The sequence below is a fragment of the Amblyomma americanum genome, chromosome 2 (genome assembly GCF_052857255.1).
Source record: "Amblyomma americanum isolate KBUSLIRL-KWMA chromosome 2, ASM5285725v1, whole genome shotgun sequence".
In the NCBI taxonomy this organism is placed as follows: domain Eukaryota; kingdom Metazoa; phylum Arthropoda; class Arachnida; order Ixodida; family Ixodidae; genus Amblyomma; species Amblyomma americanum.
Window position 1 is genome coordinate 45,443,177 of NC_135498.1, and position 144,179 is coordinate 45,587,355.

At 46.8% G+C, this 144,179-nt stretch overlaps 1 protein-coding gene and 1 pseudogene across 3 annotated transcripts; both read right to left on the reverse strand.

Annotated features, from left to right (window-relative positions):
- Positions 1-599: 599 nt before the first annotated feature.
- LOC144121155 (nucleoside hydrolase-like) lies at positions 600-45,002 on the reverse strand. 3 transcript variants are annotated; one of them, XM_077654152.1, is made up of 5 exons: positions 44,910-45,002; positions 21,015-21,234; positions 20,040-20,337; positions 18,182-18,318; positions 600-1,240 (listed from the first exon to the last, which is right to left on the reverse strand). In XM_077654152.1, exons 1-5 carry the CDS (start codon positions 44,963-44,965, stop codon positions 1,088-1,090), a joined length of 864 nt encoding a protein of 287 aa, XP_077510278.1. In that variant the 5' UTR covers positions 44,966-45,002; the 3' UTR covers positions 600-1,087. The 3 variants fall into 3 exon arrangements, with proteins under 3 accessions (XP_077510278.1, XP_077510276.1, XP_077510277.1); XM_077654150.1 differs by lacking the exon at positions 600-1,240 and adding an exon at positions 15,178-16,103; XM_077654151.1 differs by lacking the exon at positions 600-1,240 and adding an exon at positions 15,178-16,103 and having other exon boundaries at positions 21,015-21,217; positions 44,910-44,993.
- Positions 45,003-48,052: 3,050 nt separating this feature from the next.
- LOC144118534 (uncharacterized) lies at positions 48,053-49,995 on the reverse strand (annotated as a pseudogene).
- Positions 49,996-144,179: the final 94,184 nt, after the last annotated feature.

The window sequence follows — 144,179 nt, forward strand, 5'->3', positions numbered from 1 at the left end:
CGACACCACGGGTTCCCGAGCATCCGCAGGAACATCCCCGCAGAGGGGTGATGGTGAACAGTGCATCACCACGGACCCGAGCACCCACGCCTAGCCGTGCGTGGCATCGCCGTGTCCGGGGAAAATGGGACCCTGGTGGTTGAGCCAATGCCGAGCGTTTGGACCTTAAAGGTCCAAACGCTCGGCGGAGGCAACACATCACTTTGGCCCCAGCTTCCTGTAGACGGCGCCTCCGGCTTGACCCGACTGGGGGAAATCGGCAGTCGCCCTTTCCTATCCTCCCCTCCATATTTCACTTTCCTATCTCTTTCTCACAGCTATCCTATCTCCTACTCACTTCTTGGTTTTTCCTTCTTTCCTGGTGGCGAGGGTTAACCTTGTGTGACCTCATATTTGGGTATAGTTGAGGTGTGCAGCTGGCGTGGGCAGGACTTGCAATCAAGTTCCTGTCCCGTCCCCTTGTTGGGCTCATTGGTGGGTGGCTGGCACTATGACCCAAAAACAAATATTTTTATGGCTCCCCTTCCTTCAAAACCAGATCGCTCTCTCAAAAGAGGGCGGAACGAGGCAGATAGCTTTTTCAAAAAAAAAAGAAAAGTAACTTTCCCCAAATATCATGTAATCCAAAGTGAAGAACAATATAAGCAGGCAAGAATAATATCCCCCTTCCTTGTATCGAAGCGCCTGACAGAAATTTTAGGCACTGCATATAAGCTTAAAAAATGGCTAGCGGCGATTTACTGGTCGAATTGTGCGACAACGTCCAACACTCTAAGCTCTCAAACCTAGCGTCCATAGGGGAAATTCCAGTCTCCGTGACTTCTCATCGATCACTGAACACTGTCAGAGGCTTAATACCCGAAACTGATTTTGTACACACCACTGAAAAAGAAATGCTCGAAGGGCTCAACGACCTAGACGTCATAGATGTGCACTGAATCAAGATCCGGAAGGACAATAAGGAAATAGACACGAAACAACTGATCCTCACGTTCAACGCCAGCACATTGCCCGACACAATCGATGGGGGATATTTGAAAGTTAATGTAAGACCATACACACCTAACCCTCAAAGATGTTTCAATTGTCAAAGGTTCGGCCACGGCTCACAGAGTTGCCGCGGTCGTAAAACTTGCGCAAAATGTGCTTCCAAGGATCGCCAGTCTGATGCATGTGACGCAGCCCCACGCTGTGCAAACTGTGAAGGAGACCATGCTGCATACTCCAGGGAGTGTCCGTCCTGGAAGAAAGAAAGAGATATAATCACCATAAAGACGAAGCAAATCGTTTCATTTAAAGAAGCGAGAAGGCGTTGTGGGCTTACAAACACGTTCTTCTTCACAGCAAAACAAAACTTTGCTGATGTGGTGCACAGGGGCGTAGCACCACACAGCACTCCCGCACCTGCCGAGGCCGCTTTCACACAGCTTATGGCCAGCGAAAGCTGCCCTGCCATTGCCAAAGCAGGGAGCGCCGGTCCATGGGTCGGCATCGCGAGGGAGGCCTGAAACACTGAAACAAACGCAACGGCGGCTTCTCCGCGGTCCTCCAGCAACTCTGGCGAAGTGATGGATGTACCCCCGAATCCGCCCGCTTGGCAGCGGCGGAACAGGGCTCTTGAGTGAAAAAAAAACAGAGCCTTCATAACGGGCCCACTACATAAGTAAACCCCCTTTCATTCCCTCTCAAAAACAAACATGGCTTCTTTAGTTCAGCGGAACTGTAGAGGACTCATGCGGAATTACAGTGACATAACACATATTTTAGGGTCAATGCTACCCATAGTTTTATGTCTTCAGGAGACCAATCTTGGTCCACAACATGTGCGTATGATGAAACATTATACAACTTTTAGACGCGATCGCGAGCAGGCAAATCGACTCTCGGGAGGCGTCGCGATTGTCGTTCAAAGCGGCGTCCCTGCTCAAGAAATCAAACTCAAAACAAAACTTGAGGCGGTTGCAGTCAGCGTCGTCAGCTACAAAACACTAACAATCTGTTCCCACGCATCGCAGGAGGTGAGCGTATCGCCAGCATCACCGGCTGTCGCGCACTTACGCGGTCGCAACGTGCAATGATCCTCCGCGCGCGCATTGGCTGCTTGTGGCCCGGGGAACGTCAGGAGCGTCACGGAATCGCGACGAGTGATGTGTGTGACGGATGCGGTGCAGTAGAAACACTAGAACACCTGCTGCTTCACTGTGCCGCGTTCGCCGATGCTCGTCGTGATATGCTTGCTGCCTACAGGGCGCTGGGCATACTACCAGACTCCCTCAAAAGACGTTATTGTGGCCTCAGGGCAGTGCGCGCACCCGTGAGCGAACTTTGATGAGCCTCTGTGCATTCCTCGAACACATGGGCTTGACGTCCAGCCTGTTCTCCGTCAGGTAGTTACACGCAGTGACCGAACGCTCTGCGAGTTCTACCTTGGACGATTAACAACTGGACGCCCCACTCCAGTTGTAGTCAGCATAGTGCTGTGCGCGTGTGTTTTTCTTGTTCCATCATGAACTAATCACGCGCACAACATGTGCACATTTCTTATTGTGTAAATAGTTTGTGTATATTACCTCTCCCCCTATCCTCTCTTCCTGTCCCCTCACCTGTTTCAGTTCATTTTTCCATTCTTCCTGATATCCTTTATTTCCGCTGCCCCAGCTCGGGTGCTTCAGTATCGATGGCAGTTGCCGGGGCTAGCAAAAATCTTTTCCTTCCTTTTTATTATTATTTTAATAAAAATAACTTATTATATATACCACTACTACTGTCCCGCATGCATTCCTCAGCGTTTTACATTAACAGTCGATGATCTACAAGAACTGATAGATGAACTTCCAGAGCCATATCTGCTAGTTGGGGATTTTAACGCTCACTCCCGTTTCTGGGGAAGCGAGCGCTGCGACTCTAGGCGCAAACAATCGAAGATTTTATCCTCACAAACAATAATGTCTTTTAAACACGGAAAAGACCACATACTGCTCTTCAACCTCTGACAATATGAGCTGTTTAGATTTTTCATTAATTCACCATCTGTTTTTTGAAGATTTTCACTGGGATGTCATCGACGACCCATGTGGCAGCGATCACCTTCCAGTATTAATAAGTTTGACATCTCCACCAGAAATTGGTCCAAATAAACCGCGACATTGGAAGGCTGCATTTAGCAGACTGGGAAATTTTTAGAGCACAAAACAATTTAGAACATATAGTTTTAGAAAATCTCAGCATCGATGAGATAAACGAAATGTTAACGAATTGTATAACTAGTGCCGCACAATTCGCTATTCCTCAGTCTTCAATAGTGGTGCGACAAAAACACAGAGTGTGATGGGCAAAAGAATGCAAGGAAGCCAAAAAACAACAAAATAGAGCTTGAGGTAAATTTCGCAGGTACCCTGCACAGGATAACCTCGTACATTTGACAAAGACAAGACCAAAAGCTCGGTACGTCCGTCAGAGTGCCGAGAAAGACTCTTGGGAGAGTTATGTTTCATCTATAAACGCTCAAATGAGATTTAAAAAATGAGGGAGGAGGTTCAAAAATCAAATGGCAACTTCTCACCGTTCACAGTTCCTCTTCTGACAACCCCTGGCACACAAACAAGCATAAGAAAACAGGCAGACATTCTGGGGGAACACTTCGCTGCTGTTTCCAGTTCGTCTGGCTATACGCGGTCATTTCTGAAGCGCAAAAATATAACCGAAAAAAACTTCCAATAAGTGAAGGTGGAAGGTAGCAATGCAAAAATTTAATTACTCTCCAAGAAATAGAGTACTGTCCGCCGGAAAAAAAACCGCACCAGGACCCGATCAGATACACTATGAAATGCTTGCCCATCTTTCTCAGCCTGCCATAGAGGCACTCTTGAATTTCTTTAACAAAATATTCATGAAAGGAAAAATGCCTAAGGCGTGGAAAACAGCCGTGATAGTGCCTTTCCTGAAACCTGGAAAACCACCAACTTCCCCTTGTATCTTTGGGCCAATAGCCCTTACAAGCTGTCTGGCCAAATCATTTGAAAGTGTCCTGAATATAAGACTAACATTTGTCCTTGAATCCCAGGATTTTCTTGATGTCCATCAATGTGGTTATACAAAGGGATGCTGAACAACAGACCATTTAGTTGGCTTCTTCTTCTTCTTCTTCTTCTTCTTCTTCTTCTTCTTCTTCTTCTTCTTCTTCTTCTTCTTCTTCTTCTTCTTCTTCTTCTTCTTCTTCTTCTTCTTCTTCTTCTTCTTCTTCTTCTTCTTCTTCACGTGGATGTGGGAAGAAAGGAAAGTGGGAAGACACGGGCTTGTCTACTGGAGGGCTAGCCTCCACGCCCACTGCCAGCGTGTCATAGAAGGAGGTGGGGAGGGGAAGAAGATTGTGCTTCGAAAGCACAATAACAGAAGCATTTATACTCGCGAACAGCACTGTCTTGAATTTTCTTCGATATGGAGAAAGCGTATTATACAACCTGGAGGTTTGGGATCCTAGGCGACCTACGGTACCTAGGTATCCGCGGCAGGATGTTGAACTGCCTGAATGACTTCCTTTCTGACCGCTCATTTCAAGTACGCCTAGGATCAACCCTCTCCAGGAGCTTCGTTCAAGAGAACGGCGTTCCTCAGGGCTGTATTTTAAGCTCGATATTGTTTATTATAAAAATGAATTTCATTGGTAAAATAATCCCAAAGTCCATCCTGTATTCAGTGTACGTTGATGATCTTCAAATAGCCTGCACATCCTCAAACGTAGCAACATGCGAGAGACAAATACAGTTGACAATGAACAAACTAGTGACATGGGCAGATCAGAACGATTTCCAGTTTTCCACACAGAAAACAGTCGCCATCCTTTTCTCGCTGAAACAATTAAGGCATACAAGCCGACCCATTCATACACCTGAACGGAACGCAGTAACCCGCCAAAAATGAGCAAAAATTTCTAGGCATAACCTTTGACAAAAAACTCACTTTCCATCCTCATATAAACGCACTGAAAAAGAAAGCCTCCGGATCCCTAAATATACTCAAAGTACTGTCACGTAAACGTTGGGGTGCTGACAGGACATGTCTTTTACAAATTTATCGCGCCGTATTCATCACATTGGTGATGAACCGCCACACAAATGGACAATATTCTGCGATTCGAAGGCGGCACTGCAGTCTCTACTGTCACCTCTACGACGCGGACCGCAAGAACAACTAATCTTCCATATTACAGAGACGTTACACCATATAAGTGATGCCGGCCATGAAGTAACGTTCCAGTGGCTTCCAAGTCACTGCGGGATTATCGGCAATGAACGGGCGGATCACGCTGTCCGCTCAGCCCATACTGAGGAGCGCCACGTCCCAATTCCTCTTTCTAGAACTGACGCTGCACGGAAGCTCCGCCTACTTGCTCGGCAGTGCACCGGGTCGCAATGGAATGAGCCACATTTAAGAAATACGCGACTGTACTCACTTGATCCAACATTAAGTCTTCGAGCGCCATCACAGCTTCGCCGTAGAGACGCCACGCTTTTATATTGACTTTGGTAGGGTGTTGCCTTTACTAAAGCCTATGCCTTCCGCATAGGGATGTCCGACACCCCACCTGTGACCACTGCGGCCATGAAGAATCAATTGGCCATATTTTGTGCTCCTGCCCACAGTACAGTCCACAGAGGGCATGCCTTAGCCACGAACTTGACCAACTGGACGACCAACCGCTATCCGAAAAAAGAATTCTACAACATCGAAAGGACCTACCGTCGCAGAAGAAGGCCGTGAAAGCGCTTTTGCGCTTTTTACAGTCTACCGGCCTGTGTGAAAGACTTTAATTGGAACGCCTTGTGTGTGTGTGTCTCCATGTGTGCACGTTTCTTTTTTTTTTGCGTTTTCCTCTCTGTCATCTTTCTAACCCCTATCCCCCATCCCCAGTGTAGGGTAGCAAACCGGAGACTCACATCTGGTTAACCTCCCTGCGTTTCCTTTTCATGCTCTCTCTCTCCTCTCTATCGCGCCGTAGTACGCTCTACCTTAGATTACGTATGTACAGCATATGCGTAAGCGGGACCATCGTATCTCGAACGACTGGATCCAGTGCTTAATTTAGGTTTACGTCTTCCCGTTGGTGCATACAGGACATCACCCATAAACAACCTGTATGCAGAAACTAATCAACCATCACTTACAGACAGAAGAACCATGCTTACATGCTCGTACATTCTCAATATCCGTTCCTTGTAAGAACATCTATGTTACTCTATAGCTACAGAGTTCCCATCTCGAACGCTCTTTAACAACAAACCGCAAGCTACCAGCCCACTGCTCTTGCGATTTGAAGAGATGTGCCAGAATCTTGGCGTCCTAAACACATTACCTGGTATTGCGCAAAGACGAGACGCACTACCTCCATGGTACAATTTCCCTGCAATCTGCCAATTCACTCTTACACACTTCTGGAAGAAACAAACTCCCCCACAACATATACAAGAATGACTTGCACTAGAGGAAAAGTACAGTACTTTCAGAGCTTTTTACACACATGGTACAAAAACAGATGCTTGCGCAGGAAGCGCCGTGGTACAAGGGAATAAGAATGGCATAGTAAGGCTTTCACAGCGTGCCTCCATTTTCACTGCCGTATGCTACGCCATCTCTGTAGCTGCACAAAAAATAGTGAACGAGAATCTCGCAAACAGTATTATATACACAGACTCGCTAAGTGTGCTTACATCTCTTCACTCTAGACATGCAACCAATCCGCTGCTGGGTGAGATTATACACAACATAACATCAGCCATAGCTGAAGGACAAGAGAGAGAGAGAATGAAAAGGAAACGCAGGGAGGTTAACCAGATGTGAGTCTCCGGTTTGCTACCCTACACTGGGGATGGGGGATAGGGGTTAGAAAGATGACAGAGAGGAAAACGCAAAAAAAAGGAACGTGCACACATGGACACACACACACACACACACACACACACACACACACACACACACACACACACACACACACACACACACACACACACACACACACACACACACACACACACACACACACACAAGGCGTTCCAATTAAAGTCTTTCACACAGGCCGGTAGACTGTAAAAAGCGCAAAAGCGCTTTCACGGCCTTCTTCTGCGACGGTAGGTCCTTTCGAAGTTGTAGAATTCTTTTTTTCGGATAGCGGTTGGTCGTCCAGTTGGTCAAGTTCGTGGCTAAGGCATGCCCTCTGTGGACTGTACTGCGGGCAGGAGCACAATATATGGCCAATTGATTCTTCATGGCCGCAGTGGTCACAGGTTGGGGTGTCGGTCATCCCTATGCGGAAGGCATAGGTTTTAGTAAAGGCAACACCCAACCAAAGTCGAGATAAAAGCGTGGCGTCTCTACGGCGAAGATGTGAGGGCGCTCGAAGACTTAATGTTGGATCAAGTGAGTACAGTCGCGTATTTCTTAAATGCGGCTCATTCCATTGCGACTCGGTGCACTGGCGAGCAAGTAGGCGGAGCTTCCGTGCCGCGTCAGTTCTAGAAAGAGGAATTGGGACGTGGCGCTCCTCAGTATGGGCTGAGCGGGCAGCGTGATCCGCCCGTTCAGTGCCGATAATCCCGCAGTGACTTGGAAGCCACTGGAACGTTATTTCATGGCCGGCATCACTTATATGGTGTAACCTCTCTGTAATATGGAAGATTAGTTGTTCGTGCGGTCCGCTTCGTAGAGGTGACAGTAGAGACTGCAGTGCCGCCTTCGAATCGCAGAATATTGTCCATTTGTGTGGCGGTTCATCACCAATGTGATGAAGGGCAGTTAAGAGCGCTGCGAGCTCTGCTGCCGTCGATGTTGTCGCGTGGGTCGTCTTAAATTTGATTGTTGTAGCTTTCGCTGGAATGACGATTGCCGCCGCGGAGCTGCTTGGAAGGACATATCCATCAGTGTAAATATGCGTTGAGTCACGGTAGTTCTCGTACAAATGTAGTAGCGTGAGCTGTCTAAGGGCTGGTGATGACAGATCAGCTTTTTTCGAGATACCAGGTATTTCGAGGTTGATTTTTGGCTGAGCGAGGCACCATGGAGGGATCGAAGATATCGCAGCCGGAGTGAAACAAGCTGGCAATGATTCATCATATGCAGTTATCGTTTGGCTGAAAGATGTGTGTGGCCTGTCCGCTGGTAGAGAGGCTAAATGGTGACGAGGACTCCTGGCTAGATGCTTTATATGAGTCCTGAGTACTTCAATTTCAATGTGGGTCTTGACAAGGTGGTATCTAGCGATTGCTATCGTAGCCACCGTTGAAGCACTCTGAGGCAGGCCTAGACAGATCCGGAGCACTTGACCCTGAAGACTTTGTATTGTGCGTAGATTCGTTTTGCCTGTGTTGTTTATTGCTGGCAAGCTGTATCGTAGAAATCCTAGAAAAAGCACCCTGTACAGTTGTAACATGGCACTAGGCGACATTCCCCAGGTATTGCCAGCGAAAAACTTGAAAAGGTGGCAGATGCCTGTCAACCGTTTTTTCACGTATGATATGTGTGGGCTCCATGACAAGTCCCTGTCGATTATGACACCTAGAAACTTGTACGATCGGACCCGTCGTATTATTTGGCCATTTATCATTACACTGTAGTTTGCCATAGGTTTGCGCGTAAATGGCACTAGTGCGCATTTCTCGGAGGAAATTTCCAGGCCTCGATTACGGAGGTAGATAACAGTTTGTGTGGCGGCTCTCTGAATTCTCGCTCGCAACTGTAGGCGTGTTACTGCAGATGTCCATATGCAGATGTCATCCGCGTACATTGATAGCCTGACTATGGTTGGCACGTGCTCAAGGAGAGCAATTAGTGTTAGAATAAATAACACTAGGCTAAGTACACCGCCCTGGGGGACGCCGCGGTAGCTATAGTGAAGAGAAGTATGGCCTTCCTCGGTGCTTACAAAGAAGGATCGCATGAATAGATAGCTCCGTATTCATTGAAACATCCGACCACCCACTCCTACCTCTGCGAGAGCAGAGAGGATGGCTTCATGCGTAACGTTGTCATACGCCCCTTTAACGTCGAGGAATAAGGATGCGCAGAGACGCTTACGGCATTTCTCATGTTGAATGTAGGTCACCAGGTCGACGACGTTATCGATCGATGATCGACCGCGTAGGAAGCCCGCCATGGCATCTGGGTAGGTGTTGTGGTACTTCAAGTACCACTCCAGGCGTCCTAGGACCATCCTCTCCATTACTTTGCCCACACAGCTCGCCAAAGCGATCGGGCGATATGATGAGAGCTCCAACGGCGACTTGCCAGGCTTCAGCAGTGGAACAAGGCGACTTGTCTTGCAAGTTGTTGGTAGCGTGCCATTTCTCCAAGATTCATTGTACACCTCAAGAAGAACTCCTCTCGCTCGCTCCCCCAGGTGACACAGAGCTCGGTAGGAAATTCCGTCAGGTCCTGGCGCTGATGTGCGGCTTCACAAAGCTAATGCTGCCTTAAGTTCGTGGATCGAGAATGGTAGATCCAACCGGAAATCGCGTGGTGGCGGGTAGCTGCTCGAAGGCGATGAAATGTTGGTAGCTGTAAGTTGGCCGGATAATCTGGCGCAGAAATCCTCTGCCACGTCAATCTCCGATCTCTTTTGAGTGAGGGCAAGCGCCTTGAATGGGAATCGCTGTACGGGAAGTGTCCGCAGCCCGCGCACCGTTCTCCATAGTTGCGATAAAGGCTTGCGTGGATCTAGCGAGTCACAGAAGGCAGCCCAACGTTGCGATTCGAGCTTGTCTAACCGGCGCTGTATCTTCTTTTGCGCGCGCCTGGCGGTCCGTAGATTGTCCATTATTTTCGTACGTCGGTACCTTCGTTCAGCACGTCGTCGGATTGCTCGTAGTCGTTCTAGTTCCACATCAAAATCATTAAGTTTCGAGGAGCATGTTAGAGTACACATAGTGTCTTGCACCACGCTCTTGATTGGCTCTTCCAAGTTGAAAGATGAATTGGCGTCGCAGTGTTCTTCCATAATAGACTGAAATTTAGGCCAGTCCACTCTTTGGATCGTATCCTGTGTTTTGGAAGCGGTCAATCCTCTGATCTTGATGTACGTGGGGATATGGTCGCTTCCGTGCGTCTCTATGTCCGCAAACCATCCTGCACGTCTGACTAGGCTTCGTGAGACAAAAGCCAAGTCAAGACAGCTGCTGTACGTGGAGCCACGTAACAACGCAGGACTTCCACCATTCAGCAGCCAAAGTTCATTACTGGAGGCGAAACACACCAGAGCTCTGCCTCTTGCGTTGATGATCCGACTTCCCCAGAGTGTATGATGGGCTTTGAAATCTCCAATGATGCCCCAGGGATTGGAAGTTGAGGAAAGGATATCTTGTAGTCTTTTGTAATCAAATCGACTTGACGGAGATAGGTAGGCGCCTACAAAAGTAAAGGCCAGGTTCTTTTTCCTTACGTTTAGGCATATATATTGATTACTGTCATTAGGTGGTACAGTCTGATGAGTGTAGGTGAGGTCACGGCGAATAAACAACAAAACCTTACTGTTAATTAAAGGCCTAATAAGTGATATCACTTGCTCATCTGTATTCCGCGACTCCTCGGATACAGCACCTCGCTGTACTGGGGGCGGCTTCTTCTGCGGCTCTTCTGGCGGTCGTGTACGCGGAAGTGGCGGCCATTCCTTTGTGGAAAGAGATCTGGCAGTTTTCTCCCTTCCAACATATATAAAACTCTGCTCGGTACTATAGTCATATCGGCATAAAAGGCAACGAAGAGCAGACTTCTGCGTTGCTCAAGCTCGTTATCAGCAAATAAAGAAAGTAAATATGCCATTCAAAGATTGCATTCACTTAATTCATAGTAAAATAACACAGAAATGGCAGTCCGCGTGTAACAACGAGTAAAAAACAAACTACACAATGTAATACCAGTTATAGGTGAATGGAAATCCTGAACCCACCAGGAACGTTTTAAGGAAGTGATTACCTGCCGTCTTCGTATAGGACACACGCACCTTACACACAATTACCTACTGACAAAACAAGACAAGCCTGTTTGCGAAAAATGCGGAGACGAAGTTACGGTTAACCACATTTTATTCTCTTGTCCGAAACGGTAACAAGTAAGGAAGAAATACTTTACTCAATTTTATAACGAATACATTCCTTTTCATCCTATGCTGCTTTTAGGAGATAATGCAATTTTTGTTATTTCATGCGTTTTTAGTTTTCTTAGAGAAACGGGATTTCTCGAGAAACCAGAAATTTTACCCACTGGTCTATTGACTTTTTATACACCTCAGCCACTTTCTCAACCCTGATAAGAAGGCTGAGGCCGTTATCTGATCAGTTGGGAACCTCGAGATTCTTGCCAGGGCAAGAATGGCCGCTGAGGTTAACCAAAGCCCTTTAAAACATTTAATAGTGCCAATTTCTGAATTTTTTCTTTTGTCATCACGGGGTGGTTCTAACTTTTTAAGCACTCTAAACCACTTATGATCTTTTACATTTCTTTAAAACTATCCAGGAAATTTCTCCATACTTCGAGCTTGGCGCATGATGGCCTTAGTTGCGTATGTGCCATAAAACTTAACACAACAAAACATACAATTTGAGTGATATTGGTTTGGGTCCCAAACATCTGCAGCTGGTGCTGCAGTTTTATGTCGCGTGTTCCTTTTGCCAGTGTTCTTCTCCGATAGCCGAGCTTTTTCATTGCCCTTTTTCGACATATCCTATAGTGCTCGTTCCATCTCAAGTCGCTTGTATATATTGCCCCGAGATATTTATAACATGATACTATATCTAAAGCATGGTTGTTAAGGTAATATACGTGAAATGTAACGGATTTCTTATGAGAGTGATCGTCATTGCTAGTTTTTTTTTGGGATCTATGGTCATTTGCCGTGCGTTGCACCATTCTTGTATTTTGCCAGTGAAGTGTTTAAACCAACCTAACTTTCAGAATTACAGATTTAATTGCAAATTACACAGTCGTCAGCGATATTAATATTGGAGTCGTCTGTTGATATTGGAAACTTAGTTGCAGTCGTATTTCCAGACTACTCCCTTTGGCAGGATATATGCAAGCACGTACCTGTTTCGAACTATTCTGTTCCTAATTTTCAACTCAATACGCATAATTACTCACGGAAAACGGTGGCGATAGGAATGAGACTCCCTATCAGAGTGACGTAGCTGCATGTTGCGCGTGGCGTTGCAACGACTTCGCTAGCTGATATTTTTAGGGGAACAGATATCACCTATATCTGCTACTCAATGCTATAAGCCGTTGGAAGTAGAAATGCGCAGAGGAACCATTTTATTTTGAACGCATTCTAAGCTTCCAGAACTTCTATACCTTGCAGCATCAAAGCTAAGCGGTCGCCCCGTCTGGGCGACGCACACCAGGCAAGCCAGGATGAAAGAGGAGTTTGGGGAAGTAGTGGTATTCGATGGCGACAATGGCAATGCTCCTGGTTGACATTCAAGCAGGAAGGAGCGGTTGGGGCACAAGATGTCGGCGCGGACTCCGTAGCGGTAAAGCTTAGTGTTGGACCTGTCAGTAGTGTTCAAGGATGATGCGTTTATAGCACTTTGCCTCGAAGGTGGTCAAGGGGCTTGCCAGAGCCCTGTCCCTGCTCTTTATTGGGAACTGTTGGTCGCAGTTCCCAGGATGTTGAGCATTACTTTAGTTTTCCTCATATTAATTCTCAATAACACTGTTCTTTGAGCGCGCATTTAGTTTTAATGCAGCGATGTAAGTACCGCAGCGGTGGCCAAGTGGTTGAGCATCCGCCTCACATGCGGGAGGTGCGGGGTTCGATCTCCAGTGCCGCCGGGTACCCACCGGTGATACAATGGCTACAAGCTTTCCCCTTGTCTGGTGCTCGGTTTATTTAGGGTGAAATGCTTGGGAAATGGGTCTTCGACCTCACCTTGAGAATTTGAAAATACCTTGTGCAACGGCGCTCTTTGGCAGTAGATGCCCTTGCGCCATAAAAATCCATCATCATCATCAGCGCTGCAAGTCATCGCAAACAGCACAGGAGGTGACGATGCGAGTCCTGTCTTATGCAGCCAGGCTCTACTCCAAGCATAACGCGAGCAAATGCTTTACAGCATCGTGGGTCATGCTCTTTTACCCCTTGGCCAAATAGCATTGGTCGGACGGACGTCACAGCGATCTAAAATTGGCGGTCACTTTTAGTGCCACAGCATTTGAAGCCTCATGGGGTCAAAGTGCGTGGTAGGTCATAAAATTCGCCCATTGGCTCGAGGCAAGTGACGTCACCAGACCGGAGAATTACCATTGCTTAGAAGAAGTGACGTCACTAAACCGAAAGTAACTGTACGTTTCCCTGTACCCTCATTGCGTCGTGTCGCCATCTCTAGACACCTTCGGTGGAACATCTGACCACCAGCTAGATGACCCGAAGAGATGTCTGGGTGTGTGCAGACAGATGTGTTGGGATCCGCAAGCACAACTTCTAATGCTGTTGCATTACCAGCATATAATGTAATCAGCTGTCGCTGGTGATTTTTTGAAGTATTGTTTTACATCATATAATTCCTTTTTTTTTCTGCTCAGCAGACAGCGTTTCATGGAGAAATCTACCGACAGCCTCATTTCCAAGGAGGCCTGCATGCAGCATGGCTCCAGGACCCGCCTGGCATATTTCGTACGGGGATAATGTACAAGATGTGTTGTACGCCTGAGACAACAAGTTGAGCTATGCGCAGCGCTATTGTTAGGAATCAATGCCTCCACGAAGCACCTCATGGTGGCTGCATTGCATTGCTTAAAATATGTCCCCATCGATGTGGAGAGGGAAATAAAGAGGAAGAGAGATAAAGCTGCCGGTGGCCTTTTTTACACATCGCTTTATACAAAGGAGAGAAATTACTTCTAAAGGTCGTTGCTGGCTCATTTTATGTCAAAGACCAGAAAAAAGTGATCATCACGCTTTGCCAGTGTGATCGTTGTTGTGTAGCCCTGGAGCTGAGTGGCCACTGCAGCTTTAGACTGACTCGTGGTGTGAGGCTTCAGGTTTTCCTTTTTCTTCTAGCCTTTGTGTAGTGCTCCAAGCGTTTTATTTTTCTCCGTCTCGGGTTTTAGAAAACGTGTGAATGATTCTTACTAAAAATCACGCTATCAGTGATAGAGAAGACTTGCTCCGACGACCACTGACGACGACAAGAAGAATAAAAGATGGTAACCTTCTTCGGATTCATGTAGGCTCTTCATTCTAGCACGGGTGGTCTGAAATCCCTTGTCAATACCGGTGGGGGAGGGGGGAGGGGGGGACCACTGGTAAGCCCTGCTGCCCTGACTTTCGTCCCTTGGAAGGCGCCTATGGAGGTAGTCTACTTTGAACTTGCTGAGCTGGCATCGCTGAGCAGCCGTAAGCTCCGGTGAACCAGCGATCATTTATTTGAATAGAGCGTTGGCAGTGATTATACCATTCAACTTAAAGAAGCGGCGCCATCTTCGCATAAGCCTCATAACACAGAGCCAGCACTGCAGACACGTCGCGCTCCCTGCGATCGCGAGGATCTCCTTGCGACAAAAGGAAGGGAGGGATAGCTAGCGACTAGACTCCATAGGTGGACGCTAGAACCGCACCGTGGGTAAGAGATAAAACGAGGAGTGGGTGAGGAGAGTAGCGAGAATGGTAACTCAGATGATGCAAACACAACAAATTTGCACGGGAGCATGTGTAGCGCACTCCTGTAAAAATCATTGCGCCTGTGGCACCCTCCAACGAAAAAAAAATTTCTCGGCACGATCATGACGCAGGCCCTAAAGCTATCGGACATATACGAGCTGCAGGTTAGGCGCAGTCGCTGGTTGGGGGATCGAAACATGGGAAAACGTATTGATCAAATAAGTCGGCAGCAGGTGCGGCATGAACGAAACCCGCGACATGTATCGTGAGTTGCTTGGTGCATTAGCCCCCGTTGAACGCTTGTCCCTTGAACGTAGTAATCAGCGTTTCCGTCTTCTGAACCAGTTGTTTCCAGTTACGCTCTCAACGCGCCTTTTTTATGCGCAGCTCGTTGCGTTACGCAGCAGAAACAACGTCAGAAACCCTTAAATATCCGAAACACAGCTACCATTTAAAAGTGCAGACTTTTTGTGTATCCCCCAAACTAGGTACCCAAAGTTAGTGTCGGACAAGATTAACGACTGAGACAGTGTTGGTTGACTGAGAATGAAAATCATTTTTATTGTTTTATCTGGAGACCCGCTGAAGGATTAAACTTTGCAGGTTTTTTTTTGTTCAGTTAGATGGCAGCAGTGTAAAGTGACTGCAGAGGTCAGGAACGTCAGAGGACGAAGCCCCGGATATGTTTTTAACTTTCAGGTTATACGTACAAAGTCACCTTTTCAAAGTTAGCGTTGGAAAATGCCTTAGACCCACTCTGCATTGTTCGTTTAATGCATACTAATAACGCTCCTACGCTTAGACTGCGGAAGAATCCGTTGTTTTGCTAACTGATACTAAACTTGAACTGTTCGAGAGTTTTAGCATAGCGGATACTTTTTAGCTTAGGCGTATAGCGGATTAACGTATGCTTTCTGCGCACGCGCAATAGCAGCTGCGCACTCAGGAGGGCCATGCACATGGCTCTGCGCGGGCGGGGCAGGCATTGGCTAATGCCTTATCCGACTGCGCAAATACGTCTCAGCTATGCTAAAACTGTTTACTTTATAGTTTGCGATGTTTATAGTTGTTAGTTTATAGTTTATCGTATGCAACACTCCTTAGAAGTTTCAAATGCCTGCGAATCCTGGTTAAAAGTTCGGTTAAAATATTTCTCAGTGATGCTGGCGTTGAAGCCGGTTATAATTGTGGCATTTTGCGTCACCTCGGGCATCATGTAATCGAGCCACCCGTGCACGAGCTGACCACGGGTGTGGGTGCCGGTGAGTTCTACAGAAACACGATTCACTACCGTATCGGTGATGCTGCTGTTGTCAATCGCTGCCACCACGGCGAGATAGTCACCCAGGTTAAAGCCGGTGCTCTTCTCCATACAACAATTCACGGTATAGTTGGTGATGTCGCGCAGAAACTTTTGGAGTGGGCTTGGCTCTGTCCTGTTCGTTAGGTTGTAGTAGGTATCCTGGTTGGGAAAAACAACCACATGTTTACGCATCCTGTGACATAAAAAAATTATGAAACTTATGAAAGCAAGCTTTAACAGCGCTAGTAGTTATTGTGCTAATAGACGCTCTCTTGAGGAGTAGCGTAGCGCCAAACTGGCCCTCTAGGAACAATATAAACAAATAAATAATTCATAAAATGTGTTAATGTAGAAAATAAAATACCCTCTCAGTCTTGACTTCTGAGGGAATGGGATATGGCGCACGTTGGAGATGAACTTAACAAAAGAATTATGACCAAGTGACTGCCAGTAAAATATGACATGTTGGAACCTTCGACGCCAGCGACATCACCTATAAAGCGTTCGTTTTTCTTTTATCTCTATGTTTAAGATCAAGGCCAGCCACAGTCAGCGCCAGTTTACAGTTCCCAACCTAAATTTCAAAATTGCTCTACCACTATGCTTTTTTTAATAAAGCGCTCGACCGGAGCAGCAGTATCGTGTGTTTCCTGGCGTTCGTTTCACAGCGCAAACCTCTTTTACCCTATTCTTCCCTTTTGCTCCTTCATAAGTGCGGCCAACCTAGGCACAGGTAGTTCACCCAATCGATGCGTCGGGTATTAACGTCATCTACGAGCAGGAAGTACTATCGGACGCGCTGGGTGCACCTCACGAACCTCTCTCGCCTATTTCTCCACCTGCCACCGCTGCCAGGTTGCGTTTCACGCTGCTAGCAACCCCCCGAGCTCTTCCCGTGTCAGCCACCTTCCGGTTGTCCATTCCTCTGCTCTCGTCGTGGCAGATGTCGTTTCGCTCTGCTACGACCTGCCAACATGCCACCTGTCACACGCCCCTCTTTTATTCAACAAACGGCAGCGTTTCGGCTAGTTGGTTAGCCACGTTTAGATAGTAAAAGCGCTCTGAAGTCTCCTTCTGTGTCCATGTTTTCTGAACGCTTTCACGATCTAAACTCGCTTTTATGTTCCCCCAGTGTTGTCAGTTGCACTCTCCCGCTCGGACCTAAGTACGCTGTCTGGAGCTGTGCAGAAAGATCATTATAACACATCAGCACGAAGGAGACGACGAAGTGCAAACTCAGGCACAAGTGTCAATGCAGCCTGGCCAATCCCCCGCCGTGGGTATGTGCCATTCAGCCTGACAGCATCATCATCATCATCATCATCATCATCATCATCATCATCATCATCATTCATTCATTTCCTGTGCTAGTAGACAAGCGTACAATGTTCCAAATTCATGCAGGTAGAGCGTGAGATGTGTAAATGACAGACTGAGGCATCATAAAAGTGCAGTGGCCAGGAAACCTCGGTGGTCATTGTAGGACATGCAGGTGTAGCACATCTTTCAAAACCAGTCATTATGATGTGCTCTTGAAAGAGACAAAACAAGGGAAACACTCGAGGCACCTGACACATAAATCAGGGCACAAATAGCGCATGCTTGAGACTACCGTCCAGTGGACTCAGAGAAAAGGAACTTAAGCTACTTGAAAAGCACATTTGTGGCCACAGTTGATACCTCGGAATGAATGGAGCGATAGAGAAATACAGCTGACTCATCAATTTTCGTTCTCCATTGTTTTGGGGTTACAGTTGCTAGTGGCGTTCATATGTTTGTGTTGCGTTTCTTTCCTGCGTCTACGTCTAGTATATTCTCTGTTTATAAGGTTGCGCAAGATTTTCAAGAATACAGCAGCGGCAGCACCTAATGTGTGCATATATTTTTCAAAATTCTTACCTATCTTATAACCCTCTTAGTTGACTCCCATAATGTTCTTTATCATTAGGCTTAAAACCACGAGCAGGGAGCGAGTGGTGCCGATTGCAGAAGAAACTCTCTCCTCTACTGATTCACGGTTGTTCAAAGTCCTACGAGGTAGCTCGCAATGCTGAGTTTAATAACTATGCAAGACATCTGTAATTTATGCTGTATTTGTAGCTTTAGATTTTGGGAGAAGTGCACATTATGCCTAGGTCACTAGCCTGGTAATACTTTTTGTCTGACAGCACTACCAACTGGCTCCGCGTTGTCACCTCTGGTTTACCGAGAAAACGCAAACGATAGACGCAACGTACCCATGGCACTGTGGATTTGAGCACCGTCTCCCACGGAATGATGTACACTGGACACTGGGCCCTCTGGAGGACCACCAGCGCCGCCTCGGGGTCGGTGAGGAAGTTGAACTCGGAGCCCGGTAGGATGTTGCCCCTACCTGCGGAGGAGGTAACGCCATTCATTAAAGGACAGAAGCGTATGTTGGTGATAGCACAGAAGACAACTCTCCGCACTTTCTATAGCCGGCCGCGGCGGTCAAATTTCGATGGAGGCGAAATTCTAGAGGCCCGTGTACTGTGCGATGTCAGTGCACGTTAAAGAACCCCAGGTGGTCGAAATTTCCGGAGCCCTTCACTACGGCGTCTCTCATAGCCTGAGTCGCTTTGGGACGTTAAAGTCCCATAAACCAAACCAAACTTTCTATAGGTAAATTTTCTTTCTTAACAGTGAATCCAAAGCATTCGTCAGTACCCCACTCACATAGGATATTCCGTCTCTGCCATGTCTTGCAATTTCTATTTCCGGCTTGACAGCGTTCTCAGAACGGTTGCAAGAGAGTGTTCACAAATCCTGTCATCGGAGTTCTAAAGCTGAAACAAAATGAATGGCGCAGAAGTGACTGGGGCATCATACTATAGGCTGGAACTCTCGCTTTCGAAATTGTTGCTGATGGTATGTGGTATGTCACACAGTTAGAGAAAAAAAAATCTTGCATTTGCGCCATTTGTGTTCATTGGCTGCGTAAACGCAATATCACCCCAGATCCTAAACAAGTTTTTTTTCTTCTAACTTATTTCGGAGTTTTACTACATGGAAGTCACGCATTTACTCGAACGCGTCATCTGCGAAAAATCGTCTGTCATGACATAGCTGTTCGTTCGAATGTTTATCAGAGCACATTGTCGGGCGCGTCGGCCAATTATAATCAGCAAAGTTGTGTACCCTTGTTGTGTACCCTGCGCTGGTTGTGTATACCCTTCTCGTCCTTGTTTGCATGTGCGCAGTACGCTTTGGTCGATCGTTCAAATGTAATGCGCGCGGAAAAGATTTGAGCTTGCTTCGAGTGCAAAAGGTCATACATTCCATCTGAATATGACTTCATTTTCGAATTTATTTTAACTGTTCATAAAGGGTACATGGGCGGAAAGGGAGCTTCATAAAGCTCCCTGCCCCTTGATGTTTTTGCTTTGAATTATTTACAAATGCTAAGCTTGCACGCGGCATATCACCGCTGTTAGTCTTAACGACACAACACCGTTTCTTCGTGATACTAGAGCTCGAAAATACCACATCGCTGCACAAAACAAAGTCGCATGAAGTTCCTTGACTCACCTGCATGGCGCGATTACCAAACGAAAGAGTAAAATTCTGAACTCGGAGCGACAACCAACAAGGAAACGGCGCCAAGGGAAAGACACATGACACGACTCATGTCGTCGCGACGTCAGCCTCCTGTCATGTGTCGTCCCCTTTGTGTCCTTTTCTTGTTGGCTGTCGCTCTTTTTTGCGATGCACCAACTATAACTCAGAAGCTCATTCTTCTGCAGGAAAGCAAAGCTGTTCAAGCTGTAGGCCGACTAACTGTATGACCCACCCTGATAATACCCTTGTTTGGAACAGCGATAGAAATAAATGAATAAACAAACACACAAATAAATAAACTGTAATGAAAATGAATGCGGTAAAAAGAAAGGCAAACCAGACAGCTTATGCTTCATAAAGCCTATATCTGAACTGCCTTAATTCAACTGAAGCAGCTTGCATTTTAAATATACTACTGAAATAATAGCCTGAATTCAAATGAAGCATCCTACATTTTAACCATATTACTGAGCTTAACCAACTACGATGTCTCAAAGCCGCTCCGCTGTAACGCACCGCAAATGTTTCCCCCGAGAATGTAGATGGCAGTGACGTTCTCGGTCAGGTTGGGCTCCACCAGAAGCGCTATGGCCAGGTTAGTCAGCGGCCCCAAGAGAACCAACGTCAGATCGCCCGAGTTGTTCTTGATGATTTCCATCATCTTGAGGTAACCGTACGTGTTGGGATCCGGGGCCGAGTTGTTGCCCATTGGGTACAGGCTGCTCGCGTTGCCGAAGTTGTCGGGACTGAAATAAACCTCTTCGTAGTTCCACAGGCCGTCGATCGGGCGATCAGCCCCTTTGTAGACAGGAATCTGAAAGACATATTTAAACCTAGGAGTTAGCAAGTTAGCGCATCTGTGCAGTCCGGTTGTGACTGTAACCGAGCTATGAGCAACAGTTAATGTTAAACTCACTAGCCTTGCTATATAAAGGGCGGACACATATCCCTCCTAAATTTTGTGTCGTTCGGTACCGAGAAACGAACTTACATCGCAGCTAAAGTAGTTGACCCATCGCGTTCGTTGCCGGGATTGCCTTCATAACGTTGCCACTTGTCACTTCAAAAGTTTTTACCATTTATGCGTTGTTCACAGTAAGAATACCGTTACAATTCTGCAGGTTAGACATTATTAGCGGTAGTCATAATTTTCGAGATGCGCATACTAACATTCCGCAAATAAATAATGTTTATAAATTACTGTGGCTGCATTCAGGATCTTTCGCTTTCTTGAATAATTTTCGTGCAGCCTTTCTGCCTACAAAACTTTTGATCCTGAAAGTATAAAAACAATTCTGCATGTAAAGGAAGCCAAAGCCTTGTATAGGCTAAACGAAGGAAAGAATACGTTGTTGCAATCAAAGCAAGCAAGACTTTACACTCAGAGTACCTGGCACCAATTATTTCATCTTATCTCTAAAAGAAAGATTAACCGGTCTGAACGGGGCACGAACCCGCCGAGAAAACTGTGCGTAATCTATAGTAACTCACGTCCGTTCGGTTGATTGCTTCTAGCACCCTCAACGTGTTGTTGTAGGCATTCGACAAGTTCGTGTTGCCCGCCACGACGGTGATCGCCAGCACGCACACGTTAGGCGAAGAAGCGGCCAAGGTGATGGCCATGGCGTCGTCTACGCCCGTGTCGACGTCCAGCAAGAAGTTCCGTCGTCTCCAGCTTCTCTCTCCGGCTTGCACTGCGGACAGAACATGGCTAAAGAAGCACGCGAATAGTAAGCAACATGCGGCCACTGCAACCTTGGGTGTCATCGCTGTTCAGTCACTGATTGGTCGCGGATTGAAATGTATGTATGGTCATTAGAGAAATTCCCAGAGCAACCTTATAAGTGCTGGCCGAGCGCAGTGCCTCCTAGAGCCAGAAGAAAGCGCGCTGGTGGTGGTGGTAAAAACATTTATTAATTATAGAGAGAGGTGTTGGTGTCCGTGACCTGAAGGGTCACGCCCTTACAACCACTAGGTGGGGATGCCTAGTCAGGCACCCCATTGGCGGTTGCCGCAGCCCGGGCACGCTGCGTTAAGGCCCTTTGGGCCTAGAGGGTGCAGCAGCCGGACAGGGTCGCCTCCCAGTCCTCTCGGGTGGGGTTTGGGATAGGGGGTAGAGATGGGTTCTGCTGGCAGGCCCACACCATGTGGTAGGTGTCCGACACCTCCCCACAGTGTGAGCACCGCCCGCCGAATTGAGGATTGAAATGCTTTAGAGTTGGCGGGCACAGCATCGTGTTAGTGAGCAGGCGCAGGAGTACCCGCTCGTTGGCCTTCCCCAGCCCTTTGCAAGGAGTGGGAAGAGTTTGGTGCGTGGATTTGTAGTAATCGCATATTTCCTTAAAAGTGTAAACCGGATTGAAATCGGAGTCCTGGTCATCGTCGGGTCCCAAGGGAAACGCCCGGAGAGAGAGCGTGCGGGCGGCGGCGTCGGCTGCTTCGTTTCCGTGGAGGCCTTGGTGACCTGGTGCCCAAATAATAGATCGGTGCGCAGGATCGGAGTCTCGGCTACAATTTTGATAGATGCGATAAGCCAGAGGAGTAGCCCACCCTTGCTCGACGTTTCGACAAGCCCCTCGCGAGTCGGTGATTATGTATTTGGAGGAGGAGTCGGAGGCTGCCAGGGCGATGGCGACCTCTTCTGCGTGAATTGCTGACTGGGCCTTGAAAGTAAGGGCGTCTACTGTTTTGCCCTCGTGGACGACCGCGGCCGTGTACCATCCCTTGGGGTCCGGGCCGGAGGCGTCCACATAGAAGACTCCTGGTTTATTCCCAAAATGGCGGTCCAAGGCTTCCGCCCGCGCCTGGCGCCTGCCATTATGGTCCTCTTTGGACATGTTGGTGGGGAGAGGCCGCACGTGGAGGGCGCGTCTCCAGTGTACGGGAAGGCGGCATCTCTCCTCTGTGAATTGGGTGTGCTGGATGTGAAGTCGGGCTAGAAGGCGGCGACCCGACCCTGTCTTTGTGAGACGAGTGTATTGGTTGGTGAGCTGGGCCTCCCGAAGCTCCCTGAAAGTGTTCACCATCCCCAGTCCCATGAGGTGGCTGGTAGAGGTAGAGACCGGGAGGTCCAGCGCGCGTTTCATGATCTTGCGGAGGATGACCTCGAGAGCATCCTCTTCCTGTTTCCGCAGGTGGAGGTAGGGAGTCGAATACAAGATTCGACTGGTCACGAATGCGTTCGCCAGCCGTAAGGCGTCTTTGCATCGTAACCCACCGCGCTTGTTGGAAACCCGGCGGACCATGCGGCCCACCTGGTCCCCCACCTGCCGGAGCTTGGCGAGTGTTGTGTCGCAACGTCGCTGGTTGTGTATGAAGAGTCCGAGGACTCTGATTTCCTTGGATTCGAATGGGGCCGCTTTGCAGGGAGAGATTGATTTGCGTCGAGCATGTGCGCGAGGGGCGCAGATGCACGAATTCCGATTTCTGCGGGGAGCATTGCAGACCACAGTCCCGCGCATAGCGGTCCACTATGCTGGCGGCCGTTTGCAGGCTGGTCTCTATGTCCCCTAGGCATCCTTGCGTAGCCCAGAGGGTGATGTCGTCGGCGTACAGCGTGTGCTGGACCCCTTCGACGGCACCCAGCAGGGCAGGTAGGCGCATCATGGCTATGTTGAATAGCAGAGGGGACAGCACCGCGCCTTGTGGAGTCCCCCTTGTGCCGAGCAGGAGAGGTCCATGCTCTTGGTCCTGTATTTTGATGTATGATAGTCTGTCCGTGAGAAATTGCTTCACGTAATTGAAGGTATTGATGCCGCAGTGAGTTTGATTCAAGTGTGTGAGTATGACCTCGTGAGTTACATTGTCGAACGCTCCTTTCAGGTCGAGCGCGAGGACAATTTTGTCGTTTTGGGGTATGTGATGGGGTTCAAGATTTCGCGGTCGAGTTGGAGCAGGACATCTTGTGCGGATCTGTGTGGGCGAAATCCAAACATGGTGTCCGCGAAGGTGTGGTGTTGTTCGAGGTATTCGGACAGCCGATCTCGTACCATCGTCTCCATCAATTTGCCCACACACGAGGTGAGAGAGATGGGGCGGAGGTTGTCCGTGTCGATTGGTTTCCCGGCCTTCGGGATGAAGGTGACAAGGGCCGTCTTCCAGTCAATGGGGAGGGGGATTTCCCTCGTCCAGATCGCATTAATGTATTGTAGAAGGCACTGGTACGCTGAATCAGGAAGGTTCGCCAAAAGTTTGACGGTAACCTTGTCCCGGCTCGGCGCGGTGCCCCTCTTCATTATGGCCAGACTGGCCCGCAGATCGTGAAGCTGGAAAGGCTTGTCCAACTCCGAGTTTTCCCTGCCTGCGTAGGAAAAGGCCGATGTGCGGCCGTCCTGAGTTGTGCACAGGTAGCGATACCGGAGTGCTTGTGCCAACTCTGTTGTATTTCCTTGGAATGAGTGCATGGCTTTGTGTAGTTGCTTGTGCGTTTCTGTGCGGGTCTGCGTTGGGTTGATGAGGGCTCGGAAGAGCCGCCATGTGTTGCGGCTCGACATTTGCCTAGCCGCCGTGTTGTAGCGTTCCACCCAGTTGGAGTCAGCGAGTTGGGCCGCGTACTCTGCTGCCTGCCGGGTGAGGTCCGCAATGCGCGCTTTGAGCTTCTTGTTGTGTTTCTGGCGCTTCCAGCGGCGCGTAAGGCCGCGGCGCGCTTGCCAGAGGTGGAGGAGGTGGTTGTCCACGTCCGTGACTGCCTCTGTGAGCTGTAGCTGCTTCTCGTGGGAGCGAAGGTGCGATATGACTAACTGGGACCAATTCGTGTAGCCTTGCTTTGTGATGTTCGTGTTGGCGTCGGATGGGAAATTTTGGGGAAAGGTGGTCCAATTGGGGATGTGTGCTTGTGTGGTGGGGCGCTTGAGGGGGCGTGTAAAAACAGTTGTGTTGAGGATGCAGTGGTCGCTGCCGAGGGTTTCCTCGGTGTTGATCCCGTCAGCGCGTCTTATGTTGCGAGTGAAGGTGAGGTCCGGGCATGTGTCTCGGGTCACCAAGTTGCCTGCGCGCGTAGGAAATGCCGGGTCAGTGTGGAGGGTGAGCCCCAGTGTGGACGCCAACTCCGCCAGCATGCGCGCTCCGTTGGCTCGCGGGTGAACGTTACCGCGGCCCTATGTATGTGCCTACGGAATGTTTAACCTTTCAAAACAGTACGTCAGCCTAAAACTTTTTTTTATGTTTTCGTTCTCTCCGCTCCTCTAGTAATAATAATACTCCGATATGCCAAACTTTTCAATGGGGCCTTTTTGCGTGTCTGATACCTCTTTCTTGATGCAACGACGGAGAAATGACGAATTTTGATGCAAAGCACAGCTTACGCAGTAGTCCTGCCGTTTAGCAAATTCTCTTTTTCCTTTGCTTTCTTAGTCAATGCTTCGACGTCGAGGTTTTGTCACGACGCTGACCTTCATTACAGGAACAATAGATGATCCGGGCTTGGGACGTACACTAAAGATTTCTCAAAGTACAAAACGCAATTGTTCAACGCAGGTCCATGTTTAATGTCTCTAGAGACATTAATCATATGTATTATTGCTCATGCCTTTTGTTCGTCAAATCTAAAATGCTTGTGAAAGACTTCTGCGGTCAGCGCAGCATGCTTGCCTACGTCAAAGCCGTGAAAATATTTTTATTTTTCGCATGATTTCAGGAGGGGGGAGCATAGGGGCCGGATAAGGCTCCTGTATTGTTTAAATGTAGCGCATAGTTTTGATCCAGCCGCCGCGGTTTGCAAAATGCCGGTTGGAGACACGTGACCTCTTCGCCTTCACGCTCCGCCCAAAAGTTCCAGATCGCGCTGTACCGTAGAAATAAACGGACATTTGCGCTTGCGAGTGAAGTGAGCCGATTAGGTAAACGAAAAGTGCTTCACGACCCTCTGTTGCATTCTTGCTGTAAATGAGAAGTTTCTAATTACCTTATGACTTGAGCAGACGCGGGAATTGTGCATGAATTCAGCGATTGTAGCGTGACACGCTAGCACTACGCCGGGCTTCTGCTAGTTTGGTTGCCGCAGCCGCGCGGAAGATGGTTAAAGTTACTTTACCCATCACCCAGTTAACCGCCGCGGTGGCTCAGTGGTTAGGGCACTCGGCTACTGAGTCGGAGTACCCGGGTTCGAACCCGACCGCGGCGGCTACGTTTCGATGGAGGAGGAACGCTAAGGTGCGCGTGTGCTATGCGTTGTCAGCACGTTAAAGATCCCCAGGTGGCCGAAATTATCCCGGAGCCCTCCACTACGGCACCTCTTTCTCCCTTTCTTCTTTCACTCGCTCCTTTGTCCCTTCCCTTACGGCTTGGTTCAGGTGTCAGCCGAGATGCGAGACAGCTACTGTGCCATTTTCCTTTCCCCCAAAACCACATTTTAAACCAATTTGTTTTTATTAAGTCCTTTAAGATAACGGTTTTCCTCTTTGTTTTCTTTCCTTTTGCCGCCTTACACCAGTTATTATTATTATTTGCCGCCTTACACCAATATTATTGCTGCATTTTATGTTATTAAATGTATGTCCTCCCACTCCTCTCTCTAATGTTTTCGGGCCCTAAGGGCATATAAATAATGAAATAAATAAATAATTAAATAAATAAATAAATAAATAAATAAATAAAAAAATAAATAAATAAATGGCCTGACAGGATCGGGCGCGGGGACTTTGTGCCCACTGCAAGCACGTGACAATGTGAAGTGGGTGAATTTGCAGTGAATTTAAAGCGTAAACGCTATGACGGGCCTAACCTTGTGTAGCCTTTCATCTTGGCAGGCGGGCTTTTCTTCGTGCATGTGCTGTTGCATGAGCAATACCTCAGCAACGTTTATATTGGTTTCGGCATATTTTTAATGTGTATATATATATTTGTAGATAATAAGCATCGTGATTTCACACCCTGTAATACTCACGAATAGCGTCGGATTCCAATACAATGCGTTTGATTTAAGTGCCTGCGAAGCGAGTCTTGGCTGTGACAAACAGATGGTCGGTTGGCTGAGCACTGAGCCATTAGAAAATGAGGTGGTCTAGAGAAGTGTTTTAGAGCGACCCTTGACATTTAGATAATTTAATCCGCCTGTTTAAAGCAGCCATACAGGTAAATAATTTATTTTTGTACATAATGCGATTATAATGTATCTGAGTGTGTTACACTGCGCAATTTCAACATGCCGGTACCGTTTAATGTATTCTAAATGCGATAGCGTGTATAGGTGAACTTACTGCGGGCTTTTGTGCGTACAAGCCATCCAAGATCACCTGCACAAACTCGTAGTCGTAACAATGCCAGACGTGCCAGACACTGATTTTATTGTATGCATTAAAGGCACACGTAGTATTATCGCCATGCATATGCGCCACACGCCAGGCATGTCATACGGTATGCAGCTGTTTTTGCGGTGGCTTTAAAAACTGACCGAGAAAGGACAGCTTGGGATTAGTTTTTTTTTGTCACATCTTGCCTTGTTTTGCCGCAGGGCTCTGCGCGAGGTAAAATTAAGGCCAGTGTGTTCTAACATTCTGCATAATATTTTCATTACAGGACCCATTAACTATTACAGGACCACTTCACTATGGACTAAAATAAAAGCCAGTTTGCAAAGAAGTGTTCGTTTTGTTCTGCTGCACCTAAAAACCGCCGAACTCAGATAATCTTACTTATAATCCAAAGTTTCAATGCAACCTTCGTGCTCTTAGTCACCCCTATCACGCCAACCTCAACCACACCTTTCTAATCCTATGGAGCAAGACGCTGCTCCTCCTTCCAACCCTCAGCCTCCCCCAAGGCAGAAACGCTCTACCAATCCCACCTCCGAGGAAGAGCCTCAGCCCAAAACCAAGCTCCTCACCATGGCTAAGGGTCGACACCAAAATAAACACGCCAGAAGCGCGCATATTTGCAACACTCGACGCCAGACTAACTACTTTTGAAGTGAAAATCGCACAAAATCTTTCCGAGATTCACAAACAATTCACGGACCGCCTCGCGGCTGTCGACGCCCGACTCCCACCTCCTCCCCAAACCCACCCTCAGCCACTCACGCCCGTTCGACATGGCGCCTCGCCAGCAAAGTTGGGTACGGCAGTGGAACTGCAGGGGGTACCGCAATAAGCGGGGCAACCTGCAGAAGCTGCGCACAACACACCGACTCCCCGCCAGACGTACTGCCGTCCAAAAAACTAGTGGCCCGGTCATTTTATCGGGCACTGGAGTCTACAATCCACCTCACTTTGCCGGTCCCAGACACCGCGATCCTCCTCCAGCGCAATATCGCTGCCATCCAGCACAGTATCGACAGCTCAGAAGCAGAATGCTCGCTGCTTGAAATCATCCTCCGTAGAAAAGTAGACCTATTTTTTTTCTCCTCAACCTCGATACACGCCTCAAGATAGAGGACCCAGTCCTCCTTAACCCCCTCCAAAAGGTATCCCGCCCAGCGGCAAAGGCCGACTCCTCATAGTTGCCGACTTTAATGCCCATCACTCCACGTGGGGTCATCACAAGGCTATTGTTAAGGGTACTAAATTCTGGCTCACAACCCAGAACCTCGGCCTCACCATATTAAACGATCCCCAGACCACCACCCGCACAGGGAGCAGTGTCAGCATAGACATACCTCCCAAGACCTCACCCTTATCAGACACATACGCAACGGGCACTAGTTCAACACTGGTAACACTCTAGGAAGTGATCACTATACTCTCTCCACGACCTTCGACAACCCCCCCCCCCTACAAACCCCTCCCTTTCCGTGCCCGAATCACTGACTGGGACAAATTCAGACGCCTACGCGACCAAACCCTCCTTCAGAAATAAATGGCCTTAACGAGCGGGTACACACTCAAAGAAGACATTTCAGCTACCACAGCGGACACAGCAGCTCTTGAGTCCCTCCACGAAAGAGATGTAAAACTCCGCCATATGTAGGCAAGTCCAGCTTTCTTGGGCAAAAATATTGAAAATTAGAAAATTGTAAGTCACTGTTATGGAAATATTGAAGATAGTGGTTCATTATTCTTATATGTAGCAAAATCTTTCTTTTAAAGTGTTTCTAGCGATCGCATCGAACAGTTAGGACTGCCATAGAAAACCAATGAGGAAAGAAGCTTTTGGCGATGGAAAAAACGTGAATAGAAAAACAAGTTCAAGACTGCCATCAGGTGATCCGGGGATATATTGATTGTACAGTAAAATCTTACATTATATGAAAAAATGGCGTTCATAAACGGTTTACATCTCAAAAACTAATTTGTTCGGAATTGCTGGGTATGCGCACGCCAGCCTCCTGAAACACTTGAAAGGTCAACGATACAATCACCAGCTGCGTCGCAGGATCACAAAGCTGGAGCGCAAAATCGAAGATTATGCACTCAGTCTGATGCAACAGCAGTGGGGACAAATATACGAAAGCATAAACGGACAGCTGCGTGAAAAAGAGTAGTGGCATCTGCTGCAACATCTGCTCAATCCCACGCAAACAAACTCATCCCAACGCGACCTTCTGGCGCACATCTTTCACCAGTTCCAAGGCATTGAAGTGGATCTGTTCTCTAGAGATTTACGGCAGCGATGTCTAAACGCTGTTAAGTTGTCATCCATTCCCAATCTTCACTATTCCTTTTATGCCGATCCTGGTCACGTGCGAGACACTCTTCAGCAGAGCATGGATCTCATCTCCTCCTTCCTTGTCCAGGTGGGCCTGTCTTCCGCGCCCGACAAGCCCGAACTATAGAGTTCTTCTAAGCCACTCTGCCTACCAGGAGCTCACAATTCACTGATCTCCTTTGCCCTGGCCGGTTCCTTACTCCCCAAAGTTTCTCATTGCCGCGTTCTTGGCATGCCTCTGCATGCCGCCAAGAACGTCCAGGCTTTCCATACGGCTGTTCCTACCTGTCACTCACCAACTTCGCCAAGTTGTGAGACGGTGTTCCGGCCTACGGGAAGTGCGCGCATGCCAACTGGCTCATGCGCTGGCTCTTAAGAAAATGTCTTTACTTCGTACCGCACGTCTCCTTCACTCTGACCCAGCTGAACGCTCTCGCAACCGCCTCCACGGCCTCGATAAGGTTGGTCTTCACCTTCCCATGACCACCTCCGGCGATAAATTTTAGGCCACTGGTCTCTTCCACCCTCTTCACACTCTCCTTTCTCTATACCGCGATCGACAAGTGACTCGCCTCTCAAGTACAGCTCACGGGCGCTGGATTCTCAACTAGACTACTATTCCCCTCATCCAGGCTGGCCCTCCTCCTATTCTCTCCTCTCCAGAGCCTTCTAACCTGCATATACTTCCCCCCAATATGTCACCAGTCCTGCATGCTGGCCGCCGACATGCTGTTGCTTCTTATCATAGCGTCCCTTTCAATTTTCATTGAGTGGCGTACACGGATGCCTCTTACGTGGCTCCTCACAGCTGTTGTTGTTATCGTCGTTGTTGTTACCCTAACACAATAGTACATGCCCACATAGGGGATGGGCCAAGATTTTGGGGGCACAGAGAGTTTTCCGGATAAATATTTCCTGAACGAAAATAAAATGAATGCTGAGGAAAGAAGAAGTAAACAAAAAAGAACAGCGAAATGGAACGGGATATGCATAACGCACGCAGGATATGTACACTGAGGTTTATAGCCGAGTGGTTAAATGATAATGATAATTGTAAAATAAAAATAATATTTAAAGAAAAGTTAACGAGGTAGTCGATTTGATTCCATTCAAAAAGTTTGGACGGCGGTAAAAACAGAATTGTGGCTGTACCCGAGTATGGTGGCTCTAGACGACAATATGACAGGGCTGCTCAAAAATTGTTGCCTCAAAAGCGATTCCGGTAGCCAAGTCCTCTTTCGTCTTCTTCTTCTACCCCTGTCACTCATGCTAACGTGCTGTTCGTATACGCCCGCCTGAACTTCTCTCGCTCGAGGTCCTCTCCATTATTCACGTCACTCAACATTTTCATTCACTCCCACCTGTGCCTGACTCTACCACCTACACTGACTTCCAGGCAGCCCTTTAACCAAAAACACTCCCACCACATCTGTCCATGAAACTCGAGGCCACACTTGCGTCGCTGCAGCCTTGCCCCATCTTCATGCGATGGATGCCTGGGCAGTCGGGGACTGACGGCAATGAGGTGGTTAAACAGCTCGCCCGTGAAACTCCTGTTCGGGCACCATTCATACGTTCATAGGGCATTCGTCCTGGGGGATTGTACTTACTCTTCAAAATTCGCTTTTCTCTTTCACACCAATCATAACTGCGGCTGGATCGATCGCGGCCAATACAGTCCTAGCGGTACCGTTCACACGCCCATTGCGTTGCTTTAACGGTCGTTGGGCTAAACCGCGACCGGCTATAGGATTAAATATTTTAGGATAAAAACAGTTACTGTGGTGAAACCACGCCAGACACATTTATTGTGGCTTCGCAGTGTTGTGTTGGCGAGTTTAGACCGCAAAAATGGAGTCCAGGGTAGTCTACTGTGTTATCAAAGTACAGCAAGCCAGCGTTCGTCGACTGGCCTTTGATAATGGCCTTTCGTCTTTATGTCGGCGCATAAGCTTCCGTGTGGGTGCGTCGCCGCCCAACTTTCACCTGAGTAGAAGTAGATTTCAAGGTATAAATTTTTGCGCAAAAAAATTAAAAAGCTTCAACGTAACTGAAACAGTTACTTCCCTTTCGTTCGCACCCAAGATGAAAAATTGTCCTTGCAGCCGCCGCGGTGGCCCAGTCTCTTCCGGCTTCCGTGGGAGACGGTCGAGTGATGGGAAGCTCTGAGCGCGCTTAGTTATCGGTCATGTCTGGCCGAGGTTTCGGTGAGCGACGACCACCAGTGGGTTATCGCTTAGTTTTACCTACGCTGCCTTCGGGAGACGCGATGAAGACAACGATTTTTCTTCATTGCGATATTGCCGGGCGGACTTATCGCGTACAGGATTTTCGTGAGCCCTTCGAAACGGCCGGTGGTCCACCCTTTGTGACTGGCATTGGGGCCTTTAATATGTCCCATCTGTGTATGTTGAAGTTGAAAACTGCGGAAGCGAATGAACGACTGCTGACAGAAGGAGCACTGGAAGTGAAAAAAAAAATTGGCGGTGGTTTAGCTCTGGTTAAACCTGGAGTGACGCGATAGCTACAGCTGGCCGGGTGGAACATGCTCAGTTGAATTGCAGTCAGTCATTCGCCGCTCCGTTTCGCTGGGCGTTCCTTCTTCATCTTCGCCCCACTTGACAGGGCGCATTTGCACAGCTGTTGCAGCTCGGTTTCGCCGGCGCGCCGCCCCGCCAGCAGCAGCAGCTGCTCGGCACTACGTGGCTGGTGACGTGACCAACCACGTGACGAACCCCGTGATCAGCCACGGCGCCGCGCCACCGGCATCTGCTCCGCACCACGTGACCAATCACGTGACAGCGTGGCGGCGCCGCCATGCTGAAGGCACGAAATGCTACTGTACTGTAGCTATCGCTACAAAGACGCTATTGTGCGGTCATTGACCCCAACAAACGTGAGTTGGTCTTCAGGGTGCACTAGGTGCCCTTCTACGTGTCGAATGAATCTGTGCAGAAGGCGTTGGAAAACTTCAGAGATGTGACAGAAGTCGCTCACGAGCAGAAACAAAAGTTGAGGATGAGCACCAAACAGACAACATGGCGCTTGGTTTTCGGCCACGATTCAATGTTTGTGTAAGCCATGCGGCTGGCTCGTCGACGGGATGGTGCCTTTTTCCGAGAAAAAACATAGGCATGGTGGAGGAACAAATAGTAACTTGTGCAAGGGGGCGGTTTATTGTGTGTGACTTCACATACGATAACACTCGCGGTGAGGGCTGTTGTCCTGTATGCTTCTACGATACAAAAGGAACGACGCGGATTCCTTGAATGCACGAGCGCTCATATAATTGGGAGATTTCAATTGTTTTGGACCCTAAAGATTGTTCAAATGAAAATGTGTCAAAGACCGGACTGCTGATTTATTGAAGAGTGTCCTCAACGAGTTCAGCATAGAGGACGTAATGGGCCTGGCGAAAAGTCATAAACATGTGCATTTTACGCATTTTCAAGGTAGCAGCCACGCACGACTGGACAGAATATATGTCTCGCCGGAGTTTTCGCCTTCCTGTGAGGAGTATGAAGTGAAGCAAGTGTCATTTAATGAGCACTGCCTAGTTACGATAACTGTGGGAGGAAGGAACGAGGGTAAAGCAAAAATGAATTGGGATATGTGGAAACTAAACTTAAGGCTTATAGAAGACGACATATATTTAAGAAAAGATAAGGAAAGCATGGATATGTTTTTTATAGCGAAACAGAGTGTATTGAAGCTTGGGAACGCAGGAGGTGAAAATCCATGCCACTGAGCATTCAACCATAGTAAAGTATGGGGGAAAAAAAAGAAAAGCAACTGCGAGAGCTTCTAGCGAATTTAGGGCGTGAAGAGTAACAAACGCCGGGCATGTTCATGCATGATATAAAAGGCGTCAAAGTTAGACTAGAAGCTCTAGATGCTCAGAAGTACAGAGGGGCAGCGATAAGAGCACGCACGGAAAAAATAGCTTACTGGCGAAACGCCAACAAAAGGCGCGCTCTCAGATGAAAAGCGATACGCGCGCTCGAACGAAATCTCAGTTATCGAATACAAAGGACAAATGCGCGATGATCAAAGCGGATTTTCTAGTGCATTCGTGGAACATTATCGTGAGCTGTTCGCAAGCAAAGCACCAAGTGAGGAAAGGTTTCAGGAAAACTTTTTGCCACTTATGCCAATATTAGGAAATGAGATTGCTGAAGAACTAGAGAACGTAATAAGTATTAAAGAAATAGAGACAGCAATTGATGAATTGAATGCCGGAAAGTCGCCGGGACCTGACGGTTTGAGTGCGGCCTTTTATAAGAGCTTTAAATAAATATGAACTTTTCACTATGTTTTATAAGCTTTTCAAGGAGTGTTACCAAACTGGTACCAAACCAGCAACTCGTTAAATACTCTTCGTATTCCCCAGATCCCTAGCTGGGGAATACAGTACGAAGAATGATGTCCAATCACACGATGGCACTGATGGTACCACCCACGACAGGGCGGTCCTGATGTTCTCTCGCAGCTCGGTTGAAGGAAAGGGAACAGCACCCGGTCACGTTGTCGTTCACGCGGCCTCCAGGTGGGCGCGCACGTGAGTCTGGACCGCGCCCATGTGGACCCGGAAGGCGCCTGTGTGACACAGGAATGCAGGCTGTCTCCCAGCAGGGGTTGAAAGATCTTGTACTGATGACCGGAACGCGGAACCTCTGTCGAAGGCGCAGCTCTCGGGCCATTGTTCAACCCCAGCGTGACTGAAGAGGGCAACACTGATCTTGTACTTCGTCGTCTGATGACCGGAACGAACACGTGGGGACGCTATTATCGTCGCTGCACCCGATGTTCCTGCAGCCACGTTTTTTCCACAGGGCTCATTCACCTTCGCGGTGGTGTTCAGGGAATCCTCCCCATGTCCAAATTCGCCGAACTCACAGCAGGAAGGGAGCGCGAGCACAACAGCGGTTTTCTACTGGGATGTTTTGCAAAGGACCCTAAAAATAGACTTGTCGTTGACATCGTGCGGCATTCGGTAACTGACCACTGAAAGTGATGTTGCACATATTACCAGATTATGTTATTTGGCTTTCACAGCATTTGGATGACTAGGATGGCTTTTAGACATGGTAATTCACACATTGTGACACACACACACACACATGCAAAGCACGCGCGCACGCTGCCGGCTTTTATCGGGACTATAATATTGCTTTCGCATTGAAAGAAAGGAAGCTTCCTCAATGGGACCAATCTTCAGCATAACGAAGATGACGAAGCTACGCTATAGCGCAGGCTGTAGAGAACAAGTCAGGCTGTGCAAAATTTCCTTCTAGGAACACAGCGACTCTCATTGTGAGATTTTTAAAAAATTTACTCTCCCCGCTCAGTCAATGCAAACTTGAAACATTCATCATCAGCTTGACTACACCCACTGCTGGGGAAAGGCCTCTTTCATGTCTCTCCAATTAACCCTGCCCTTTGCCAGCTGTGCACACCGTATGCCCGCAAACTTCTCAAATCTCATCCGCCCACCTAACCTTCTGCCACTCCCTACAACGCTTGCCTTCTCTTGGAATCCACTCCGTTACTCTTAAGGACCAGCGGTTATCCTGACTTCGCATTGCATGCCCTGCCCAAGCCCATTTCTTCTTCTTGATTTCGACCCGCGTTTGTCCCGTTTTCGATCTCATAGCTAACAGACCCCCTGTCGTTGCGCCGTCCAGTCTGTCAGCTTATGTCCTATTATTTCTCCTTCTACCCCTCTAAACACTCCTGTTTCCAGCAGTTCACCGCCTGTGTCTTGGCCACGGCCCCGTAGTGGGCATGAGCCATCTTTATTTGAGGCCAACCAACCAGGTCCCGGCTCGTACTCAAGCCAACGGCAACTGCTTCATTGCCATATATATATATATATATAGGGCTTATAATGCCATTTCTGTACTCTGTAAAAGCAACGAGCGCTGAAAGACATCAATTTCATGTACCGAAGAACTGCGTGCGCTGGGAACGACTACGCGAAAATAGCCGAATTACGAAAAGCGTTGCTGAATAACCTGATTTCTATCCGAATTTGAACCCAAAAATACCACCCGATTTCGTATTCCCATAAGAAATAAATTCCGAAAGCGGGCGACGTTACGATGTGCTCGAAGCCAAGAGAGAAATCGTCGAGCCCGCCCAGACCCCACAGAAAGCTTCACACGACAGTGCAGGCGCATGAATAATTTCGAAGCGTTTCTTCTTCGCCCCTCACGTGCACGCTAGATATCCATATCGATATTGATATCAATATCGATATCTATTCCCTTACCTAATTTTCAGTTTGTTAGGTCGCCCTAACCTCCTGCAACCTCCTCTGCTACGGAAACAGAGTTACACAATTTTTGTTAGGTCATCTCACGCTTGCCATATGCAATCTGCAATTTAAATAGTCACCGTCTTGTTATGGCCAATCCCACTTGTGGGTATGTGCCAATTTGTGAGGGGAACAACAACAACAACAATGCCGTCCAATGCTGTCAGGGTGCCTTGCACCGGCCTAAGGCAACAGTGCCACATTGAAGGAATGTTGTTGCACTATGGCGTCGCCAAGGCTGACTCGGTTTTCATCAGTTAGGGAAGAACACCAAGCTTTAACCGAATATAAAGTCTGCATTTCCTTAAGCGCGAACTAAAAGTGCATGAACAAAACTATCTCAATGCTCTATTTTGCGCAACGTCTGCAACCTCTGCGGAACTGAGGACGTATAGTCTGTACCAAAAGTAAGCAGGCTTCACTTCTCACTCGTATACAACAGCGCTTACGGCACCCCTGAAGGCCAAAGTGTTTTGAAAGGTGTGGGCCGTCCGTCCGTCCGTCTGCAGTTTTTTCGACGCTCAGAACAGTTCGCTTGTTAGCATTCGCTACCATCATCAAAAGACTGCGTGCCAAATGAAAGGGGCATGTCTATTACGCGAGTAAATGCGGTATTCTGTGCTGAGAAGATCAGAAGCCGTCGACTCTAAAATTTGTTCCTACTGACGGTTACCAAGAAAGACAGCGGAAATAAACGCGGCACACCCGAAAGAGCGAGGACAGTCAGCTCATCCAGCGAGATGAACCTTTGCTCTCACGCCGATTGTGGGCAAAGTCACCAAATGTCTTTACCTATATGGCAATGAATGGGTATGGTGCTAAAGGACTTGCATGTCTCGGAGATGCCGGTTGCGCGAGAATGCCTAGGCTTCTCGACTGTAGGCTCCCTGAAGATGTGAGTCAGTGCGCACCTCCGAAGCCCGACTCTTTGCCCAAATCGGCGCAGCTTCGGTCTGTTTGCGCCAATAGTGCCCTTAGAGCCCATCAGAAAGAACTGTTCGGCGTCATGAGCGTACTCACTTCCCTAAAAATATTTCCAGAATTTCGTTGCAAGCAACGAACGACAACGTGTTTCAAAGCGGCAAGCTATACGCGCGTGCCTCCCTAAGCACGTCATCGTGCCCGATGTAGCAATTTTATGCCACCAGACTTCGCAGCCGCCTCCCCCCGGAGTTTGTTTTACTAGCAAACAACAGAGTGCACTTTTTCCTGGGGCCGGAACAGAATGTCATGAGAAAAGGCGCTGCCACCTTATCCCATGTTCGAGCACAAAGTTGAACCATCCTAACCGACTCATTAGCACCTAACTTTTCTCTTTTTTTCGTTTGTTCTATCTCTTTAGGAGCATTGCTAGTAGGGCCGACAAAAGTAATTCCTTTGAGCATCTTTCGACAACCTATTAAGCTTTTCTTCATTGATCGACGTAGAATACGGCGTCCTTGTGACGCTGAGTATACTGGCTGTGCGACTTTTTGATCCTTTAATTAGCTTAACAACTTTTTCCGACTCCTTCCCAAAGATGGTGCTAATAATAATAATAATAATAATAATAATAATAATAATAATAATAATAATAATAATAATAATTGGTTTTGGGGGGAAAGGAAATGGCGCAGTATCTGTCTCATATATCGCTGGACACCTGAACCGCGCCGTAAGGGAAGGGATAAAGGAGGGATTGAAAGAAGAAAGGAAGAAGAGGTGCCGTAGTGGAGGACTCCGGAATAATTTCGACCACCTGATGCTATCTCGCTGCCTTTCAGATTTGAAATATTGGCTTCATTCCCGAACTTTTTATTTCATTCTTGAAAGTGCTCATATTTTTTTACGGCGCGTGGATTCTGCGCAGTTCCCCTCTGTATGTTTGTCTCTATAATAATCTTCAGCTGGAATGATGCGCGGAGGGGGACCTCTCTGCATTGTAGAGACGATCAATATTCGCATTGTGTTCGCCTTCTATCGTGTAAAGGGCACCCTGCTTAACCACTGATTCGGTCTTGTCTCTGTTCAAGTTTCTTGAACGCGATTTAACTTTTTATCTTTTTAAGGCGAAAGCCTTACTTGCCTCATGAGTCCGCAGGAAGTGTTCGCCTCACCTATCAATAAAATAACGTCAATACTAAAATAAATAAAAGAATAGAACAGAATAAAGAGCAAGAACAATAAAAATTAATGAAAATAAACGTAAAAATAAAAATTGAAATGAAAAGTAGTATAAAATAAAAATAAAATAATACAAAAATATGAAATATATAATAAATCAAATTGAAAAAACAGCAGAAAAAAAATAAATGAATACAATGCGAACTGGCGTGGTGGAAAAAACCCGCGTTCTAGAAAGTTCTATTCTTTCGCATTCCTGCTTGTAAACAGACTTCGGTGCCCTCAGAATTTTTACCCAGCAGCGCGTTTTTTATTCAATCGCATAATCATTTTAACACGACAGCGTTAAGGAGCTCGTGTCGCAGAAAAGCCGGTGTCGCCGGTGGCGTTGGCCGTGAGCGAAAAATGGCGCATCTCGGTGGACACCTGAACCGCGCCGTAAGGGAAGGGATTTTCCTTCCCTTACGGCGCGGTACGGGTGTTCAGCGATAATTGTGAGACAGGCGTCATTTCCTTTCCTTAAAACCAATTTTCATTTCATTTTCCTTTTCTTTACGGCCCGGTTCGGGTGTCCACCGAGATATGTGAGACAGGTGTCCTTTCCTTAAATTGTCCAACGGGCCACGCGTCGCGCCGAACGGGCATTCCGTGCACTCCTTGGCAACGCTGCAACACGCTGTCGCGTCTCACTCTTAAATACGAAGCTTAAGCGTCCTCCAAATTCTTTTCTTCCTTTTAACTCATGCCCCGCCGCGGTGGCTCAGTGGTTAGGGCGCTCGACTACTGATCCGGAGTTCCCAGATTCGAACCCGACCGCGGCGGCTGCGTTTTTATGGAGGAAAAACGCTAAGGCGCCCGTGTGCTGTGCGATGTCAGTGCACGTTAAAGATCCCCAGGTGGTCGAAATTATTCCGGAGCCCTCCACTACGGCTCCTCTCTTCCTTTCTTCTTTCACTCCCTCCTTTATCCCTTCCCTTACGGCGCGGTTCAGGTGTCCAAAGATACATGAGACAGATACTGCGCCATTTCCTTTCCCCCAAAAACCAATTATAATAATTATTATTGAGCTCACAAAATTCACTTCAACTCCAGCTGGGGCTCTCACAGTTATCTCAACAGTTTATTTTTGCATTGTTCTGTCCAAAAAAACGGAAGGCGGCTGAAGTTTAATTTATGAAGCTCCTTGAAGCACATAATAATAATAATAATTGGTTTTTGGGGAAAGGAAATGGCAGGATTACCTTGAGAACCTGACCCGAGTACTGCATCTCTTGAAGGAAGTCGGTCTGAAGCTGAAGCTCGACAAATGTAGCTTCATGGATCCGCAGGTGGAGTACCTGGGCCACGTTGTCACGTTTGCTGCTTTCCATTCTCATCCAGATCAGAATGAGGCCGTGCTGAAGGCCCTGAAGCCGGGTGATGTGAAATCACTACAAAGCTATTTGGGACTCGTAAATTTCTACCGGTGATTTCTGCCAGGTTTATCCACTATACTTTATCCGCTGAACCAGCTGCTTGGAGCCAATACAGAGTGGATATCGGGTGCTGACCAAGAGCGTGCGTTTCGGTAGAGCAAGGAGTTGCTGGTGTATGCTGCTGTTTTGGCACACTATGACCCTGTGAAGCCCTTAGTGTTGATTTGCGATGCATCACCATATGGAGTGGGCGGTTGCGCTGACTCACCGTGAGGACCTAGGTGCTGAACGTCCGATCACATGCCAATCGGACTACGAAACTGAGCGTGCAGGAAAACCGCGTCCTGCTGGGCTCACGAGCTGTTATTCCTAGTACCTTCCAACCACAAGTGTTGCACCTACTTCATGAAAGCCAACGTGGTATTTGCAAAAAGAAAGCAGTGGCTCGAGGCCATGTGTGGTGTTCGACTCTGGATGAAGACATAACTAACACAGTGCCGTACAGCATGAGGCTCCACCAAAGGAGGATTCAGCACTGGATGTGCCAGATGCTTCGACACTCTTCATTGTGTGCCGCAAAAACCGCCAGGGCGAAGAAGTAAATGCAAAAACCAGGGGACCCTGTGTGCGATATTCGCCGTGAGTCCTGTGAACAGTGCCTTCCCTGCGCGGGTGGGGAGGGGTGTCGAGGTTGGCCTCTGTGTTTCTTTGTTTTTCACAGGCTATCTACAGAGGGCGACACCGCGCCATCTCTTGGTTAGCGGCGCAGTTGCGTAGCGGGCGAACTGGAATAAACAGAGTTGTCTCCGGAGTCGGCGGGGCTCGTCGCTTGCTTGCGTTCTCCTTGTTCCACGCGGGAACAAAACGTCACAGTTTCAGCACAAGATTATGCTGGTCGAGGCGCTCGAAGAGCCGGAGATGGAATTCTTGATCAGCCGTAGAGCTGCTGGTGAACACAAATGGAAGTCGAACGAAAAACCAAAAATGGAAGTCGTCGAGTGATCGTATCTATGAAGCGCTGGATGCTTCTGGCGAGTTTTTCAGGTCGCAGGGCAGGCGCACAGAATGAAAAGATGTGCTCATAGCCGTCTTCACGATTTCATTTCGCCTGACAGCGATTTGATGGTATGCCGGAATAAAATTGATCCTGCTGTGAGTTTTGATTCAGACAAGACGGCCCCTGAAGTCATGGATCGGAGTCGGCGGATGCTGGCCTTGTTTTGCTTTCGCATTGAGAGCATGGTCGTCGCCGCAAGACCACCAGTCTCCGATGTTGAGTTTAAGCCGCATGTGACCCGTGGGCCATTATTTTCTTTAAGAAACCTGTATAATGGTGAATTGAAGCATATGTTCAACTCGGGCAGCGATTTAGAGCAGCTCAGTAAGGCGTCGAGGTCTAGGCGCTTCTGGTGATCTGTTAGCGGTAGCGTGATGCCTCACCTTGTGCTTTACGGGCAGTGCTGTGTAGTGTGATTTGGGATAGCTGGGAATTCGGCTTGGGCCTTTTCTTAGCATGAGATGCTCGAAGGAAACTGGTTAGACTTCTTTGCAAGTATAGCAAGCGACGGTCATGAATGGGTACGTCCAGGTTTTAGGAGATCAGAAAATCTACCCCCCGGTTATCAAAGCTTACGTTCGCAACCACGAACAGTAATCTCTGCAGGTATCTGATTCCAACGAAACCGCTATTTTCCACAGTCAATGTAATACGATAGCAGTGGTTTTGGCTTTGTGCAAAGCGTATATAGACTTGCAGTGTTGGACGGTGTCCGGCCGTTGGGGGACGATACAAAGCTCCTATTCGGTGTTGACCAACGGGAGAGTGTTGGAGATGCGGAAAGCCACAGTGAACAGGCAGCTGGAATGCTGGCCTGTGTCACACGTTTCAGCTAGCGACTGGACGATGCGTTTTCCGCCCGTAAGCAAGGTTGTGTGTAGTGGGTGACTTGTTCTCCTAAACGATGGTGCTTCCAGCAAACCCGCTGTTCAGCGCCGCCTGACTGGCTGCAAGACTTCTTTCTCTGTACACGCTACGATGACCGGCGCATGGCATGTATTTCCTCCAGTGTGCCAGCTGCATTAGACGGTGATTTCAGACCAGTAAGGAAGTGACAGAAGCTGCTTACAAAAGTCGCTATGAAAAGCTAGAGGGGCGGGACTATTATTATTATTATTATTATTATTATTATTATTATTATTATTATTATTATTATTATTATTATTAGCCTATCAAAAGATGGCACATACCCACACTGGGGGATCGGCCAAGAATCGGGTGGCTATTCACCTGAACGCAGTTAACAAAAAGGAAAAGCACGTGGGAGCGCAACACCGGTGAATTTTTCGTCATGAACAGAAAAGGGATGAGTGTTTTGATTTTAAAATTTTAAGAGTAATAATAAAGAGAGGGATTAAATATTAATGATTTAGTCAAAATGTAATAATTGATATAGTGCCCGGCGGCTTTAAACTCAGCAGCCTAGGCGGAGCTGGTATAAAAGGAAGCCAATCAGCTCAGCTATCGCATTATATTACTAGGCAACACAAGGCTCGTTCGCCATCCGAGGAAGAACAAAGGCGAGCAAGACGCGCGGGGAAGAAGAGCAGTGTTGCTGTGGCACGAGATTGTCATATTTTCGTTAGAAGGAAGAGTATAAAGGCATCGATCAGTGACATATATCAAGGCACAGCTGGTGCTGTCATTTAAATTCAGACTTAAGTAAACACCCTATTTTATTTTCGGGAAGACTTGGTAAATATATTTAAAGAGCGTTAAGTGTTTTGAAAATTAGAATATAATATCTTAGCAGTGGTGCGCTGCTTAGAACTACGAGAAGGAGGAGGAGGAGGGGGAAGACGAAGACGAAGTGCCCCTGCTAAGGTGGCTGCACATCGCTCCTGTGAAAAATCTCGCCATCCGCATAAACACGTTCCTTATATCAATAGAACTGACTTCGCACCATCTGAAGAAGGTCCAGAGGCTCATGCGCCGTCTGACTGGGTGGCAGTAAGCCAATGTCCTTTAGTCATCCCGGCAGCTGGACTGGGTTCCGAGGCTAGGCCTAGAGCCACCGGTGACTCGCTGGCAGAGGTGGCTTCGCCGGCGTCGGTCCCTGCTCCCGCTCCATCAGCGGCCGCGCATATCCCGCATTCTTGAAATGCACCTCAGCCCGTGAGCGATCTGGCCTCTGGGCGGAACTCGGCAATGGCTGCCCAGCCTCTACTGCTGGATGGGCTTCAACCGTGCAGCGTGAGGAAGAGAGCTCTCAAATGGACCTGTCTTCAGCACCTCCACCCGTGCCACCGGCTTCCCGCAGTTCTCTAAAGCGCCCATCAGGGGACACTGCGCAAGATTCGTCTTCTGCCAACTGCAGCTCACAAGGCAAGCGTTCCTGTCCAGCGTATGCCAACCAGGTGGCCATGCCGACATCGGGATCGGTATCGTATAAAGTGGTCATTAAAGCTCTGGCAGCCAAAAGCCTGACAGACATTCTGAACAGGATTCTTCAGGTGAACCTGGGCGAGTGTCTTGGGATCAAAGGTTTTCGTGGCTTCACGTCTAGAACGAAATCTAATACCATCGCTGTGTGGCTTCCGACTTTGGCTGCTGTCGAGCGTCTGCAAACGCTTAAGTGCATATCGATTACAAGCGAGATCTCAGTGCCGGTCCAGGTGTACCTAGAAGAAGGTTCGGACCTACAACGCTGTGTTGTAGGTCCAACGTTGACGTTGCCGAAGACCAGAGGACCCTCCAGCGTGAGCTGTACTGTCCAACCCACCGTGTCATCCAAGCACGGTATATGGGAAAGGGGCGCTCGTGCGTCGTCACACTACAGGGCCCACCAACTCTCCCAGAACGACTTTACTACTCTGGCTGTATTCTGCGGCCTCGCCCTTACAAACCGAGTGCTGTCTACTGCTACAGCTGTTTCAGACCTGGCCTCATGCGCCGATCATGCCCTTTTTCAACGCAAGATGAGGCTCGGTCACAAGGCACACCGTCTTACAGGTGCGGACTTTGCAAGACTGACGACCACAAGGTCACCTCTCCAACTTGCCCAACAAAACAGAAAGCTACTGAGAAGGTTCGGCGTGGGATCCGTAAGCAAGTGCCTCCGATTGAAAACAGAGCCCCGATACAGACATCCAACAGGTTGCGGCTCTTCAGTGGGATGAAGACGACTGGCCGGAGCTTTCTGAACCCAATCCACCTGCAGCCCCTGCCCAACCGTCGTACAGCGATAAAGTGCGCAAGAATCGCCGTCGCCTTCAAGCTACACAAAAGCACAGCATACTGGAACCTCTGCGTGAGGACATGGCAGCAGTTGACGACCAAATTGCACGCCTTTTAGCCCAGGTCTCTAAGCTACGGCAACGCCGTGAACTGCTTGCACGCCGTAGACAACCAGCGGAATCCCACTCCACGCCAATCAATGCCGCAGTGCCTTCGACTACGTCGAGCCCTCATGCGTTTTTCGCAGACTCTACCAGGTGTTCTGCAGCACTGCAGGATAACTCAGCATCCCTCCTCCGATTTATGGTAAACCAGTTATCTAACCTGACATCAGTTCTATCACAACGCTTGGAAGCCTAATCGAAAATGGCGAGTACACGTTGTTGTGGTGTGCTCCAATGGAACTGCAGAGGCCTCTCTACAAAGCTGGGAGAGCTCAAACCTCGACTTCGCATGAACAAGCTCCAGGTGTGGGCCCTGCTACTGCAGGAGACCAATGCCTTGCCATCCATTCCGGGCATTAATGGATACATGTCTCCTTCAATGAACGACCGTCGTGCGCAATTTCTGCCCCTCCGGGAAAGGCGGCCGTGTACGTTGATGCTTGTTTTCCTCAAGTTCGGCTCTCTCTAGAAAACTGGTGCACCTCATATCAAGAGGTAGTCGCAGTGGCTGTGAAGCTTCCCAAGACAACTGTTGTGGCCGTGTCATACTATGTAAGACCCGCCGGTGGAGCTCCCTCTCGCATTAATCTGAGGTGGTTATTAACCCTACGACGACAGCACCCAGGGTGGTCGGTTTTAGTCGGTGGTGACTTTAACGCCCCTCATCCGGACTGGGGGTACCACACTCAAGCCTTCGTGAAGCTCCCGTGAAGCTGAACTTTTTTCATTTATTTAAGCATCTTACTCATCTTTCACTTCATAGTTTTTATGCCCTGAGGCAATAAACATCGCTTCAAAAGAAAGGAGGAGGAGGAGGAAAGGCAGGGAGGTTAACCAAGAAGACGGAAAAAAGTAACGGGATAAAGATAAGGACGGCTAAATGCACTTCTATGCATCACTTTACATGCGCGTCAATGTGTTTCATAGTTATAAGGAGCGCAGCAGTATGACAATATTTTGGACAGCATGTTGACCGTGTCGATATTTGAGGTGCCTTTGTAAAATAAATGTTGGAAGGGACGCGCTGAAGTTTCTGCTGCTCTTTATTTCTGCGCTTCCAGGCTTCCCTTTCCATGTTCAGGGCGCTCCGTAGATAGTTGGGGAGGGCTTTTCCCAGAGTGAACACAGAGTTATAGCTGGAAAAAGACTTGACACTAACTTTTATGTATTACTGTGCCCATTGCTGCTGAGGTTTCTGTTCAAGAAAATATTGTTATACCGGCTACGGGTCTGAGAACGGACACTCTGTCAGCTACATGTAGCCACCATTGCTAATGGTGCCGTAGTATGTATGCCCAAGAGAGAAGGTTGGTTCACCCACTAAGCCTTAAATTTTACTTGTGGGCATCGGTCACAAGATCCACGAAGGTAGAAGGGCGGGGGCTTTCTACAAAGTCTCCACTAACTATGAGAGATCAAGCAGCGGTAGGGCTGTGATGACCATGATTCAGATTGTGCGTGCTCATGTCTTCCAAATATGCGTAGAACGTTGGAGGGCTTCTGAGGGGCTAGAGCGGTATCCCTATATCACACACACACACGCACACATGTACCGAGATAAAACTGTATACTTACTCAGTGATGAAGGCAAACGAGAGAAACATGAGCAAAACGAAGCCTCCAGCTTTCATTCTGATGCAGCCGTCGCCTGTGCTAGGAAAGTTTGAAGGTCCAGATTAATTTGAGCTTGCATTTATATGAACAGTCACATATTTTTTTTTGCTGGGCAAATTTATTCCTCATCACGGGCACTTGTATTTTCCAGGGATATCATTGGTGGTCTTCACTACTGAGAAAACAAAAAGAACAGGCATTGAGATGGATCATGTGGCCTGCTCATATAGACTGTCACGCTGTTGCAACATCGCTGTGCTTGCGCAGTACGCGTCTCTGACTGCAAACAAGAACTTTTTTATCATCTATTAAGAAAAGAATCTCAGCAGCTGTCGTAGAACGGGAGGGAAGTTCCAATCATACATTCACAGTCGCAAACAACACTTCCTTTTCTGCTCTTCTTACTGTTGACTTTTAAAATCTACAGTTCAAGTCCCATCATCTTCGGCCATGTTTTCTAACTGACCTTTCTAACATGGTGAAAGTGGCTGCAAGTCTTCAATACCTCGTCTTCTACACACATCAGAGATGCGAGAAAGGATTCCATAAAATAGTTAAAAAACGGAAATCCATCGTTTTGAACTTCGTGCGGCTCGTCGTAGGGCTTAAGTTTTAAAGGAGTAAAAATACACTTTTTGCCTTATGAAACTGCCCCAGTGCGTCTCCGCTAGCAGGAGATTCATACCGTGCTATATCACATACCTCCTCTGCGAACGAGCACGCAAGAACAATCCAAGAAAATAAGTCTTAAATTCAACCTACTTAACCCACTTAACGCAGGCAGAGTTGAAATGCGAAAGGAACTGAAGAGCTCGAAAGATGGCAACTTAGCAATAAAGAAGGAAAGTGATCACAGAGGAATTTCACGCCAGCTTCAAGCTGAAATCAGTGAGAATGACACCAATGTCTTTCACCCAGTGCCATCAATAAAAAAAAAACTGCCGTTGACATGGTCAAATTTTTCTACCTTACGGATGGACATAGAATGCTGAAAGGCACCAACGAGCAAAAACTAAATACATCACCTCTGGATTTCAACAATTCATCAGTAGAGAGTTCACTAGTTTATGTGAATGAGCATTTATGTCAGGTAAACAAGGTACTCCATTGAAACGTTTTGAAAGCAAAAGAAAAGGAGAAGGTCGGAAGCGTACTTTAGTCGTAGAAAGTAAATTTTTCGTGGGAAAAACGAAAAACTCGGGCGTACTCCATGTGACAGACGAGGCTGACCTTGGCTATGTCATGTAATAATTTACTGCTCTTAAATTTCTATTGAACGACAAACACTTTTACGCCTGTCTAAACAACTGCGTTACTAAACAAAAATATCTGAGTTTTCACTTGCAACTAGTGAAGGAATTTAGTTTCATGTGGAGATTTCAACGTTGATTTATTTAATAGGAACTGCTGTGATTAACTGTTGCTGTTGCAGTTTTTAAGCTGACAAATGCTACTGCATAGCCAAGCCGACTAGCCCGGCCACGTCGTGCTTCATGCTGATCCATCACTATTCAAATCATCAACTGGAGTAATGTTATGCCCTGTTATCTACTCCCTCATGCGATATCTCTTCAATAGGGTCTTTGAGGTAGTAATAAATAAATAACTAAAAAATAAACTGAGCAATCCACCTCTCAGATTTAACACGTGCTTTGAAAAGTGACAAATGTAATTTTTGGTGTCTGTAAAATTTCCATTCCAAAGCATGATATCCTCTTTGGGCTTTACTGTGGTGACATTTGGTACTGACACTCGAAACAGCCTCGAAAACATACAATTCGAGCCGATCGTGTTCGCATTTGAGCCTTGCTCCAGTGCATCGTTTTCGACCGCCTGTACGACGAATATAGTATCTAATATCAGAATATGGCGGTAAAAATCGTCGACGCCATCGATCAGTCCACTCGCACTTATGCTCGACGTAGTTACGATCAAGATATACGCCGCTTGATGAAGAAATTGAAGACCAGTAAAAGAAAGATTTATACAACCACAGGCGGAAAATTAATCAGGCTAAAAATTATGACCGCCAGAAGTTTTGGTGCTAACTAAACAGATCTGTCAAAATGTTGAGGTAGAACTTTAAATGGCTATTGACACTAACTTGTTGGGCGGTTTTTTTTTCATTCAAATGATGCGTTATACGTCAGAATGCATGGATTACGGCCTGGCATTCACACACAGCACCTCAATAGTTTATAATTGAATTTGTTCACTCATGCTGTTTAGGTTGCGGTTTCAACATTTTAACGATGTCTGTGTGGAGTTACTGAACTTTACGTCACGTGAGGGACTGAAAAACTGCAATATAAGCGCTGATATTTAGTTTTAACTCACTACAGCACTTAAACAAGCTTGTTTCAAAGGCTAGAGATTGAATAAACGAAGTATCAGCAGTTATAAAGACGTTTTTCCGTGCCTCAAGTGACCTTAAGTTCAACTACATGTCACCGCCATCGTTCGGCTGATGAAACCGAGACCGAAACAACGTCAAGAAAAAATTCAGTTATATATTATTCTGGGGTCGTAGGTGAATACCACAATGTGCTCTATGTATACCAATGTCTGACGCTTTGCTTGAAAGAAGAAAATAGGCGAGAAAAACTTTGGTGTATATAGTAGTTTATTGAAAAACGCCGAAACAGAATTACAAAAATATGTCTTAAATTGTAAGGAATGCGGTTGCATTAGGAAACGATCAAAGGGCACTTGAGACTGCTTGAGTGCTGTGTGGCGAAAGTATTTCATGGGTGATCGTGAACGTTCGACCTCGACGCAGGTTGCGCACAGAGAAATGGAAAGAAGAATCACCTCCTAATGCTCATTCCACAAAAGCTGAATCTTGAAATGCTTATTAAATAAAGCTAGCTTCCAACTTGACTAAGAGACGTATACCATATGAAAAGAAATCGTATGATACCACCCGCAACGGTGTACGACGACAGGTTGGGTCACAATTTTGATACGAAAATTGGTTTTGGAGGAAAGGAAACGGCGCAGTAACTCTCAAACATCCGGCTGAAACCTCAATCGCGCTTAAGGGAATGTATGGATGGATGGACAGACTTTATTTTCTTCAGAACGCATGTATGGACGACTCCGTGCTAGATGGTCATCAAACCTTGGCCGACGGCTACCTGGGTGGCGCACTCCACGGCCCTGGTCTCGACGACCGGGTCTGAGCTGGCCAGCACGGCCTGCCACTGCTCGAGAGAAGGATCACGCATAATATACGAGCGTGGCAGCGCTATGCTACAGCTCCATAATAATATGTGACCATAGGTTGGCAGTTCCTGACACCATCTGCATTCCGGCTGAATGTCCGGGTAGATTTTGCTTAACACGTATGGGTTGAAGAGCAACCTTGTCTGCAATCTTCGCCAGACGCATTCCTGCGCCTTTACCAATTGCTTGTCCGGGGGCGGGTAAATTTTCCTCTCAATTTTGTAATGGCTAGTAATGTAAAGGACACCAGCCCATCTTTCGTGGACCTGCCCGGAACGTCCGGCTCACCTGTTTGGTTCACGAAACGTCGAGCATTCATGTCAGCCGTATCGTTCCTAGGGTTTCCAGAATGCGCCTTTACCCAGACAGTTTTCACCTCCGTAGTCCCTCGCCGCGAGCCCCGATATAGCAATAGAGCTGCTGTGACGGATATTCCGCCTTTCGCCAAATTTCGGATGGCTGTTTTTGAGTCGCTGAAAATTAGGTCAGCTTTAGTACTAGCTATAGCTAACGCTATCGCCGCCTCCTCTGCAGTTTCTGAGGAGCGGGTTGTGACTGACCCAGACGTGACCAAATGTCCCCGCCCGTCCACCACCGCAACAGCAAATGCGTCTTTGTCCTTATACTCGGTGACATCTAAATAGACTGCTCCTTTGTACTTCCCGTACTTAGAATGTAAAGCTCTGGCTCTTGCCTTCCTGCGGTCCTCGTGATGTATCGGATGCTTATTTTTGGGCACACGTTTTATGTAAAAGCCCTTGTACATTTGCCGGCTCATTTCAATTTTCATGTCCCCTGCTGGAGCATCAACTTCAATCCCTATCGTGTCCAATACATCCCTTCCTGCTCTCGTTTTTGAAAGCCTACTGATCTGCATCACCAAGTGCGCCTCCCGCAGTTCTTCCAGAGTGTTGGGCACCCCTAATCCCAGCAGCATTTCTGTAGACGCATTGTTAGGCAACCCAAGGGCCACCATATATGCCTGACTAATCATAGCCTCCACCTAGCCTTTCTCCGTCGCGTCCATCTTCATATAAGGTGTCGCAGGCACTATTATACTGAACACACACGCCTGTACCAACTTACATAAGTCTTCTTTCTTGACCCCTCGCTTACGATTGACGATTGTACTGATTAGCCTCACGGTAGCATTGACCGTATATTTAAGCCATTCCAAGGCCTCCCTATTCTTCCTGTTAGTCTGCAGATACAGACCCAGGATCCTGATCGTTCGGACCTCGGCGACCGGTGCTCCCCCTCTTCCCCCCCGTTCACCTCTAGCGAGGGTGGCGACACATAGTGCCTCGCATGCATCCCTCTTGGTTTATCCATAAGCACAAAAAGCTCGGACTTGGGCTGAGAGCACGAGAGTCGTGTATCCCCTGCTAGCTCCTCCACAATATCCACTGCCTGTTGTAGAGTTTCCTACAATTGTGCGTCGCTGTCCCTGGTTACACATAAAGTAATGTCATCCGCGCAAAAAGTACGTTTAAGTCCCGATATCTGTTCCAGCGTCGGCGGTATGTTGATCAAGGCTAGATTAAATAGGAACGGAGATAAAAACCAACACTTGAGGTGTCCCCCTGCCCTTCAGCGGAAAGGGATCCGATTTCACTTCTCCGACTGCAATCTCCGCAGTCCTGCCCTCCAGAAATGATCTGATGTACCGGACGGTTCTACCCTCCGGTCCTATGTCCGATAGGTCCCTTAATATTGCATCATGGGTAACATTGTCAAAGGCATTAGTTAGGTCGAGCCCCAAGACAGCCTTGACACCCGTGCCTTACCCAGGATTAACCATATCCTTTTTGAGCTGTGCCATGACGTCCTGCGTTGATAAATTTGCCTTCAAGACAATCATCGTTTCAGGTATCAACTCCTTGTCCTCCACATAACCGTGAGGCCTGTTGAGGACCACATCCGCAATCAATGTGGCCAAGCAGGACGTCAGCGAGATGGGACGCAGATTCTCCGTACAGACCTTATTGCCTGGTTTACGAATAAATGTAACCCTAACATGCTTCCACTTTGCCGGGATCTTTCCGAACGCCCAGTACTTGTTCAAGTCCGTGAGTGTCCCACTGACTTGAAATCAAGGTTCCTGAGCATTTTATTACTAACCCCGTCCGGACCTGCTGCAGACGTAGTACGAAGCTGCCTCTTGTAAACTCAACCTTCGCCATCGCAAAGCCCGCATCTAATTCTAGACTTCCGTTGCCGAGTAATCCGGCAAGCAACCCCCCGCCTCGCCGTTTATGCAACGACTTTGGAGATAGTGTATAAGCTGCGTAATCATGCCTTCAAACCGATGCACTAACCTAGCCATATGCACCTTCTGCCCTTAAGGGAAGAGGTAAAGAGTCTGGAAAGGCATACGGCTCGAATCCCCGTCGAAGCTACCTCCAACTTGCCTTGCACATGTAAGCTCTATGCAAACAGAGATCGCATGACACGACCAGGAACGCTGTACGACAAACGATTGCATCACAATTTTGGTATGAATGTAGTTGGGAAACTGGCGCCACATTAAGATCGGCCAGTTGGAAGTATATATAGACAAACGACATAAACATGACTGAAATGGCTGTGCTCGGCTTGCTGTGTCCGTCCTACAGCCGCTTGGTAACGTCACCCTAATTTTTTTGCTATCGTTGGGACTTTCTGCACTATGTGCGAGCAAAAACACTAACACACGCTTCCGGCTTTTGTCGTAATGGCACTAGTAGCGCTTTCGCGTTAGAACCAATGAGCTGTTCATGATGTAACCTCTGATGAGGTCGCTAACATTTTCAATAATTATTTCGTTGATTGCAGAAGAAACTTGGCAGATGAATTCCCTTCAGTATAGCCTAGGTTACAAAAACAAGACTTGTGATTGAAAAAAAAAAATGCCAGACAAGGTATTAAAAAACAGTATTGGCATTCTTTGCGTCCTCTTATGCAACATATTTAAGCACGCCATGGCGGCCTACAGTACTAGAAAAAGTTGGACTGCCTATACATGTGATAAACTAATTTTCTTTGCAAGATGGTGCCGGAATGTAGTTTTCATGGCGCTCGAACCAAATAACTGCAAATATTTTGCGTAGGAAAGTTTTATGTCAATATTTAACGCTCCTGCACTTTATCTAATTCAAGGAAAAAGTACGGTATTTGTCCAGCGCCTTCAGCATTCAAGCAATGGTGATATATTATTTAATATCTTTGCCTCATTCTGCCAATGTTAGGTGCCTTGTAACATTTTGCAGTTGGAATCGCATGCCGAATGTTTCGACCGAGAGGTCGTCAGTTATGCGCAGCGCAGGCAGGCACATCCTTCAAAATATATCTTCAGGCCACAGGTAATGTTTCGAGACCTGCTGTGGGGCACTTGTTGTGCCTAGGGAGCTGCTGCCGTCTTGAGCGGTGCGTTTGAGAGCGGTCCCAAAGAGCGCAAAGTCTGCAGCGTTCCATCCTTCTTACTACGCGCTGCTTACTTCGCCTTTCTCATAACTCTGCTTGTATGTGTAGTGGTCATCCTCCTTGTATCGTTCATCGCATTTAAAAGGAACCTGGGACATCAAAACGTTCTGCATGGAAACATTCCGTTAGTGTTTCTCATCTTTAGTGAGCATTATTTGAGTCCCGGAAGCCGACTAACTAATTCATACGAAAAGACATAAAGCGAGAAGTGATTACCCACGAATTCTTAAAGCTGTTCTAAGTTTTTACCTAGAAGGCTTGCTTTATACTGGGGCAAGCACGACTCTGTAAAATAAAAAAAAGCAAAATTGTGCTGTTCACGTGAGAAAAACGCCCAGCGCATGTTAAAAAACGGGAGATTTCCACTATCGCGTCCCTCACATCTCATATACACCGAAGGGGCGGCACACCGCTCTACCTACAACGACATATTATGCTCCTTTCTAAGCCCCTTCACTCATCCTAGTTTCCGTTTGGCGAACCCTAAAATTTCAAAATCCTGTAGAGGCGGCAGGTCGCTTCGGTGACACATCAGCACTATGCGTTATGCTGTGAAGTTTCCGCGGTGTAATCACTCTTTTATGTTTTTTTCCTATTTTGGGGAAAATTCAAGTGTACTTCAGTTAAATAGGCAACTACTAGAGTTTGAGAGCTTGACTCGTGTTAGTGATTTGTATCTAAAAAAAACATACGCCCGGTTGAAGCGTCGATACAGGAGGAGATAAACAATAAACACATCACAAAGTTAGAGCTAAAGTTCCGAGCAGGGAGTTCTATTAAAGACTGCGTGGAAAATGCACGCTCGTATTTGCCTTTTTGTTTTCTTTTTTGGCTCCGTTAAAACGATGCATCTGTTCTAAATAACAGATAACACTGCGGACAGGCGTTACTGAATCTTGCAGACAGCATGCTTCCTGTGTTGCGAGTATACGACGCTGTGCTCTGGGGCGAAGGTCGCGGAGTTCGTTTTCGAACGGCGAAAGAACATGCTGTTTGGTAATGAGCGGCGGCAAAACCATCGCCAAAAGCCGCCGTGACAACGGTGGGTCTGCACTCATGCCTCGAAAATCAGTGAAGGCATGTGATAAAAACGTGCTTACACTTACAATTGATATGGCGTACTATTGTCATTTTTTGTCATAGGAATCCTGCTACATGGCAGTATTCAACGATTTTTACAGTAACATTATATTTTTCCATAAGGGTTCAAAGAATCGCGCTTGGATCTAAGAATATTCGGCTTGTGGGTGGGCGTCAGATCAGCGAACCCGGAGCAGTCAGAAGACTTCAACTCCATAAACAGAACATTCCAAAGAACCCAACTTTCGCACGACACATGCGGAAAACAACATATTTCATACAGGCGTGACAGTGTTTTTTATCTGTGCTTCTGCATTTTTATTGTGTACAATTGCCGGAATGCGCCTTCATTGTTTTCCACTTGGTATGTATTTGAAATATAACCAGAGCGTTTCGGCACAGTTGTGATCACTCGTGCCGATTTCTACGATATTCGAGACTTATGGGTATCGCCGGCCCCTTCTATTAAGTGTGCGCAGTCACTTTTACATCGCCTGAAGCAAAGAACAGCGGATAGTCATCACCCAACGAGTGTCGCGTGGACATTCGAACTCCGAAAGCTTTTTTGTTTTGTGGCCACAAGCTCCGCAACCATGAGATTGTGTCTGGCGTGAACATGCCAACGGCCAAGCGTGTCGTGAAAACAGCGTGAAATCTGCGAGCAATTAGCGTATGGTTTTAACATACCTTTAATAAAAATGATAACTATGAAAATGGAAAGAACTTGCAAAGAATATATCATAAACAAATATCCGGGTACAACCACTTTGAGCCGTAATTTGTTTGAGTGAGTAGGCGATGAATTTATCGCTTATTCGGATGTCTCAGGGCGCCACCTCATTAAACTTTTTTACAAAGTTTTGTAGCGAAAGCTACATTGGCCACGAACTCGCAGTTTCGCCGTGCTCGCATTCCCACCGTGGTCGCACCGCACCACGTTACCAACCACTTGCATCTTAGCTTACGCCTTAGCTTTCGCTACGTATATCCTGGCATAGCGGAGCTAAGCCGCTCCCAATTTTTATTTTTCTGAAGGCTGACTCTTCTAACGTATAAGTCTGGCATACAATTACCTCAACGGGGCGCAATAATTTCTCTTCTTGCTTTGTCGTAGTCTAAATAAACGCTACAAAAATGGATTCGTGTTGCACATCATATTGCTAGTGTATGCCACACTCACTTGTAAGAAAATTGGGATGGCGAAAACATCTTTAGAAGATATCAGGTTTATGGACCAATACTTTCTCACCCTTGTTAGAATACTATAAATAACTTTCCGATATGAAACTTGTTGTGAGCGCGAGTCTCCACGCTAGCTAGCGAGGCAAAGGTAAATAATCTGCTTCGTAACTTAAGGCCGTATCTTAAAGCGTATCTTAAGGCTGAAGGTTCCCTGGCGAAAAAAATTGTGAAAGATGACGGCAGAAGTAAGCTAACTAAACTTCCAGCATGACGCCACTATTCAGTCCTTACTGCCAGATATCACAAGAAACACTTGAGAAACACTGGCCATCATCGTACAGAGTAATATGACAGGCAAACCGATTCCACTTTTCTAGCGTTTTTTTAGGCTATGACAAAGCAAGAAGACAAATTAATTTGCTGCTTTCAGTTTATTGCATGCCAGAACTATACGTTAGAATAGGCAGCCTTCAGAAACAGAAAAAGTTTGTAAAGGAGGCTAAACAGATGGCGCCCAGAGACATCCGAATAAGCGATAAATTCAGCGCCTACTCACTGAAACCAACTACGTCTCTCAGTGGTTGTAACAGGATATTTGTTTCTGATATATTCTTTCTTTGTTCTTTCCTTTTTCATAATTATCATTTTTATTAAAGGTATGTTAAAGCCATGCGCTAATTGCTCGCAGATTTCACGCTGTTTTCACGACACGCTTGGCCATTGGCATGTTCACGCCGTACACAATCTCATTGTTGCGGAGCTTGTGGCCACAAAACAAAAACGCTTTCGGAGTTAGCATGTCTACGCGACGTTCGTTGGGTGATGACTATCCGCTGTTCTTTGCTTCAGGCGATGTAAAAGTGACTGCGCGCACTTAATAGAAGGGGCCGGCGATACCCATAAGTCTCGAATATCGTAGAAATCGGCACGAGTGATCACGACTGTGCCAAAACGCTCTGGTGGCATTTCAAGTACATACGAAGTAGAAAATATTAAAGGGGAATTACGGCCATTGTACACAAAAAAGTGCAGAAGCACAAATAGAAACATGTCACGCCTCTATGAAACATGTTGTTTTCCGCATGTTTTGTGCGGCAGTTGGGTTCTTTGGAATGCTCTGTTTAATTTTGTGGAGTGGAAGTTTTCTGCCTGGTCCGGATACATTGATCTCCAGGCCACTCCCAAGGAGGACGTTCTTACATCCGACCGTGATTCTTTGAAACGTTATGGACAAATATAATATTATTGTAGCGATAGCTGCACTACGCTAGCACTTGGAGCCTTCAGCGCGGAACCCCTTGAGCTGCGTGGCCGCCCTGGAGCACCGTGGCGGCGCCGAGGCTGGTCACGTGGTTGATCACATGGCGCGGAGCAGCTGCCGGTGGCGCCGCGCGCCGGCGAAACGGGTGGGGGAGGGGAGTGGAGAAGGGGAGAGAGTGCATCCACGCCCAGGGACGAAGATGAAGAAGAAACGGCCAGCGAAACGGAGCGGCGAACGACCGACTTTGCAATTCGACTGAGCGAGTTCCACTCGGCCACATGTAGCTATCGCGTCAGTTCAGGTTTTGCCAGAGCTAAAGCACAGCCATTTTTTTTTAAATATCGTTCAATACTGCCATATAGCGGGATTCCTATGGCAAAAAAAAGTGGTTTAGCTCTGGTTATACCTGGAGTGACGCGATAGCTACATCTGTTCGAGTGCAACTCGCTCAGTAGAATTGCAAAGTCAGTCTTTAGCCTCTCCGTTTGCTGGGCGTTCCTTCTTCATCTTCGTCCCTGGACGTGTATTCACTCTCTCGCCCACTCCCCCTCTCCACTCCTCCCCCTGTCGGTTTCGTCAGTGCGCTGCGCCGCCGACAGGTGCTCCGCACCACGTGACTGACCATGTGACCAACCACGTGATCAGCCACGGCGCCACCACGGAGCTCAAGGGCTGCCACGAAGTTCAAGGGGTGCCACGCTGAAGGCTCGAAGTGCTAGCGTAGTGTAGCTATCGCTACAAAATGACATTAGAACACCACATAATATATAAGTGTAAGCGCGTTTTTATCACATGCCTTTACTGATTTTCGAGGCATCAGTGCAGACCACCGTTGTCGTGGCGGCTTTTGGCGATGTTGGTTTTGCCGCCGCTCATTACCAAACAGCATGTTCTTTCGCCGTTCGAAAACGAACTCCGCGACCTTCGCCCAGAGCACAGCGTCGTATACTCGCAACACAGGAAACATGCTGTCTGCAAGATTCAGTCACGCCTGTCCACAGTGTTATCTGCTTTTGAGAACAGATGCGTGATTTTAACGGAGCCAAAATAGAAAACAAAAAGGCAATTACGAGCGTGCATTTCCCACTCAGGCTTCATTAGAACTCCCTGCTCAAAACTTTAGCTCGAACTTTTGGAGCGATATCTACACTACGCTAGAACTTCGAGCCTTCAGTGTGGCACCCCTTCAGCCGCCCTTGAGCTCCGTGGCTGCGTGGTTGGTCACGTGGTGCGGAGCAGCTGCCGGCGGCGCGGCGCTGCTGAAACCGAGTGGGGGAGTGGAGAGGTGAGAGAGAGTGAATCACGTCCATGGACGACGATGAAGAAGGAACTCCCAGCGAAACGGAGCGTCGAAGGACTGATTTTACAATTCGACTGAGCTAGTTCCACTCGGCCAGATGTAGCTATCGCGTCACTCCAGGTCTAACCAGAGCTAAACCACAGCCAAATTTTTCTCACGTGAACAGCACACTTTTGCTTTTTTTTTTAATTTGCTGCATCCGTTTTCCAGCTTCAGGTCTATTACCACAGAGTCGTGGTTGCCCAAGCATAAAGCAAGCCTTCTAGGTAAAAAATTAAAACAGCTTTAAGAATTCGTGGGTAGACACTTCTTGCTTTATGTCTATCTGTGTGAGTTAGTTATTCGGCTTCCGGGCCCCAAATAATGCTCACAAAACATGAGAGAAACTAAAGGAATATTTCTATGCAGAACGCTTGGATGTCCCAGGTTCCTGTTGAATGCGATGAACGATACAAGGAGGATGACCACTGCACATGCAAGTAGAGCTATGAGAAAGGCGAAGTAAGCAGCGCGCGTAGTAAGAAGGAAGGAACGCTGCAGCCTTTGCGACCGACAAGAGCGGCAGAAAACGGCCTTTAGACAGTTTTCCTTGGCCACAGAATAAATGCTCTTGTAGAAATGACATTGGGGTTTGCCTGCGTTCAGAGAACAGCGATAAAGTGAGAGGACAAACACCCTCAGACGAAGCACTCACGCAAGACACGTGCGAATTAGACACAAACATTCAGAGGAGTACACAGATTTCCCAATGCCTATTTGAGACGCAGTAGAATCGGTTTCCTCAGGCAAAGTACTAAGGTGACGCCTTCTCTTTACCTGGAAATATTGCTGGCGTTCAGCCTGGAGTAAAACCACAGCCAAAGCACAGTACTGAGTGCCATATTTGCTAACGTAAAGCGCATTTCTATTAGCGTGAGTCTTGGTTTTTTTTTTCAGTTTTATAATGTTCTCATTTTATCGCTTATACACTTCGAAGAGTGCTAGAAACACTCGACTGGAATGATGAAAATGAAAGTCTCAGTGCGTGGTCTTTTTCATGCAATGTCGTAATAAATGCCGTGCACCTTAAAGCTAAAACAAAAATAGGAAACGCCACCAGTCGTCGTTGAGAGATAGGGATACTGTTTTTGTTTGTAATTGTTTTCTTTAGACTGATGCTGTATTTATATCTTCTATCTGTCTTGTTCCGTGTCTCATTCTGTTTTCCTTTCGTTAGTGAAAGACAAACTATCCCAGGAGTCTTCTTTATTACCCTAATTATTCAGCCGATAAGGCATTATTAGTTTTCCCAGCCTGTTTCGGCAAATGAAGTCCTCTCCCACTACCCTATCTCCAGCCCCTTATTGATTTTTCTTATTGGCCAAGCCGCTGAAATTCGCTTCGAGCATTTTATGTGTGGTGATCCTGGGGCTGGTGTCTTTGCAGTGTGTGAGACGGCTGAGTAAAACTTACCGCTCTTTACTGTCGTTTGTCTTTTCTCAAAGATTGTGTGTCCTACACTACGTGCTTCATCTAATCATGGCGGAAAATCTACGAGTGTTCCCTTTCCAGTCCACACAAAATGAGTTCGTGAGGCGCTCCCTAGGCCGGGTCGTGTTTCGCTTCGCACTCCAAACAGTTGCACAGATGGCGGAGCCAGCGCAGGAAGAGCCAAATATGCACACACACAGCAGCGTCTGTTGTGTGTGTGCTTCTTTGTCTGGTCCCGCGTCCGTTCCGCTGGTTCCACCTTCTGTGCATTATGAACCAACTGGCCCAGCAATTTACTCCAAGCCCGCCTTGGTTGGACCCCAGCGCTATTTGTCCGGAAGCTACTGCTTACGCACAGGGAAATGTGGTACGCCCGTTTTAGTCTGGTCTAACCATGGTACTGCCTGAAGATTTCTGCAGTCCGCTCTACCTGGAGTTCTGCTTTCGCTTCACCTTCGCCGCTTTAGTCTACTCAGACGCATGAAGAGACTAGATTTCCGGTGTAGGCCAACACGAAAAGGGGGAAAGGAGTGGGGGCACCCACAGTGGTTCTGTATGCTGAACAGAAAGGGTATAAACTGCGCGAACAAGACGGGACGAGAGGCACACAAATCGACAGACAAAGTGCCTCTCGTCCCGTCTTGTTCGCGCAGTTTATACCCTTTCTGTTCATCAAGAACCAATTAGCCCGCCAGAACGTCCTTCTTCCGTATGCTGGTTCGCTTGGACTGAACGGCGATGCCACTAATAATAGAGGACTCACTCCTGGAAATTATTAAGCGGAAATTATGTCCAAGCCCCCAACCGAAGCATCTCATACCCTTGCAGCTGCAATGACTATGCGTCTCCAAAGCATGCCTCCTGCGAACTGGTCTTCCAACAACTCTTTTAAAAAAGTAATTGATACTGACCCCAACTGACTGTAATAGAAGTCAATCAAACCTTACCTGCCTTAAAACACCAAATCTTTATAGCTAGCACAAAGAGCCTGGTTGCAGGCAGAAACCACCCCTCCCGGTGACAGCGAAACAAAATTAAAATTCTGGTCGGGAACGAACTTGAAAGGGACATTAAAGAGAAACATCGATGTGAGCAAGACATACTGATTATTCGTAGTCAACATTAGTTACGTTTTTCTAAGCGTGAAGGTGGCTCCGCTCGTAAGAAAACCACAAATTCAAGTCTAGAAATACTTTCACATTCAAAGCATTTGCGAAAAATGAACGGCCGGGTGACGTCTTTACAATCCGCCAAATCATAGACGCCACTTACAAAGACTGGAAACTCGGCCGGAGACCGAAAACGAAAAGTTAACATATCAGTGGTCACAACGGCAAAGTGCAAGTGCCGGCCGCCTCTGCCCTCCACTATTTCGATAGGTGCTCTCCGCGGCATCGCGTGCATCTCGGTCTCGTTACAACGCGCGCATACGAAATAAATAGGCTCTGCGGCTGCAAAAGAAATCCGTGAAGTTATTGAGGGCAGCCTCAGAACGAAGAACAAAGAGCTGATCCCGCTCAAGCATCGATATATCGGCAACGGTAACGTGAGCGTGTGTCCTTCGTGTGTTGTGTGCTGTGAAGTGTAGAGGCAAGCTTCGAAAGATACCAACGAGCATGTGAGCAGCACTCGCGCTCCGATGTGTTTCATCCAGCACTACAACTGAGGGAGAAATTGCACGCGTATTTCTCATCAAACGGTGCACTGCGCTGTCATTGCGGAGGTTATGCTCAATATATACGGAGTAATCATAACAGCAGACAATCCTCCGGATTGACTCTGCTGTGGGCGGTGCAATTTCTACGTTCGTGAATTCCTACGTTCGCTGACCGATCTTGCTAACCGCTTTTCTCGCGGAAATCCCCGCCAAGTGTACTGGCGGCACACGTACTGCGTGTATGTTGACCCGTGCTAGCAAACAATTCTTTTTTAAAGAACCAACTGAGAGGTGGTGTTGCACGAACGTGGAATTTCACCAAATTCTGTTGTGACTGCTCGCGATTGCCCTCAGATGTCGCATGCTACCTCAACATGAGCCGAAATCAGAAACACAGGATTTCATCCACAAGCGAATGAAAACTTTTAAAGCCCTTCGCAAAGCCCGTAAGATCTTTTCCCTGCATCTGAATGCGGCGTAAAGATCTTGTCGGTTTTCCAGATGTGGCAATACGTTACGTTACGTTACGTACGTACAACATTCGAAAAGCATGTGCAGTGAAAATGCAGCGGAGGTAGAGGAACTAATTGTAGTGGTTAAATTCTGCGACGAAGTTGGGCCAGTATCTTTATTATTTTTACAGGAGCATAGCAAGTTATGTTAGTTGTATGACGTCATTTTGAATAAGAAAGCACAGCCTGCACAAGGACGAAGCGCGAAAACTGAGAAGTACACAGGGTTTGTTTGGCGTACTTTCGTTCTCTGTCCTTTATGGTGAACTTGGCCAAACTATAAATAAAGAACTTAAGCAGCACTGCAGTCTGCAGCATTGCAGAAATGCGAAGCATTTGCATTTCAACATTAGCAACATATTTTGCAAGTCATTGTTGTCACGGGACACTCATCACATGTCCGTTGAATGAATCAGGAACTGTTTTTAGCAGGTCATCGTTGCATAACATCAACCCAGAACGCATTATAGTCTTGCACATCTCAACGCGTTCACTTCGCGCCCCTCTAGCACCCATGAACCAAAGACCCTTCGAATGATGCTCAAACTCAGGGACAGTCATGATGAGAGGGACTTTCAACCGGAGTGTTTTCCACTGTTGATGCGGTGTCTATCGTTTCCGCCCTTTTAGCTATGTTGTTTCTTGTCGAGCTAGTGCAGTGCTGTGGTTAGCTGCGTGGTTTGTAGATGATATGTATACATATCGCCTTTCGGTACATACGTAACCTCGTGTAGTTAATGCCATGTTGAAAAAGCAACTCTTCGCCTGGCACGCAGAGGGCCTAGGTAGGAAACAAAATTTCGGCAAATTTCTTTTTTCAAACGCGTTTCCGTGAGAAGTACTATTCCCTGTGGACACAATTTGCGGACACATTGTGCGGACAACTTCCGGTGACGGGTTTTTCTTCGCATGAGTAATATGATGCTTTCTAAAATGGCGAAAATTGGGTCTAGCAGGTGGTTCTCGGTTGTTCAACGCGCTTAACTTTTCACAGAGCGAGAAGAATAGACAACAACACAGAGGCGGTAACTTGCCGCGGGTTTTAATGGAGGAAACTGGTGATCTATACGCAAAACGTGAGCGTGATCAGTGGCACACAAAAAAATGACAGAACATGTTGATATCAGCAATGACAAGCAGATCCACAGAACTAAACACACTCATCGCGATAGCCTAAGGGCGTCAACTTATTTACAACGATACATTGCTTATACACCCTTCGGCACCGGCAGATTTAGTTTCAAAAAGCTACTGCGATATCCTTCTCTATTTTTTATTAGATTTAGAATTGAGACTTGCATTCCTTGCAGCGATGACAATGCGTCACCAGCATTCCTGAATGCGTGATGGAGTTACGGCTGTTGCGCGCTCAGTTATTCTTTTTTTTTATCCAACGGCCCATTTGGCCAACATACTTTATCCCGCAGGGGAGCTGAATGCAATAAACAACACCTGTGTCGCATTCTACGTGTTTTTTTTTCTCCCGTGGTTGATGCTGCAACGTGGTTTGAGGCTCTTATCATGTTCGTTTACTTTTGCGCACGAACCTAATAATTTTGGGGGCGCCGTGAGAACCACAGAGACATCGTACCTGCCCGCAATCTTTTTGACACCGTGAAAAACTCTGTGCACATAAGGGATAACAACCAGACGTGCGTTTTTCTTGGAACCATCCGAATCTTTTCTGTTTTCTGCCTCCGATGTTTTGTCGAAATCGATGCCAGGAGGATATCAGCGTACCCGCTATCCTTCGACCTTACAATCCGTTGGTTAAGCCCTTTCTCTGCCTTGTGCATGCGTCACTTAAGTGTTTGACGCCAGCAATAATGGCACTGAATTTTGTGCTCGGTCTGTGGCTTGACTCCAGGATTAACGTCAGCGATATTACTGGGTACAGAGAAGACGTCAACTTAGTATTTTGCTTGATGAAGTCTATTCTGCCGCGCCTAAGATGTATGCATTGTGAAATCTTTGTATTCCTATGGACGCGTGTGTCTTAGCTTCTGCCTTGCGGGAGTGCTTCGTGTGAGGGGGTTTAGCATCTTTCTTTATCATTGATCACTACAAGGGCATCTTTTTCGTGGCCAGGCAAAACTGTCAAAGGGAATTTTGCTGCAGGTCTTGCCTGCCGCAAACGCTGCATCATTCGCTCCTTGTTACTATGCCGGCTGCTTACTTCGCCTTTCTCTTAACTGTAGCTGTATGTGCTGCGATCAGCCGCCAAGCTTCTATGATTCATCAGACTAAAGTGGAACTTGGGACATCAAAGTGGCCAGTATATATCTCTGCAGTATTTCCCATGTTTTCTGAGCTTTATATGGGCCCAGGAATCCCAATAACAAACTCACGCAGGAAGACATAAAGCAAGACGTGTTTACGCACAAGTTCTGCGAGGTTTTTTAAGTTTTTACCTAGAAGGGTTAGTCTAGGCTGTACTGCGCATCCGCGACGCCGTAGAAATAGTCCTGAAGCTGGAAACTAGATGCAGCGAAATAGAAAAGCAAAACTGGTCGGTTGGCGCCAGAAAAAAGCACAGCGCATGTTAAAAAACTGGAGATTTCTACTATCGCGTCTCTCATATTTCATACACAGCTTAGGGACGACACACCGCTCTACCTACTACGACGTATCACGCTGCTTCTTAAACGCCTTCACTCATCTTCGTTTCAATTTGGCAAAACCTTAAATTTCACGATCCTCTAGATACTGCAGGACGCTTGCGTGATAATATGCATTATTCTGAGAAATTTGCGAGGTATAATTACTATGTTATGCCTATTTACCTTTTTAAGGCAACTTGAAGTTCACTTCAGTTAAATAGGCAATTGCTAGAGTGGGTTTACAAGTGTTAGTGTGTATCCTATACCTGGAAAACATACGCACAGTTCAAACGGTGACACAGGAGAGAAACGATGAACAGAGCAGAAAGATTTTCCTGAAGATTTGGCAAAAGATTTCTAAAAAAAATCCCGAGTGGAAAGTGTGCGCTCGTATTTGCGTTTTGTTTCCTTTTTGGCTCCCTTAAAGCCGCGTGTCTGTTTTCAATATTACACAAGAAGGTGGACAGGCGCAACTGAATCTTGCAGACTGCATGTTTCCTTTGTTGCTATCGCGGCACTCTGCTCTGGGCAAAAGTCGCGGAATTCGTTTTCGAGCGGCCAAGGAACATGCTGTTTTTTAATGAGCGGTGGCCAAATCAACGTAGCCAAAAACCTCCGTGACAACGGTGGGTCAGCACTCATGCAACGAAAATCAGTGCAGGCATGAAATAAAGGCGTGTTTACACTTATAAATCATGTGGTGTGATTTTTGTCATAGGAATCCCGCTATATGACAGTATTCAGCGATGTTTATATTCACATGATATCTCTCCATAAAGGTTCCAAGAACCTCGGACGGTTGAAGAACATTCTGCATATGGGTGGGCGTCAGATCAACGAATCCGGAATAAGCAGAAGATTTCAACTCCGCAAAAATAAACATAACATTATAAACGAGCCAAATGTCGCACGACGCAGGTAGAAAACAAGATATTTCATACAAGAGTGACATGTTTATTTTATTTGTGTTTCTGCATTTTTAATGCGTACCATCGTACGAATGCGCCCTTATTGTTTTCTACTTGGTGCGTACTTGAAATGTCACCGGAGCGTTTCGGCACAATCGTGGTCACGCGTGCCCGTTTATACGATATTCGAGACTTGTGGCTATCGGTGGCCTCTTATATTAAGTGTTCGCGGGCACTTTTACATTGCCTGAAGCAAAGAAGAGCGGATGTTCTTCACCCAACGAGCGTTGGGCACACATGCTGAAACTTCCCCCTCCGAAAGTATTTTTTTGGTTTTGAGCACAAGCTCAGCAACAAAGAGATTGTGTATGCCTCAACATGCCTACGGCCAAGCGTGTGGTGAACACTACGAGCGATTAACGTATGTTTTTAGCATACCTTAATATAAATGATAATTCTGAAACAAGAACATTCAAAGAATATTTCAGAAACAAACATCCAGTTACAACCACATAGGGCCGTAATTGGTTTGAGTGAGTAGGCGTTGAATTTATCGCTTATTCGGATGTCTCAGGGCATCACCTCTTTAACTTCTTTGCAAACATTTTCTTCTTCTGAAGGCTGCCTATTGTAACGTATAGTTCTGGCATGCAATTACCGAAAACCGGCACATTAATTTGCCTTCTTGCTTTGTCGTATCAGTGTCGATCTCAACAAAAGATTTGCTGTTTTCAAAAAAGAATGCAAAAATGTTTTCGTTTCTGGCAGTATTTTCTTTGCTTTGTGAAGACAGTGTGTGATTTTGTGTGCGTGTAGTTTTCTATCAAGAAGAAACGCAAGACAATAATATATATTCTGTGCGTTCCTTTGTTCTTTTCTGTCAAATGAGACGTTTTTTTTGTTTTATTTTTCGTTCCTGGCGCAATAGCTTTGCCACTTCCGTTGTTGTCTGCTTTTTTGTTTTGTTTTTCTTTCTTGTTTTCTAAAAATTATGTTCATTTTGTACAACATAGGTTCTAATCAGTGAATGTGCATTTGTATATGTGTTTTTCATGTGATTTACTTTGTTTACTTTCCTTTTCTGATGACCCAAAATTTGTTCGGCTCACAATATGCAATGCTGCTTGCCGAACTGTAGTAATTCATTTTTTGTGTGATGAATTTGTATTGGGGGGCCGAGGCCCCGTCAGGCGTTGTTACGCCTTTAGCTTCGCCCCCCCCCCCCGCTAGACATGTTCTAAGAAACAAATAAAGGGAAAAAAATAACGCAAGAAAGGTGGAATCGTTTTGCACGTCATATTGCAAGTGTAAGTCAGGCTCACTTCTAAGCAAATCGGAACGGCGGAAGGAAGGAAGGAAGGAAGGAAGGAAGGAAGGAAGGAAGGAAGGAAGGAAGGAAGGAAGGAAGGAAGGAAGGAAGGAAGGAAGGAAGGAAGGAAGGAAGGAAGGAAGGAAGGAAGGAAGGAAGGAAGGAAGGAAGGAAGGAAGGAAGGAAGGAAGGAAGGAAGGAAGGAAGGAAGGAAGGAAGGAAGGAAGGAAGGAAGGAAGGAAGGAAGGAAGGAAGGAAGGAAGGAAGGAAGGAAGGAAGGAAGGAAGGAAGGAAGGAAGGAAGGAAGGAAGGAAGGAAGGAAGGAAGGAAGGAAGGAAGGAAGGAAAACGTTTATTGAGCTCTAGAGAGTAGGTGAGCAATTTGGCGGAGTCAGGTGTGTCGTCCGTCTTCTTAGCAATGGTCGTGTGCCCCTAGTCCAGGGCTCCGCTGGATGCCGCTGCCAACTGTGCTCGCCGGATCAGCCAAAGTTGGACGTCCTGACGGTCGTTGGAGAGCATTCCTTCCCATTGCTCCGCACTGAGGTTTGGTAGTTTTGGTGCCACCTGTATTTGATATTAGGTTTATGGACCATTAGTTTCTCCCCCTCCTTCCTCCTAAACGACCCATTCATTTTCAAGTTATGTTTTTCAACTTTAACCTGCAGGATTTTTTGAACGTGTATGTGTGTCTCAAAATGGAGCTTGATATTTACGTCAAAAATATTTTCGGATACGGAGCTGCTGTGAGCGCAAGTCTCCACACTAGCTATCGAGGGAAAGGTATATAACCTGCTCCGTATTCTAAGGCCGTATCTTAAAGCGTATATTAAGGCAGAAGGTTCCCTGACGGAAACATTAGGGAAGATAATGGCAGAATTAAGCGCACTAGGCTTCCAGCATGACGCCACTATTCAGTTCTTACTGCCAGAAATCACAACAAACACTTCAGAAACACCGGTCATCATCGTACAGAGCAATATGATGGGGAAAGCGTTCCCACCTTTCTAGTGTTTATTTAGGCTACGACAAAGCAAGAAAAGAAATTAATGTGTCGCTTGCATGCCAGAAGTACACGTTAGAATAGGCAACCTTCAGAGAAAGAAAAAAGTTTGTAAAGAAGTGAAAGAGGTGGCGCTCTAAGACATCCGAGTAAGCGATAAATTCAAGGCCTACTCACTCAAACCAATTACGGCTCTATGTGGTTGTAACTGAATATTTGTTTCCGATATATTCTTTGCATATTCTTTCCTGTTTCATTATTATCATTTTTATTAAATGTATGTTAAAAACATACCCTAATTGCTCGCTGACCTCACGGTGTTTTCACGACACGCTTGGTCGTTGCCATGTTCACGCCGCACACAATATCACTGTTGCCGAGCTGGTGGCACAAGCAAAAAATACTTTTGGAGTTGGCATGTCTACGCGACGCTCGTTGGGTGAAGAACATCCGCTGTTCTCTGCTTCAGGTGTTCTAAAAGGGACTGCGAACATTTAATATGAGGGGCCAGCGATACCCACAAGTCTCCAATATCCTATAAATCGGCACGTGTGGTCATGACTATGCCGAAACGCACCGGTGACATTTCAAGTATACAAAGTAGAAAACAATAGGGCGCATTCCGGCCATAGTACACAATAAAAATGCAGAACCACAAATATAGACATATCACGCCCCTATGAAATATGTTGTCTTCCGCATGTGTCGCGCGGCAGATTGGTTCATTGGAATGTTCTGTTTATTTTTGTGGAGTTGAAGTTCTCTGCCTAGTTCGGATTCACTGATTTCAAGGCCACCTACAAGGAAAACGTTCTCTATGGACAAATATAATATTGTTATAGCAATTCGAAGGAGAACCTCCGGAGATGAGACGTAAAAACTGTGGCGGTCCCTAAGTGGTCCGAGCGCGAGAGCGGGAGAGAAACATCTTCTTTCTCCACGGATGCAGGCGCTTCTTGTTCTTCTTCCACAGTGGCACATATCACTGCCCCCTCTTCTGCAGCACCGCCACGATGCGGCTAGGAGGGAAATATCAGCAAAATACAGCTGCAGTGAACCGCTGTTCAGTCAGGGAGTCTGTCGTGGTAAGGCTTCATGCGAACAATGTGCACGCCTTCAGTACGGTGCGACCGGCGCCATGAGCAAGCCGCTTGGACGGGAGTAACTGCATACGTCACATCACTGATGCGGCGCACTACTTCTTAAGGGCCGAAGTATCTGCGCAGCAACTTTTCAGAAAGGCCGCGGCGACGAACAGGTGTTCACACCCAAACCAAGTCGCCAGACGCGTAACTGACGAAGCGGCGTCTGAGGTTGTACCTAGCGGCGTCAGTCTCCTGTTGGCGGTTAATTTGCAGGCGTGCCAATTGTTACGCTTCCTCAGCACGCTGAACGAAGGTGTCTGCGTCGAGGTCAGCTTCAGAGTCGCAGTAGGGGTCAACGGGCAACATAGCATCTAGCGGAGTGGTCACTTGGCGACCGAAGACAAGCTGAAGGGGGGTCAGTCGGGTTGCATCCTACAGGGCGGTGTTGTAGGCAAACGTTACGTACGGAAGAATGATATCCCAAGTTCGATGCTCGAAGTCAACATACATAGAAAGCATGTCGGCTAGAGTGCGGTTGAGTCGCTCTACCCACCCGTTTGTCTGTGGGTGATAGGTCGTAGCACGTCGATGGCTGGTGTGCGTCAGTCATCATAGACTGGGTTAAGCGGGCAGTGAAAGCAGTTCCCCGGTCAGTAACAACAACGGCGGGTTCCATGACGCAGGACAATGTTGTGTACGAAGAACTGCGCCACTTCTGCAGCAGTGCCTTTGGCAAGAGACGTGGTCTCAGCGTACCGTGTCAGGTAGTCGGTGGCAATGACGATCCAACGCTTTCCAGATGAAGACTTCGGAAAAGGGCCAAGGAGGTACATGCCCACTTGGTGAAAAGGGGTCTTCGGTGGTTCAACGGGGTGAAGAAATCCGGCTGGTTTCAACGGAGGAGTCTTACGACGTTGGCAGTCGCGGCATGTTTTTACGTAGGCTCGCACTGATGGGAGTCACCTGGGCCAATAATACTTCTGCGTAATGCGCACGAGTGTACGACTTACTCCGAGATGGCCGGCGGAGGGTGCATCATGAGAGGCACTCAAAATCTCTGGCCGCAGCTGGGATGGTACGACAAGCAGGAACGTTTCTCTGTTGCTGGAAAATTTGCGCTTGTAGAGAACACCAGATTGTAGAGTGAAGATGTGGAGCCCGCGACGAAAAACATGCGGGATGCGAGCGTCGACGCCTTCGAGGTAATCGATGAGCGGCGCGAACTCCGAGTCCGCCCGCTGAAGCTGTGCCATTTGGGTGGTACTAATAGCGCCCAGGAAAGGAAAATCATCGGCGGGTTCCTCGGGACCGATTGTGATAGGCGCACGCGACAAACAATCCGCATCCTGATGTTTACGGCCCGTCTTGTAGACGACTGTTAAGTCGTATTCTTGCAAGCGTAAGCTCCATCTAGCCAAGCGTCCTGAGGGGTCTTTGAGGCTCGCCAGCCAGCATAAGGAGTGGTGGTCGCTTACCACACGGAAGGGTCGCCCGTAGAGGTATGGCCGGAACTTGCTGATGACCCATATTACTGCAAGGCACTCTTTATCCGTCGTAGAATAATTGGCCTCGGTGTGCGTAAGTGTTCGGCTGGCATAACTGATGACCCGTTCTGCACCGTCTTGCAACTGGATCAGTACCGCACCAAGGCCGACATTGCTGGCATCAGTGTAGATGTCCGTGACAGCGTGTTCATCGAAATGGGCGAGTATCGGAGTACATTGTAGGCGGTTGCGAAGCTCGACAAATGCATCCTCTTGGTCGCTTCCCCATACGAAGGGCGTGTCGTCTCGAGTCAGTGAGTTTAACGGTTCGGCGGTTCGCGAGAGATCTTGAACAAAGCGCCGATAATACGAGCACAGACCCAAATACCGGCGAACGGCCTTCTTGTCACTTAGGGCGTGGAAAACCTGAGACGGCAGCGATTTGTCAGGGTCCGGGCGAACACCTTGTGCGCTGGCAACGTGACCAAGAAATCGAAGTTCTTCAAAGCCAAAATTGCATTTCTCGGCTTTGATGGTTAGTTGTGCGGATTTAAGTGCTTGTAGCACAACGCGCAACCGTTCCAAGTGTTGGTCAAACGTGGTCGAAAATATAACGACATCGTCCAGGTACACCAGGCAGGACTGCCACTTCAAGCCGGAGAGAACGGTGTCCATCATGCGTTGGAACGTGGCCGGTGCTGAGCACAGACCAAATGGGAGCACCTTAAACTCATAGAGGCCGTCGGGCGTCGCGAAAGCTGTCTTGTCCCGGTCTCTTTCGTCCACTTCGATTTGCCAGTGTCCACTTTTAAGATCTAAGGACGAGAAGTATCGGGCGTCCCGCAATCGGTCAAGTGCGTCGTCTATCCTGGACAGTGGGTAAACGTCCTTTTTGGTCCCGTTATTAAGTTTTTATAGTCAACACAGAAACGCAGAGTGTTGCGCTTTTTTTTGACAAGGACCACAGGCGATGCCCATGGGCTGGTGGACGGCTGAATGACATCGTGCGCAAGCATTTCGGCGACTTGATTTTGAACTTGCTTCTCGCTCCATCGGAGAAACACGGTAGGGCGCTGGCAGGAGGGTCGCGTAGCCGCATCAGTGATGATACGGAGCTTGGCGAGTGGAGTGCGGCTGACCTTCGAACACGTAGCGAAACAGTCCCCAAAGTCTGCCAAGAGGTCCGACAGCAGATCCTTCTGAACAGATGGCAAGGCCGGATTTATTTTGACTGACTGAAGAGAGTGGTGTGGGCCAGCATTCTCTGGAGTGGGTCCTCCCATGGTGCACAAACCTGGGATCTCAGCAACGTCGTGAAGGAACGCAATAGCCGTGCCTCTGACGAGGTGCTGATATTCGTTGGAAAAGTTGGTCAGGAGGACGTTGGTACGGCTGTCACGTAGTTGGACGAGACCTCGGGCAACAACAAGGCCCCGCTCAAGCAGCAGTGGAGTATGGCCATCTGCCAGGCCCTCGTAGTCGTGGAATAGGTCGTTCCGCACGAGCACCAGGACACTGCACCGCGGCGGCATCGTGACGTCATTCTGGACAATGCGCAGAGCGTTGCTGCAAGGATCTCGGGAGTCAAAGCGAGCCACGGCCTGTTTGGTCGAGAACGTGACACGTGCGTCCGTGAAGTCAATCACAGCACCGTTCGCCTGCAGAAAGTCGATCCCCAGAATCAAGTCTATGGAACACTCAGAGAGCACGACAAATTCACCAACGTACGTGTAACCAGAAATTCAAACCCTAGCCGTGCCAACAGGGGAAAATAAGTGGCCACCAGCTGTGCGCATGGGGGTCCCCGTCAACGGTGTCAGAAGCGTTTTAAGGTCTCCAGCAAAGGCACGGCTCATAACGGAATAATCAGCACCGGTATCAAGCAGCGCGGTAACCTCAGTGCCATCAGTTGTCACCCGCAAATCGGATGCAGGGTATCGGGTACTGTCGCTGCCTCTCTCTGTCCAGGTATCGTCGGCTCGATGGTTCCGCGATGGAGGATCTTGACACATCTCGACGTCAGCGGCCTTGCCTCCAGAGGTCGCTGGTGTTAGTTTTCCCGATGAGGACTGGGCGAGTGACGGCCAGCGGAACTACTCTGGCGGCCGGGGCTGGACGCACGATAGCGGAGAGGCGAAGGCGAACGGGACTTGCGCCTTCCAGAGTAAACACGGTTCTGGCGTGCCCAGAGATGCTCCACAATCTCAGGCGGTCGTTCACAGTACTGGGATCGGCACCCAGCACCTCCACCAAATGTTACGAGCAATTCGAAGGAGAACCTCCGGAGACGAGACGTAAAACTTTGGCGCTCCCTAAGTGGTCCGAGCGCGAGAGCGGGAGAGAAACATCTCCTTTGTCCACGGATGCAGGCGCTTTTTCTTCTTCTCCCACAGTGGCACGTATCAATATTATTGTAGCGATAGCTACACTACGTTATCACTTCGATCCTTCAGCGTGGCACCCCTTGAGCTGAATGGCCGCCCTTGAGCTCCATGGCGGCGCCTTGGCTGGTCACGTGGTGCGGAGCAGCTGCTGGCGGCGCGGCGGGCTGGCGAAACCGAGGGGGAGTGGAGAGGGGGAGAGAGTGAATCAACGTCAAGGGACGAACATGAGAAGGCGCTCCCAGCGAAGCGTAGCGGCGAATGACCGACTTTGCAATTCGACTGAGCGAGTTCCACTCGACCAGATGTAGCGACCGCGTACGTCACTACAGACTTAACCAGAGTTAAACCAAAGCCATTTTTTTAAATATTGCTCAAAACTGCCATAGAGCGGGATTCCTATATCGAAAAATTACGACTTTGGTTTAGCTCTGGTTAAACCTGGAGTGACGCGATGGCTACATCGGGCTGAGTGGAACTCGCTCAGTCGAATTGCAAAGCGAGTCTTTCGCCCCTCCGTTTCCGTTTCGCTGGGCGTTCCTTGATCATCTTCGTCCCCGGACGTGGATTCACCCTCTCGCCCCTCTCCCTCTCTCCACTGCCCCCTCACGCGGTTTCGCCGGCGCGCCGCGCCGCCGGCAGGTGCTCCGCACCATGTCACCAACCACGTGACCAACAACGTGACCAGCCACGCCGCCGCCACGGAGCTCGAGGGTGGCCACTCAGCTCAAGGTGTGCCACGCTTAAGCCTCGAAGTGCTAGCGTGGTGTAGCTATCGCTACAAAATGGCAATAGCACACCACATGATTTTTAAGTTTAAGCACATTTTTATCACATGCCTGCCCTGATTTTCGATGCATCAGTGCAGACCCATTGTTGTCCCGGCGGTTTTCGACGATGTTGATTTGGCCGCCGCTCATTACCAAAGATTATTTCCCTCGGTCGTTCGATAAAGAATTCCGCAACCTTTACCCAGAGCACAGCGCCGTATACTCCCAACACACGAACCATTGCTGTCTGCAAGATTCAATCGCGCCTTTCCGCCGTGTTATCAGTTATTGAAAACATATGCGTGGATTTTATGGAACCAAAAAAGGAACAAAAAGGCAACTAGGAGAGCATTTTCCATTGAGGCTTTATTAGAAGTTCCTTCTCAAAACTTTAGCTGATACTTTTGTAGTGATAGCTACACTAAGCTAACAATTCGAGCCTTCAGTGTGGCACCTCATGAGCTGCGTGGCCGCCTTTCAGCTCTGTGGCGGCGACGTGGCTGGCCAGGTGCTTGGTCACGTGGTACAGATAAGCTTCCGGCGGCGCGGTGCGCCAGCGAAACAGAGTGGGGGAGTGGAGAGGGGGAGAGAGAGTGAATCCCTGTCCAGGGACGAAGATGAAGAAGGAACGTCCAGCGAAACGGAGCGGCGAAAGACTGATTTGCAATTAGACTGAACGAGTTCCACTCGGCCAGATGTAGCTATCGCGTCACTCCAGATTTAGCCAGAGCTAAACCACAGCAATTTTTGCTCTGTTTATTCTTTATCTCCTCCTGCGTCGCCGTTTCAACCGTACGTTCGTTTTGTAGATATAAATGGCCAACTATAGCGAGTACAACCCTCAAACTCTAGTACTTGCTTATTTAACTGAAGTACACGTGAAATTTCTATTAAAGGGAGAATTAACATAAGAGGGTACCCCGCGCAAACCTTTCAGCATAACGCACAGCGCTGATGTCCCACCAAACCGACCTGCAGTCTCTACAGGATCCTGAAATTTATGTATTCGAAACTGGAACGAGGGTGAGTGAAGGGACTCAGAAAGGAGCGTGATATGTCATAGTAGGTAGAGCGGCGTGTCGCCACTAAAGAGTATATGAGATGTAAGGGACGCCATAGTGGAAATCTCCAGTTTTTTAACATCCTCTGTGTTTCTTTAGAGATGCTCTGTGGTTTTTGAAGCTCCGCAGCACCACTTGAGCTCCGTGGCGGCACCGTTGGTAACGTGGTTGGTCACGTGGGGCTATCACGTGCTGCGGCTGTTGTTCACGTGGTTGGTCACGTGGTGCGGAACAGCTGCTGCTTCCGGCGGCGCGGCGCGCAACAGCTGCAACAGCTGTGCGCATGCGCCGTGTCAAGTTGGACGAAGATGAAGAAGGAACGCCCAGCGGAACGGAGCGGCGGAAGACTGACTTTGCAGTTCGACTGAGCTAGTTCAGCTCGGTCAGATGTAGCTATCACGTCATTCAAGGTTTAACCGGAGCTAAACCACCGCCAATTTTTTAAGCGCCTTCACTCATCGTCGGTTCAATATGCCAAAACCTTAAATTTCAGGATACTGTAGTTACTGCTGGTCGCTTGCGTGAGACATCAGCAGGTGCGTTATTCTCACACTTGCCGCGTGGAATTCCACTCAATTTTCCAATTCCCATTTAAAATCCTTGGGCTTAGATCTGAAGCTCTGGCTTCCATGCGGCAAACCACGGCGTGAAAAAACTTTGCTGTGTCGCTCATGGCTTGCTGTAGTTTTCACTAACAATTACTCGTTCTTAATCGGTATGGCTGATAGCCCTGCACGTGCCATCTGCGGGTATGACGAGACTATATCCCACATTCTTTGTGACTGCCCTGCCTATAGCGCCGAAAGGCAGTCTCTCTGCCGTGCGCTGGAGCGTCTAGATCCACGCCCACTAAGGGAAATGAAGATTCGTGGTCCCTGGCCGCGGCAATCGTTGGCGGTGAAGGCCTCCAAGGCACTGCTCCGTTTCTTGCGAAGTTTTTGGCCACCACGAAAGCCTGTGCAGTGACTTTAACGAAGGCGGACTTTTCATAGTGACTTCAATTTTCCAAAATTCTTCTTTCTCTTTCATTTTTATGGCCTCACCCTTTCCTCCCGCGTGTGGTAGCAAACCGATTATTCTTCCGGTTAACTTCCCTGCCCTTCTTCTTCCTCCTCCTCCTCCTATTGCACTGTGCATTCGATGTCATTGTCTTTATGAGCTTTTATCCGTCCCTCTTGTACGCTTATGCAAACGTCGTCTTCGCGTCACCATTCATCCGCTTCGAAATGTAGTTTTCCTCTCCTCCTACTGCAATGTTGCAGATTTGAACGATCAGCGTCATCTGACCATCATAGAGAAAACCACACACAGAAGCGGGAGACTTGAACTGTCGTAGCAGAGCAACAGTAAAATTCAAATGTTATAGGAGTGAGCGAATTCAATTCTTTTACAGAACGCACTCACGAAATCCAAACCCGCAAGCTAAGACATTTATGGCTTTTGCGAACTGCAAATGAGCTTACGAACAGAAGCTATATCTACAGGAGAGGCCAGAAAATAGCAAGATCACAGGATGAGCACCCAGGACCAAATTAGCCTATCTATGACTGTGCACCTAAAACGAAGGCGATACGAAACAAGACATCAGCTATGGCAACCACTCCGGCAGCAAGTCGTGTTCGTCATAGGCATCATCCGGCTTGTGAATTCTGATTTCTGTGTTTTCGGAAGAAACAAGCGTCAATATTTTGGTCTAACATGCTCGAATTTCTCAAAGTAAGCAATCCAAAGAGAAACATTTTGTGAAAGTGGTCTAATATGCGCAGCCATTAGTTGCGCACGAAGTGAAAATTGAAAATTAAAGCACTTTTACTGCAACGACTTGCGCTGTGTGTTGCTCTTGCCTTACAGCAGACTGGCCGCCTATTCTTGGTATCAAAATTCTATTAAAAGATTGTGCCGCACCGAGTGCTCTCGGATTATTGCGTGAAAGCATCGGAGATGCACCCCATCACCCGTAAGAGTTTAAGTATTCATAAATCATCATAGTTGTCGGCGTTATCTTGCATAACCTGTTCGCTCTGCGAGTCTGAATTGGAGGCAGACTAGTGCGGTGGCATTAGAATGGACCCACATAACTCAACCGACAGATAATTTCGTCTAGTAACTGACGCTACAGTGTTTGGCGCCTCGCAAAATAGCGACTCGACGATGTCGGCGACGGCAGCTCCATGTGGCTGTTCAAAATGATGTATCGCGCCGAAAAAGGTCGAACACGTTGCTAAGTTCCAAGAAAAGAAAGCGAACGCTGTGGCGCAGTGAGGAGCGGAAGAGGCGGAGAGCACTGGGTGCACCGCCGAGCGCATAAGCTAGCCAAACGCGGCAGCTTATAACGCGCTAAAACCGCCGTTGCGCCCTACTCAAATACACTTGGATGGATCATCCTGAACACTTTAGGCTAGCACGGGCCCATTTCGTATTGTTGATAAGTTAGGCCATGCACTGCCTAACCATTCTGGTTAGCAAATGGTTGGTAGAGCCGTTTGCGAAAACAAGCTTGAACAATGGCACATAAGGAAATACAGAACACGCCGCTGACTTTCGACATTAATCCGAAAACACGAAAACGAGCGCAGTATGCACGCAAAGGGCAGAGGACGTTTGCCAAAGCGTATCTTGAGAGGCACCCACAAAAGGTGAGACAATGAGATGGAATCCACAGCGCGATAAGCTAGCATTGTTAACAGCGAGCCCAAAGGCTACGCCGATTGGTCTAAAGCAAAAGGGTGTTCTTCCGGGCTTGTTGGTGTGATTATATTTGTGAGGACGGCTTAAACATTTGGACGTAGGGAGAGTAGCGGAAAGAGAAGCTGACCTGTTGCGCCGTCAAGGGTTTGAATCCACTCGCGGGCATAAGTATGAAGTTTTTTCTGCTTTTTGTAGGCTGGTCGCCGACAGTCGGCCACCACGCACTAGGCCTTGATGCCTAGCGTTTTGATGCTAGGTAATTAAAAATTATTTGAGGTGAGGGCTCCCTATTCTTGGGCGTCCGGACACGAAGGGACTGCATTTTTACCGACCCTGAATCCGATTCCACTACTGGTCGCGGTCTTTATTTTCTGCGTAATACCTTTTCGACAAAAAATTAGGCCGGGAAAACCGTTCGTAACAGCATCAATTACGGCGTTAACTTCGTTGCGAATTCAGTATGATATTCAACAGTTAATCCCCAGAATCGCAGCTACAAATACAGATGAACGCGTTCTTTTCACAAAGACAACAGTTTTACTAAAACTGAGTTTTCATAAGATTGGAAAGACCACAAAATAATATACAGTTGTCACCGTCACCAGCCGCTACCGCGAAAAAACTGCGTTGCCTCAAGACAGATCTTCTGTATGCTGATGGCAACAACTACGCTTAACAGTCATTCATACTAAGGCGCGGATCACGGATTTATTTTCGGCCTTGACGTTTGATTTTGATAAGAGTAGCGGAAATATTAAGTCTAATTTTACAGCCAACATATGCATCTTTCGCAGTCCAGCATGCTGCTAATGGTAATAATAGTAGCCACTGATATTTCAATTGACTCAATAAAAGGGCCCCCTGATATTTTCCTCAGTGCTGATTAATCTCATTAAAAGGATTCACCATGCGTGCCAGAGACCAGTGCAAAAATAATTATTGAAATCGGAGCATGCGAACAACTGTTCTTCCACTTAGGAAAGTCAAAATAGAAAGATGAGAAAAAAACGCGCTTCACTTACCCATTTCACTTACCCGGTTCTGAGATTGGGCGCTACCAAACAGCACAGCGCCTACCACACATGCAGTGGAAGCTTGCGTGCAATTGTCGCTTTGCGGGGCAGCCAACAGCCGCCCATTTTGATGGCGTCGTCCCCACGCGCAGGCGCTGTAGACAGGTCACGGGGTGATTAACTCAGCAAAGTAAGCTCCCCAATGTTTCATTGTTCGTAGGATTGCAGGGCTGTCCACCGCCATTCCCAACCTCACCTCCCGTGTGCTGTCCACCCTATCTTTTCACATTTTTAGGCAAGGTGTTTCGACCGGCTCATGTTTTTTTTTTCTCGCTGCTTTATTGCCGTGCTCTGAAGCATGCTCACCACCAAGAAAGTTTGAAGTGGAGTGAAAGGTGCCTCCGACTGCATTATTCTTTTATTCGTTCGATTTCGCTGCTTCTTTTCAGTTTCCGTGGCATGCGAAAAGCTTGCACCACTCAGAGACATAATATTTTGGATCTGTTTCGCGATTATAAAGGAACAAGAAACTGGACGCCCAAGCAATCACAAAGACAGTACCCAATCTGGACACCACCTCATTTCACCACCGAAAATGGCCGCTCTGTTGCGAAACCATCGGCTCGAAACGAGCATTTCTAGACAAGATTGAATCAATAGATATTGCGATTTCGGCGATCTGTTAGGGTGTTCAGGCGTTACGATTTCACTTACTGTGCGTGCAAAGAATTCATCCGGCATTTAACAATATTGCTCAGTACTGATCTCAATAATATTTTACTGCGGTGTCGTTGTAACTGCTTACAGATTAAATCTTCTGAAACAACAGTCGCAAGACACCAGCACACATTCAATGACAATAATTTAATTCCATTCCATTGAAGTATCTGGCCATTGCAGATTTCTTGGCGACATTCTAGAAGCTAACCTTAAGTGCATTAAGAACATCACAAGCATAAAACAAACATGTGCTTTCGGAATCAGAGCATTAATAAAAGCGTGTCCCTTTTCAGTCGGCATACGTTAACATCTCTTTACTACGCATTCACTTACAGTCATCGTAATAACTGTATCATATTATGGGGATACACATACCCATCACAATTAAATCAACTACATTAGCTTCAAAATCAAGCTATTCATATAATAACTTCCGCAGCAATGGGCTGTAGTTTCTTCTCGATCACAACAATTTAACAATCGCTTCATTCATAACATATAGCTTCGCAATCCTACTGTATAACGTTGTGCAAAATACCATACCCGCAAAAGTAATCAAGAGCGAGGCCCTCAACATTGCTAACCAAATAAGATTTTCTAGGGACACTAGTTTTTTACTACTCGCTGTTCGAAGAAACTATGCGAACCAGACGCCTATTTTTGCACCTTTGCAACTTTGGAATAACGTGCCTTCTAATCTCAAACAATCGCTATCACAGTTATGATTGTGAAATTCTGCGCAATATCAAAATAGCGTAGCACCACTACCGTGCAAGTTTTTCGATTTGTATACCGTTTTGTTCGTTTTCGGCACAAGCTATTTCATATCTGTGTCGGGAAGCATTAGGGATTTGTACAAAACTAATATGTATTTTATTCTAAAAGCAAGAGCCGCGTATGAAATTTTCTGTTTACTTTCTTCTTTCGTTCTTTCTTGCTTTCGTTGGTTTTGTTTTCGTTTGACTGCGTTTGCCATACCAATTATACTCTGCAAAATTTCATTCATTGATTCATAGGAGGTCCCAATTCAGCCTTGTGCTCTTGGACTTCCTTCAGTATTGTTTATGTAATACCTTTTTTATGATTAAGCATTCTTCTTGTTCTTCAACATACCATAAAAGAGCAACAGTACCGATTTTTATTTCACACAAAAGTAAGACAAAGTTGCTCTCAGTGTTCTCTTAATAATTTTATTCAGAATAGAAGAGCCTAATTCCACACCTGGGAATAATTACGAGCTTTGCAAGGACCATTCGTGCAGCTCGGTTTTCTTGCTTTTACCTGAATGTACAGTTCTAACTACGCTCTATTATCTGAATCCACTGTTCTGACAACGCTACACGAGTGAATGCTTTCAATAATAACGAAGTGAAGAGGCTCTTGATTGTAAGTGCGAAGTTTTATGAAGGTTCGGTTTATGGTTTATGGTTAGGATTTATGAAGGAATTTCTCCTCCATCGAAATATGACCACCGCTTCCAAAATCGAACGCGCGCCTTTCGGGTCAGCAACCAAGCGCCATTACCAACAAGCCACCGCGGTGGCACTCAAAAATAGGTTAGGAAATTTATTTTATCGCATACATCCATGTTTATTCCCTAATTATTCATTTATCTAATGTCCATGAATGTTTCTTTTTTCGATGTGCCACTCCAATCCGGACTGGCAGTCCTGCTGTCCCTTCGATGATGTAACTTCAGGAACTAAGGGGTGCGTTACTTAAGCCTCCCGATTTAATACAAAACAAACGACTTTAGTTTCGAATTTAATTTGAAGTGTGTGTGTGATGTCGCTTCTGTGTCGGGAAAAATGGCTACCTTTGAAAATATTTAGCGGCGTACTTACGCTTCTCGGTCAAAGAATTGATCGTAAATGTGTCCACCAAAGTATGTGAGACAGTTACTTCGTCGTTTCCTTTCCTGAAAACCAAAACCTAAATGTGCTCTAGAAATGGAGAATCAGTTGTGTCCAGACGGCGCGTGGTGCACTGAGTGTGGCAGCAGCATTGAGAAATTTATGCCGGTAGGTGCCTAAATAAGGAAAGACGGAGACGCCAGTGCTGATGTTCTTGGGGAGAGTTGGTGCCAATGAGAGGTTTTTAACAACTACTAATTTTGTCCTTAAAGTTTCTTAACAGATTTCTCGGAGGTATGGATAGTATACGGCTACGAGAACTGAGATGACGGTTAAGCGAATGCAGAAGTATACTCGATTAACCTCAGGCATAAAATCAATTTGTTTTGAAGGCAACATCTTCTTACTGGCAATATTTTTTTTCAATCATTTGCGTCATTCAAATTCCAGATTGCTTTGCTGTAGACTTATTTGATCTAGAGAATGCTAGGACATAGATGCCTTGGCATTGGTGGTCTACTGTTATATTGATCGCATTCTTTGAATGAACTTAGAACGTTCGCAGAGCAGGCTTTCGTAATACATTTAATTTGTCACGATTGTTTCGGATACCAAACAGCGAGAAAAACAAGTACGCTGCTGTGACTGAGTACACAATATATTAACGACGCCAGAGCAAACGCAAACGTCAGCAGTTTGAGAAGGAGCGTTGAGAATAAGATCATCAATATCTGCTGTTAATTTACTGGAATCGAATCCGTGAAAAGGCAGCAGCCAGGTGTTTCTATGCACTGATCTCGCGCCCTTAGTGATCAACATACCAGACGTCTTCTTCCAAACAGCGTCGTTATTTCTGCTGACGCTCTTCTTTGTCCGATTAGAAGAGGTGAACGCTGGAGATAGGATTGAGCGGACGCAACTTGTCTGCGCTCCGTGGATTTCTCGTCCTGTGCGCGCAAGATCCATTCGCAGTTCCACATTTTTGTCCGGATCAGACGTATAACGTCGAGGATTACTCGTGGATACGCTTTGATCCCAAGAAGTGACTTTGTTGGCATTATGCGGGACTTTAAAGCCCAAGCCAAAACGTGGGATCGCTAAGCCTCGCAAGCACTTCGGTACCGGGCCCGGCATCCGTTGCCGCGTTCGGCCTCACCAGCGAGCAGCTACTCCGCTACGGCTTCGACGATGGGTGTGGACCACACCCATGGCTACGACCCCGAGTCTGGAGGATTCGGAAGTGTTCCGAGCAGCAGCAAAACAAGGCGAGGGGACCTTTGATAATTCACAGCCAGAACCTGGATGGAAGACGATATACCTCAGGGCAGTACAGCGTGCACAAGGGCACTGGGCACCGAAGACATACGATGACGACCCGAAGTCACCAGCAGCGGATCCCACGAGCCGCAAAAGGCCCCCGAGACTGCCTGACCTCGATAAGTATGAATTTAAAGTGATTATTAAGCCGAAAGACCGTTTGGACCTAAAAATGTGGGGTGGGAGTGTACACCCACTTAACGTCGCGTTCGAAAACGCGTTACGTGGCAAGACGCTACGCGCCAAACCTTACATCAGAGTTATTGAAGAGCAAAACATCATCATCGCGGCAACTTCCCATGTCAAAGACGCAACAGTACTACGAAGATCGATCACATCAACCTAGACGGGAAAAAGTACCACCTCAATGCCTACGTGAGAACACCGCATGCCTCATGCAAAGGGGTGGTGCACGGGATTGACCCCAACGTATCAGACAGAGACCTCGAGAAACACTTTTCCTCAGAAACCCACGAAATATTAGGCGTCCGAAGGCTCGGCAGATTCAACTCGGCGGTGATACTGTTCAGTGGATACAAAGTCCCTTTCTTTGTTACGTACGGGTGGATCGAGCGCAAATGTTTTCTTTATAGGAAAACTAGACCGTTTTGCGTACTGTGCGGCAGGGAAGGACATAGACCGGACGTCTGCCCCAGCCCAGCTGAATCGAAATGTGACTCGTGCGGCAAGCTGAATCCCGGGGAAGCTCACGATTGCACCCCAACTTGTGCGGCATGCCAGGGGAATCACCACACCTACTCAAGGGAATGCAAAGCAGTTTCTGGATCCCATCAATATGCCTAGGAAACATCAACATTTCGATGATCAGGAAAAGAAACCGACAACCAGTGGCACCAGCAAGAGCTACGCGTCAGCTGTACGCACCAGCCGAAAAGAGCAGTTCGACAAGAAGGAATCCAGAAGAGCGGCCTCCAATTCTACGTCCAGGTCCAGGTCAAGATCTAAGTCTAGTCAACGTCGCAACTCATCAGGCCGATCCGGAACGGAAGAGTCAAGACATCATAAAGAGCAGGGGACCACCAGGTCGGTCTCCTTTGCACCTAAGGCGGATCCACCGGCACAGGAGTCGCCACGCACCCGAGAACGCGGACCGTCTTCGGAGAAGCAAGAAGACTCAAGACACATCGTAAAGGTGGGCTATGCTGGGTTGCCTCCATCCCTCCCCGGAAACGCGATATCTAAGGAGTTTAACGACCTGAAAGCTGAAATTATTCAGCTAAAAAAACAGAACGAGCCGTTGCGAGCTGAACTTAAATTGATCAGGCTGCAGTCACAAACAACTCATGACAAAACACCCGAAGCCCGGCCAAACTCACAGTCAGTTTATGAGCGCGTCATTGCAGAGCTGAGGGCTGACAGAGAGGAGCAGGATAAAAAGTTCCTACAAGTTATTCAGATGGTCAAAAACGAGCTCGCAATCGAGTCCGCCAACACTAGGAAATACATAAACTCTGCCATTGCCACAGTCCGAGACTAATTCAAATCGAAACTCAACGAGTGCAACTTCAGAAATAGGAAATCCAAATATGCCGACAGGCACCCCCTTCCAGAAGAGGACGAATAAGGACCATGGCACATAGGGGACCTGAAACAATTATTTGGCAATGGAATTGTCGGGGATTTAAAAAGAAAAAAGCAAGCCTTCAATTTTTCATCGACACGTCGGAGGCGCCACCTGCTGTAATAGTACTTCAAGAAGCAAATACGGTCATCAGCATGAAGGGGTACAAAACTTTCCAAGACGACCATAGTCTAGGAATACTTGTTCACAAGGAGTTTACCGCAACGCTGCAAGAAGCGCTAGCCGAAAATATCGAACATGCTTACATTGAAATTCTTCCCAAACACAGGGGAAAACGCAGTTTGCACATACTGAACGTGTACAGTCGCCCCAGGGACTCATGTCGTCAGATAGCCACGCTATTTAATAATTTTATCAAGAGGGCAGGTAAGGACCCCCTCGTCATAGCCGGTGACTTCAATGCGCCCCATCAAGCATGGGGATATCACTTTAACAGCCCGAAAGGTAGGAGGATCCTTGAGATCGCTAACAGAGAAGGGCTCACAAGTTCGGTGGCGGTGCCCTCGGAATAAGGGACTCAACCTTTTTACGCTTGCTTTTGCAGCTTTCTTTCCGCCTGCATCTGCATCTGCTTTCTTCGGTGACGGCGTTGCTTTCATCGGTGACGGAGTTGCTTCCATCTCAAGAAAGCTGCGTACAAGACCTGCGTATCGCCGACTAATAAGGACCGGACATGTCGCCCACTGGGCAGATTGGGACGACGCCCACTATAAATGTGGAAAAGTGCCTGCAGTCGCTTCAGTTCGGTGGCGGTGCTCTCGGAATAAGGGACTCAACCTTTTTACGCTTGCTTTTGCAGGTGAGTTACATTTTGAATTTCATTTCCCTCCTTCCTTTGTGCACCGCTGCCGAACACAGCAAGTGACATTGTGCTATATTTGCTATTTGAGTGCCAACTGTTGCAGTGATGACAAAAGATGGTAAAGACTTTGCTAAATAACTGGATGAATTCCGAAGAGAGATGCGAGCTGAGATGCGGTCTCTGAGAGAAGGCGTGAAGGTTTGCTCGGATGCTTGTGACGGTGTCGCAGAAATTCAAAAAGATATGAAAGAGCTGAAGCTGGAAATTAGAAAGCTTCTTGAGAAAAACCAGATGCTTGAACAGGAAAACAAACAACTGCGGGATAAGCTGGATGAAACTGAGCAGTATGACCGGCTGAATAATCTGGAAATCAAGGGTTTGCCTGGGAGTTGTGATGGGATATCAGTCGTCAAGCAAATTGGTGAACAGCTGGATGAGGTAATCGATGACAATGACATTGATATCTGTCACAAAGTTGATGTACCAAACTCAAGGGCAAAGAACATAATTGTCCGTTTCACGCGCAGAACTAAGCGTAATGCGGTTTTGGCCAAAGCAAGGAAGACACGGCTAACGACTGAAAAGCTCGGTTTCGAAGGAACAGCTAAACCGGTGTACATAAATGAACACTTGACGCGGAGAAACAAGCAGCTACTTGGGGCTGCTAACTCCCGCAAAAAAGATGTGGGATGGAAATTTGTGTCGTCAAGCAATGGAAAGGTTTTGGCCCGTCGAGCCGAGGCAACCACAGTCTTGCATATCAAGTCGGTGGCCGATGTGGATCGCATGATACCGAGCTCGCCTATCGCACAATCAAGTGATAATTCTGGAGCGCAAGTAAATGGTGATTTCTCGCCGGGCAGTTAAACGGTGGTACAGATCACATGTTTTCATTCCATGTACACTTTGTGTCGCTTGATCTAACGCCATGAATGGAAGGATGTGTGATTGTAATAGCTTTAAGGAAGACATCTTAAAGAATGCATGGGTGCGTAGATCACTATCTTTGTTACACTTGAACACCCGCAGTCTCCGAAAGAAGGGAGACCAACTAGCATTGTATCTAGAAGAGCTCTCTTGGGAATTTGATGTACTTGCCTTCACGGAAACTTGGTATATGAATCAATCTGATGTTTATCATTTTGACGGTTACATCCACATGGGTTTATTTCGCTCTGGAAAAAGAGGTGGTGGGGTTTCTTTATACACGAAAGTTGGTTTAAATTGCAGTTTACTACATGACTTTTGTGTTATGACCAATGATTTTGAAATACTGACAGCAGCTTGTAGAGATACCGTTATTATTGTTGTATATAGACCTCCTTCGGGCAAAACAAAGGATTTTCTTGAATACTTCGATGGAGTATTAACGCAGTTGTCAGTTTCTGGTCGGTTTGGAATAGTTTTGGGGGATATTAACATTGATCTGCAAAGCGTTAGTAGTGTACAAAACGAATTCTATACTATGATGCTTTGTTATGGTTATGAAAATCGTGTAGGCAGTGCCACACGTGTTACTGCAACATCGGAAACTGATTGATATCTGCTTCACTAATCTTGTTTCGGGCCGAATTGTTTCTGGGGTCCTTGCGGCAGATATTAGTGATCACCTGGCTATCTTTTGTATTTTAGAAGACCTTTCCTCTAAGAAAGTTAATGAAACACAGTTTAAAACGAGAAAGATTAATGATGATACCTTGCAAGCATTTAGAGAATTAGTTCAGGAGGTCGACTGGTCTCAGATTATTAACGAGCAAGATTCAAACATTAGTTTCAATCTAGTCTACTCTAAGATCAAAGAGCTCTACTCAAAGGCATTCCCAGTGTATTTTTGGAAAAAAACATAAAAGGGCTCGAAAGCCATGGATGTGCCCCGCGCTGTATGGTAAGATAAAACAAAGAAATAAATTGTTTGAGGACTGGCTGAAACACAAAGATGAGTTAAAATTTAAGGAGTTTAAAATATATCGCAACAAAGTTAATGCAGAACTAAGGAAAGCTAAACGTGAGTATTACAGCCGTAAATTTCACAGCGCGGATCAACCACAAAAATTTTGGAAGGTCTACAAAGAAGTCACCAATATGACACCTGAATTCACTTTTTTTCACGCAGGGTGAAACACTGTGTGGTGTTGAACTTTGTGAAATATTTAATAGACATGTTTTGACAGTTGCGATGGACCAGATGCGGGATAGATCAGATTGCGATCCAGTCACTTACATTAATACTTGTACACAAGGCACGCTTTTTTTACACCCTACTGCTGAAGGCGAGATCAAACGAGTTATTGATTCTTTAAAAGAGCAGTAGTGCTCCAGGTCCTGACAATATTAAGTCACTGCCAATCAAGTCAGTAGCCTCAACTCTAGCCTCCCCACTTGCACATATATACAATAGTATCCTGCGCAGTGGACTTTTTCCAGATGAGCTTAAAATCGCACGGGTAACAGTGATACATAAAGGCGGCTCAAAAGACGATCTTAACAACTACCGCCCCATATCGCTATTACGTGTTTTTGCGAAAATTTTGGAATGCCTTATACATAAACGACTTGCTGCATATGCAACTGATTTTCATTTAATATCTCCCAAACAGTTTGGCTTTTGCAAAAATAAGTCGACTGAAACAGCACTAATTCAGATTAAAGAGAAGATAATCGAGAATATCGAACAAAAGCTTTTTACAGTTGGTATCTTCCTGGACTTAAGGAAAGCGTTTGTTTCCGTAAACCATCGCATACTAATCGAAAAACTAAATGCTTATAGAATTCGGGGACATTCCAATAACTTAATTGAAAGCTACTTAAGTAATCGAAAACAGTTAGTTAAATTGGGTGATTACGTGTCCGAATTGAGAACTATAAATAAGGGTGTACCAGTAGGGTCAATCTTAGGTCCGCTTCTCTTTTTGTTCTATATTAATGATATTGAAAATATTCCTTTCACTCAAGACATACACTTGTATGCTGATGATACAAATGCTTTTTTTTCCGGATCAAAATTGAAAAAAATAGAAGAAGCAGCAAACACTTGGCTATGTAACTTATCGAACTGGCTTATTAGCAATGATTTGCAGTTAAACATCAAGAAAACAAAATATATCCTATTCCGAGCAAGAAACACACCTATTGACTACGAGATTAATCTCACCTTCCACACTGAAAGTTTGCAGCAAACAAAAACCATTAAATTCCTCGGTGTCCACTTTGAAGAGTTTCTGAGCTGGAATGAACATGTAAATCATTTGAAATTAAAAATGTCGAAAGTAGTTGGAGCATTATGGAGGGTGAAGAACCTGATTCCAACTAGGTACAGATTAAATACATATTATGCAATCATCCAATCCCACTTAACTTACCGTCTTTTAATTTGGGGGAAACAACTAGCGGTAACTTGCAAATGTTAACAATCATGCAAAAGAAAGCCATTAGGGCTCTGGAAAGCTTAAATTATAATGAGAGCACAAGGCCTTTTTTCAAGAAACATGGGATTTTTTATCTTGAACAGCTCTGTTTATACAAACTTGCAGTCTACATATACACCCAAAAGAAACAAAATTCTCACAGCTTTGATAATACATATCTCATGAAAAATGACAGTTTTTGCTTCAGGAAAATAAATTACATATTACCACGTTTACGAACAAATTATGGACTACAAAGTATGAAATATCTTATTCCCAACGCTTTAAACCAGAACGCGGTGTTAGCTGAAGCTATCAATTATCCTTCTATTAATACACTGAAAAGATTTTTGCGCGAAATTTTCATTGTGTGGTAGTAGTTGGTCTCACGGTTTTTTGTGAATTTCTATAATGTGTACTTTCTTTTAGAACGACTACTTTCTTTTCGAGTAGCTATACTTGATTTATGTTCATCATACTTATTTGTTGTACATTATTGATTATAAGTGTCTCTACTGATGGATTCTGTATTTTCTGATCGTTTCCGCACAGGGTTTCGCTAAAAGGATTTTTATTTTGTTTAAATATTGGCACGAGTGTTGTGCACAATTTCAAACATCGTGTTAAATTGTTTTCGCTCAAAGTGCTTTGTTCGTTTTTCTTCGTTAGTTTATTATTTGTTTATTCGGAGTGCATCGCTGCCAACTTCGTTATGGGGTCAGGGGACCCAGCCAGGTACAAGTTTTGTACCTTTTGTCACCGGCCCTTAGTTTTCTGTACTGAGAACTAAAATGTTAATAAACTCAAACTCAAACTTAACGGATCCCCTGCAACCCACCAGAGCGGGTAATAGCGTCAGCAGAGACACCTGTCCAGATCTCACGCTTGTGAAAAACTGCCTGCAGTCCACCTGGTCTAACACTGGCGAGTCCCTGGGCAGTGATCACTTCATCATCTCCTGCACTGTTCAGAGAGTTAAATGTCGGAAACCATTTGGCAAGGTTAAGATTGTGAACTGGGACAAGTGTAGAGAGGAACTCGCACGTCTCCCGGACGAAGATATCACAGATTTTGAGGCATGGACAGCGCTGCAGATGAAAACTGTCGCCAGGCATTCTGCGACAGTGAACACCACGGAGGAAACTCCGGCAGTTGACCCGCACCTGTTACATCTGTGGGAAGCTCGGAAATCTCTGACAAGGAGGTGGAAAAGGCAAAAGTTAAATCGCAAGCTGAAGACCAAGATTGCAGAACTCACCAAAGAAGCGGATGACTACGCGCACAACCTCGCTAACCAAAACTGGCTCAAGCTGTGTGATGAGCTCAACGGTAGAATGGGCACGGCTAAAGCATGGGGACTCCTCAGATCCCTTATCGAGCCGAACTCAAACCGGAAAGAGCAAACAGACACGCTCTGTAACGCCTTGCACAGCTATAAAGGGGACAACGAAGCCCTCATTGCAGAACTTGCACGGAGATTCCTCGATCTGGGATCCTCGTACCCTCTGCCTGCGTACACCGGGGCACCCAATGAAGAGATGGACCAAGACGTAACGGTTGAGGAACTGAGGGCGGAGCTTGACGTCATGCGTAAGAACACCGCTCCTGGACCGGACCAGATAAACACCAAGATGCTCTTTAATATGGATGACATCTCTTTAGGAAAATTAGTGAAATACTTCAACATGCAGTGCTGGCACAAGGGCCAGATCCCCGACTCCTGGAAATTGGCTTTAGTGCGATTTATTCCCAAGCTCAATAAGCCATGCGATATTGATCATTTACGACCGATCTCCCTGACGTCGTGTCTGGGTAAACTGTTCGAGAGGGTCGTGAACGCCCGACTGAAACGACTCCTGAGGAAGACTGATATCCTCCCTGACATGCTGTACGGGTTTAGAGAAAAGCTGTCTACACAGGATATTCTCCTCCGTATCAGAGCGGATATTCTGGACAACCCCGGCAGATGTCAGGTCAAGGCCATCCTTGCGCTCGATTTAAAAGGGGCATTTGACAATGTCAACCACCAAGGAATACTGGATGAGCTTAACAGCATCAACTGTGGTGACCGCACATATAATTACGTGAGGGACTTTCTCTCCAATGAAAAGCGTCAATAAGTATTGGTGATCGGACCTCCTCTCCGTTCAATCTAGGTTCCAAGGGCACCCCGCAGGGAGCGGTCTTGTCTCCGCTTCTCTTCAACCTGGCCATGCGTGGGCTACCAGAGAAGCTAGACCGCATCCAAGGCATTGAGCACGCTATATACGCCGACGACATTACGATCTGATGTTGCAGCGGTAATGAAGGGGAAATTCAAGGCCGGCTTCAGGAAGCAGCGAATGTCGTGTGCCAGCATGCGGCGAGGCATGGGTTAACGTGCTCTTCCGAGAAATCAGAGTTACTCCTGATCGACCGTGGCAAGAGGCAGAATACGGGGCTTTTGCCGTCCACTCCCTCTGTCGCCATTACGGTCCAGGGTATGAGCATTCAGATCAAGAAAGAGATCAAGATCCTGGGAGCCATCATACCCAGCGGCAACACTAACACCACTACAATCAGACAGCTCCAAGCCTATTCCGAACAAGTCTTTAGAATGCTACGCCGGGTAATCAAGAAAAGAAATGGGCTAAGAGAGAAGGAGGCGCTAAGATTAGTTCAGGCTTTCATTCTCTCTAAACTAACATACGCCACCCCGTACTTACGGCTTAGCAAAAAGGAGAAAGACCAACTAGATGTTATTATTCGAAAGGCAGTAAGACGGCGCTGGGACTCCCTTTATGCACATCCACTAAGCGCTTACTACAGCTGGGGATCCATAACACCATCGACGAACTAATAGAGGCCCACCGTGTAAATCAAATTGTCAGGCTCTCAACATCTAAGCCTGGCAGGAAAATATTACAGAAGCTGAGAATCAGTCCACCCCGGGAAGTCGCTGACAAGATCGACATGCCCATGCAGATGAGATCACACATTACGACTCACCCCATACCAAAACGCATGGATGAGGAATATAACAGAGGACGGAGACTAGCCAGAGCTAGACACCTCTCTAAGCGCTGGGATGGAAACAAGGACACGATATGCGTCGATGCGGCTGTACCCGTTAACGGAGTCGCGGCAATTGCAGCAGTTTCACCCCGGGGGGATATCATTGCAAGCAGCCTTATCCAAGCGGTGGATACCACATCGGCTGAAGAAGCAGCTATCGCACTAGCGATATCAAAGAACAGCGAGGCAACGGTTATGTCCGACTCACAAGCAGCGGTACGCAATTGCCTCAGCGGCCGCGTTGGCGCTCCGTGTTGGGAAATTTTGGAAAGGTCTAATCCTTCCAACATCCAGATCTTCTGGACGCCAGGGCACCTCTCAACGACGGGCAATGAGCCGGCCAACACAGCTGCTCGAGCTCTCCTCCTCCGAGCATCTGGCACGCAGCCTCTCTCTGACATAGTTGACAACCCCTCACCCTTACTAAGCTACGCAGAAATTACGGAGTACTATAAGATCACAAGAAGGGAATATCCTCTTCCTCACAAAACCCTAAGTAAATATGAAGAGCACATAATGAGGCGACTACAAACTAATACTCTGCCCAATCCTTACCTAATGAGTAAATGGTACCCAGAAACCTACAATTCGTCCTGCCCCTTCTGTGGAGCAGTTGGCACACTCTTTCACGCGGTTTGGGAATGTCAAGAAAACCCAGACTTGGACAGCAATCCCGATCCGACTCATGAGCGCTGGGAGGCAACCCTTCATCGCCACAGCCCACTCGACCAGAAATTGCTGGTTGAGAGGGGCCGGATTATGATAACGACCAATGGGTTCTCGTACTGAACCCACCCAGTTTTTGTGCTCTGAATAAATGTTTTTCCTCCTCCTCCTCCGATTAGAAGAGACAATGTAATATGGTTCGGCCTGAAATTCACGCCGCCCCATTTCCTTACTTTCTGCAGGAGGAGAGAGCGAGAGAGAATAAATATTTATTATGTAAAAGGAGACCGCAGCGGATTGTAGGTGGGGTCCTAAGTCCAGGACTCCAGTAGCCTTCGCCGACGCTTTTGCGATGGCGACTTGCGCCTCCTGGTCTTCCATGGTGGGGCTCGGCAGCGTCCCTTTCCTATACTCCAGGGCCACGTTGGGTGGCTTTAACTGGTTGTGTTTTGCTGTGCATGCCATTGTAATGTGTGTAAATGTAGGAATGCTACCACAGCAGGGACATGCATCTTCGTGTGATGTAGGATGAATTCGGTGTAGGTAGTGGAGATTGGGGAAAGTGAGCGTTTGGATGCGTCTTTGGTAGTAGTAGTTTGCTTTGGAATGTTGCTCATGTGGAGGGAGGTAGAGGTGCCTAGTTGGGTTTCGCCATACAGCGGATAGGCCGTCATTTCTTAGTGCCGAAATTATCGGCAAAGATTGCGCCACACCGAGTTTTCTACAATCACTGCTTGAAAGCAGCGGATATGTACCCCAACTCCCGCAAGCATTTCAGAAGGGCGTAAATCGTCATAGTTGTCGACATCATCATCCGTATTCCGTTTGTTCTGCGAGTATGAATTCTCGGTACTCTACAGCGGTGGCATTAGAATGGGCCCACATAACTCTAAAGAGAGACAATGTCTTCTACTAATGACGCTACAGGGGTTTGGCGCCAAGGCAAAGTGCGACTCAACTACGTCGGCGACGTCAGCTCCTTGGGGCTGCCCAAAATGATGGAATGCGCGAGAGGATGCCAAACGCTTCGCTTAGTTTCAAGAACAGAGCGCGAACGCTGTGGCGCAGTGAAGAGCGGTAAAGGGCGAAAAGCACTGGGCTTAGCGCATAAGCTAGGTAAACGTGGCAGCATGTAAAACGACAAACTGCCGATGCGGTCTACTAAAATATACTTGGGGTACAGTCCTTAACACTTTAGCCTCGAAACGAGCCCACTTCAAATTGTTGAGCAGCTAGACCACGCACTGCAGTCTCCTAACCGTTCTGGTTTGCAAATGGATGGCTGAGCCATTAACAGGGGCCAGCTTGAACTTTTGGACATAAGGAAGCACAGAACACACTGCTGACATCTCACTTAAACGAGAAAATACGAAAAAGAGCGCAGTATGTACATAATAGGCAGAGGTAAGGTCCGGGACGACGACTGCGTCATGCACATAGAGTATACGAGAGCAATAAAAAAAATAAAATGAAAATAACCCTGGACTGACGCCAACGGGGGCAGAGAAACGAAGATAAAAAAAATAAACCTGAAGCACATCTCAATAACATGCACCTATCGAAACATCAAGAGAGAACCAAGACAAATCTAAAAGCAAAGCAAGAAAACAAATCCAAAAAGTCGGATGCAAGAAAATAAATGTTCGTGTCATGAAAAGAATGAAGGCACCAGGGAAAGTAGGCTCGTCCAGCTCATCTTTTTTGCTATTACCTTAATGTACTGTTCTAACTGCGCTCTATTACCTGAATTTACTGTTCTGACAACGCTACACGAGTGAATGTTTTTAATTATAACGAAGTGAAGAGGCTCTTGATTCTAAGTGCGAAGTTTTATGAAGGTTCGGTTTATGGTTTATGCGGGTTTAATATCACGAAGTGATTCAGGCTATCAGCGACGCCTTAGTGAAGAGCTCTGGAAATTTTGACCGCCAGGAGTTCCTTAACGTGCACTCACAGAGCACACGGCCCTCTAGAACTTCTCCTCTATCGAAATTCGACCACCGCTTCCGAAATCGAACGCGCGCCTTTCGGGTCAGCAGCCAAGCGCCATTACCAATAAGCCACCGCGATGGCAATCAAAAATAGTTTAGGAAATTTGTTTTATCGCATACATCCATGTTTATTCCCTAATTATTGATTTATCTTATGTCCATGAATGTTTCTTTTTTCGATGTGCCACTCCAATCCGGACTGGCAGTCCTGCTGTTCCTTCGATGATGTAACTTCAGGAACTAAGGGGTGCGTTACTTAAGCCTCCCGATTTAATACAAAACAAACGACTTGAGTTTCGAATTTAATTTGAAGTGTGTGTGTGATGTCGCTTCTGTATCGGGAAAAATGGCTGCCTTTGAAAATATTTAGCGGCGTACTTACGCTTCTCGGTCAAAGAATTGATCGTAAATGTGTCCACCAAAGTATGTGAGACAGTTACTGCGTCGTTTCCTTTCCTGAAAACCAAAACCTAAACGTGCTCTAGAAATGGAGAATCAGTTGTGTCCAGACGGCGCGTGGTGCACTGGGTGTGGCAGCAGCATTGAGAAATTTATGCCGGTAGGTGCCTAAATAAGGAAAGACGGAGACGCCAGTGCTGATGTTCTTGGGGACAGTTGGTGCCAATGAGAGGTTTTTAACAACTACTAATTTTGTCCTTAAAGTTTCTTAGCAGGTTTACCGGAGGTATGGATAGTATACGGCTACGAGAACTGAGATGACGGTTAAGCGGATGCAGAAGTATACTCGATTAACCTCAGGCATAAAATCAAAGTGTTTTGAAGGCAACATCTTCTTACTGGCAATATTTTTTTTCAATCATTTGCATCATTCAAATTCCAGATTGCTTTGCTGTAGATTTATTTGATCTAGAGAATGCTAGGACATAGATGCCTTGGCATTGGTGGTCTACTGTTATATTGATCGCATTCTTTGAATGAACTTCGAACGTTCGCAGAGCAGGCTTTCGTAATACATTTAATTTGTCACGATTGTTTCAGATACCGAACAGCGAGCAAAACCAGTACGCTGCTGTGACTGAGTACACAATACATTAACGACGCCAGAGCAAACACAAACGCCAGCAGTTTGAGAAGGAGCATTGAGAATAAGATCATCAATATAAGAGAGGAATGGATAGAGAGAGGAATAAGAGAAGAATGGATAGAATAAAAAAGAAACTAAACAAGGCCACGGCTAGGCTCCTACCGAATATTTCAACTAAGCAATTAGCAAGCTTACCTAGTGTTATTTCTTTCAATCTTCAAACTTAGATCTCTCCAGACTCCCTTCTGTATGCACGCACCATTTATTGTGGCTCAAAGAGAGCCAGCTGACAGGCCCGTGCACTTTCCTCGTCGTAAGCAGTACCGATAAACTAGAGATAGGCAAAAATCAGATATATGCGCTAAGCGACAAGCAGGGCAATGCAATCAGGAATTTTGAAGATGTAGTTAAAGCAGGCGTAGAGTTCTACACCAAACAATCCAGTAGCCAATGTAATCAGGATGTTATGAGAGAGAGAGTAGTGCACACTCTCTGAGCATCCTGCCAGTAGCAAAAGAGGAAGTCAAGAAAGCCTCAGGAGCAATGCAAAGGGCACAAGCAGCTGGCGAGGATCACGTAAAGCTACAACGGTTGAAGGGCGGTGGACAATTTGCGCTAGAAGGACTAACCGCCCTGTAAATGTATTGCCTAATGTCTACGGGCGTATCGGAATCTTGGAAGACCGAAAATATCACCCTAATCGATAAAAAATGCAATTTTAGACTTGAAAAACTACAGGCTTATCTGCCTAGTCTCCGTTGGCTACAGGCTAGTTACAAAGGTAACCGCTAATATAACCAAGACGACCGTAGAGGTCAATCAAGCAGATGGCCAATGAGGCCTTCTTAAATGCTACTCGAACACACACGATTACACATTATCTGTCATTTCATACAGAAATGCGCAGAGAATAACCAACTGCTATATGTAGAATTCGTAGATTTCTAGAAAGTATTTGACTCAGCCGAATTATCAGCTGTCATGCAGCCATTGCTGTACAAGGATGTAAAAATACGGGCAGATATTGCCACTCTGCTGACACTGCCGGCGCCACCTTGTGGTCTAACCTTATATCTTAGTGCGTGACCGAGCGTCTCCTTTGTCTCGAGTGAGTGCGGCTGTTCGGCGATCCTCGCACCAGTAGACGGCAGTGCTGTCCTGATTCCTGCTACGTTTGTCGATTAGAATATATAACGGCTGCATAGCCAACACAGTCCAACGTAAAGACAGAAATAAATCCCTATAATGAAGGGTGTCAGGCAGGCAGACACAGTCTCTAAAATGTTTTTCACCGCCTTTTTACTGCAGGTATTAATAGACTTGAATTAGGAACAATTGTGAATTAGAATTAATGCATAATACCTTAGCATTCTACAATGCGCTGATGACATTAGACAGTTTTAGTATTAGGGCACATGGAAGGTTCACGTACGTAGAGCTCTTACGGGTGACCGGTGCGCATGCGCAGGTAGCGAACGGTCTGCGTGAGTCTCATGGACGTACGTGAGATTCGAATTTTTACGTTTCGGTCTTTGCAGTGCTTGTGTGCGTAGCCTTCTCAACATGTCGGCGCCCTGCCCGCTGGCTTCACAGAGATAACAACTTTGTCGCTAATCGCTCGAAGTGATATCGTGTTCAGAACTTTTTCATTCGCCTTCAGTTTGCCCAGTCTTACCCTAGCGTAAAGTTTCAAGCGACAAATAGCTTTTTTTTTTTATACAGAAGGGCGATTGTTCAGCTGTTAAGCCTGAAGAAGTAGCGTCTGCCGTCGTCATAGCAGTGCTCCGACGCAGTTGAACTGGGTTTGCTTTGACTCCTCTTGTATTAGAGCGACTATAGCAGTGTCTTTGTCTGTTAGTAAATTGCGCTAGTCACAACACGCGGCGTGCGTCGGGTGCGTGTAACTATAACGGCTTCAAACGACATACGCGTAGGCAGCGTAGAGTCTTTATGTTTGCGTACATGAACTCAGTACACATATGAAACTAAAACTGCCTATTCCTTGTGCACCGCCGCAGTGGCTCAGTGGTTAGGGCGCTCCGCTACTGATCCGGAGTTCCCGGGTCCGAACCCGACAGCGGCGGCTGCGTTTCGATGGAGGCGAAACGCTTAGGCGCCCGTGTGCTGTGCGATGTCAGTGCACGTTAAGGACCCCTCGGTGGTCGAAATTATTCCGGAGCCCTCCACTACGGCACCTCTTTCTGCCTTTGTTCTTTCACTCCCTCCTTTATCCCTTCCCTAACGACGCAGTTCAGGTGTCCGCCGAGATGTGAGACAGATACTGCGCCATTTCCTTGCCCCAATAACCAATTTTCATTTTCATTTTTATTCCTTGTCACGTCAGTCAGGAAGTGAACTGCAATGAATGATCACAGACTTAGGCAAAGAAGAACCTTCGATCTGAAAATCTGGTAGGGACACTTCAGCGCCACTGTAAGGGGAGACGTGACAGCGTTAATGGGTTAGTGCTCATGTTGCCATGAATGCGGAATTGGTCATTCTCGACGTTAAATTTATAGATCCTTGGGGGTACTCATACTCCTCTTGGCGCAGTGGTGAAGAGGTTTAGCGATGCGTCATTTCCTTGCGGTGATAGGTGCTGCCACCAGTGGGGCTTGTGCGACCCGGCTTACTCCTGCCGAGCAACGCCTCAAGAACAAGCATTATTTTTACTGCCACCTGGAACGGTGGGTAGTTTGCTGACACTCCGGGGGGCAGGTTGTAATGACACCACAAGGTCACGTCTCCTAGCTGGCCCAAGTAGCTGGCTTCTGCTGGAATTTTTCGCTCAAAGCACAGACGACGTCCACAACGACGACGCCGGTTTCACACACACTGCTCTTCGTGAGTCAACGATCAGCTGCGCAGGGAGTCAGCATGCATTGTCCCACTATACGATACTAATCAGGCGGTAAATGGTCACTACATAAAACAAATGAATTCAATCGCTTTGACAGTACATTCTGGCTTTCGTATTTATTAAAGTGTAAGGCGCCCTCTCTTCTAAAAAGCGGGAGGGCGGGCCCATCTTTAGAATACATCAGGTTTATTACCATTAGTTTTCTCCCCTCCTTACTTCTAAATGCCACAAGCATTTCAGAAGTATGTTTCTCACCTTTAACCTGCAGAAATTTTGAACGTGTATGTGTGTCTCAGAACAGAGCTTTATATTTATGTGGAAATATTCTCTGATACGGAATAGTCTCCATAGCAGGTAAAGGGGCAAAGGTTAATAATATTCTCCGTCGAACTCCGAAGAGCGTATCTTAAGGCAGAAGGTTCCCTGACGAAAAATTGGGAAAGATGATTGCAGAACTAGGCGCCCTAACCTTCCAGCATGACGCCACTATAATTCCTTGCTACCAGATATCACAGCAAACACTTCAGAAACACTGGCCATCAGCGTATACAGAACAATACGACATACCAAACGATGCCGCCTTCCTAGAGTTTATTTAGGCTACCAGTAAGCAAGGATGGGAACTAATGCGACAGTTTTAGCTAATTGCATGCAAGAACAAAACGCTAGAATACGCTGTCTTTAGAAAATAAAAAGAGTTTCTAAAGTAATCTAAACAATTGGTGCCCTGAGACATTCGAGTAAGAGATAAATTCAACGCCTACTCACTCAAACCAGCTACGTATCTAAGGGTTGTAACCGGATGTTTGTTTGAGAGATATTCGTTGCATGTTCTTTCCTGCTTCACAGATAGCATTTTTATTGAAGGTGCAATAAATATATATTAATTGCTCGTATTGCTCACGCTGTTCTCACGACACGTATCATCGTAGGCATGTTGACGCCCAACTCAATTGGATTGTTGCGGAGCTTGTGCACACATACAAGAAAGTACTTTCACCAGTGGAATTATCAGCTGGTGTACCCAACGCTCTTTGGGTGAAGTATATCCGCTATTCTTTGTTTAGGGCTGGGTAAAAGTCCCGGCGAACATTTAATCTAAAGGGCCAGCTACACCGTCAAGTCTCGAATATCGTAGAAACCGGCACACGTGATCACGATTGTGGCGACATGCTCCGGTGACATTTCAAGTACGTACCAAGTAGAAAACAAGGGTGCATTCCGGCGATGGTACAGAAGAAAAATGCGGAAACACACGCACACACAAAAAACACTGTCACGCCCGTATGAAATATTGGTTTGTTTCCGCACGCGTCGTGCGACAGTTGGGTTCACTGAAATATTCTGTTTATTTTTGTGGGGTTGAAGTCTTTTCTCTGAACCGGATTCGCTGATCTGACGCCCATCCACAAGCAGAAAGTTCTTGAATCCGACCGCGATTGTTTGGAACTTTCTGGACAAAAATAATATTATTATAAATATCGTTTACTACTGCTACACAGCGGTATTTCTATGACTACAATGACGCTAGCACATCACGTGATTTATAAGTTCAAACACGCATCTATCACATGCCTGCAATTGTTTTCGATGCACATTCAGTTCACGCCCACTGTTCTCAAGGAGGTTTTCGTGGATGTTGATTTTTTCGCCTTTCATTGGCAGGAATGCATGTTCCTTGGCCGTTCGAAAACAAATTCCGCGAACTTTGCACAGAGCAGAGTGGTGTAAATTGCCTTTCTTTTACTGGATGCCAGATGTTCCTGAAGCGAGCATTTGTAGCGATATATGAATTCTGTCAGGTCTCAGTCTTGATAGATTAGCTGTGCTATGTGTGGAATGGATTTTACATTATCTTTTTAAAAGTTGAACACTCCACGGATGTTATATACATATAGCGATGTTGTTTACGGTAGAACGCTTCTTTCTGCGAAAAATGACTTCAGGAGCTTTTAGTAAAACCCGCCGCGGTGGCTCAGTGGTTAGGGTGCTCGACTACTGATCCGGAGTCGCTGCGGCGGCGGCTGCGTTTTTATGGAGGAAAAACGCTAAGGCGGCCGTGTGCTGTGCGATGTCAGTGCACGTTAAAGATCCCCAGGTGGTCGAAATTATTCCGGAGCCCTCCACTACGGCACCTATCTCTTCCTTTCTTCTTTCACTCCCTCCTTTATCCCTTCCCTTACGGCGCGGTTCAGGTGTCCAACGATATATGAGACAGATACTGCGCCATTTCCTTTCCCCAAAAACCAATTATTATTATTATTAGTAGTAGTAGTAGTAAAGAGGGATACTCCTGAGTGCGGAAAAACGCTTAGTGGCAGTATGGCTTCATTATTTAAAACTAGTAGACAAGATTTCACTTTATGAAATGCGAATGTCGCTGTAGATTGAAATCTTCGGTATGTACTACAGCATTGTTGTCGCGCCAGAACAGTTCGCTTCTGTGAGATCCGGAATCGCCAATCGCACGCGCATACTCTTACATACATACATACATACATACATACATACATACATACATACATACATACATACATACATACATACATACATACATACATACATACATACATACATACATACATACATACATACATACATACATACATACATACATACATACATACATACATACATACATACATACATACATACATACATACATACATACATACATACATACATACATACATACATACATACATACATATCGGCTGCTCACCCAAAAGTCGTAGGTTCGATCCCGTCTGTGACAGTCGCACTTCGATGGAGGCGAAATGCTAGTGGCCCGGGTACTGTGCGGTATCAGTACAGGTTGAAGAACTCCAGGAGGCCGAAATTTCCGGAACCCTGCACTGTGCTGTCCGCATAGTTTGAGTCGCTTTGGGACGTTAATCCCGCATAAACCATAAACAAACAAACATACACACATACATACGTACATATATACACGAAACATTCATACACTTACATACGTGCCCACCTGCTGTTTCAGGGAAGGCCGGCCTTAATTTTTAAAAATACTGTTTTTAAGGTGAGGTAAGCTTTTGCAGCATAATAATACGAGTGTGGCCAGATCTTACTTAGAGCACAGGTGAATCATGCTACCTACTAAAGTGATTCATTAAATTCTGATAGTTAACTTTATAACCCTTAGAAAGAGGCGCCAGCTAGTTCCGATTATATTTTCGTATCCGGTCTTTAGTAGTAGCCCTACAAGTTTATTGAGTTTCGAAAGCGCGATTAGCCTGGCCGCTATGACGCAACAAATTTGGCCATTTCTAGCGGCATTCGAAAATCGCGCGCCTGCGAAGAGCGAACAGCAACGTCCATCAACACACGAACTCCATGACAAAAGTGCGCGCTACAGTTTTTGTCCCGTAACAAGATTGTTACGTGCGACCAGTGGTTTAAAATCAGGACACAGAAAGCCTTGTGATGGTGCCTACATGGTTGCTGGTGTTGGTGGCTCCGAAGCCGCGACGCCAAAAGCAGAGAAAGATAACGTCTGAGGACTGCGCAAAAACGAAGAACACCTATAAGCGTGTAGTAAATGAGCTTTGAACATGGTGAGAGAGCAAGATGATTGAAAACGCGATTGAAAGCAGTGCGCTTCCTGTGACGCGGCGCGACCCAGGTAGACAACTGCTTCCGCTTGGGAGAACAACATGGCTGGATGCGGTCATCTGCCTGTGGATGGCTAACGCGGCGGAGAGTTAAACGCAGGGGAGGGGCTGGAGGGAAGAGAGAGAATAAACATTTATTATGTAAAAGCCGACCGGGGCGGACTGTGGGTGGAGCCCTATGTACTAGGGCCAGTAACTCCAGTGAGGACTCCAGTAACTTCCGTAGACGCTCTCGCGATGGCGACCTCCTGGCCTTCCAAGGTGTCCCTGGCCAATATCATTTTCTACTCCTCCAGCGCCGCATGGGGTGGCTTTTATTGGTTGTGTTAAGCTGTCCGTGTCGATGTAATGTGTGTGAATGTATCTGCTTGCAATGTTGGATAAATGTGGTGTAGGTGGTGGAGATTAGGGAAAATGAGTGATTGGATGCCTATTAGTCGGTAGCAGTCCGCCGGGGAAAGTTTATTATGTGGCGGGGATAGAGACGCTTATCTAGGTGGAGGGTCTCTGGGTGGGTTGAAAATAGGTTGAGAGGGGTAGAGGAGGGTAAAGTCAGTATTCCCCGCTCGGCAGGTTTAATCTCAAACTGAGGGATCGCCCTAAAATTACCACCGATACCTTCATGTCCTGGGACCCAGGTGATCTGTAGAAGAATAATACGAAGAATAATACGGTTTTTAATACGAAGGCAGCAGGACTGTGACAGAATTTGCTCAGTTAAGTATATAGCGCACCACAACGGGAATATTAAAGAATATTAAATGCTAAAAGACCCTAGTTTAACCCACAACGAAGTGCCTCACATTCTATACAAATTTTCAGGCGCCATACAGCAAAGACTGTGTCGGTGTCTTGAACTTTTTCAGACCGAATTTAGGCACACATAAGCAAGCTACACACAATGCAGACAACTGACCTTCCCTTTTCTGACCCAAGCAGCACAAGCAATTGGCCCAACATTGGAACTGTATTGGCAAAGCTGGCCCTACAAAGGACGAGGATGGGACCATCCTGTTGCAATATTGTGCGATGACTTGTGCTGCTCGGGGAACTATTTTACTCCCATTACAACACTCCCTGCGTGTAGGATACCGATCTGGGCATTGTCTGGGTTTATATTCCTGCCTTTCCTTGCACATGTCCCCACAAACTAGAACAGACCAAGAGCGAACAAACACACGCAACACTTTTATGCATTTCCCAGGAACGTACCCCCAGAGAAAACCTGGGTTACTCACAGATTCTACTCTGAGGCCTAGGAAGGCGGACCTCTTCCGTGTCATTTTATCACCAGGTAGTACAAACTATACGTAATGCATTCTCTTTTAGGACGTCACACCTTCTTGGGAGAGACCCTTAACCACCCGACTTTTATTAACGCTGATCCGAACATTGCTCGCCTCAATAAAATATTTCGCTAGGTGTGTAGCCGGAACTTTAGATCCCCGTAAAAAGACGATAAAAAGAGTCGGAATTCGAAAGACTCGTCTGGAGGGTTCATGTTGTTTTTGAGATATAGAAAGAATGTGCTTGACTTGCCGTATTGCATTAATGATGAGGGGCGGCTCATGTCTTGTAAACTCGCCATTCTGACTCAGCAATGCGAGTTATAAATGATTTTAAAGCGTCGCGACAGAAAAGTGTTTTTCATGTCATTGGAAAACATACTGCGCACGGATCGGGAAATATTACTGCTGGGAGGCTTCAGTGGCGTTTGGAACAACAAGAATCAATCATTGTAACACGGACTTGATGACCTCAGTTATTTTGTCATCATCTCAGTACACGAAGGAAGAAGTGAATACAGAACTTCTGCTAAAACGGATTTTAGGAGCCTATGAGAAGTACCGTGGCTAGACAAGGGGGAAGGGTACTCGTAGCGTTTCGCTGTGCATTGGAAGAAGTTTTATGAAATCAGGGTGCCGTTGCCCAACTAAGACGGGCACCTGCCCGGAATGCGGAGTGAACTACAACCACAGATCGAGAACGCCCTAGGCTCCCATTTTGTGAGGACTACAAAGAAAGCGCTAGTAGATTTGAATCATCTTGGTGAAAAAACAGCGCACAAGCAGACACAGACAGAAAGAAGGGGACAAGCGCTGATTTTACTAGCAACTGAGGTTTTATTGAGAAGCATGGCGAAATATATACAGCACAGCATACAGCATTCAAAAAACATATAAACAGCACATAAAAGGCGGATAAGAAGCCAGCATCCAAAATCAACGCTTAACGTTGCATATCCAAGAATTCCATCTCTTTTGTTGAAAGAAGGATAGACGGGGTGCTGACACATGAGTCCTCCGCTTTTGCTATCGCCCTGGCCTCGATAATTTCCCTTGTTATTGTGCACTTGTTTCGTGCCAGGATTTTGCAGCCGTGAAGGTCGGGTATGCAGGCAGGTTTATGATTTCAACGGTGACAGTGCTTAGCCAGAAAACCTGATGAAGCAATGGATCTTACATTTTTGGTATGCTCCAGTAATCTTTCGTTAAGACACCGACCGGTCTGGCCGATGTATCTGCTTCCACACGGTAACTTAATTTCATAAACAACACCCTGATCACATGCAACAAAAGGATTCTGGTGGTTGATTTTGCATCCAGGACGAGGCTTTTTCATTGGATTTGTCGCTTTACACAGTTTTATTAGTTTTTCTGGGGCAGAAAACACAACCTTAACATCGGCCTTCTTGGCTATTTTCTTAAGGTTGTGCGAGATCTTATGCATATAAGGGATGACCACAACTTTTTGTTTATCATCTCTTTGTCCCTTTTGTTGATTGCATCCCGTCTGCCCTTCCGCTTTTTTCTCTTTTAGAACACCTTCCGCCACTGACACTAGCAATTCACTGGGGTAGCCAGCCGCACCTAGACGGGCAGTTTGTTTCAGTAGGCTTTCCTCAACTCTGTGAAAACACGACTTGTTTAATGCATTACGAAAGCAAAGCTTAGCTATACCCCTTTTCACCAATTTCGAGTGTGCCGAATCGTACGGAAGTATCGGCTTTTTTCCCCTAGGATCATAAATCCAACAGGCATGTCTGCTTGTGCGCTGTTTTTTCACCAAGATGCAAAACCAACTAGCCCATTCAGCTGCTTTACTGATTTGAATCATGGCTAGCTGAAGCACGTATGAATAAACAGCTACAAGACGAGAAAAGTCAAAGGGAAACAGAGAAGTTTGCTCGTCATTTCGAGAACATCGGTCCCACAAGGACCAGATGTAAACCAGCAGAAGCGGATCTCGCCGACTTGCTAGTAGGTTTTATAAGTAGGAAGCCTGAATAAGGTGGTGGGAGAGGGCTTCCTACACCGAAACTGGATGATGTGGAGGACATTGAAATTAATGAGGTGTTGCAGGAGTATACTAGGAAAAAGTTACCAGGAGCGCCAAACCTATAAGGGCGCGTCGCAGCAATGATAACGGTGATAAGGAGATCGGTGGGCCATTTGGTCTTGCACCAATGCAGAGAAAACAGCGTGAAGAACGGCAAAAGATTGACTTAAGCGATAAGGACGCACCCAAATGACAACAACAGCCTCGAACTTAAGCAAGAACGAAAACCTCTAACGCTGTCATATCGATCAAAGAGGACCGATGGGACTTTCCATTTCTCTTTTCACTTTTAAAGTGTATTGTATTTATTTTACACCGCACCAAAACAACTACGCGCTAAGGCTTTTGTTTCCATCTTTCAAGTCCTGTCTTTCCAGCCGACTTCCACGTCATAGCAAGGAAATAAGAACATGATAAAAATGGAATTAACCAAGCCTCAGACCAATACAAGGGCGTTTTACGTAAGCAAATAGCGCACTGAATACTATGCTGGGACTGTGGTCTTACTCCGAGCTGAACGTCAGCAATGTTTTCATGTATTTTCAAAAGGCCCCCTTTGTACTTTGAGCGAAGGCGTTTATGCAACGTCTGAAATAGGCATTCCGACATCTGTGGACTCCCCTGAGTGCGCGTCTCTGGATGTTTGTTGCGAGAATGCTTTCTGTACACGTACCTGACATCTACGTCATCACTGTCCTGTGAACCTCGGAGAACTCCATAGTAATGTCTACACGAGCCTCTATTTCATGGCCGGTGAAGCGTATGAAAATGCTTTGTTCTGCACGCCCTGCCTTTTGCAACCGCTGCAGGATTCCATCCCTGTTTACTACGCGTGCTGCTAACTTCGCCCTTCTCAGAAGAGCAGTTGTCGAGTGTGTAATAAACAATCTCCTTTTGCGATTCTTCTCACTAAACACGAAACAACTGCTAGGGACATCCTAGAGGAGCGCACAGCAAAATTCCTTTAATAGTTTTATGTTTTGCGAGCTTTATTTGTAGCGCCGAAGAATTCATCCGAATTACTAACCAATTAAAAAGTAGTGAAGCAAGAAATGCCTACGCACACATTCTTTGAGGTCCTCAAAGTTTTCCGAGAAAAACCTGCTCTAGACTGCGAAAACGCGAAAGTACAGTAATAGTCTTGATACTGGAAATTGGATGCAGGAAAACAAAACAGAAAAATCGTGAGCTCTTCACATTCAAAAAACAAAACAAAATAAAACGCACAGCGCAGGTAATAAAACCGGAGACCACCACTATCTCTCGTAGTTTACGTGCATCGCAGAAACGACAAACCGCTACACTTCAAACGCCATGTAACGCACCTTTCTGGGTCCCTTGACACATCCTGGTTCCATCTTGGCGATACCTTCAATTTCAGGATCCTGTGGTAGCTGCACGTCGCTTCTTTGAGGCGTCTACACCATGCGCAATGCTGAGAAATTTTCACGCTGCAAATATATATTTTATATTAATTCAACCCATTCACATTACTTGAAGTTTCGTTCAGCTAATAAGACAAGTACCAGAGTGCGACTTCGGTCTTAATTTGTGACCTATATCTAGAAAATATGCGCAGGGTTCATACTACGACAGGGAACGGTACAAACAATAAAGATGAGCACGAATTTCAACTAAGGAATTGATAACAGTGTTCTAATAGAACTTCAGTTGATTGTTCACGCACGTAGTAGTTTTGTTTCCAGTTTTGCTTTTATTGAAATTGTGCATTTGTTTTCTGTAACAGACAAAAAGGCGCTTGGGTGCGATTGAATGTGCACAGCCTGTTGTGTGTTTTGCGAAGAGATAGTTCTGGCATCGGCAAAGTTCGCGGAGAGAGAGAGAGAGAGAAAAAAACTTTATTTGGTCCATTAAGTGTTTAGCGGAAGTTCGTTTTGAACGGCCAAAGGGCACGCATTTTGGAAATCATACGCGAAAAAATCAGCACCCACCGCGACCCAAACAGGTCTGCATCGATCACTCTAATATCAGTTCGAAATAAGGCTTTCAAGCCTATTAATATTGAGCTCTGCTATTATCATTTGGGTGTTGGGAATCCCAGTGTGCGGTAGCATTCAATGATACTGATTGACTCTGTATAGCCAAGTTTTTTTCTGTTCGTCACGTGAGATGTAACAGGAGTGCTGCGGCACAATCCTGATCACGCGTGCTGTTTCTACAACATTCGGGACTTTTGTAGGCACCGTATATTAAATTTTCGCTGCCATGTTTATATATCTTGAGGCCGAGAACAGCATACATTATTTTCCCGCGAATTTTGGGAACACCTACTCGGGTGCATTTGCGTTCGATGCAAGCTGTACAAACAACCAGTTTTAAACAGCTTGTGTTCTGTGCCGGGATGATTGTCGCCGAAGACCAAGCGTGTCCTGAGTGGGACGCGCACCTCGTGAGCAATAAGTATATGGTGTCATCATGCCTATAATTAACACGATAACTGTGAAAAAAGGAAGGAAAATATCTTTTTACAACCGCCTACCATGGAAGTATGACTCCAGTGAGTATGCGCCGAATTCTTCCCGCATTCGGACGTCTCAATGCATCACTTCTCGAATATGGTTCCTGCTCTCAAAGGCTTTTGATTTCAACCTCTAGTTGCGGCAAGGAATCAACTAGGAGCGGCAAATAAAACTTTCACTTGCTATGACGCAGCTTATTGTCATCTTTGGTGGAAAGGACTGAAAAGTGTTGTTACGCAGCAAGATTTTTACGCATAATTCTCTGATAACTTTTTCTATTTCGTCAGGGAACATTCTGTCATCAGCAGTGTACTTTGTTATTCGACTGAGTTGATTACTTATCTTCGTCTCTCTGGTTACTCTTACTCTGGATACGTATTCTCACGAGTAAGCAGTCGTAAGTGTCTCTGGCAAATTTCTTCAATTTGCCGTTTATAAATTGCTTACATATAGAAATATGCCATGAGGAAGCTCGAGAACAGACTTAGTTATGAATCGTCTGGTTACCGTCACAAATTATGGCCTAGGTAGAAAGAATTGAAAGGCGAAAAAATCTGCGAGTTCTGTGTTGAAAGAGATTTGTATGTTTCATCTGGAAGTTTTAAAAGGGTCGCATAGGCGCCACCTAAAGGGTACGACGCGACAGCGTTAATGAGCCAACACCAATATATGCGGAATTCCTCAATCTAAAGCTTACATTTACAGACTCCCGGAAGTCCTCCTACCACTCCTAGCGCAGTGGTGCAGCGGTAAGGGATGCGCCACTGTATTACGGCGGCAGATGCTTTCATCGGTGGGGCTTCTGAGACCCGAGTTGCTCTTGTCGAAAAACCACTGGCGATCAATCATTCATTTAACTGCCACCTGCCACGGTGGTGCGGTTGCTCTCTATTCGGTGGGCATACTGTGATGATACCACAAGGTCACGTGACCTGGCTGGCCCACCTAGGCTGCTTCTCCGGGGGGTCGCCACCTGGGCCACCTACGCCACCCAATTTCTATATTTCAATAGCAACGCCGACGGCGCCAGATTTTCTGCACAAGGGGAGCCCTAAGGCTGCCGCGTTAAAATGAGACTGCAGCAATACTGCTTACGTGTGGGATTGCGAAGGCATTACTCTCCCTGGGTGCATTCACACACAACCATACGCACACCAACCACACACGCACACTCGCGTATAACAAAACCCGCCACGATGTACGGCGAACGGTTGCTTTATAATTTTGATAAGAAATTTTGTTTTTCTTTGGAAACGAAATGGCGTAGTAACTGTCTGACATATCGGTGGACACCTCAATTATGCCTTAAGGGAAAGTTTATGGTTTATGGATTATAGGAGTTTGACGTCCAAAAGCGACTCGGGCTCTGAGGGACACCGTAGAGGAGGGCTCCAGATAATTTAGACCAACTGGGGTTCCTTAACATGCAGTGACATCGCATAGTAAACGGGCCTCTAGAATTTCGCATCACTCGAAATTCGACCACCGCGGCCGGGATAAAACCCGCGTGTTCCAGGCCATCAGCCGAGCGCCATAGCCACTCAGAGAGAGAGAGAGAGAATAAACTTTAATAATATAAAGTACTTACGCTGATGGTTCACCCAGGTCCAGGAAACCATTGGCGAATACGTCCCTCCAGGCCTGACCGATCAGCTGGCGCTGAAGAGGGAGCTCTGTGTGAGCCAGTCAACCACAATGGCGGCTGCCTTAAAATTAAAGGGTAAGGCGTCGAAAGCAAGGGGTAAACTGTCTAATAAGGCATGGAATTGAAGGTGCATATGTGGTCGGTTCGAATCCCTCTTACAAGCTAGCCTCCAACTTTAATACTGTATGTAAGCTATATGCAGGCAGTAATAGTATGACACCCCCGAAATGCTGTACATAAACGTGTGCATCACAATTTTGGAACGATTGTTGCTAGAAAGCTTGGCGCAACTTGGAGGATGGCTAGTGGCGAGTATATATACAAGAACGACATGTGCAAGATTGTCTGAAGCGGCGCTTCTCGGGTTGCGTTATGCGGATGTTTGATGAGGTCAACCTATTTTTCTTGCCGTTGCTGGGATTTTCTGTGTCATCTGCACACACATGCCGCGGGCTTTTCTCGCAATGGAACTAGAAGTGTCTTAACATCCTGAGGAAATGTCACATCTCAAATGCAGACGTGCTAAAGAAATAGCGAGAGATAACAAAAAAAAGTGTGGGAAACAAAATTAATAAAGAAGGAAATAACTAAAAGAACGAAGGCTAAAAACGCAATTCGTGTCAAAAAATACAATGAAGGCGCCAACAAAAACACGGCTCTAGAGAGCGAAAACGGTAATAAAGACAGGAATGTAATAGCTTGAAAAGAAAACAGAGCAAGAAGTAAAAAAAAAACCCGAGGCTCAACTGTGATGAAAGTCGCGTCAATCAAAATTGAATTCACCAACGGAATTACGGCTAAACTAGGCTAAAAGTTGATGCAGGTGGCTGAAAGGGGGCAGGGTTTTAATAAATCTCGGCGATAAAACTTTCCATCCGCTCGTGAGTCCGGGCAAAAGCTGTTCAGCAGCAGTTAGGATCCAAGTCGCGGGAAGATATATTTTATTTATTTATTCAATGTCAATGGCCAGGCTCCAGCGATGAATCGGCTTTTGCAGCTCTGGGCGTGAAGTAGAGCTTTCGCTGTAATAGTGTAACTAAACTATTTTGCTTTGACTCGTGATCCTGTTTCAAATTGTCGTCCGCAGTGTTTTTAAAAACCCTTTTGCCTTTGGTTTTAAACCATTTCTGTCACCTGCATTAACTTCTAGCCTCGCGTATCCTTTGGCGAAATCAATTTCTTTTTAAAGGGATTTTGCCTCAGTCAGACCCTTAGGTGTTTTGCATTTTTATTCGGTTAACGTCTGCACCACTGCGCCAGGAAGAGTATTAGGACTTCAAGGGATCTATGAATGTAAAGTACAAGATGATCTTCTGCATATATGGGAATTAACCATTACGCTGTCGCGTCATACCATTAAGGCGGAGCTGCTTAAATGATTCTCTCCCAATTTTTAATCTTTTTAGCTCTGTAAAGTCGCGTGTCTCTCTTCGCGTTTATTGTGTTTCCTAACGTTACATCTGATTTTTATCCTTTAGCTTTTTGGGGTTGCTTTGTTTTAATTTTTTTTTGCTTCTTTTTGGTTATCTGTCGGTGCTTCGTTAGCTGCTTTGAGATTGAGACGAAACGTAGACTCGGGTCTTATCGCATTTCGCTCGTTTCCGTGTTCCCATTGATGTCAGTCCAGGAGATCACGTCCACGTTCTCTTTTTTGTTTGTGTCCTATTTTTCATGCACACAGAACCTTTGTCCACCATGCACATAGTCCGGTCTTCGTATTTTGTAATTAAACCGGAAAATCAGCACTGTGTTGTGTGTCTCTATACGTCCCAATGTTCAAGCTGGCTCCAGATAATGGCCCCACCAACCATCAGGTAACAATAACGGTTACCAGACGCCACTGCTCTGCCTAGCTTATCAACAATTCCAAGTGGGCGCGTTGTTAGTCCGATATGTTGGGGACATTTCCCCAAGCATGTATGAGTAGAGCGCAATGCCAGTCTCCCTGCTTTACATGCTGCCAAGTTTACCTTGTTTTCTGCCCTTTACGGTGCGCCCTCTGTTCTTCACCTCTTTCGCTCTTCACTGCGTCACAGCGTTCGCCCTCTATTCTAGAAATTTCGCGATGTGTTTTGCCGCCCTGGGCGCGCTCCATCGAGATCGACGTCATTTTTGCTGAGTCGCCAAACCTCCAAAGCGTCACTTATATAGAAGACATTGCCGTTTTTCTCATGCGACCCCTCGTGTGCAGCGAGCATTTAGACAGGCAGGAACAAAGGAATTATAGATGACGACGCAGACAACTGTGGCGACTTATGCCCTTTCGCTATGTTTGCGGGCCCCTGCAGCTGCCTGCAGTGCGTCTCCGGTGCTCTCACGCACGAACTGCCAGAGCAGTCGGTGTGGCGCCATCTGTTGCGAGAACTTCGACGCTAATAAATGGCAGTCTCCCCGCTGTACGGCAAAAGCAAAACTGTGCGAGTCGTTGTAGTAAAAATTATTCGCTTTTGAATTCTCGCACTGCGCTATCTAATGGCGGCTCAGCTCACTGCACCACACAACGATAACCTCTTTCTCTTTGGATTACCCATTTTGAGGAATTCGAGCATGTTCGACCAAAACACTGACGCTTGTTTTTAATAATAATAATAATTGGTTTTTGGGGAAAGGAAATGGCGCAGTATCTGTGATCATATATATCGTTGGACACCTGAACCGCGCCGTAGGGGAAGAGATAAAGGAGGGAGTGAAAGAAGAAAGGAAGAAAGGGGCGCCGTAGTGGAGGGCTCCGGAATAATTTTGACCACCTGGGGATCTTTAACGTGCACTGACATCGCACAGCACACGGGCGCCTTAGCGTTTTTTCTCCGTAAAAACGCAGCCGCCGAGGTCATAAAAACGCAGCCGCTTGTTTTTGCCGAAAACACATTTTACCGAGAAAATTGAACGGCTGGTGGATGTCTGTCGCGAAAGCGACTTGCTGGCGGACTGGTTACCATTGTTAATGTCTTGTTCACCATTCCCTCCCTTTTAGATGCGCAGTCATATACATGCTCTTTTTGGTTCTCGGTGCCCCACCTGTGTGCATGCAATTCTCTGACCTCTCTTGTAGATAGCTTCTGTGCGTGAGCTCAGTTGCAGTACGTAATCGCGATATATAATCACCGCTTGTTAAGAAGTTCACGGGCGATCATTTGCGATTGAGGTGTAAGGAATGAACAGGCGTTTGAGCTCGAATTTCGTGAGCACATTGTGTAGACAAAATGAATTTCCTCACACAAATTACGTTTTAAGTCCTTGTCCTTTGCTGCCCTTCTGCGAGAGTTCAAATTTTCCTGATGTTCCGTGCGGCTTGCTCAAAGCTCGTCAGATCATGCTGGTGGTTGAAATGTGCAGCCCTGGGATATGACCTGAAGCATGCTGAGCTTGGAAGCGGGTGAGTAGTGATGAAGTAAGCATTTGCCAAAGCGCAGCTTAAGAAGCACGGATGAAAGTTGATGAAGGGGATAGAAAGCACAGCGTGATTGGCTGGCAATATAACTTGCGCGTCGAAAGGCTGCGCCTATGGCGGATTGGTCTCAAATAACAATGGCAATCTTCCGGACTAGCTGGTGCGATTCTATTTGTGGGGCCAGCTTAAAGATTGGGATGTAGGGAGACTAAAGTAGTGGACAGAAAAGTGGATCTGTAACTCCGCCACTGGTTTCAATACACTCACAGACATAAGTGTGGTACCATAAATTGTAATATAAATGTACCGACTAGCCCACACAAACACCCTTTGGCAATACATTTCCTGCGAAAGTTTTGTCTTCATTCTAATAGGCTGGTCACTTATACTCGACCACCGCTACGTTTTCGTTCGCATAAGCGTTCTGATGCTAAAAAATAAAAATTTTGGACGGGAGAGCTTCCTATTCTTAGGCGCCAGGACACGAAGCAACTGCATTTGTATCGACATTGAATCGCATTCCGCTCGGTGTCCCGGCCATTTTTTCTGCTTAATTGCTTTCGAACAAACATTACGCCGAGAAAATCATTCGTAACGGTATCAATTTCGGCACCAACTTTGCCGCGAATTTGATATCATATTCAGGAGTTAGTGAACAGAACCAGAGCTAACATTATTGATTACCGCGTTCTGTTAACAAATCCCCTACTTTCGCTTAAAATGGAGACTGCATGAAGGCTTGAAGATAAAACGTAGCTGTCACATGTAACCACCATTAACTTCTAGGAAAAATACTGCAATGCCTCAAGACAAATGTTGTATGAGCAGATGGCGGAGTGTATAGGCTTCACCGCGATTTACTTTCAAGCCTGACTCGTGGAGTTACTTTCGGTCTTGACGTCATGAGTTTGATAACAGTAGCGAAACAATTCGAACTTTATGTTCATTGGCGATAGATGGAACCGACAACACAGCATGGAAGAGCAACAGTGTTGAGTTTTACTTGGAGCAAAATTTAGGCGACGTTGTCCTCGGTGTTCTTTTAATAATTCTATTCGGAATCTAGAAGGCTAAATACACACCTGGTAATAATTACAGGCATTAGCAACGCCACTTGCGAAGTCCACGTTTTTTGCAATTGCCTAAATTTAGTGTTCTAACTACGCTACTAAAAGAATGCTTGAAGTAATAACGAAGTAAATAAAGTGATCCTGCGAATAAAGTTTATTGAAGATTTGATTCTTATAATTATTTCATGCACACGCATTCACGCTTATGCTTCAATAAAATCAGTGGCCCTCTTATGTATATGAATTATAAATAACAGCGCTACAGACGGGACAATAAGCAAGAGACGCAAACATAGCGCAAAACACATCAAACAACGCTCGCGTTTACGTCTCTCGCTTATTGTCCCGTCTGTAGCGCTGTTATTTATGTGTCATGAACAGACTGGCCCGGCTAATACCACTCTTGTATGTATATGAATGTTTATTTGGAGATGTGCCGCCACGATTAGGATTTGCATTCCTGCAGCACCTTCCATAATGTGACTTCAGGAATTAAGGTGTGGATAGTAGTAGTAGTAGTATTTTTATTTCAACAGAATGTCAGTACATATAGGATTCATTTCGTGATTACATCTGCTGAGGTTCCCGAGGCAAAAGGCGTCATATGGCGCCTGACAAGGCCTCGTGACCTTCACGTGCGCAGCGCGGCAGCGTACAGTGGCAGTAGATTCTAGATGGCGATAAACAGAACTGTCTGACATCAGTTTTACAGAAGATCAAACGCGACAAGTTTCGAAAAGGAAATTATAAAGGACAGTCAAACGCGACAAGTTGCACGAAAAAACGGACAACCAACAATACAAGTGCACATTTTCTTTGACAACACCGACAGGAAGCATAAATAAAGAGGGTTTGGTTTGCACAGGTGATAAGGGTATGGATTAGTAACAAGACTGCAAGTGAAAGCGAGACGTGGTTCCGTGTTAATTTGCGATATCAGCCAAATCGTTTTGGTTGCCTTTTTTGCTTAATTCTTACAAGTGTGCCTTTTGGACTGTGAACAACGCCCTCATGGCATAGTTCGGTGGCCATACTTGGTGTTACTGTGCGGCATTTCGCAATAGTACTTCTTTCACTCGCCTTTGAAAGGAGTAGCGTGTTTTGCTCTCGGATGCGATGGTAACTATTTCTGGAAATGTGTTTAGTAATAATGGTAGCTGATAATCTATTGATTGTTCTCCGTACCTAGTTCTAGCCCCTTCCCAGGCAGCACAGCTCATAGGCCCAATATTGCAACAGGATGGTCCCATCCTGGTCCTTTGTAGGGCCAACTTTGCCAATACAGTTCCAATGTTGGGCCAATTACTTGTGCTGCTTGGGTTGTTTCACGTATTTTTTATCTCTCAAAGCATAACAACAGTCTGGTCGTTTGTATCTGTTAACAAAGCTTGTGCCATGGGATTTTATTTTAAGATACAGGTAATTCGCCATGCTTTGCTGGTAAACGTTCGTAATAGTCAAAATTTTATATTTAGGAAACAGTGGGGACGCATGTTCATATCGCGATTTGTTTTCTATAAACCGAATGTATTTCTTTTGCAGAACATGCAGTTTTTCAAGATTGCTCTTACCTGTGCTGCCCCACACTAAAATGCAGTAGTATAAACGGGAGAAGATCATCGCGTAAAAGAGTTTCTGTTTAAACCATGCCGGAAGAATAAGCCTTAACTTGCTGAGGAGGCCAAAGGTTCTTGAAGCATTTATGCGCAGTTTTGATACATGTTGTGCCCAGCTCATGTGTTCATCGAAATACACTCCCAAGAATTTTTGCACAGCCACTCTAGTTATATGAAGGTCCTGAAAAGTTAACTTTACACTACGGTCTATTGCCTTATTCCTCGCTCTAAATATTACGTAACTGGTTTTTTATACGTTAAGGGTTAATTTGTTGACTTACTTCGCCCAATTTAGTAAAAAAATGTAATAGTAAAATGAAGAATATTACGCTAGTCTCCTGCGCATTTTATTTTAAGTGCATGCGCGGTCGCTTGCTTATCGAGAAAAATGTTCTTTATTGAAAACATTTATCATCGTACTTAAGTATCTGCTTGCTGCGCTAGCGTCGCTCTAGTTCGCGTGTATAACTCTACATAGGGCTAGTCCAGTTGGTCTAAATGGGGCACGGTAAATTGACTGCCGCAGCAGAATTGCGAACCTTATGGCCAAACTTTCTTAAAAAACGAAAGAGGGGTTCGTCCTTGCTTTCTTTCTTGGTGGTAGTTGGGAGCGATGGGAGGTTTTTAACGACTACTCATTTCACCTTGAATTTTCTTCATTGGTTTCTGGCACTATTGGACAGTAGGGCTAGGATAACTAAGAGGTAGGTCGAAAGGTTCAAGAAGTATGCCCGATTACCGTAACGCATAAAATCTGTTTTTTTTTTCGTATGCGGCAATTTGTACTGGCAAGAATTTTTTTTCTCGGAATCCTTCGCGTCATTCAAATGCCAGAAGGCTTTCTTGAATATGTACTTTATCTTGAGAGGGCAAGCTCATACGTGACTCCGTAGAGTAGGTCTACTATTATGATAAACGAATTATTTAATGAATTCTCAACACAGGCAGCGTGGGTTTTACTAATCCACTAAGTTTGCCAGGGTTGTTTCGGATACTAAGCAGCGAGAAAAACCAGTACGCTGCTAGACGGTGCACAAGACCATAACGACCACCACCACGAAATCACTTGAGCCTACCCCGTGAAAACTGTGCCAGCGAGTAACGCCTACGCACTGTTCATGCGCCCGCCGCGACCTAACTTGCCGATGTCTTGAACTTAACAGCATCACTATTTCTAATGGCTCCCTGCTTCGTGCGACCAAGAGAGAAATTATGATATGGCTTAATTGGCCAAGAATTCATGTCGTTCCATTTGATTAGTGTTCGCAGGATGGAAAAATGCTGCAATTGTATGGTGCCGTAGATTCCTCACAAGGATAGAAAACTGAGCAGCAGAAAACACATTGCTACTTATTTTATTGGGCATTGCAGTTCCGAAACACTTAAAAATTCCAGCAGTTACTGAAATGAGCGTGTGCAAACTGTTTACACGCATGATCCAAGAAAAGAAGGCGAGGCAAAGGAGCTACAAAGAGCTGCAAATACACCGATGCAGGATTTGGCTAGAGTGCCGTTAGTAGGTCTAGGAAACTGCGACGAATTGCGTATTGCGAAGAACCCGCGCAAAACCTTTATAATCAAGATTATCTTTCGTGACCTTCTTCGGTGCCGAGCGGAGACCGACTATCTCAGTTTTAGACTATGCAAAATGGTGAAAACATCTGACCATTTTAAATTTAAGTACGGCCGCTATGCCTTGGCATTGCATCACATGGGTCCGCCACTGTATTGTAGCATGCTGGAATAGCTGGAACCCAATGTCCCTTTCCTACAAAGGATGAAAAATATATGTGCACTGCCACACATGCGGAGCGGTAAAAAGTGGGCATTTAGCGCTGGCCTGAAGCAGGCCGAAAAGAAAGAAAAAGAAAGGACACGGTAAATGAGCTGCTGTAGAGACTGCGTGCAGTGACTAGGCTTAGCTTTACCATCCCAGTTTCCTTCTATTAAATACTGAGCTAGACATTCCCGGTCGGGACTATGCCGTCTTTGTGACAAGGCTGCTTCAGTGGTGCGCCCCAAGCCGCCTTTAAGTAGGGATCATCTGTCTTTTGGAGGAGACCTGTGCTTTGTAAATTTTTCTAGGAAGTTTGTTCAGATCAGTGCAGCGCCCCAAGCCGCCTTCAAGAAAAAAACGTCTGCCTTTGGGATGAGAGTTTTCCTTTGTATATTTTTTTGTGGGTAGTTGTCCTTTACCCGTTCGCCGGTTATTCCCGTACGCCGCCTTTTACTCCAGGTCACCGCTGACGGTGATTCGCTCCGGCGCTGCTGTAGTGTGCGCGCGCGTATGAATAGCCTATTTTGCTCGTTGAAGCCTCACATAAAGGTTCTCTCCTCACTCACTTGGAGCATGTCTGTACTATCACGAGAGTACATGTTGCTGGCTGGGCGAGTTTAACAGTGTGCAGTCCTAAGATGACAACTGACGATCGTTTCCAGTTGTGAGATTTGCATTTATACCACCTGCATATTCGCGAACGACTCCAAAATTTAAAAAAAATCCCCATTCCATTGAGGGCAGTCAAATATTCCCTCGAGTAGTATGTGCACAACATTGGCGAGCACAAGAGAATGCAACGCAGCGTACACTAGTGAAAGTTGACTTCGTGATGAGGGTTGTCGACACAAAGCAGGACGTCCACGATCAGCCTCTGCTTACTCTTGACCGCGTTTGAGTGTCGCACACGACTCGCAAGGCCGCAGCCCACGATATTAGTGAAGAGGTCCTGCATTTATGACTCTTAATTAAAAGTCTGCGACAAGCGTGCAATGCTTAGTGGCCTGAAAGAAGTTCATGGATATAGAAAGCCGATAAATTCGACATAGCAAGGGCGCTATACCTACCTGCTGTTTCAGCGGCACAGGACCTGCAGAGAGTGGTATTTAGGAGCCCCTACGGATGTGTTAGCCTGGCATCCAGATATGCTGGCATCGCAATCCGGACTACGTCCAGGCAGTTGTTCAACACCTGCAATAGACATACTGCGTTGAAAGCGTTATGATGGCTGCAGTTTGGCCTTGACAGTGAGCGTTGGCGAAAAGTGTGAAGTACGTATTTCAAGCAGGAGAGTTAATATCAAGTATGGGGGGGGGGTGATTTTCGGTTTCAAGAGTACTAATTTTGAAGTGATAATAACAGCAGAAATAAAATCAAATCTTTTATTTAAACATCCCTGATGCTGGGGGGCACAGTCAAAAAGCCAGTTAGTGGCTTGACGAGGACTCTGCCCCCGTTTACATCGCAACGGTAACAAACATATGAAATACATTATTACCTACTCATTTTAACAACAAAGTGCAATACATAGCGTATAAACATTTCAAAATTGTAAACAGAGGATCTAAAAGGAATGATTCCAAGAGAAAACTTCACAATAAATTTATTAAAAGAGCATCAAATGAAATAAGGTTACGCTGTGCGATAAACTTTGTTATAAATGAGAAAGTAGTACATTTATCTCGCGAACAAGAAAAGGGAAACTTTTTTCCTGTAAAGAATAACGACGAAGAGAAAGAGTGATCACCACAGGCTATCTGCGCCTGCGGATATAAATGCGCCCCTGCCGGTCAGTTCCTGCGGACATAAATATCCGCAGGGGCCGTTATTATTCACAACAGCCTGAGTTAAATAATGGGTGGCAAGAACTTTCTTGTTGCAGTCGGGTTCCTCGTGCGAATGGTGCGGCACCATAGAGAAAGGCTGTGTTCTTGGAGTATTAAGAGAAAATTCTCCCTTTAAGCGCGCACTTCATGTCGACAGCTCTTGAAGAGGAGTAGAATTAGGCCGACCAGCGCGATGCGCATTGAAACCGTATTCTTGTGGAATGTTTTTGGAGCAACGATGGACCTTAGTTGCATCGGGTTATTCTCCCAGTTAACCTCTCTGCCTTTCCTTCTCCTCCTCCTCTTTAAACGGGGATTGTCCCTCACGAGGTATGGGTATGGATCCTTTATGTTTTCAGCGTTTGTTGCGGGAGAAACTTGAGACTTGCGCAGATGTTTGATTCTAGCTCCATGTGAAGCACACTATATGTCTAACAATTTATTGTACCGATGTCAATTTAAGGGAAAATATTATCCGTGCTATGAAGCTTTGAGAAATATAAGTTTACAAAGTGATTGTTGCCATCTAAACCACTAAAATTTAAACCAATGTTTTTAAATACGCGTAGCATTGTCAGCACTAGAAAACTTGTGCACGAGTGCTTGTTTTACGAAAAATAAATTCTTGAATTTAGACATTCAATTTGTGGCATCCTCTTCAGCGACATTTATTTAAAATTATCCTTTATTCGAGTTCTGGTTTGTCTAGTTCATTAGGTGGACAAGGCGCACATCTAAATGCCTTGAGAGTTTCATTTATTTTTTTCTTCAGAACGTTGACAATAAACGGTCCTTAAATGCACAAAAACTGCATTTTCAGATGTTGCGTTTCAAACTTTAGCCACGCAGAACCTGTCCTGAAATGCGCCTGGTGTGTAGCCTTCTGTGTCTTTTCTGTCAAGTGGTTAAAGACATTGGCGGTGGTATAGCTCTGGTTAAACCTGGAGTGACGCGATAGCTACAGCTGGTAGAGTGGAACTTGCTCAGTTGAATTGCAAACTCAGTCTTTCGCCACTTCGTTTCGCTGGGCGTTCCCTCATTTTCGTCCCGCTTGGCATGGCAACCACGTAGCCGGTCACGTGACCAACCACGTGACGAACCCCGTGACCAGCCACAGCGCCGCGCCGCCGGCAGCTGCTCCGCACCACGCCGCCGGCAGCTGCTCCGCACCACGTGACCAACGACGTGGTGGTGGTAGCACTGCCACGCCGTGGCTGCGCCACCACCGCCACGGCTCCGCCACGCTGAAGGCTCGAAATGCTTCCTCAATGTAGCTATCGCTACAAAATCGGTTTCTGGCACATACTTATGCCAGATCCACTAAAGAATGCCGTTGATATCAGGTTGCTGTCGGTGCGCTTCAGTACCAAGTTGTAAAACAGATCTAGTATAGCAAACTGCTTTTGTCAATACTTGCGCTTCTTCCTCGGAATTGGAAGCGAAAGGAGACATCGCTCTCTTCGCAATGTATCCAGGAAATAGCGAGCGGCCGCAACGTTTTTTAAGCTCCACAAACTAGTGTGCACGTTCAGCTTAAAGAGCTATATAATTGCGGTTCAACACAAAACAACAGAACAGCACCAGTGCACCAAAAATTCAACTATTTTAACATACAATCGTTTTCTTCATTTTCGAAATTAAAGAAACGTTTCGGAAATTTGGAAACAAAAGAAGCTACGCAAATACATACTGCCTGATGTCCCACTTCGTTTAAGCAGAGTGGTTGGGACCATTTTAAAATATCTTTCAGTGCTCAGACGAGACGATGTCTGAAGGGTTGGTGTTTAGAATCCTAGCATTTTTTAAAGTACAAACCCAATAAATCATTTTTACGGGACAGCGTAAAACGCACCGTTACCCAGGACATCCGGCGTCGGCGTTGCCGCAATTTTGAGCGAAAAATTACGAGCATTACTCTGGAATGTGGTTCCAAGAATGCAACCTAGGAGGCAGGCGGGCCAGCTATAGGTCACGTGACCTTGCAGGGTTATCACAACCTGACCACTGGATAGTGTGCAACCTGTCCACTTGGCAGGTGCCAGTTAAATTATTTATTTCTCGCTCGAGAAGAGCGACTTGGGTCACACAAGGCCCACCGCTGGGAGCACCTGCCATCGTAGGGCTTTGGCGCATCGCTTAACCGCTCCACCACTGCGCCAGGAAAGGGTATGACTACTCCCTGGGATCTATGAATGTAAAGTAGAGAATGACATTCTGCATATATGGGAATTAACCCACCACGTTCTCTCGTCATGCCCTTAAGGCGGAGCTTAAATGTCTCCTCTCATTCTTTCGGGCAACTGTGCTTGCCATCCACCCTTAATGGCTTCCTGGTCGGGGGACCCTTCAGCAAGTTCCACCTGGATCATGAGATTCATGTACGTCTTCGGTGTACCTTATGGGTGGAACAAGGCATACTTGCGTTAGAGCATCACCTATCTTCTCTGCCCCTCATAACACGTAAAAAAGGTCGTGAGCGCTTTATCACGAAGGACCAGGCAACGCCCAACGTGCTTCAGTCCTTTAATGCGGTATTACTGGAACAATCACGCGACGCGTCCAGACACAGTGATCAGAGAGCCTTACATGACGCCTCAGCAAAGAGTATGCGACTATACAACTATCCAGCTATCCAAAGAAGGCTGTCAGGTGTTGGACGGACAGTTGTCTTCTGGTATTGTTATGGCAGGAAAATGAAGAAAGCAACATCAACTGGTCGTCGGCCGATTAGCAAATCAAACAGATACTACAACATTTGTCCGTAAAGTTTTGAGACGGATTTTTTTCTGCTCTAGAAATGATTCCCCAAAACAAATGTTGGCTCAGTGGTCCGCGACAGCCGTTCCCTCGCAGCGGCGGCGACCATACGCACCCTGCGGCTGCACAGCCAGACACATACCACCTTCCTGGGCTCCTCCACAACTGCGGAGCTGATGGGGATCCAGCTGGGTTTGGACCTGCTGCTCTCCATCGTCCCTTCGCCACCCAGGAGTGCTCTGCTGTGCGACTCCCGTGCCGCCCTCACCCGCCTGCAGTGCAACGGCCGTGGTACTCCACTAGTGCGCGACATCCGCGCAAGCGTCGCGAGCCTAGCGCAGCAAGGATGCGTCGTGCGCTTACAGTGGGTGCCCGGCCACTGCGGCATCACCGGCAACGAGGAGGCCGACGAACTCGCGACCGCCGCACGCCAGCTACCGCCACGAGACCTCCCCCTTGCGCTGGAGGACGTGCGGGCGGTCACCCACGAACATCTCCGACGGCAGCACCCCGACACACGCATCGCCGGAGGTGAGCGCATCGCCAGCATTAACGGCTGCCGCGCTCTATCGCGGTCGCAACGCGCAATGATCCTCCGCGCGCGCATCGGCTGCGTGTGGCCCGGGGATCGACGGGTGCGTCACGGACTCGCGACGAGTGAAGTGTGTGATGAATGCGGTGCAGTGGAAACGCTGGAGCACCTGCTCCTTCGCTGTACCGCGTTCGCTGATGCTCGTCGCGATATGCTCGCGGCCTACAGAGAGCTGGGCCTGCTCGCGGACTCGCTCAAGACACTACTGTGGCCGCAGGGCAGTGCGCGCACCCGTGAGCGAACGATGGTGAGCCTCTGTGCATTTCTCGAACAGACGGGCTTGACGTCCCGTCTGTTCTGCGCCAGGTAGTGATGCGCTTTGACGGAACGCTTCCCGTGCACTACCTCGGACGCTTAACAGCTGGGCGCCCCACCCCAGCTATTGTGTGCAAAGTGTTGTGCGCGTGTGTTTTTTTATTTTTTCTCTTTGACTGTACGCGCGCACGACCTGGACAATTTTATTTGGACTCTGTAAATAGTGTAAATATGACTACTCCCTATGTCCTTTCTTGCTATCCCCTCACCACTTTCGTTTCTCTTCTTCATATTGCCTTCTATCCTTTATTTCCGCTGCCCCAGCTCAGGTGCCGCCGATAAAGTGATGGCAGATGCCGGGGTGAGCAAAAATCTGTTAAATTCTTTTTTATAAGTTTTATTTTTGATTAAACACTTACTACTGCTACTACTACTACTACTACTACTACTACTACTACTACTACTACTACTACTACTACTACTACTACTACTACTGCTACGTTCGTGTAGCGCCATCTTTTCGGGCTAACCAGAGCTATTTATGTCAATTGCCATGGCAGCAGCTAGATGGCACTACATGTAGAAAAATACGCTGTCACTAGTCTGCGCATTCAGCTGTGAGTGAATGTGGAGAGATGGACGTCCACCTCGAGCAGGGCTAAGAATAAATTTCTGTGTGAAGCTTGGCAAGACAGCCACACAGACGTATGAGCTCCTTCGTAACGCTTACGGCAGCGAAACATTGTCGCGGGCGCGAGTTTTTGCGTGGCACAAGAGGTTCGTTTCGGGGAGAACATCGGTGGAAGACGACACAAGGCAGGGGCACCCTTCAGCCTCACGGAAAGAAAACAAATGGCTCGGATCAGGGAAATCGCACAGCAAGACCGCACTATTACAGTCCGCATGCTATCAGATGCTCTCAAGATTAGTAAGACAACATGCCACCAAATTCTCCGTGGGAAATTGGGGAAACAAAAACTGTATGTTAGACTTGTGCCGCACACCCTCACTTAGGACCAGACGGTCACGCGGGCATCAGAGATCGCTGATTTGCTTTTCCAGCCAGAGAAGGATGCTGCATTCGTCGACAGCATCATTGTTGAAGGCGAAACATGGTGTTTTCAATACGATCATCAACAAAAAGGCAGAGCGCCGAATGGCGGTCCACAAGCTCTCCGGCGTCGAGAAAGGTGCGGCGACAGAAGACCAAAACAAAGGCGATGCTTATAGCTTTTTTCGATGCCAGAGTTGTCATAAACCACGAGTTCGTCCCACAAGGGCAGACGGTGAATCAGGAGTTTTATATCCGCGTGCTCCAACACATGTGTGATGCACTGCGACGCCGTCGCTCTGACACATGGACATCTGGACCGTGAACCCTTCTCCATGATAACGCAAGTCCGCACGCTGCTCTCTGCGTGACAAAATTTCTCGCCAAGCTCAGCATTACTGTACTTCCCCATCCGCGATACTCGCCTGACCTCTACCCATGCGATTTTCTCCTGGTTCCTTGTGTGAAGAGAGCCCTAAATGTTCGATGAATGGGAAGCGTGGTGGCCATTCAAAACGTCAAGACAGAGAAGCTGACAGTAGTGCCAAAAGAAGCGTTTTCCAACTGTTTCCATGACCTCAAAAAGCGTTGGAAGGTGTGTATAGACTGCGAGGGAGACTATTTCGAAGGGGTGCTACACAAATGATTTCAATGTTAAACGCATTTTTATAATGAACTCAGTCTCGGAACTTTACGAACAAAGGTTGTACATGAGGCATAGCTGTTCCTTGCTTGATGAGCCACTTTACTTTCAGCAATTTTTGGAATGGTACTTCATGCTTCTGCTGTGTGGTTTGACGATCTTGAGATTGCTACTGCGAAGAAAATTGTTACTAGGTTTCTACATGTAACCTGCTGATAGGCGGCGTATACATCGAACTTTTTCTTTTGAGAAATCTTCAAAAAAGCCTTAAAGAAAAAAAACATTCGTGTCTTGCACAACTTCAAACGTATGTATATCTAAGATTAAGAAACGCAATTTTATTCTGTCCATAACGCGCTCATTCACCATTGTTAGGCAGGAAACGATGGATGCGAAAGCTAATTTCAAACGGGAACAGGCTAGTGGCTGGAATTCACCAGCTGAGCGAGGAGGTAGTGATTTAAGGCATTGGCAAGCCAGGCACGAGTGCACGTACTTGTGGACAGGGTTGTAAATGCCGGGAAAGTAGTACCTGACACAGATGCAGGTATAGACTTTGAATACTCCTGCGAGACCCCATTGAGGTTGGGATAAAGCGGAAATTTGGGACCGAGGTTGTCACTGAATGCCGAGAGTACATTTACGTCCACGGCAGTTTCAGTTGTGGTGATAAGGAGGCTATCGCGAATCTTTAAATGTGAAGCGTGGCGGCGAACGGCACGCGATGGTGTAAACACCGGAAAGCACGTCGGAAAGCACGCCATGATAGCGAGACATGGCATCATAGTATAGACGCCTGCGGCAGGGGAGGTAGTCCACGCGGATGTCATATTATAGGGATGGAGAGCTGCCGGAAGGGCACTTTAGCGATCTACAGCCGTAAGTGACGCCAAGAAAGCTCCCCCGTCTTATCAAATTCGTCACAGAAGTGATGCGTCGCTGACGATTGACCGTCCACCGGACGATCCGGCTCATGGATTTAATCTCTCCGCACGTTGAGATGCGAGACGATCTGACAGCTAAAAGAGAGTTCCAGATTAGTGCAGACACGTTTGCAATATCTTAATGCAAACATTTCGCGGGACGTTACACGGTATGTAATATAAACGGAAACGCAAGGATGACTGTTGTAATCGTGGCATCATCTGGGTGTAACAAAGAACTATTTTGCCAAAAAAATTATATTTTTCTCCAAACCTACAGACTGAACACGGACATGCCGAACATATCCCCGGATGGCATAAAATCGATTATTCTCTATTATAATTCCTGATAAGAATTCTTTTTTACTTCAGAAGGAAAGAACTTTGCCCGGTAGGGAGGTTTTTTTCTGGGCGCAATGGAAATATTTGGTCGTTCATTAAAGAATTTGGTACGGGGCGTTGATGGAATGTTTTTCATGCCCACAGGTACGTTTTATTCGTAGTCTTTGAGAATTAATTTTACAAAGATTTGGTTGTCATTGAGAAAATTATGGAATTCTTTCACTTATTCGGAAAACAGATTTTTGTGTCCTCTAATTTCGTCGGAGCTTTTCTTGAACCTGGTAAGCGTGCGATACTTTGAGCAAGAGCTGAAGTGATACGATGCAAAATTTTTATTACAGTGCTAATCATGCTTTATACAGTAGCACAGTGCAGTAACACATTTCTCACGCTCAGGGGGATGGAAGATGAACCAGGCGCCATATTCCAGGATGATGTGTCCGCACAGTACGGGGACACTGCACGCTGGGGCCAGAGCGACACTGCGACGACAAGCTGCTGCACAAGCAAAATATATTGGGACTTATCGCTAGCATCAGCAGCTAGCTTGGGGAATCTGCGGCGCCGTGCTGGTAGACACGTCCGCACTCACTGCCGCACACTGCGCGCACAACAGTTACTTCCCACCACAGAGCTAAAGACCATCACTGTGGCTATACCTAAACGAAGCACCGACAACAGCCGCTGCGCAGCAAGGCCGCAGCGCGCGGAACCGCCATGCGAGTGACCCTAGAAGCGGTTTGAGGGTAACCCATAAATTGATCGCCCCTAGATGCATGTGCAACGGAGGGAGGCGTACACACCCAACGGTCTTTCGTAGGACCAACAAGCACGACAAGTCGAGCTATGCAGGTTGCTGCGTAGCGGGCACACAGGTGTGGAAAGGAAGCCAAGCGTGAGGCGCTCGTCGTGGCCGCCGCGGAGTCGAGTAGCGGCGCGGTGGCAGTGAAATAGGACGCTAAGGAGCCGCTGCGACCAGAGCCAAGGTGTAGTATGTACAAACACGGTTGCCCACAAAAACGGCTAACTGAAGATGCGCGGGAAACGATGGGGTCCCGCAAGAGCGATTACGGCTAGCGCGATCAGGGATGGAGGCCAGGATGCAAAGAGGCAGATGCCGCCGTCCGTCCAACGAGAGCGTGATGACGGGCTCGTGGAGAGAAATGCCGGCCTCCGTGGTGGTCGTCGCACGACGGTTCGAACGAGACTGCCTTGCGACAGCAGCCTTGCAAGCATGCTTTGGAACGGAGCACAACTCCCATCGAACCAAACGCGGGCTTTGTTATCTTTTAAGGAATCGCGCTGTTAACTCATTCCGAGCAGCGGCGTTGCCACCAGCTTGATAAGCTATACGCTTAAAGCGTTTGCTATGGAACCTACCAAAGCAGCTTCCGTCACGTCATATACTGCGCTTCGCACAAGCCCGCGACTGCTGCAGTTTCATTACACTTTCTGCGCCCGGAAAACACCGCGTTTCACATAGCCATATCAAAAAGCAACGAAGAAATCTCTCGAACAAACGGCTACGCTCTTCGGCACGAGTACTCATACCGCCATTCCGGCCTCGCCGAGATTATATGAAGCCAGCCCCGGCACCGCGCACTGTTACTGAACACGGGTTTTGCTTATTTGTAGCCGCCATTCTCAAAATGCAGTTGCGCAGCATATTTGAGGTTTGTTTCTTGTTTAGGAGCATGCCTTGCTGGAACGTTTCACATGAGCCGCTCGTATGGAATTATGGGAATATGGAAACCGTAAGATATAAAAAAGGTATATGAAAATTCATATCTTGTCTGTATGGCGTCCATAAGTATTTCATGGAATTTCATGCATTGTACATGAGGACATTTGGAGTCCGTAAGGTTCCATATGTGCTTCCATATAGTTCATACCGAATCCGTATGCTGCGTACTGACTCCATAAAATTCTTATGGCAACATATGAAATTATGGGAGTCTTCATATGGAAACTTTCAGTAGGGTGGCGTAGATTGCAAATGTCATATTAGAACGGTAATTTGATTGTTTCAGACACTTCAGGTCAAAGCAAAATTCAAGTCAAGCTGTCACTTGTGAAATGTAAACAATCAATATGGTAGTTTTTACGAACCGCGACCATAGCGGAACAGTAGTTATTTTGTGGTTAGCCCTGAGAAAATTGTGCACCTGCTCAGTACATGAAGTTCCAGCTTTCGCAAACGTGTTCAGAGTCGAAATAATGCAGTAGTCAACTCCGAGCTAGTAATACACGATATCTTCAAGTGATCTTGTGGTACCGGAAGAACGGCATCGTCATGGAGCAGCCGGCGTCCGTCATTTTGTCAGCGATGACGAACTGCATGGGTCTAAGTCTCAATACGATGATAACCACTCTAAACTGTTCGTATGAGCGTACGGATAACAGACTTTGTGAAGTGCGCTCCCGCTCCTTATACTTGGGCATAAATAATGTGAAACAATATTCAAGCTGATAAGTTGGACAAGTGGCCATTGTATAAAACCCCATGGGGAGTTGCACAAAATTTATTCTTGTTTGGAAACGGAGTGAGACCACGTATTATAGTTTTTGTACATTTCCACGTCCCGCAAGAAATTTGATGACACATGAGCGAGACATATTCTCATGCAAGGAATTTCATGTTTGGAGCATTGGAGTTGAATTAAACTATGTCCTAATGGGATTCCTCTATTGGCAGTTTCATTTTCACTGTGTACGGTGAGGTTGAACTGATCAACTCTAATTGCGAACAGTATTGACTCATTGTTTTATGGGAATCCTTGCATCCACCCAAGTGCAGCAACACGGCACAAAAAAAAAAGCTATAGAGCTTTCACAGAAATTTCGAAGTTGACGCGAAATTTGTCGCGGTTCGCTGTCCGAGCCCAGAATCGAACCCGGGACCACCGCCTATCCGCTGCAGTCGCTATAGCAACTAAACATTTGTTTCTTCATAGTGAACTTGAGTGAAAGTTTAATATTCCTAATTAGTAGTCCGTTCTTCACATACTTATGCATACACGTCAGCATGAGCTTCGGGCCTGGAGTATTTGAGGTATGCGGTATGTTCAGTCTATCTTTAAATCCCTATCTACATGCGATCGGCGGATTCAGGACACACCTTAGCTTAACATTGCAGCATCGGCGGCCACGCTTGTTGCAGTTTGCGAAGTAGGCGCTGGAAAGGTCACGTCCGGTCAGCCCGGGACACTGATGAGTTTTGCTTGGCGCTTGCCGGGTACCTCTTCGTCGTATTTAGACGAGCGCAAGTCGTGGTGCTAAGTCGTTATAAAAAACTCAGACTTTAAGCATCGTAAATTGTGCCGGAGGGAGCATGTGGGCGAGGAAAGGAAGGAGGCGTGCTTTTCCTAAAGGTGAAGTCTAGAATCCTAATTACCGAGAAGTAATCAGATATGAGGCTGGGACAGCGTTCCGCTAGTGTTGAGTGTGTTGCAGGGTTGAGGCGTTAGCTCCCTCTTTTCTGCCAATGTTTTGAGCTTGGTACGTTTAATGAATTGCAGTTAATTTCGCCATTATCTTATTAAGCGCGTCGCCTACTGAACTTGACCTGCTGTGTTAAATGTTGTTTTGGGCCGTTTAACAGCCGCTAAGAACGATATCAGCGGACATCGATGACATAGATGTGTAGCCTCTGTTGCCACTTTAATTCTGCACCGATATTAATGTCCAAGTGTCAATAGGATTGATGAGCAAGACTTGGGGCACTGCCTGGTTAACGTGAAACGATCCAAGGACAAGTGGATGCATGCTACGCAACTCAAATGCCTACCACAGCATAGAGCGTGGTACTTCGACCCTCCTATGTTTGATAGCATGGGGCGCACTATGTCCGCTTAGTTATACCTCACTCAGGTTAGCACTCTACTCTGAGGCTATAGTGGCTACAGATAAGTACCTTTTACACTAGAATGAAGGACAGCCGCTTTCTTCACACACTTGGTTGGTAGGGCACCAGACGTAGCTTGTGGATGCCAAGTATGCAAAGCCGAATCTCAGCGATGTTTTCTGCTTTGTGTTAAATCATATCCTCTCGAGCTATTCACTCAGTTTTCTTCCATAAGATATAAAAAAACAATGTTAAATGCTATTTCCAGATGTGTCTGTGGTTTGAAAGTGCCTGTGCGCATTGTGAATGCCATTTCCTGTTCTTAAACAAACAAAGACAGCAATTGGGGCTACTCAAAGCGTTTTCATGTTACCAAATTCTGGAATCATGAACCTCTTTGTTTCAAGTAAAAAAGTAAGACTGCGGTTACGACAACCCTTCAATAGCCTTGCTGGTCAGCATCCCTGGGCTGGAAGGTGTTTGATATAACAGTCTAAAATATCTCTTCCAGAATTTTCAATACTGAAAGCCCACATTCATGAAGAAAAACTGTCGCGCCAATGTAGAAAGGGATGGTAAGGCATGCTCAAAAAAAAGTTGCACTCGCAGTAGTTATTCTCATTGAAGTAGACGGAGCATGATGCACAAAGGTTTTGCGTTTTACACATGTTCTGAATCTTTCTAGTGTAACATTAATTTCCGGCTTTGATTAGGCGGAAAAGATAGGCGTGCCAGAGATCCGTATGTTTTCAGAACTGCGCATTCAAGTAGAAAACGCCGATATGGGTAATTGTTACATTAAAACTGAAATAAAAAGTGATTGGGAAGGCAATTACAATGTAGCCAGGGCAGATTTTGGCTCAATAAAATTGCGAAAATCGATATATCAGACGGCTTTAGCGAAACAAACGTCACAATGGGGATATATTGTCGTCTATCTACACATCACAGGCACTGGAACATAAATGGGTCGGCACGTATGAGAGTCTGCTCTCATATTTAACGCACTTGGGCTCAGCCTCTGAATTACGAGCTAGAATAGGCAGCTGAATAACAACGCTGGGATCCAAGTTCGCCAGGTCTCAGTTTGGTTTAAGAAAAAATTAATTTAAATAGTTAAAGTAATATATGGCCAAACTATATTGCTTGCTAAATGTCCCCTGTTTCCAGGAGTGTCCAGTGGTGCACACTTCGGTTCACCGAAATTTGATTCGGCGCACATCTGTTCATCGAGATGCACATTCGTGCCTCCCTGGGCTTGAATTAAGCGAGTAAGTGGAACCAGTGATTTCTTAGAACTGCTGGTCTGTTAATTCCCAAAGGCTCAATGTCAACTGTCACAAAATCCATCATCTATAGCAAGGAAACTCCAGCACCGTTTCAGATGTTATAGATACGTTTCTTTAGCTCGAAAAGTTTCCATTTTCTGTTTCAAAGCGTCACGCTCAATCACATGCACGTGGATGTTGAAGAAAAGACGTTTTTCGTTAACATATGCCACATAAAACGGCGTCTTGAGTGATAGGTCTGTAGGTCTGAGAAACAGTGGCGGAACTTAGCACTTAGAGCTGCAGCGTGGCATTAATTGCACGTGTAAAAGTTCATATTGAAAACATGGCTGAAGTTGACCGCGTTCGCTCACATCAATAAAGCTTTCTTTTGCATGGCCTCTACAGAGCGTTGCGATGGGTTCAACTGTGCCACACTTGCAAGGCAAGTGCATTCAGCTTTGCCGTTCAATAAATGAAACTGACTCGTAGTTTCTTTCAGAAGCACCAGCTTGAAATGCATCTTAATAGATAGTAATGGTTATATTCCGCATTCTCAATGGAAACGAAGCTTCACAATAGTGTTTTTTTTTCTCTTAAGCAAAATAAACTAATTAAACCTACGAAATATGTGAGCGCATGTGTTTAGGCTGTAATGACGTGGCAGAAAACGGAGACTATTCCTATATGTAAAAGAGTACGGCTACCTCATTCTTCAGGCCTGCTGAATACACGGAACGATAAAGAAACTATGAAACTGGGCGGATTGATTTTGCTGGCATTTGTCTGTCTTGTTCTTACCACTGAGCGAGTGTGTCTTTCGATCTTATTCGATATACATTTACGTCAATTTTTATTGTGCGTTGAATTTCTTCTGGGTAAAACCTATGTTGAAGAGTTTGCATTACGCAAGGCGAGTTTTCTTATGTAATGCCACTTGTTTTATGACGTTGCTGCTAGTCCTCACGAAGAACATTCTGGTTGAAATGATATAACAACGTTGTGGTCGGGTTGACACGAACTAGAAAAAAAATCCTTGCGAAGTATTTATGACACCTAAGATCCATTTGGAAGTGTGAAAGAACAAAAACAAGTGATATTTTGCTGTACTGGTAAAATACATTTGCCAAACGTAGCAGAAAAGCAACATCCCCTCCTGCAGCTAACCGCACACGGGCTTCAGCTCCAGCTTGCGTGCGTCATATGCCCATTGGCGGTCACTTCCTGCAGAACGAATAATGCCAAAGACTGCAAGGAGGATTTGTTTAATTCATATCATCGCCACAGACAGCACGTTTCTGAGAGCCCTGCTACCGCCGCCGACATAGTCCTTGTGACTGAAGCCCACTGGCAGGGTTAATGCATGTTTTCAGTTGTGGGATAACCGCATTCTTCTATGCGTATGGTACTGTACATTTGTCCCTAAGAGAATGTTTAAAAAGCCCATAGCTTGTGCCGCCTAAATGCTATTGAAAGTCAGAAAATACTCACTGTACTATCACGTGGTAAACGTTTAGGGAACTGCGTAATTATAGGGACACTTGGAGCTGCTTCCCGCGTAGGTTTCTTTTTATAGTCAGGTTTTTGTTCTCACCAGCTCAACAAGTGAACGTAGCCTTGTGTTTTACCATGTGAAGATTTGTTCTATTTCATTGAATAAAAATGCTGTCATGTACGTATTTTCTATAATATGCGTCATAAGAGAGTGGGCATGTTAAAGCGTGCATTGTTTTTGCAGATATCGTGGAACCAAAACTGATAGAGAAGAATCTTTTAATGTATGATTAAAATATTTGGTGTAGATTTGTGGGAACACCTAGATACAACTGAATTTGAATTAACGCTGCGTAGTCGAATGAATTCTCCACTCTTACAAATATATTAAAACCCTGAAGAGTGCGGTGAAGTCGTTGCCTACTAAAAAAAGAAATAACAATTGCTAAGGTCTTATTTTTAATATTCCGCTCCTGTGCCTATTGGCTCAGCGCTGATGTCTCCTGCAGACGCTTCGTAATTATATTTAGTTGCTTCTGCGTCTCTCTGCAGAGTAGGAAGATCCATCAAAAAGAGAGCTTCCGCTAACTCAGATTCGCGTAACTCGGCCGATTACGCAACGTCGTTTTAAGCTATTAAACCGGTAAAGCCTCGTCGCCAAAGCTTCGGCGCACATTTGTCGCTTCCAAAATACGCATGTCGCCCATTAAGCTCGGACCCGCCGCGGTGGCTCAGTGGTTAGGGCGCTCGACTACTGATCCGGAGTTCCCGGGTTCGAACCCGACCGCGGCGGCTGTGTTTTTATGGAGGAAAAACGCTAAGACGCCCGTGTGCTGTGCGATGTCAGTGCACGTTAAAGATCCCCAGGTGGTCGAAATTATTCCGGAGACCTCCACTACGGCACCTATCTCTTCCTTTCTTCTTTCACTCCCTCCTTAATCCCTTCCCTTGCGGCGCGGTTCAGGTGTCCAACGATATATGAGTCAGACACTGCGCCATTTCCTTTCCCCAAAAAACCAATTATTATTATTATTATTATTATTATTAAGCTCGGCTGGAGTGCTGCCATCGTAGGTCCCTCTAACTTGCTTGCGGGCTAAAGTTACCGAATAATTTTTTGTGCGGGAACTTAAGTTTCGTGTTTTTCATGCGCCATTTGCGAAGCTAACGGTCAACGAAAATCTCGTGGTTCCAAAGAATTTATGCACTGGAGATAAGACAACACATCCTCAGAGTTTAGAATTCGACTCTTGCTGGAGCTGCTCTTTTGCTTTGTGGTTTTTTCTTCCGCCCAAGCTCCCATATTCATGTAAAAGTAGTTTTTGTGTAAAAACACGCAGTTTAATGGCACATCTACTTCAACTGTTGAAAGGAACGCACTTCTGACATAAACCGCTTGCAAAGCAGTCGAGCCATTCAACGACATGCCAGTTATCTTGATCCCCATTTGAGATTGGTTTCGCGCTGCTGGCGTATTACTAACAAGCAGTGTCTATCACTTTGACAGCATTATATCTGTTGCAAAAAAAAAAATTCGTAGCGAAAAAAAATTCCGATTGAAGGAGCACTCTCTCTAACTTCTGCAAAGTATGCCACCTGTATGTAGTAGTGGTGTCTTTCCGCCACTCCTGGGATGTTTGTAATGACAATATGGACGATCTACGCAAACATGGGACTCCCGTAAGGGGCGCATACAATAATTCCATTCAAGGGGAGTTTCGGCCGCATGCAGGCGGAATTCTCACACTGCGCAGCGACATTGCTGGAGGCGAAAGATGTGGAAGACACTTGAGCGAGTTCTCTTCACTCCGCACTGACTGTCTCCAATGTCGGCGAAACTCGCATATGTATATAAACATATCCCTTCCATATCATGAAAAAATAAAACGTTAGCACAACTAGGCCCGCTTAGTTTTTGCCAGCCTATGCCACTGGATCGATTTTTGCCCTTAGAGGTCCGAACGGCACGTCAGAAAATCCGCAACTATAGGCACCTGTATTGAGCTAATAAATAATTCTAAGCGAAGCTTACGAGAGACATGGTGGGCCATAACTTCTAAAATTTATTCACTACTCCCACAAGCATCACTCTTATAAATAGCTTTTGATATGTTTATCCGAATGGTTAAAGACGATATGAAGCTAGGATTTAAAACAGTCTGGTAGAGAAATTGTTGTCAATTAGCGCCCCGGATTTATTCGCGAACTGGTTATGAAAGTGGCGAATGAGCGGCACGTGAAATGCTCTGCATTAAAAATACACTCGGAACTTGCTCAATCCGAATGCGGGCACGTACATTTTCCTCATATCCCCATTTCGTTTTTTTTGACATTTACAGTTTTTTTGGTTTAAAAACTTTGAGGCAGACATCGGTACGGTCTATTCAACTAGACTTCAGTGCAAGGCTGGCGTTATATACCTGATACGGGTCAATAATCAGATGTTAAATGCAAAACTTTAGCTACTAACCTTTTTATTATTAAAAGGCTAAATTGCGAAATTGATAGCCGTCAGCATCAACGCTGAGTTTTGTTTTTGAAATAACTTAATCGGCAATGTGGTTCGAGATATCGAACATCAAATATACGCATTTGAGAGCGCATCGATGTGTCGATGTGGCTTTCTTGCAATGCATTTTATAAAATGGCGTCTCTGCGCGTGGTATCCTCGTCTAGATCAAGTAGCCGTTTTGTACATTATCAAATACAGAAAACGCGTCTTCATTTGATTCATTAGAAGCAAGAGGCGCCAGTTTATTAAAATGGATAGCGGAGAAGCCAAATCAACGTGCTCTTAAATGCGTTTTTTTTGTTTATGGCGTATGAGATTTCGAACTACAGTGCCTAATACGAATTAAAAAAAAAATAGCTATGCTCAGATTTTCACGGCTTCCAATTTCGCAATTTACCCTTCCGAACTAAAATAAAAATGAAAAGTTTATTCGGTAATTATAGTTTTTTACCATCAAATTATTGATCCATATGAGGTAAATATGTCCGCCTTGGTGTACAGTCGAGCTCAACAAACCGCACTGACGTATATACAACAGTTTTTTAAAAAAAATTTCTTCAAGTTAAACAAATCACCCTGTATAGAACTTGCATATTTTCTCCAAAGAGCAACTGCAGTAACGTCCTTTATTCCCAAAGTGTACCTTATATACAACGCGCAATTTTGTTAGAAACCTAGAAGCGAGATGACAGCGGACGAGAAAACGAGTACATGGCTTCGGAAGACGTCGTACGCAATAGCTCCGTGAAACGCGCAATTCAGAAAAACGCAAAGAGAGGAAAGTGCGGAGAACGAGAAAAAAAAAACCAAGTGAGCAGGGTGATTTCATTTTACCCCGCGTCCTAAATACCCGTAAAACTAACCGAAGAAATAAGCCACTCACAAATTGCGTCATGATGAAACGTTCAGAAACAGCTGTATAGAGGACTGTTGCACTAAACGACATCCTAGAGCTCCTCTTTGCATTCCATATCGGCTTTTAGGCTCAGTAACTTCATAAAAATTCTGCTCAAAAACTGTGGCCAAGGAAACATTGCCAGCTGACTTCAATTTTCCGCGAAAAAAGGCTTTGCAATCTGCAGCGGCGTCCGAGACAACTACCTTGTCGAGGTTCTCGAGAGGCAATGCCCACTTCTTGCGTGCCCGCGTTCGGTTTACTTTTTGCAGGCGAGGTATTCGAATCAAGGCTATTTTTCGGTGCGATTTGGGTCGCTAATCAAGATAACATGGACGCTCGCGGCTAGATGAAGTAGGTCATTTGCGCTAAGCTTGATAATTTTAGAATTAATTCATACCTACTGCAGTCCTCTTCGCGAGCAAATATAATGCGCAATCCACCCCACATTTTATGAGATATCATTGCATTGCTGGAATTTTTCGAAGAACTGAGAAATCTCCATCACCTGCTACTTTCTTTTCTGAAAAAGCGAGAATAACAGTGCATTCGATGGGGGCAAAAATTTAGCAGTCAAAGGGTAGTAGTGTAGCTCGGGCCTCCACTGAACCTATTGCCCCTGGCCATGGTTACCTTTTCTTGACAGGTGGCGCGACATGTTGAATCCACAGCTAGAACCACTTCTGCGGAAATTGCAGTACAAGATGCTGCGGGTTTCTTACAGTTCTAAGTAGTCATTTTTGTACTGCTGATACTAAATTACTTCTAAAATTAAAGATGCAACGTGCTACAAGGGCGATATATTGGCGTGAAGAGCGCCTTAGACTGCACCAGTGATAATATTGTTACTTTTCTATCAACGATGCTAGATAATGTAATATGGCATTAAAGACTGCATAGATCAACTCCAAAGAACCGATTTCATATTCTGTACGGAATTTTCTTTTCAGGTTACGACCACACAGGCTCGATAATCCGTTCTGTCAGAACAGTCTGATCAAACATGTGAAATGCGTCCGGTAAGAAGGGACCACATGCGCGCAAACTCTTACAGCATGCGGGTGGAAGTTATATCTTTTAGTCGCACATAGAAGAATTTCTCGCATCAACGTGACATCTTTGGTCGAATTTTTAATGCAGAGTGAAAAAAATGATGCGGCAGTTGGATGCGCAGCTTTTGCAGGAGGCAGATAATTAGAGCAGGAGCTTAGGCGGCACAAATGATGTTTTTATGTCATAGACGATGACGAGGCATAGTAATAAGCTTTGAGTGATGAAGAAAAACGTCGGTAGAATAGAGAGACCGAAATATACAAAGTGACGCTCGCAGCATGGCAGTCGGTACGCAAAACAAATTTAATTCTACAGGAAAACGAAAAAAAATCAGAAGACGCTTAAGCTGCGCATTAAGTGTAAAACGCGATAGCGTTACTCGTGGTCGAGCACCCGCTCATGTTCACATGAGCATTAAACATCCCCAGCGGCCAAGGCGCCCTGAGGGATCTTTGAGTGAGGCCAACCAGCACAAGGCGTGGTGATCAGTTACGACGGTGAACGGACGGCCATATAAGCATGGGCGGAATTTTGTTGGAGCCCACACTATGGCGATACACTCCTTTTCCGTCACTGTGTAGTTCGACTCGGCTTTGGTGAGGGCACGGCTGGCATACGCAACGATGTATTAAGCAAATTCCGGCTTGCACTGGGCAAGGACAGCCCCGAGGCCGATTGCGCTTGCGTCGGTGTGCACTTCAGTAGGGGCACTGGGGTCGTAGTGTCGAAGGATAGGTGGTGAGGTTAGAAAACGACGGAGCGCAGCAAAAGTGCCGTCGCAGGCCGAGTCCCACGTAGACAGGTCGGCGGGACCATTAAGGAGTTTCGTAAGGGGCGCGATGATAGAGGCGAAATTGGGGACAAGTCGCCGAAAGTAGGAACAGAGACCCACAAATCGGCGCACCTGTTTTGTAGAAGGCAGTTTAGGGAAGTCAGCCACAGCACGGACTTTGTCAGGATCTGGCAGGACGCCGTCTTTGGAAACGAGGTGGCCGAGTATTGTCAGCTGCCGGGCATCGAAGCGACATTTTATGAGATTAAGTTGAAGGCCAGCACTGGTGAGGCAGCTCAGTACCTGGCGCAAGCGCTTGAGATGCGTCGGAAAATAGGGCGAAAACACGAAATCATCATCTAAATAACAAATGTTCCACTTGAGGCCGCGCAATATGTTGTCCATTAGTCTTTCAAACGTTGCGGGAGCGTTACACAGGCTGAATGGCATCACGTTGAACTCATAGAGTCCGTCAGGGGTGACGAACGCTGTTTTAGGACGGTCGGAATCAGCCATCGGGACTTGCCAATAGCCGGAATGGAGATCCAGGGAGGAGAACTCGGCGCCTTGCAAGCAGTCAAGGGCGTCGTCAATACGTGGTAGCGGGTAGACGTCTTTGCGCGTAATTTTGTTAAACCGGCAATATTCCACGTAAAATCGTATCTAGCCATCCTTCTTTTTCACCAGGACGACTGGGGATGACCAAGGACTGGCGGATGGTTGAAAAATGCCGCGTTGTAGCATGTCGTCAACTTGCTCAGTTGTGACGCGGCACTCGGGAGGCGACACACGGTAGGGGCGCTGACGGAGAGGAGCATAGGTGCCGGTGTCAATGTGGTGCTCGACAGTGGTCGCACGGCCCAAAGAAGTGGACTGGTAGTCAAACGACGAGCGAAACTGGTTGAGCAGGGCAAGGAGCTGCGCGCGGTGAGCCGTATCCAGAGCGCGGTCAATGGAGCGGTAGAAAATGTCCAAAGACAGCGGGTGATCTGGAGTAGCGCGACATGGGATGAGGGCAGCGACGTCGGCACTGGAGGAGGTCGCACCAGCGTCCAAGGAAGAGATCAAGTCAGCGGTTTCAAAATGGCCGAGGCACTCGCCACGGAGCAGGGAGAGCGCGGAGAATGAGGTGTTAGAGACGAGCATGGCGGCAGCACCGCGTTGAATGTCGATGACGGGGAAGGGAAGGGATATGTGTCGGCGACAGGCAAGGACGTGGGAAGGCGTGAAGAGAACGGTGGCGTCAGAAACAGAGGTGGCGCAAACAGGGACGAGCACGGCACTATCAGGGGGTATGTCAGAGTCCTCAGCGACAACAAGCTTAGCAGCACGGCCCATCTGAGGCTCGTCGAAGGGCGCATCGCCGATCGGAGAGAAGACGACGTGCGCACGGGCACAGTCAATGACGGCACTGTGGAGGGATAGAAAATCCCATCCAAGGATGACGTCCTGGGAGCTTGCACGGTGTTGTGATCCTTGGGCTGGGACGACCTAACCAACGGAAGATGTGGCCGTGACGGACCCATAGGCGGAGACTGGGATGCGCCGTCGTTCGTAGAAGTCAATATGCCGGACCCTACCTTTGTTGTCCTGATTGCCTCGTTCGGCCTTCCTGCGGGCCTGTGGTGCGGGAACACTTTGGAGACGCTTCCGGGCCAAACCCGCCTTCCCAGAATTGCTGCGGGGCGCGCTGGCACATGCTGCTACCGAGCAGCGGACCTGGGTGTCCCGGCTGCGAGGAGGATACCCGGCTCGTCGACAGAAACTCCGAGAAGAGGGGAGTGCAGTGTGTGTGTTCTGACTCTCGAGCAGAGTGGCCGCTCCGCAGGTCGGTCTCCGACCAAGTTTTTACGATACCATGACAGTGTAAATAGTGTACATAAAGTTCTCAGTTTTGGTCACCTTAAATCCGTCTCCGGACCGCTTCGTTCCTGTTCTGCCCGACAACACCTGCTGAGCGACGACGGCATGCTACCCGATCCACGACAACTGGTTGGCAGCGGCGGGATGGCCTGCGTGATGTCCTAGCTCCGGTTTGGTGAGTGTATCGCCTTCTTTCCTTGGAGTCCTGCCAGGCTTAACGTTAAGTGCTGTTCTTCTTGGTAGGCAAAATTTGGTTGCAGAAGCCTGTTTGAATTTGAACCTTGCTTTGCACCAACTCTCTTGAGAGAATAGCGATCACAAAAAAGGGCAGTCATGGACTGGAGAAAGCTGCGGAAGACGGAGATGGTCTTTATATGTGGTGAATTGGGGATTGATTGTGGTAAATCCATGACAAAACATCAAGTTGTCGACGCGATCCAAGAAGGCAGCTTCGAGGATGAGGAGATCGTAGAGTGTTGGGAGGACATAAAGAATAAAGCTGAGGAGGAGGAAAGAAAAAGGCAATATGAGCTTGAGCTAGAGAACAAGCGACTGGAAGTGAGGCTAGCTGAAGCTGAGGCGGAAAAGGCAAAAGCGGCCACGCCCGATGTTGAGAATAACCTGTCATCTAAGCTGGCAAAAATGAAAGATCTTTTGTCTCCTATCAAAATGGGCGAGGAAATAGGGTTATTCCTTGTAAACTTCGAGCGCACATGCGAAAAAAATGCAATCCTTCGCACCACCTGGCCTCAACACCTCTTGGCGGTTCTTCCTTGTGAGGCTGCCGACGTGCTGGCTCGGCTTACTAAAGCGGAAGCGGACGGCTATGACAAAGTGAAGGCGACATTGCTTAAGAAGTACCGATTGTCGGCCGACGCTTTCCGTCGGCGGTTCAGAAACTCCGCGAAACAGGCCACAGAGTCCTACACAGATTTTGTATACAATTTAAAGGCAAACTTAGTCGAATGGCTCAGGGCCGCAGAAGTTTATGAGGACCGCGGCAAAGTTATAGAACATATTTGCCTAGAACAATTCTACAACTGTTTGAATGAGGAAACGCGGCTCTGGGTTCTAGATAGGCCCGAAAAGAAAAGCTTGGAGCGCGCCACGGAGCTTGCAGAAGAATTTCAGGCCAGGCGCGACGGAGGGAAGGAAAACGTGCGGGCAGTCACAAAGCTGTACAGGAATTCCGTGAATCGTCCATGGCGGAGAGAGGACCGAGCGACCCCCACGAAGTGAGATAAAGGGACACACGAGGGGGAGCACGGAAAAGGGCCCGTCGAGGGAGACCACGCGGACAAAGAAAAGAAGCAAAAAGAGCGGGCGAAAGCCTTCGAGGTGAGGAAACCGCCAGTCTGTTTCCGCTGTAACGAGCGTGGACATCTGGCGAGCGGCTGCCGAAACGCAAAAGTTATTTCGCTCACCACCCTAGACGAGGAAAACATGCGCTTACTGGAACCGTATATGCGCAAAATGACAGTGAATGGGAGAGAGTGCTGCGTCCTACCCGACTCCGCCGCTACAATGGACGTGGTTCACCCCGCGCTCATTTCGCCGAAGGAGTTCACGGGCGAGTGCGCGTGGATCAGGCAGGTGGCCCAAGAGGACAGTGTCTGTCTGCCTGTCGCGCGCGTCACCATTGAGGGCCCGTTTGGGATATTGCACACTGAAGCGACGGTGTCGGCGACCTTGCCAGAGCAGTGCCCCTACCTCTTTTCAAACCGCTCGGAGGAGCAGTTAGAGACGAGGGGGTCGAGCTATGGGGATCGCTCCGTGCCACGGACTGGCCACGGACTGGCCTGCGGACCGGTCACGTGGGATCGACCGCGCGAGGCCCGGCCGGGTCTGGCCGGCGACAGCGTCCACACGACGGACCAGAAGAGCAGACGACAAGGCGGGCCAAGCCTCGTGATCAGCCTGCAGCAACGCTCGTCTCACGCTTCGACATTCGGCGGCGAGAACAAGCGGAATCCGCGGCAGAGATCCGTCTAAATAACCAGCGGAAAGCTCGATCGGTACGGGACAGATTTCTGCCGCGGTGAGGAGAAAGTTGCAATCCCACGGCGGCAAACATGGCAGCGCGCATCCAAGCAGGACCGCTCGCTTCGGACTGGATTCATCGTTGTTACTGCCTTTTTTGTTGCGTTCACTGGCAATAAAAGGCGCACCCATTTCTCGCTTGGTCTCACCTCGCCTATATGAAGACGTATGAGTAAAATATTTGCTTTATTTTTTATTTAGAGTGACGATTGTGCCCCTTCTAGGCTTAAGCGGAGCGTACGTTTGTTGACAGAAATAGTTACCCGGCCTAACAACTAGATGGCGCCACAAGGCTGAGCATATCCTTGCGTGTGTTTGCATACGCTGAGCTAAAGGTGGGAAATGTGAGAAGTGGTGTAACGTCCCGAAAAATACCTGCGTTTAGCCTACATGATAGTGCATACGCTTATGGCTCGTAGGCAGCGTCAATTTTTCTTTTCTAACCGTATCTGTGCACGTCGCAAGCGCCGACGTTGCTACTAATTTCGCTCGCTCTCGCCGCCGAATACCCAATTATGATCGAGCCATCAAGCTGTACTAAGGCTAAAAAGTAAAACGTAGCGTCGTCCGACCACGTTGACATGTTAACAGTGGAAACAAAACTACTTTCGCTGGTGTCGCCTCGACTGCCGGGAGCACCGAGCCGCGAAAGACCAATGTGGTGTAGTTGCCAGACTCGATGTGTGCGAGTAGGCTAAAAAGTCCGTGGTCCGCCGCCAGAAAAAATGCTATCGCATTTCTCGCGTGATCCGGCCCGCGGACCATGCGCGGACCTCGCAGACCGGAAGCGAAACGCCACGTGACCGCTAGTCGGTGGGCCAAAACAGGTCCGTGGTCCGTCGTCTGGATACACCTTTACGCGTTCTAAAGCCCGCGAAATCGCGGCCCAGTTGAGTCATTCCGGGGAAGCAGAGAGGCATGCAACGGGCGAAAAAACTGTGCAGGTGGGCGTAGAGACCGCTCCTTTCGGAAATGAGACGCCTTCAGCGCCGTGTGGCGAGGCCATTGAGGAGTTGGAAATTTCGGTTCTGCCTCCCCAGTTAGACGGCTTTCCCGAGTTGATCAAGGTAGACCGACAGACCATCGCAGCTGAACAGGACAGCGATGCAACTCTCCGAGATTTGCATGATCATGTCGGTGAGGGACTGGGAAAGAAAAACGTTGCTCTGACGCAGCGCGCAGGAGTACTGTATCGGCAGTACAAAGACAAAAAAGGTGTGCACTACGACCAGCTAGTGGTGCCCCAAAAATATCGGGCAGGCCTTCTAAAGCTGTGTCACGGAAGCGGCTGGTCCGGCCCTCTCGGCATCAAAAAAACAAAGGCTCGGCTTTTAAGAGAATTTTATTGACCAGGGTGCTTCAAAGATGTTGAAAGATTTGTCCAGACCTGCGACGCATGTCAAAGGGTAGGAAAATCTCACGATAAATGTAAGGCGCCCTTGAAACTTGTGCCATTAATTAGCGAACCGTTCCGGCGCCTTGTGGTGGACGTTGTATGTCCACTACCTGTGACCGCATCAGGCTATCGCTACATTTTAACACTCATCTGCCCAGCGACGAAGTTCCCGGAGGCAATTCCCCTGAAAGAGCTGAACTCCATGGGAATTGTCGACGGGCTGTTAAAAGTCTTTTCTAGAATAGGTTTCCCCGCCGAGTTGCAGAGTGACCAAGGCAGCGTTTTTAGGAGCACACTTACGGTCACATTTCTAGAGAAATGCGGCGTTCGCCTTATGCACAGCTCTATCAGACACCCTCAGAGTAACAGTGTCGAGGCGTGACACTCCGTACTAAAAAGAGTCCTCATGGCCTTGTGCTACGAGCACCACCGAAACTGGGAGGCATGCTTGCCAGTTACCATGTTCGCGCTTCGGTCAGTGCCACATGAAGCCACCGGTTTTAGCCCAGCTGAACTGGTATACGGCCGGTCGCTCAGGTCACCCCTTCGCACGCTTCGCGAATCTTGGGAGGGCAAAGGCGAGGATCCCACCGTCCTTGAATATGTACTTCAGCTTCTGGAACGGCTTCAGTCATGAAGAGAGCTTGTTGAGGCCAACATGAAGTCTGCCCAGCAGAAAGCTAAACTCTATTACGACCGAAACGCACGACAGCAATCGTTTTCGGCGGGAGACAGGGTAATGCTGCTGGCCGCGTCGAAGGCAAACAAGCTGGACGTGCAGTGGAAGGGCCCAGCGCAGGTTGTGGAAAAACTGCCAGAAACGAACTACGTGGTAAAGATCCCGGGTAGGCGGAACGAGGTGAAGATCTGTCACTGTAACCTCATGAAGCCCTATCGACAACGCGAAGCAATCGTCCAGCTTGCGCTGAATGCAGCTGAAGAGGTGCAAACAGATTTTGTATTTCCAGGCAGTGACATCCCCTCTTTTACTGGAGTTCTCGATAGGATACGTGGTGATGCAGAGTTTACCAAACAACAGAAAGAGGACCTCCAGCAGTTACTTTCAGATTTCGAGGACACTTTCGCTGACAAGCCGGGAAAGACACTTCTAGTGGAGCATGATATTCAGGTGACTACCGACGAGCCTATTCGCTCCAGACCATATCGCGTCTCTCCGAGGCAAAGGGCAATCCTTAATGCTGAAATTCACCGCATGCTTGACCTCGGCGTTATTGTGCCAACGAAGAGCGAATACACGTCACTTATCATACTGGTAGAAACACCCGGGAAGGAACCACGGCCCTGCATCGACTACCGAAAGCTAAATGCCATCACACGAGACCAACTTTATCCTATCCCTAATTTGGAGGAGCGGGTAGAAACGGTCAGCAAGGCCCAGTATGTCTCAACTCTTGATCTAACCCGCGGCTACTGGCAGGTTCCCCTGGCGGATAGAGCTAGTCAGTACGCGGCCTTTATCTCTCCACTCAGCACTTTCCGACCACTCGTGATGAGCTTGGGGCTAAAAAACGCGCAGTTTTGCTTTTCTCGGCTGATGGATCGGGTGCTGACAGGTACAGAAGCATACGCGCTTCCTTACCTGGACGACATTGCCTTCTTCTCCGACAACTGGGAGGCTCACCTGCGCGAGGTTTTGACCCGACTGCGAGAGGCGGGATTGACTGTCCGGGCTGAGAAGGGCAAGCTTGGTCACTTTATCGGACGGGGCTACCGCTGGACGCTAAGGTCGCAGCCATACGCGATTATCCTAGGCCGTCGACAAAGACTGACATACGCGCCTTTCTAGGGTTGGCTGGCTATTATCAGCATTATATTCCAGGCTACTCGGAAATGGCGAGTCCACTCACAGATACCTTAACTCAGTTTAAAACTACCGCCCAACAGCATGTACAAGCACAAACACGAAAGAGCACTCAGCTTCGGGCGTAGTCGCTGGAGCTCCGAAATAATCTTCTACATTAGTGCCATCTTGCGGCTGCCACAGCAATTAACATAAAAAGCTCAGGTTAGGCCGGAAAGATAGCGCTACACATACGCACCAATATTTGTTTTTTGGAATAATTTCTATAGAAGAAAATAAATAAGCCTCGAAACTTTACGGACAAATGTGGTATTGCAAAAAAGGGGCGATATTGTCGTTTTGCTCCAACGTTTATTTTACTGCGCCAGCAGTTCCAGTAACGCTTAGTGCAAATGCGGCCTTGTCTTTGTGAAACAGAGGTCAGTAAAGCCTTCTGCCTTTAGAAGCACTCCCCACTGCATTCTCCTACCTGATCGGCAGCCCACGCACCCACCGCAACCCTCGATTCACCTTCCCACTCCTTGGCGGGCACTTTCTTTCCTCCAGAAGTACATGCCTTCCACCACCCACCAACCTAATTCTACCTTCGAGAAGTTCCACCCGCCACAAAACCACTTATTTCATTCCTCCAAAAGGCCCTCTTGTACGAGAACCCTCCCACCTCCCCGCACCATCCAGAAAAGCCAGCCAGTCGCCTTCGCCAACGTTCACCCTGCGGAAAACATTTTTCGTGTATGTGAAGCTTCGGCTTGGAATAAAAGTAATCATTACAGTAAAAGCATGATATAATCATCGAGCATATATCTAACTGCTCTTTTAGAGTTTACTAATCGGGTTTCGAGCTCGCACTGTGAATTCGTTTTTTTAAGAGCGTTAGCGTTTACTCATCACGTTCCCAGATTTCGTGGGGTCTGCTACCACCCTGAGATCACAGCGCCATCTGTGGCAGAAATTAGAAAACAGGGCATCTCGCATTGACTTGGTAGAGCCATCTACAATAGCATTGTAGAAACAACCACCTGACGCGTACCAACGATGACATCACGGTCCAATATAGTGGATAGAGGTGTAATAATATTAATAATAATTGGTTTTTGGGGAAAGGAAATGGCGCAGTATCTGTCTCATATATCGTTGGACACCTGAACCGCGCCGTAAGGGAAGGGATAAAGGAGGGAGTGAAAGAAGAAAGGAAGAAAGAGGTGCCGTAGTGGAGGGCTCCGGAATAATTTCGACCACCTGGGGATCTTTAACGTGCACTGACATCGCACAGCACACGGGCGCCTTAGCGTTTTTCCTCCATAAAGGCGCAGCCGCCGCGGTCGGGTTCGAACACGGGAACTCCGGATCAGTAGTCGAGCACCCTAACCACTGAGCCACCGCGGCGGGGAGGATAGAGGTGGAACTATGTGAGTATGGCGTCAGGGGACGAAATAGCGGCATAATTTTGGCTGAGGCCGTTATCTGATCAGTTGGGAGCCTCGAGATTCTTGCCAGGGCATGAATGGCCGCTGAGGTTACCCAAAGCCCTTTAAAACTTTTAATAGTGCCAATTTCTGAATTTTTTTTTGTCATCACGGGGTGGTTCTAACTTTTTAAGCACTCTAAACCACCGATGATCTTTTACATCTCTTTAAAACTATCCAGGAAATTTCTCCATACTTCGAGCTTGGTGCATGATGGCCTTAGTTGCGTATGTGCCATAAAACCCAATACAACAATACATACAATTTGAGTGATATTGGTTTCGGTCCCAAACATCTGCAGCTGGTGCTGCAGTTTTATGTCGCGTGTTCCTTTTGCCAGGGTTCTTCTCCGGTAGCCGAGCTTTTTCATTGCCCTCTTTCGACATATCCTGTAGTGCTCGTTCTATCTCAAGTCGCTTGTAATTATTCCCCCGAGATATTTATAACTTGATACTATATCTAAAGCATGGTTGTTACGGCAGTATACGTGAAATGTAACGGATTTCTTATGAGAGTGATCGTCATTGCTACAGTTTTTTTTTTTGCGATAAATGGTCATGTGCCGTGTGTTGCATCATTCTTGTATTTTGGCCAGTGAAGTGTTTAAACCAATCTAACTTTCAGAATTACAGATTTAATTGCAAATTACACAGTCGTCAGCGATATTAATATTGGAGTCGTCTGTTGATATTGGAAACTTAGTTGCAGTCG

Coding starts and splice junctions, on each gene's coding strand:
- LOC144121155 (XM_077654150.1), bottom strand. CDS start 44,965: ATGAAAGCTGGAGGCTTCGTTTTGCTCATGTTTCTCTCGTTTGCCTTC. Junction 21,235..44,909: donor TCGTTTGCCTTCATCACTGA/GTAAGTATACAG, acceptor GTGCTTCTTTAG/CCATGTTCTGTCCGCAGTGC. Junction 18,319..20,039: donor TCTCGGGGGAAACATTTGCG/GTGCGTTACAGC, acceptor CCTCCTCCGCAG/GTAGGGGCAACATCCTACCG.